Source organism: Polyodon spathula, chromosome 13, assembly GCF_017654505.1.
Source record: "Polyodon spathula isolate WHYD16114869_AA chromosome 13, ASM1765450v1, whole genome shotgun sequence".
Classification (NCBI taxonomy): domain Eukaryota; kingdom Metazoa; phylum Chordata; class Actinopteri; order Acipenseriformes; family Polyodontidae; genus Polyodon; species Polyodon spathula.
The window spans coordinates 29,645,242-29,749,215 of NC_054546.1; the positions used below are offsets into that span (position 1 = coordinate 29,645,242).

General features: G+C 37.7%; 1 protein-coding gene across 2 annotated transcripts; it reads right to left on the minus strand.

The window, feature by feature from the left end:
* Positions 1–25,940: 25,940 nt before the first annotated feature.
* LOC121325132 (C-Maf-inducing protein-like) lies at positions 25,941–91,095 on the minus strand. Of its 2 annotated transcripts, none has more exons than XM_041267429.1 (21): positions 90,343–91,095; positions 47,151–47,276; positions 43,762–43,812; positions 43,244–43,405; positions 41,605–41,646; positions 41,373–41,435; positions 39,831–39,911; positions 39,399–39,502; positions 38,760–38,864; positions 36,829–37,182; positions 35,517–35,582; positions 33,047–33,073; positions 32,714–32,762; positions 31,322–31,429; positions 30,272–30,388; positions 29,742–29,882; positions 29,571–29,618; positions 29,002–29,148; positions 27,250–27,355; positions 26,862–26,932; positions 25,941–26,673 (listed from the first exon to the last, which is right to left on the minus strand). In XM_041267429.1, the coding sequence occupies exons 1-21, from the start codon at positions 90,664–90,666 to the stop codon at positions 26,620–26,622; spliced, it is 2,346 nt and encodes a 781-aa protein (XP_041123363.1). In that variant the 5' UTR covers positions 90,667–91,095; the 3' UTR covers positions 25,941–26,619. The 2 variants fall into 2 exon arrangements, with proteins under 2 accessions (XP_041123363.1, XP_041123362.1); XM_041267428.1 differs by having other exon boundaries at positions 31,304–31,429.
* Between the last annotated feature and the right edge of the window lie 12,879 nt (positions 91,096–103,974).

Genomic DNA, 103,974 nt, shown 5'->3' on the forward strand with positions numbered 1-103,974 from the left:
CTGGCAAAAGTATATAATTTCTGAATCTGCACAAAATAAGGATTTTTTAAATAGGTAACATAACATCGCCCTTCAATGGTTTGTTACCCATAATCCTTCTGGAGCCCAAGGTAATGTTGCTGCATGAGATAAATGATTAATGAGATAAATGATTTGTAATACCTTTGGTTATGTTGGTTTATTTTGAAGGTTTACTTAGTCTTTCCAGTACTCATATACTGTGTGATACTTTTCAAAACACTCCTCCAAACAGAGGTCTGTCTGAGAGGGACAGTGGGGACAGTGGTACCATGTTGTCCCTCCGCATGCCCTTGCGAGAACACACACGGCACCTTTTCTGAGGATTGGCTTTTCTCCCAGACTGTGGCAACATTCGAACAAAATGCTGTTCACGAAGCCTTGCCACAGTTTCTGATCTTTCAGTCTCTGGTACTTCTTGTGTATCAAACAAAAGGCTGGTGATCACACAGGTCTGAATTTCAAGAAATGTGAACTGAGGCTCTGGTGCAGTACTTAGGTACACTACATAGGCATTGTATAATGAGATCTGGACCATGTACAGCTTCTTATACAATGCCACGCTCTTCCTTGCAGCATTGTACTGCTCTAGCATCTGGTCTGACTGTTCCATGCCTCCCATGTATTTGTTGTAGTCCAGGACACACTTTGGCTTGTTTATGTGTGTGTCTTGCCCTCACACAGGAACTGCTACAGTTGCCTCATCGTGGATGGTGGTGAGGAGGTACACATCTTTTTTGTCAGTGTATTTAACTGCCAGCAGTTCCTCACAGCGCAGAGCGCTGGTTTTGCCACGCCTCTGTTTGTTGGCTGCCAGTTGACGAGGAAATCCCTTCCTGTTGGGTCTTATTGTACCACAAGCCATTGTATCTAAAGTGTACAAGGCCCTAAACAGAGGGATCCCTGTATAGAAGTCATCTGCATACATATGGTAGCCAAGATTTAGGAGGGGAACGACAAGATCCCACACAATTCTCTCAGAAGTCTGCAAATAAGGGGGGCAGCCAGGCGGCTCAATCCGAGTGTCCTTCCCTGTGTACAGTCTGAACTGATGAGTGTACCCAGTGGAACGCTCACAAAGTTTGTACAATTTAATCCCATAACGGGCACTCTTCATGGGAATATATTGTTTAAAAATAATCCTCCCCTTGAAAAACAGGAGGGACTCATCCACAGATATATTTTGGCCAGGTGTATGTATCTCTTTAAATTTATGTTGCAGGTGATCTAGTAGTGGCTGTAGTTTGAAGAGCCTGTCAAACTGTGGATGGTCCCTGTGGAGAGCCTTCGCATTGTCATTGTAGTGTACAAACTTTAACAATAACTGGAATCTGTTCCAGCTCATTGAGGAGGGAAAAACTGGTGCAGCATGTACTGAGTTGGGGGACCAATATAAATCCATTCTAGGTTTATCTCCTAGTCTCATTAGAAAAGATAAGCCCCAGAACTTTTTCATTTCAATTGCATTTGTGGGAACCCACCTGCGCACCCTAGAATGTGGCCGTCGGTTGTTGCAATGCTGTGCCAGATAATTTGTGCCATACAAATTAGTTTGGGTTACCAAATATTCAAAAATGTCATCAGTGATGAACAACTGGAAAAATTATACTATTATACATACTTTTTTTTTTAAATGGATCAGAAGCAACAAACTCTAATATAATATTTACAGTCAAATAGTTTTGGGGGATATGGGGACTTCGCCTTGTGACTTGCAACATACCCGGGGAGTGGTGATATTAGACTATATCACACACACTGTTGTGCCTTTTTACTTACTTTAACAATATTTAGTAAGAATTAAAAAAAAAAAAAAAAAAAACACTGTAAAGACTGCACACAAAACCACCAAAAAAAAAAAGCCCAAAAGAAATCATTACATGATTCACCATGAAAAACCCTGTGCGCTCTGTGCCATCTGTTTGCCCCACACCTCTGCTAGAGGGAGGATTAGAGTCTGTGCAAGGTGCTCTAGGAAGCGCCTATGACGTTGCTTTTCAGTTCCGATCCCCAGGCTTTCTTGGTAAGGACAAACGTGCTGGCAGCCATGGCATTGATAAGGTAATGCAGGAGGCACAAACTCCAATGCCGTGTTGTGCGTCTGCAGGAAAATTCTTCTATTGTCTGGTTGAAGGTAGCACATCCTCTCTTTGTGCTACTGAAGTACAGCAACACAAGTGGTTCTTGTGGTCTGTGTTTGTATCTACTACTTTGTCGTGGTGCATAGCTGACAAAAGGTTAATTGTCATCTGTTTTTTTGGTACATAGGATACCAAAGTTCTGTATCTTGCAAAATAAAAGTCTGTGCTTTTTGTTGGTCAGCCGGATGGGAGGAAAGCTTTTTTAGGGATCTTCTCTCTGTTTTTAATGGAGCCAACTAGAGTCAAGCCCTGCTGCCACAGTTTATCTGCCAGCTCAACAGATGTGAAGACTTTGCTTGTGCTAATGTTATGGCCGATATTATAGAACGTTTAGCAAGATTCAATGCCACAGTCATCCTCAGGTCTCTCACCGTGGTGCCAGCCTCATTTCCCAAATAGATATTGAAGTTGCATTGGTAGCCACTCTCTACATCCACCATTTCCCAGAGCTTTATCCCAAAACGTAGAGGTTTCTTTGGTATATGCCATCTTAAACTGCATTTGCCAAGGTAGGGATAGAACGTTTCATCCACAGTCAGGTGGCCTCCTGGCTGATACGCTGTGCAGCATTTCTTCTGCACCCTTTCAAAAAAATCTTGCATCTTGAAAAATCCAGGGTCTCGCTCACATCTGTTGGCTTGAGTGTCAACGTCATCAAACGTAAGGACAGCAGTGTGAACCGCTGGTGTGACATTGCTACAGTCACCCAGTGTACCCTATGCAAATGGCCCTTTTTTTCTGACCAGATCTCATGAACGTCAACATTTCTTTTGTGGAGCACTCCAAGGAGGATGCAAACACCAATAAAAGCATAAACCTCATGTTCCGTCACTGTCACGCGTCTCAGTCAATTCTTCTATTGGTACATTCTACAACTGTGTGAACGGTGGTAGAGTCAAACAGGAACTTGAAAAAGTCTTCTGCCTTTTCTAATTTGCTACATTGGGGTGAGAGACCTTCCTTCACTCCTACAACTTTAGGTGAACTGAACTCCATTACTGGAGGGTCAAGAGACCATTCAAATTCTTCTTTGAGTTTTGTAGAAGACTTATCTGTTTGTCCTTCCATATCTTCCACCCCTTCCTCATCATCACCATCATCTGTTGTATCATCCTCAATTTGTTCCACATCAGAGTCAACACTCTCACTGCCACTGTCACTTTCTTTCAGAATGTGATGTTGACAGGAATTGAAGCTTAAGAACTGAACAGCCCTATCCCCTTCCACGTGGTCAAATTCCGCCTCTGACACCTACAGGTTCGGGTTCAAAAACCTCCTCTTGACTGTAGTCTGGATCCAGCTCAGTGACCTCCGTTTTAATGTAGACAGGTTCCAGGTCAACATCCTCTTCTTTAATGTGGACAGACATGCTTGATCCTTGCTCCAAGATGGGTCTCTACAGCTGCCTGTCCTGGAAAGAAAAAAAATCATAAGAACTGTTAAGGTTTTGTGAAACATTTACCCCACGCATCCCATGTATGTTGAGCGGAGCACAAATAGTTACGCCATTACTACAAGCTTGTTCCTGAATTTTCATGCTGCATTTCTCCCCAAGTTTGAGTTATAAAAAGTTAATTTATTAAGTTTTAAAAGTATTTTATGCAGTTTGAAAACTCTACATTAATGAAAAAATATGTTGTGCGTATTTATTTTTTTACCTGCATCTTGCAGTACATAAGTCTCCGGTTTCAAAACATAATGGAACATTATTTATTTATTTTTAAATCAAAATGCACAAATGAGCTACCACTACTGCATCAACCCTTTTTTATTTAAAAAAAATGGGTGCAAATTAGTTGTATTAGCGAGGTCTGATTCATCTGGGACTGCAGATGATGGCCTTATTAATTACATTAACACTACAAGCCCCACGGCAGTCATTTGGTTTTAAAATTTAATTTAATTTTCTCCCCCCGTGTAACACATATGGGGCTGCACATTCATGTACCTTTCTGTCCATATGTTTTAAATATTCTCACAAAGCATAAAACGCAGGAATGCAGAAATAAAGGAGATTTATTACATTATATGCAAGAGCCGTCAATGCTGGGTTGGCAAGTGCAATAAAAATAAAACTTTGTCTAAGTTTATTTATTTACATTGTTCAGTTGCTTTTGCGCATCTGATAATAAACCAATTGCTGGTGAAAAGTAAAAAATGTATTGTTTCAGTTTTATAAATATGTATGTTGTAAACCGATGTCTGGTCAGATGTTTACTTATTTACATATTCTTGTTTTGATTTGTAAAATAAATGTTCTTATAGAATATAATATTTATATAATATATAATATGCTTCGGTTGTTCAGCTGTTTATGTGACGTACTCAATAAAAAAAACAAATTACATCCGACTGTTTTTTCTTTCGTTACACTATTTACAGTGTTTTGAAAGACTGCTGCAGGGCTTCTAGGTATGACTATATTTCCAGGTCTTCTAGTGTTTAAGTCAGTGGAAGCAAATTGGGACTCAAATGTTGCCTTGATTGGTGTGTAGCCTTTACTGAGGTGCCAGGTAGCCAAGTTTTCACTGTTCAACAGCTATCCCATTGTATTTACAAAGTCCTTACCAATCAGGGAGGTAGTCAAACATGTTTGTTTTTTTTTGTTTTGTTTTTTTAATCCCATCCACCTTCACCATGCTAGAGGTTTTTAATTAAAATGGATCAGCTTTGATTGCTCCACCAAAATGCCTCTGGCAAGTTATTCTGAACACTTTGAAAATTAAAGTTTAAAAGAGTAAGTAGCTTCCAATTACAATCTTACAATGAGTTCATAAGCTGTTCTTGAGTTGTAGTTGCCTGCCAGGCATACATTGTAGGCTAGGTCAGCCAAAGTGCCTTTATATTTGCAAGCATCAGCACCATATACTGAAAAAAAGAAGTGTATTGCCAAGAAAAGAGACCACTGTTTGTTTTTCAGCTGGTGTCTGCTGGAGTACATAGGCATCTGCAATAAATAATAATAAAAAAAAAAAACCCAAAAAAACCAAGTAAATCACTAACACGCATATCAAATAAAGTCCACAGGATGTTATGCACATGCAAAGTCCTTATATATATATAAAATAGGCTTTGTGGTCTTGGAAGGGTAAGTGACAAGACTGGCATAACATTCACCGTTGTACATGTCTTGGCAGTTACCATGGCAGAAATCCTTTTTTTTAAATCAACTTAAAAAAAACCAAACATACAAAAAAGATTATTATTATTATTATTATTATTATTATTATTATTATTATTATTATTATTATTATAGAAATGGTCAAGTATTGACCATTGTCAATACTTTGTCAACATTGGATAATTGGATAACAATTGGGGTGCAACCTCATTCTCAAATGCTTTTAACTGCAACGTTACAAGTGTTCTGTAACAGAATGCAACTTTTTCTACCAGATTCACAACTACAGTATAAAAGTTCCTGTAATACAAACCCCAGTCATTTTTGTGAAAGCAATCCATAGGTCAACAAATACCTTAGAGTGCAATTCATTCCACTGTGTCCAAGGCTATTCAATTACTATACATCTTGAGAGAGGCGTTAGACACACATGCAGGGCATTCACATGTAAATACTTGTAAAAACAGCAGCAATGCATTTTGTTTTGCAGAGAAACATTTAAAAAACTTAACTGTTTTTCAAAAACACATATTGCTTCTTTCAAAAAAACTACTTAAATGTATGATGGTGTTTTTCAAGTTATGGATACACATACATCAGCAGACATACACTTCTAATATATGCTGTGCAATTATACCCAAGCCAGACCAAACCTACAAGCATGCAGCACAACCTACACACCAAAACAACCCTTACATGAGAATTACAGATTTGCTTTGGTGGATCAAGTTTACTGGAATGATGAAATATGATCACAGTGGGTTATTTGTCCAAGTAGGTTAATGACTTCCCAGATCAACCTCAGCTCACCCCTAAAAACAAGACCTTCAAAACTTGTAGAAATGTCAGCAGGAATAAAACTATTTTTACCTGAATGCTAAGCCATTGTGAAGGGAGTTCTACTGTTATTTAAAGAAGAAATAACTGCATGTAATTTGAATTGCTTTTGCTATTCCCAGAGAGTAGTCGATTTATTCTTAAAGGTAACCGTATTCATGTTTTTTGTAATTGCTGTTATTTGAAATAAGTTTAACTGCTCTTAGTCGTAATTGTTTGAATGCATTTTCTCTCACTTGAATTTGCTCTTACTACTGATTTTATTGTATTTTCTAACTGCTATTATCTGTTACGTGAAACTTTGTAACAACAGTAAGTCGTCCTGGATAAGGGCGTAATAATAAGATAATAATATAATAATAATAATAATAATAATAATAATAATAATAATAATAATAATAATAATAATAAATAATAATAATAATAATAATAATAATTCTGCTGCTCCAATGCTTTTGTTCTGTTTCTTTCTTTAAATCTACCTGCCTTTGAGCTTGCCTTGAGCTTGTCAGGAGAATTCTCGGAGCCAAGGTTGAAAAGACACTCATTGCATTCAAATCATGTGATAGTTTAACCCTTTCATACTCTGATACCCCACCTACGCTGTCTGTCTGTATATTTGCAGCAGGATGGCTTGCATGCTGTTCCACGATTGTAATGGAACGAGGAAGGCTGTTAAGTCCCGCGGCTTAGGATTCTGCAGACTGTAGACTGACTGTAGGATTCAAGCTCAAGGTTTTGTGAAGGCCGCTCCTTCTCCACCCTTAGACCCTGGGTGGTGGAACGACCTACCCACGGATATCAGGACTATTCAGTCTCTGACCAACTTTCGGCACCTCCTCAAAACACATCTGTTCAGACAGCATCTGTAAACCTCAGTACTCTCGAAGACTATATGGCACCCAGTTGTACCAGTACTTGCATCAGCTTGTACTTGCACTGAACTGCTCTATACCCTGCTGTATTCTACTACTGTGCTTAACTATAACTACTTCATGTATCTTGTATTTGATTTTACTCTTATAGGTATCTGTATTCACATTTATTTGTAATTGCTCTTATTTGAAATCATTCTCGCTCATTATCATACTTATTGTGTGCTCTTACTGGACAACACTCGTATAAGCAAATATTTTTACTATAAGTTAACTGCTCTTAGTCAAACTTGCTGTTAAATGTAATTATTTACTGTATTCTTTATTTTGCTCTTATTTGAATTTTATCTTATTTTCTACTGCTTTTATCTGTAATGTGATACTTTGTACTGTGATATTTTGTTACAATTGTAAATTGCCCTAGATAAGGGTGTCTGCTAATAAATAAATAAATAAATAAATAAATAATCCCTATCTGTGTGAAGAAGTGTTTTCTGCCCTGTGTCCTAAGTCTGTCTCCACTAAGTTTCCAATTGTGTTCTCTTTTCCTGGTGTCTGTGGTCCACTTAAATTATTGGCTTGGGCTAACTTTGTCAACTCCTTTAAAAAATGTAGTCTTCATTCAGGTCCTCTCTAATGGGGTGTGAGTTTGACGGTTTCAAATGGCAATCACTGGCGGATTGGCAACCACTATATTTATTTATTTTTGTTAATAAAACAAACTATTGTATTCAAAAGTAAATTGTTTACAAAGATTAACTTTAAAATAACATGTCTTTGTAAACGCAAATACTGTACTGATAAAACATGTCTTTGTAAACCCAAATACCGTACTGATAAAACACTGACACCCAGAGCTATCACAGGTTAATGATCAAAGTTTTTATTTGCTCAGAAAACATTTAATGCTGTGTATATCTTGGCAGTTACCACTGTGGAAATAAAAAAAGCACTAACAAAAAAAAGACAAGTAATTCAGCATTGCTAGTAGATGGATAACATTATGGGTGCAACTGCATTTTGAGAACTAAAATATAGCAGTGACTGACACTTGCAAGAGACTTCTGTTCACACTGAGCAAGCAGCCAACCATTGTTCTTTAGAATTGCTTGCAGCATGGGTGAGTCAGCCTTTAAGTCAGCTGAGCTCTGGTATCCAAACATCAAGATAATTTTTTTTACTATGCAAGGATATGGGGGCATCCCTGACATGGGACTTGAACCCTAATTTGTAATGTACTTGGAGTGAAATTCCAACGCTGCGCTCGTGAACCACCACCTAGCCCTCCACAGAGCTCTTAACGATAAAGCTAGCAACTACTCTACAGCAGCTTTGACAGTCTTTCTTGACTCCATCGCCATCACGCTAAGGGAAGATTTGAATGTAAAATCGCAGTTGAGGTTAGTTTTTGCAGAGGGGAAAGTGTCTGAGATTGGCAATCTGATGTACACCTATCACAGCAAGTGTAAGATGTTCGCAAACGACTGAGTGAGACACATCTTATGAGAACCTGTTGCACCATCAACTGACTCAGGTGAAGAACTCTATTCAGAAGGACGAGCATATCTGCCACAGAGCAGTGAAGTACTAGGCCAGTGGATTGGCTCTGCAGGTGAGCTAGGCTGGAGAGCAGAGACAGAGCCCCAGTGGCTGTGGGGATCTCGACTTAAAAAACTGAGTACCAGGACATTATTCAGAAGTACAGACAACACAAACTCAGTATGATCCAAGTAATGTTGCTGCCTATTCTCTATTTGCACAAGAGACTTTTTATCTTCAAGGACACAGAAACTGCAAATTCAGTACATCGAATAAACCCTGACTTTTCGATGAATAATTAAGTGGACAAGTTTTTCTGGAGGGGTGCCGTTCATCAAGATAAACAAGTTATTTGGACGAAGCATCCAGAAACCTGGGTGTACTGGTATGAGAGAAATGAATATTCAGGTTGGGATAGAGTAGCGAGTCAAAGTCAGCCAAAAAGGTTCAAAATGAGTTTGGAGCCTGCCAATTTCTTAATAAGCAACTTAAACCTCAGGTTTTATTTCCATGTCTTATATCTGGTTGTAATCCTTCAGAATGATTCTTCTTGCAACTCAAATACTGGAGTTCAGTAGCTGCTCACCAGTTTTAGTTGCATACCATCGATTATTATTTTTTGTTTATTTAGCAGACATCTTTATCCAAGGCAACTTACAGAGACTAGGGTGTGTGAGCTATGAAAAAGAGCATTAGGAGGTTAGGGTCACACAGTGAGTGAGCCAGGATTTGAAAGAGGGACATCATGGTTAGAAGCCATTTCCTTTAACCGCTGGACCACACAGCCACCATAGATACAATGAAGGTAGGCTAGATCAACCAAATTGTCTTTATTCAAGTAAGCCATTTGAAAACAACAACAACAACAACAACAACAACAACAACAACAACAACAACAACAACAATAATAATAATAATAATAATAATAATAATAATAATAATAAACCTCCTTAGGTTGAAAACAAGTGCAGTCTGAATTTTAATTTGGCAGTTTTGAATAACAAGCATGGAAACTGTTTTTCTGTAAAAAGTTTAAACAAAATAATCACGCACACAAACAATACAATAAAACCCAGGTAAGGCTGGTTAATCACCTTCACTGATCCTATAATTTTATTTTTTTTAAAGTTTCGTTTCTAATCGCCTCCCTCGCTCACTCACTTAAGCTCGTTCCTCCTATGAACACCCATCCCGAGTGCTGACAGCTGCAGGTTTTTATATTATTGTGGCAGAGCAAAACTCTGCCCTTTTTAAATTGGCAAGGATGGGGTTAATTTCCCCTACCTGCCTGGGTTTATTATGTTCAGGTGGCTGGGGTTGATTAGTTGATTAGGTTAATTAACGATCAATCAGCACCCAGCCACCTGACATAAAAGGAGGCCTCTGCTTCTCATTTGGGAAGAGGGAGCTGAGGAAGCAGGTTGGTGTTTGTTTTGTTTGTTTTGTTTGTTTTGTTTGTTTTGTTTTGTTTTTTTTGTTTTGTTTTGTTTGTTTTGTTTGTTTTGTTTGTTTTGTTTGTTTTGTTTTGAATCCAGTGAAGGCATTGCCCAGGCTGGAAACCTTGTTTTTGTAAGTTTGTTTTTGTATTGTTTTTTTTTTGTGTGTTTTAAATCCCTTTATTTTGCCATTGTGCACTTTTGTTTTGTGTTATTTATAATAAAATTAGTATCTTTTTTTTTTTTTTTTTTTTGAACTGCAGACTGTCTCCAGGCCTCTCTCCACTCACCAGCCTGCCACAATTATAGTGACTGAGGGATTAACTATACCAATTATTTATTAATCCCTCAGTCACATTTTTCTAATTATTTTTGGCAGTGGACGAGATTCAAATCTCGCCTCCGCCAGACGTCATCTCAATAAAATAAAACAAAAACACTCGGCTTTGCCGTCACTAATACAAGTAATAACAACAAAACACACAGCTACGCTGTCAATAAATTTAATGAATACCAATAAACAACAACACGGCCCTTGTCGTCATATTTAGACATAACAATAATAAAAAATATACTGTATACAAACAGGGCTCAATGCACAGGGTTCTCTCCTGATGCCCTGCTGTAAGGTCTCATTTATTTCTGTGCAATTTTAGTCCTATTCATAGTAAGCATGTCTTTTTTATGGTAGCTGGTTCTATACTAGCTTCATAGATGCAAGTAAAGTCTTAGTTTCAAAGAGCGTTGCACTTCCGTAATCATTCCACTTGGAGGGTGAATTTGTCTCCAACCTCAGCCAGCGGCTTCTTTCCTGTCAATAACCAACCATCTGTTTCACTACTGCTTTGACACAGCTATATTGAAATGACCCAGGAACTACAAGTGTAACTGATTTTCTAATGTTAAAGAATGAATACTTTCATAGCCCTAATTTAGCACTAGAAATCATGATTGAAAATGAAAATACTTCTTTGCTATAATGTTTTTCTTTCAACCTTGCACATATGAAATCTAACTAGCTAATCGAAACGCGAAGCAGGGAAGATTTATAGAATTATTTTGCCTGGCCTATTGGTCTAGAATGTAATTTCGCAAAAATTTTAGACCCATGCTGCAAGCAATTCTTTTTTCAGCCTCCAGGGTTCAGTCGCTTGGTAACATCCATTGCTGAGGTCCGGTGGGTGAAAAGAGGGGATAGGCTTGACAGTAGGAACTGATTTTCACATTGTTCTGTGTGTTGTAGTGATGAAGTGATATTAATTTCACATTGGGTAGTAAAATGGGGGAACAAATGGAGAAAAAAATAACCAAAGGAAATAAATATATTTGTGATTATCATCATGACCAAATACTTTTTGTGAATAGGGCCATAGATTACATACTAGAAAAACAATGCCATCTAGTGAGCAATTGAAGGAAGTAAAATGTATTTCCCCCATGTGAGAAAATCCGGTCACTTTTATTAAATAAGGTAACTTTAATGTTGCTTTAATAATAAACTGGGTGGGGCAGGATAATGGTTGCACTCTGGGGAACCAGCTGTACTTGGAGATTAGACATGTTTGAGATCAGTACTGGGACCACATGAGTGCTTTAAACTTAAAATGTCAGCAGGATAAGATGACTGAAACAAAATGTACAAAGGTGAAGCTACACAAAAAATACATTATTTAAGATCAGTGACATATCATACGTATACCAAATTACAATAGTGAGACGATTGTAGGCAATGTAGCCTCTTTTACCTTAGATACCAGCAATGTGACACACACTCATCAAGTGAAAAAAGTAATGTAGTACTGTAGTATATAACCCTGATTGAAACAGTGAAAGCTGATTGAAGAAAACTGATGATCACAGTGACCCAGTTTACATTGGTGTGCATGGTCTGGTCCTTAACATTAGCAAAATGCGAACAACAACAATAGTAGGGCTTTGTATCAACTTGTTGCTAACATTATGGACAAGTCAAAGTACCCATCAAGGTGGTGGGGTGGATAAAACTGGTATTATTTATTATTATTGTTTATACGACATATGCTGTAGATTGATTTGTGTGCAGATCAATCAGCTCCACTTACATTAACAGAGATGTAGACCAGGAGGCAACCCAACTCAAAATTACTGTATCCATTTTTCAAGGGAACTGATCTCTAACCTTTAAAAATAATTAACGGTTGATATTGAAAGAATGCAACCCCCCCCCCCCCCCCCACAAAAACGGTGAATATATTGTTTTTGACTAGGGTAGCCCCTGAGTGGAGGGCCATGGAGTCCTACTGGTCAATAGTCATATATTTGGAGTGGCCATTTATTTAACCCCATTGTACTGCCCTATTTCAAATGTTCAATTATGTTCCCTCACAGTAGCAACTCTCCACAACAGCTCAGAACAACTTAATATCAGTGGGGTCTACTTGAGCTCACCAGGTGCCTGGCCAGCTAAACACTTACTGCTCCTGATTCCTTTGACTGGAAGAGTGGCCTGGGCCAGAAAGTGAGGGTCACTGAACACATCTTCCACACACACACACACACACACAGAAGAGGAGGAAAGCCAAGTCAGGCAGGTAGATATTAAACTTGACTGTTTGTGGTGTGTCCAGCCACACTGGGTTGAGTCCATTGTCAACTACAGGACAGCAGAATGTTGTCATGATGATCATACAAGAGCACACTACTCTTCAGTTGCTGGAATGAAGCTGCTGGCTGAGGGTTGAGACAAATTCACCCTCCAGGTGGAATGATCACGGAAGTGCAACGCTATCCGAAACCAAAACTTTACTTACGTTTATGAAACTAGTATAGAACCAGCTACCATGCTTTAAAATAAATAAAAAAGACATGCTTACTATGAAAAGAACTATAACTGAGACCAGAAATAAATGACACCTTGTAGCAGGGCAGCAGGAGAGAGCCATGTGCATTATTGAGAAGAGGCAGGGCAAAGCCCTGCTTGTGTGTGTGTATATATAATTGTTGTTATTATTATTATTGTTGTTGTTATGTGTAAATATGATGGCGAGGGCCGTGTTGTTGTTTATTTGTATTTGTTTAAAAATGTATTGACGGCGTAGCTGTGTGTTTTGTTGTTACTATTTGTATTAGTTTTTGTTTCATTTTATTTAGATGTGATCTGGCGGAGGCGAGGTTGGAATCTTGTCCTCTGCTAAGAATAATTAAAAACTCGTGCAGAATGTGACCAAGCTGGGATTAATAAATAACACTGTGTAACAAAAAAAAAAAAAAAAAAATTGTTCCTGGGTAGTAAGTGTTATTTCCTAATTGCTTATGCCTCAAAAGTATAGAAAATGGCTATTATTCCCCACAAACTTTGCTTTGTGACCAGGACAGTGATATTTCAAAATATCACTATTTCCAATGGGAAAATGGGCAAATGTGTGTCTTTTTGTTCACATAAAGTCAGAAAAAAACAACATATGAATCCAAATCCAAATGTATTTATACTAAAGTAATAGAAAGATGACTACAAAAGATTTAGAAGTGAGTAGTTTTTCGAGATTTACAATTACACTGTAAATACAGTATATGACATGCCTTTTAAGCCCGGAATAATTCTGGTCACTCTTCTTTGCACTCTTTCTAGAGCAGCAATATCTTTTTTATAGAGAGGTGACCAGAACTGCACACAATATTCAAGATGAGGTCTTACTAGTGCATTGCACAGTTTTAACATTACTTCCCTTGATTTAAATTAGACACTTTTCACAATGTATCCGAGCATCTTGTTAGCCTTTTTTTATAGCTTCCCCACATTGTCTAGATGAAGACATTTCTGAGTCAACAAAAACTCCTTATATTAAGTTTAAAGCACTCCTGTGGTCCCAATACTGATCTTAAACATGTATAATCTCCAAGGTACCCCAGAGTGTAACCATTATCCTGCCCCACCCAGTTTATTATTAAAGCAACATTAAAGTTACCATATTTAATAATATTAACTCAAATTAAGATTTGGTTCATTACTGTACAGCATGGAAAGGTAATTCCTATTTACATAATGGAACTAGTTAAAGTGACTGGATTTTCTCACATGGGAGAAAATAGATTTTACTTTCTTCAATTGCTCACTAGATGGCATTGTTTTTCTATTGTGTAATTTATGGCCCTATTCACAAAAGGTATTTGGTCATGATGACAATCACAAATATATTTATTTCCTTTTCTTTGGTTATTTTTTTCTCAATTGGTCCCCCATTTTTCTACCCAATGTGAAATGAATATCACCCCATCACTACAACACACAGAGCAATTAGGAAAACTCAATAAATTGGTCCCTGCTGTCAAGCCTATCCCCTTTTCACCCGCCGAACCTCAGCAATGGATGTTACCAAGCAACTGAACCCTGGAGGCAGGGTGCAGTCTGGTAAGTCTCTGCTGGGACTTCTGGTGCATCTGCCCAGTAGGGGTCGCTGAAGTGCAATGATGAAGCTAACTCGGTCCAACTCACGTTATCTAATGCAAGGCCAATGCAGCATTCCCTGCGTGTCCCAAGCCAATTCCACGCAACATTCCCTGTAGGTCCCAAGCCAATTCAACGCAACATTCCCTGTGGGTCCCAAGCCAATTCCATGCAACGTTCCCTGTGGGTCCCAAGCCATTTCAACGCAACATTCCCTGTGGGTCCCAAGCCATTTCAACGCAACATTCCCTGTGGGTCCCAAGCCAATTCCACGCAACATTCCCTGTAGGTCCCAAGCCAATTCAACGCAACATTCCCTGTGGGTCCCAAGCCAATTCCATGCAACGTTCCCTGTGGGTCCCAAGCCATTTCAACGCAACATTCCCTGTGGGTCCCAAGCCATTTCAATGCAACATTCCCTGTGGGTCCCAAGTCAATTCAAACCGGGCTCTTATGCAGGGGTGGCCAAAGGTAACACTTTCACTCTTGGTCTTTGCTTCAATCCTGTTCTAAATTGTTTACTTGAACCAATTAAACCTTCATCCAGACACTGAAGTAGTTACTGTGACTATATAATTGTACCCGTTTAACCTGGAGATTGGACACTCCTGCACTTTTGGCTCACCCTGCACTCCAGACAGCTTCTTTAAAGGGAGACACAGAGGCTGCAAGATTGTGGTTTTTTAATTTTTTTAATTTTTTATGAATTAAAAAAAAAAAAAAAAAAAAACATTTGTATGGATGAAACTATTGTCAGGTCAACTTTTATGAAGGAATAAAAACAGCTGACACTGTAATGTTGTGACTCCAGTCCATTAAGGATCTAATGCCAGTTCAGTTACTCTTTCACAGTGTTTAATAGAGCTATTGCTACAGTATGGGCAGGGGATGGCGCTATTTCTTATAGATGGATGTGTAACTGTTCTGCAGTTTTTTGGTTCAGCAGCAATGAAGTGTATGTCTTTATTTTCTCTGTGCATCATTTACAGCAGTGTACAGTGAAGAAGGCACTATATCCAAAACTATTGACTGCTTATAGTTTTTGCTTAGTTAGGGAGTTGTTTTATATACAAAGGGGGAACATTCAGGAAAATGTTACCTATTGGTTTTAGTCAAAACAATACAGAAGATATTTGATTAGAATGTGTTAAAGTTTACTATACCTTTACTATACTTGCTTACTATACCTTCTTGTGCCTTCTGCTTTTACACATTACATTGTGGTGTGTTATAGTCCTTTTTTTTTGCTTAAACTACAACTGTCATCCTTGTATTTCTCTTGGTAGACTGTGAGGGGAGTTTATTTTAAAGACTGTGTTGAGTCTACAGATATGAAGAAATGGAACAAATGGTGAATTGTCACTAAAATGCATCTTTAAATTCTTGGTATATTTCATTTTCAAAACTCCCCATGCAAATTATGCATACTATTAATTGTAGTTTGGATGGGATTTTTTTGCATTTTAAAATACCACACAAACGTACTACACACATTGAAAGTACAAATACCAAATAGCCTTTATTAAACAGATTATAAATCATTGCATGTTCGCAGAGCATAATGTAGAGGTGTGTAGATTTCCCTGCAAATGTACACTATTTTAGAGCATAAACATTGTATAGATCGATCGATTACCATTTATATCACAGATAATATTATTCCTGTCAATGTTAAAAATGAAAACAGTGAAAAAAACACTGATATAATGTAAATCATCTATATAAAAGAGGGGGCTACAGTGCATAGAAAATGTTTCTTCAAATCGTCTGAAATCCTGGTTTATATTTTCTAGACACTGGTCTACTGGTTAGCTCCCATGATCAGTCTAACCTGCCCCACTGTATTAAATGAGTTAAACTCATTAACTGGATGTTCTGATAAGTATACTGCAATTTGTTTAGTTCATGGGATTATTTAGTCCTCTTGAAGTCGACTAAACCACTGGTACAACTAACAAAGTGTTGGTTCAGACAGGGGACTCACTTTTAATCAGTCAATCAAATCAAGCTTATTAAGTACCAATAACCAGACAATTGTAAACTGAAATAGCAGTACCTTATCGCAAACAATGTAATTACTGTTCAATGATTGTCAGGGAAAAGATTCAAATCTTACCTCATCCATTACCTCCCTGCTGCAAGTTAAAGTTTGCCTCCTCCTCCCCAGCCTCCACCTGCTTAAGGCTTCGTTTAAGAGGGAGGGCAGCTATCCTGACCCCTGACCTTGGCTTCCGTACAGTCAGCCTCGCTACTTATCAGCGGAAAAATCTATGGCCTGGGATTCCCCAAGGCGAGCCCAAAAGCAAAAGATGTATTATATGTTAATCTGTTATCCAAGAACACATATATGCATAAAGTGTGTTATCATGTCTAATCTTTAATAAATATTCTATCTATCGCATAAGGACCCAGATTGAACTGCAATTGACCCATTCTGTCCTGTGTGTATTTATTGTATTGAAAACAAATATTGTGAATTGTCAGTAAGCAATAAAGATAATGATATGTGAAGACAACTAATTGTGTTAATTGCTCCCCTATGAAGTCCCATGGCTTTCTATGTTTGGCTTGATCCAGAGGAACCCTTTGCTTCATTCACTCATTTGCTAATTGCAACCCAAGGGATGCACTGATGCACATACGCTCAAAAGGAATTGGATTTGGGATCCAAGCTACCTTTGTTGACGTAGATGTAGACCCCTTTGGATTGTGTTGACTTGTAATTAGTCTAAACTGCTGCAGTCAGTGTGGACCAGGCTCTTGTACGTGCAGACCTTGCCTTTGTGGCTTCATGGTTTCATCATATTTATGTCTAGGAAACTGCCTGAGTCATGTAAGTCCTAGTTTGATCTCAGAGCATCACTCACACAGGCTTCTTGGGATAAACTCTGATGCTCTATATGGTAAATGACTTGAGCAAGCTGTCTCACAAGTACCCTAAACTGTTATCCATTTTTTTGTGATAATGAGTGAAGATGGGGAATTTGTACTAATAGACCACTTTTTATCCTGACTGTAATCGTCTTGGTGTCCCTGAATAGATCATCATCCCATTTAATCATATACAAAAGATTTTAATGAGTACGCTCCCCAAATATTATCCATATATATTCATTCTCTTTGTCAAGTACTTGCCATACTCTGTGCTTTGAAGTGAAAAGGTCCACAAACTGATCAAATACAGTGTGCTACCTTAACACATGCTACCTATACAGCTGGTTATAAACCATATACTACCAAATTAACATTAGGTTTGGTGGTGGAAGATTAATGCTAACAAGGGCCTGTCAAACCAGCTGACAGCAGTTTTACTTTTAACCGTTGTGACAGAGTGAATGAATCCTAGTCAACAATCTCCCTTCTGACCTGTGAGGGTGCTGTATAACAGGAACAGTGTGCCCCAGACTGGATGGTTCGGCAGTTGGAAGTCGGTCATCCAGAAAGGGGGTGGAGCCACAATACCAAAGGTCATCGCCTTAATGTGGTAGACGATGTATCAGCCATGGATTGGAGGATACATTGGACTTGCCACGAAGGAGGCGTGACTAAGGGTATTTCAGCAATCTGTTCCTTTGTTATGGTTATGGATGGATCTATAAAAGGAGTACAGAGATAAGATAACCATGTGTGCTGTATTTTGTTTGTATTTATAACTGTTTACTTGTAATTATTAGACGGCTAAACACCTGGGAGCTGTCGCTGTGAATCCAGCATTAACACCCGGATTAGAACTACTGCACCAAGTCACTGTGTATTCACCACCAGCACGGGAGCACCGCGAAAGGACACAGAGCAGTGTCTGGACATTGCCTTTGTTTATTACTGTTTCGGGACTGAAACCCAGTATTATTTCGTTGAGCAGACTACACATTGCTGTGTAGCTGCCAGTGCTATTATTGAATAGTGCAAAACCGGGAAAAATAAAAATAAAAGAAGTGTTTGCACCGTGAACTCAGTTTGTGCGTTATTGTTGGAGCACTGCATCACCACTACACCTGCGCACTGCAAACCACTTTGCTACACCCATGTATTTTTATTTTAATTTTAAACATTTTAATAGATTACACTATGTAACACAATTTTTGTTCCTGGGTAGTAAGTGTTATTTCCTAATTGCTTATGCCTCAAAAGTATAGAAAATGGCTATTATTTCCCACAAACTTTGCTTTTGTGACCAGGACAGTGATATTTCAAAATATCACTATTTCCAATGGGAAAACGGGCAAATGTGTGTATTTTCGTTCACATAAAGTCAGAAAAAAACAACATATGAATCCAAATTAACATGCATTTATACTAAAGTAATACAAAAATGACTACAAAAGATTTAGAAGTGAGTAGTTTTTCGAGATTTACGATTATACTGTAAATCACTTTCACGAATCAGCCCCCAAATGTAGTCTCCCATCATGTTCTCATTATACTGTCCTTGGTAACGGCGTTCAAAGTCCAGTATATCCTGGTGGAAGTGCTCGCCTTGCTCCTCCGAGTATGCTCCCATGTTCTCCTTGAATTAATCAAGATGAGCATCAAGGATATGGACTTTGAGGGACATCCTACAGCCTATTGTGCCGTAGTTCTTCACCAGAGTCTCAACCAGCTCCACATAGTTTTCAGCCTTGTGATTGCCCAGGAAGCCCTGAACCACTGCGACAAAGCTGTTCCAAGCTGCTTTCTCCTTACTAGTGAGCTTCTTGGGGAATTCATTGCACTCCAGGATCTTCTTTATCTGTGGTCCGACGAAGACACCGGCTTTGACCTTTGCCTCAGACAGCTTAGGGAAGAAGTCTTGAAGGTACTTGAAGGCTGCCGACTCCTTATCTAGAGCTCTGACAAATTGATTCATAAGGCCCAATTGATGTGCAGTGGTGGCATCAGCACCTTCCGAGGTCAGCCATTCAGTTATTACTCAGTAATGGAATGGTAAATAAAGCACAGCTCAGAGATGACTAATTTTGAAAGACACCTGTTCTAAAACCTCTGCTTACTGATGAAACGCTTCGCACGGACACTCGAGCGCTGCTCTCAGAAAAGTTCAGTCAACTACAATGATTATTTCAGAGAAACAGTACTAAATAAACAAATAACTTGAACAACAGTTGTAATTTAATAGTTACAAGGTACTATTACTTAACAATGTCATTAGCCTGACATGACATGGCTGGTGTCATAGACCTCAATTATCACTAATCTTGAACTACATTAATTAAAGTTACATTAGGCCAGTTGTTAGTGATAATCGGCTACATTTCTTACTGCAACTAGGGTCAAGACTTGAGCACCAGCAGTACTATGTTGTGACAACATAATGCTATTCTATACCAAGCCATATCTAGCAGTGAGTCCGGCTGCTGTCTTGAACGGTTGCCAAGGTAGCAAGTAAGCAAACTCTGGGGCTCTGTGTCTCCATAGAGATTCTGATGACGTCAGCAAGTCTGTGCCAGGAAGCGGTAGTTACCTCAAGTTCAGTTTTTTGTTTGTTTGTTTTATCTTGCGGTGTCATGTTTACAGTAAAAGAAGAACTATGATGCTTCCACTTGGAAGGCAAACATGCACAGTCAACAATTTTTTTTCCTCTCATATGGTTTGAATCTGCTAGCATTCAGTACTGGACCACAATTTACTATATTAATGAGAAATTGCATACTATCCCACTTTGATATGTCCATATCATCCCAAAAATTGTTTGGAGATGAGCAGTAAACACCCTGCCTGTAAACACTCTATACAGTATTACAAATTCATGAGGCAGATCATTGCCCCAAAAAGCACTAGATATAGAAAGATGACAAAATATAAAAAAATGTCTCAAATTATTTGGCTGCAGCATTTCACTTATAGAGCTTGGTGAAACCTCAAAGATATGAAGATCATATGTACTTTATTCTGATTTATGTATACTTGTAAATGGTAGCAGCCTCAGTAGTGTGTTTGCAGGCCTTTTTATTTGTCCAAAATTAATTAATGATTTAAAAAGTAAAACATACAATAAGATGACCAGCATGAAAACTATCCAAACCACTATCCAAACCATTTTACTATTAATACTAAAATTAAAACTCTGACTTTGAAATTACTAAAACAAAAACAGCAGGAGGCTTAACTGATTGCTAACTACAGTGGATTACTGGGTGGAATCGTTTAAATTGGTCTCAAACTACATTTTTGCATTGCATTATATACTTTAAACTGCTTCTGTTGTACAGAGGTCAAGGTTGAAAGTGGCGCTGCGCTGTCACATTCATGCTTCAACGTAGCTGCAGTTTATTTCAGTATCCATTCATTTGTTATCACTGTTTAAAGAAAAAAAAAAACACCCGTATTAAAGTCAGTCTTCCTTGGATTTTTTTCTCCAAAAACAACTTCTTTTATAAGTGTTGTTGCCATACAGTAAATTTATAACTAATATAAGATATACAATCACTAAACATTCTTACCCAGAGTTGACTTCTTCTGAAAGAAATGCGTTATAGATTGGTTTCATCTTTAAGTATGTACAGTACCGAACTGCTTATTAAATAATATACCGGACTATCCGCTGCTCCAGGGGCCGGTTGTACAAACGAGAACAAAAAATGGGATCGGATCTTGGTTCACTGGTCAGAAAGGTGTTAGTCTGGCCCTAGAGATCTATTCCTGGTCTATTCCAGTAATTAATTGCCTCTTAGCAGCTTCAATAAAATACATTAGAACCTGCTTGGAGTAAAAAACTGAACTGGATTATATTTCAAGGGCCAGAGTTGAGTAACACTGTATTAAGCGCATCTGGATCAGGATCCACTGATCTGCAAAACTCCGCGAAACTGACCAATGAGAATGAGAAGCGGACATGTCTATGTGGTGGTAAAATGTATATACAGCCTTTACAAATATATAAATAGCAAATTAAATATTATAATATGAAAACATGTCGATTATATGCCACGCTTAAAAATGTAAGATGGCACATTTTAAAAATGTTCCTAGCTGATTTTTACAGAGGCTGCCTCAATTTACGTCTACGCCCCTGCTTTGCAGTGGTAGGAGTTGAGGAAAACAGTTTACATGTAATGTCTGTCTACTTGAAATACACATAAACACTAGGTGCCAGTGTTGCACTCACACAGGCTCCACTTTTTATTAAAGGGTCATTGAGCAGTAAGAATGTTAAGAGGGGTGAGGAGAGAATGCTCAGTTTGAGGTAAATTACAGGAGGAAACTACATTTGTTTGGGGAAAGGGAAATAAAACAATAAAAAGCAATGGACACCCCAACCTTTGTGTTACAAAGGATGGGCATATTATTATCTCGTGATTGTGTGGCTGTTTGGAAGAACAAAATAGCTATTGAGACATGTTAAGTAGAATTATTTCATAACTCCTTCTTAATGTCAAACTAAACAAAAATGTAAAAAATGTAAATGTAAAACCCATACACAGCAGGTATAATAACTTTCAATCAACCCTCCTCGCTGGTGATACAGTGAATGATGTAATGGATAGAACAAAGAAACATGTAATATTAGCTTTCCTAGAAAGGTACTTGGCTTAGGAAAGATTACAAAGTTTTAAATGACTTTTACAAGGGGTGGGTTTAAGTAGCGAACCTCCCCAGCATCTTGTCCCGTTATGGGACAGTACAACAAACCCAGCGTTGTTCAACATACAAACAGTGTACAGAATGTCTTTATCACAAGTAGTGTTTTTCAGAAACCAGTCCTTGGTGGTGACGTAAAAAGGTTGAGGGAAAATTTGAATAGACTGACCATATGTGGTATTGTGTGTGTGTGTGTGTGTGTGTGTGTGTGTGTGTGTGTGTGTGTGTGTGTGTGTGTGTGTGTGTGTGTGTGTGTGTGTGTGTGTGTGTGTGTGTGTGTGTGTGTGTGTGTGTGTGTGTGTGTGTGTGTGTGTGTGTGTGTGTGTGTGTGTGTGTGTGTGTGTGTGTGTGTGTGTGTGTGTGTGTTTATTTTTTAGTCAACTCTTGTAATTTCCACACATTACCAGATTGCTCGCTTGGCATCCAGCCACCATGAAGATACAGGCAGGGAGGCAGTTCGAACGCCAGCTCTCCCCCAGCGATGTCAAAAGTGAGAAGGTAAGACTTACAGCATGACACAGAGTCAGCAAGGGGAGGTAGGTTTAAAACTGCAAGGAACATGCAGATGGAATCTAGCCAAAAATGAAATAATTACCATGAAAGTTTTTTCACTTTCCTAAAATCTCTACACTGCATTCCACCATCTGCAACTTCCAGTGGGTTTCTGAAGCTGCACAGCAGGTGTGAGTCACTTTGCATTTTGATGCAGCTGGTACAAGTAAAACAGACGGGGGAAGCCAGCGACTAAGCTTGAGACCAGCTGTTGTAAATCACATGATCTCCAGTATGAGAAAGACACAGCTGCAGTTTTGTTGTAAAATCTTTATCACAGCTTCTGGTCGGCATTCCAGTAAAACCAGTATAAGAAAGCTTGCATCGTGATGAAAACTGAACCAATGTAATTCTGTAGATATGTATTTGGTTAAACAAACAAAAGGAGAACTCTGTTTATAGATTTGTTAACATTTTGATATATTTTAATGTTGACTATCAAGCGCTATTCTCAAAACATTAAGGACTGTATTAAGGCATGCTTTTTAAAAATGTTATACATGTTCTATTTGGTTCTTTGAGAAATGTGGATAAACCTCTCTCTCTCTCTCTCTCTCTCTCTCTCTCTCTCTCTCTCTATATATATATATATATATATATATATATGTGTGTGTGTGTGTTTGTGTGTATTTTTTAAGCTAGATTTAAGGAATCAAAAATGGATTTCATCAATAAACAGTCTTTCTGAAAATCTTTTTTAAGAAACAGTCCTTTCCAGTTGTGTGAAAAGAGCAAAGCAAATACATTAAAATATCTACAGTGACAGTCTGGAACTTGTACTTAATAACAAGAGATGGAAGATGGGGAGCATTAACAAAGGCATAGCAGTGTTCTTATGTTTGCACACACTAACAGTTAAAACACAGAGAGGCAAATACAGCATGCCATCACAATCAGCTCATACTCTGAGCAGGAGTGTATGCCTTTACTTCCAGTTTGGTACCTGACTGGCATTTTTGAAGATCACACCATCCCAATATCAGCTTCAACCGCTGTGGATAGCATAAGATACTAATGAGACATAACTGAGTAGACAAGAATGAGAGCATTTGGAGATGTGTGCAGAAAATACAGGAAACAAGTGTCATGCAATCCTTAAACAGCTCAACACAAAAAAAAAAAAAAAAAAAAAAAAAAACAGCTTTTACCTAAAGACATTTCATGGTTCTGTTTCATGAACCAAATGGATTGATTCTATTAAAGGTTTTACTGGTAAGACACTATATCAAGAAATACACTGCCTTTTAAGTCATACTACATCATTTTGTTAAAAAATGTTGCCCCAACAGAGGTGTGGTCAAGGATAAAAAAAGTGTGTGGTGGGGGGAGGAGGGCAAATAATCTGTATTCACTTCTCACAATGAGAGCTATTACATTAACTATAGAACAGTAATGGTCATAGAAAAAAAAAAAAAAAAATTACCTGATAAAATGCATGTTAATGGGTATAGTTCAGTTCGTGTCATGCAGATTGGTCAATTAAATCCAACCTTTGTTTAAAATCCCACTTAGACAACATTACGTTCAAACTTCCCATTTCCCATTCCCATAACGGTTATATTGAGACTTGTTTGTGTCTGACCACTGGAAAATATTTGCTACTTTAAATTAATCACAGTTTATGAAAACAGTGCGTCAATACAAAACAGCACCACACAGAGGACATTTAGAAAAAAAATGTGTTGTTTTTAGATTAAACTGGAGGGGGGCTGGGGCCAATCATATACACATATGTGTGTGTGTGTATATATATACACACACACACACACACACACACACACACACACACACACACACACACAGTGAGCATCAAAAGAATCTTATCTTATATTTGTATAAAATTCACTAGATGTGATTGTGATTGAAAAATGACAAATTCTGTTTTAGAGGCCTGCTCTGTATATATAAAAAGATAAGGAGCACTGCTGAAACATATTCACTTAAATTTTATTTTGCTCAATTATTTCACACCTTAAATTTTTTTGTTATTTTTATTTTATTTTTACAACAGCTACAGAACAGTAAACCAACCGTAAAAGCAACTGTGCTGCAGAGGAAAACAATGGCAGCAATTATTATTTATTTATATATATTTTTTTTCAATTTGATTTTGTTTTATACGCTACTCCACCGTCATGCAGCTCAAGTCTTGATGCAGAGAAAACCTGGCACTCTAACCAAATTAAGACTTAACCAATTAAATAAAACAAACAAACAAACAAAAAAATAGTTATGTGTGCTTATGGTGTGTGGAGAGGGGATTGCGTAATCTACCTAGCAACAAGACATGACATTTAACAAACAGGAGATGAAACTCCTTTTGGAAATAATTTCCTATACATCAATATTTGCACACTGCTTCTGTTAATGTTGCACAGTTTAAACAGAAACAATATTTTATAAAAACAGAAACCTGCACACGCTAGAGGTTTGGCAATTATAGGGTTAAGAGTTACACTTAACTTAATCCCCAGCATGTCACCACCTCATAAAACAGATCTCTACGTGCAAATAGCATACAACTACCAGAGGGTAGCGTACTGCCTGATGTGTGTACATTTCTTTACAGTTCATACAGTAAATACCGCTAAAAAAAAATAGGATGTGGTAGTTTCAGTTCTCTACTTTTCAGAGATAATGTAGCACTGAAAACCATGCTAAAATAATTAAATTAAAATGAAATATTATCTGTACATCGCTGGCTCAAATGGAAAAAGGTTTGAAATGTTTATTTATTTATTTACTTATTAATTTTTAGTAGCATTTTATAAAATCCTGACAAAATGGGACAGTTGATACTTGCCTACGTTGCTACCAGGTTTCAGTTTGCTTTATGCTTACCTGAAATATTTATATATAGATACACTTTTTCCATTCTTAAAAAACAAAACAAAACAAAAAAAACACATGGTACTTTAGCATGCAAAAAAAAAAAGCTCTGCAAAAAAACCAAAAAAACCAAAACAGCAGTGCACTTTAAAAATGGATCTGAATTATTTTTTTTTTTTTTTTTAAAGTGAATGTATGTATACAACTGAAAACATTACCAATAATAATAATAATAATAATAATAATAATAATAATAATAATAATAATAATAAAAGCAACAGCACAACAACAATAATATAAAACAACAATTAAAAATGCAAACAACAAAAGCAAAGTTGGTCTTTGTGAAATTATACAAAAACACCCTTTTTTAGGCTCATTTTAAGAGACCTTTTATTCATTTTTAATGGGTTTTTAATTTTTTTTATTTCTGAAGTCTGGCACAGGGATAACAAACAAAAAACAATTATAAAACAACCAACCAACCAAACAAAAGGCAAAATAATAATAACTATATATATATATATATATATATATATATATATATATATATATATATATATATATATATATATATGTGTGTGTGTGTGTGTGTGTGTGTGTGTGTGTGTGTGTGTAGCAGTTGCTGTGGGCATACGTTTCAATAGAGTAAACAAATTAGTTAGGATACCTGCAAGCTAGTTTTTACAGTACTATATAGCCAACAAACAAACACAAACGGAATTAAAAGAATTAAACCATTTATAAATAAAATTCAGGTCCCAGACCTGATCATTGTGAATAATTCTCTCAAATATGTGTTATGTACAAAAAACAAACAAAGCAAACAAAAAACGGAGGCTAGCATTCGGGTTATTGGATGGTCTTTTTCTTTCCAATGGCATTCTCTACAGATTTGTCTTTGTTTCAAGAAAGCAAAAAAAAAGAAAGCAGAGTCATCTGAAGAAAAAATAATAGTCTGTTTCAAATCGGCAAAAAATTCATACATACAGCATCATTAAAACACAAAGGCAATTAAAATCCACAGTTCCGTTGTTTTTATCTTTTTCGTCACATGGTCCGCCAACCGCTAATAAGTCTTTCACTGTTTCAAATCGCAAAGCCTATTTGTGCCGATCTAGGACGGCAGTCACAACATGGGTCATGGAATGAAGGGGACGCTGGGCAGAGGGCGCTTCTTTCACAGTACCCAAAAAGATGAGCTGAACAGATCTCACTAAAAAGAGGTTTTGTTTTCGAGATTTATTTTTCTTTCATCATCTCAACAGAAAGTTCACCAGGCTTCAGTATAACGAACATCCACTTCCTTGAGGTTAGGCAACTTGGCCTGCGAGAAAAGAAAGCACAATTTATATACACCTACCCCTATCGATATTAAAAAGACAGCATGCTGCATGTGTGTAATACAGCACTGTGGTTCTAGAACAGGGGTGGCCCTCTAGGACCAGAATTGAACATCCCTATTCTAGAAAATATAATAGAGAGATGTTGTTTTTTTTTTTTAAGATTTCTTACCTTGAGATCTTCGTATGTGTCAGCAGACAGTTTAGTACTGTTCATGTTGAGGCTACACAAGCTTTTCATAGCTGGAAAATCAAGAAATCAATTAGCATACAACTAAACTGAAAAGAAAAGTAATGAAGTAACTACTGATGCATCATAATGTTAATAAGAACCTCTTGATAAGATAAATATGCCTGGTTTAGGTGTTGGACAGCAACAGTGGCTTGAATACTTCTACTGTGGGCAAATTACCCATGTAATACATTTACTATAAATGGTGTATTTACTTGAGATACGCCACAGGCTACTGTTTTCGCTCTTTGAAGTGATATTAAAAAGGGGAACTGCCTCTTGAAATACATTTTAAACAAATCATTTTTTTACAAAAAGATTTTCTTACAGCTTAGCGCAAGAAGTCCAGCGTCAGTGACTGGGGTCTCACACAGGTTGAGAACTTGCAGAGAAGTAAGGTGCTCGGAGAGGAGCCGCAATCCACCATCTCCAAACTAAACAACAAAGAGAGAAGTAATCAGAGATGGTGTTAAAACAGAGGGCGCCTTTATGGGACAGAAATGGACAGCAGAGCCGAATGGGAGCAATCACAGGGCTCAGACAGAATGCACTGCAACTCACAGATGAGGTCACTGAAAGTTTGAATTGTAGCAGGGGATGAATCCATTTGAAACAGACAGGGTTAGAGACAGAGACAGAGTTGTATTGCTCTCCCTGCAGGTAAGACTTATCTGACAGGGAGAGCAATACAACTGGAAGGGTGATGTGTTACAAAAGACTGGGTTTGAGAGCTGTGGTACACAGAAGTGTATATGGTACACAGAGGCCGACGAAACAGCAGTAGAGTAAGCCTGAAGATACCGAGAAGATAATACAGGGCGGCATAATAGATGATCTTTAAAAGAGGAAGAGATTTAAAATGCAAAATTTCATTTTCTTATTATTGTACCTTTTTATGACAATTGCAGCTGGTCCGAGTTGTTCTTATTGTACTGAAACACTGTTTATTTTTTTAATGTTCTGGTAAGTCTGTGTGCAGATGCTTTTAGCAAAGTTCAGGAGCAGCTCTTCAGTTCTAGATGCCTGCCATAGATGTATGTCGGCAAGATCAGCCAAAGCATCTTCATAGAAGTAAAAACCAGTCCCATCTGACACTTTGGTTTAAGTTGTGCCGTAGTGGGCTCTTACTAATATAAGAACACTTTGGCTGATCTAGCTTATGCTACATATGTTTATGGCAGGCAACTCGAACGGAAGGGCACACCTTAACAATGACTTTCTAAGCAGTAAAAACACAGTGTTTGAGTCGTTGCAATAAGAAGCACACAGCTTGAAAACGTCACTTGAAGCTGCCTACTCTTTAAGGAAAGTGTTGGGATCAGAGGCTATTTAAGGCATTGGTTTCTTAAATCTTAGATAGTGTGCACACTTTGCTTCCTACTCTAATACTGTAAGTAGTTTAAAATGACATTTTCTTAGTTCATTCTGTACCTTTAGCTTTTTCTGATTTGCAATAATTCTAGTCATTGAGGAGCTATCTATATGTAAAGGCTAGATCAGCCAGTCTGTATATTGCTTGCCAGTGCCCAGCAGTGTATTTATTGCCTGCAAAACAATAGAAAATGTGATCTAGTGACTGAGCACTTGATGATGCTGGCTCTTGCTTCTGCAAAGACACTACAGCAGACAATTCGAACTAAAGAGTGGTCCTTAACTTGAGTGGAATTTCAAAAATGTAAATGCAATAAGAACCACTCAGAACAATTGCAAACAAGGTGACAGTAATAATAAAAAAAAAAATTAAAAAATAAACTACATTTAAAGCTACTTAAATCATTAGTGACAATACTAAAAGAAGCACACAATTCTCCTACAAAGTTTCGACCAGAACTCTTAATCAGTGTCTTTGAGTCACAATGTTCATGAAAGAATTTAAAAAGTTTATTTTGGTATTACTACATATTGTTCCATTGAGTGCTTTTAAAGTTATGGATAGCTGAAGTTTAAGGCTACAACTGATTATTCATTCTGATAATGGGCGAGTCAACACAATGTAGGAGAAACAAGATGCAGTCGGCTTGGAAGAGGACAGCAGGGTAGCGGAATCAGGAGAGCAGAGGGGGTAGAGGGGGGTCCTGACCTGGGTTGACCACAGGTTGAGCTGTTTGAGTGAGGGCAGCTTGATAAGCTGCTCCGCACAGGCACTGGTGACATTGGTGAAGGCCAGGCTGAGGTTCTCCAGGTTACCAAAGGATCCGGAGCTCAGCAGGCGAGCCAGGTCCGCGTCCTGGAGACACAGGCAAAAATACATAGCATTACTTACCCCTCATTTAAGGTCCTCTGTCTTATGCACATCCAATGCAATTGCCTTGTCACTAAGTGAAAGGGTCACTTATTGATCTAAACAAACCCAAACATTTATTGGAATCCAACTAGTGTTTATCCCCTCCTTATTGATGATTCATTGTCCCTCTTATTAACATCACTAAATACAATACAAATACATTGTAAAAAAAATATTTCCCAAGCCACAGATATGGTACTCTTAGTGTCTGACAGTGTATTCAAAACACAACATAGATGACAACCAGCACTGTGGGAGAATGGTTGAGCAAACCTCATCTACAGATACATAGAGAGAAAAATATCTCCCAGCTATTGTTAGCTACCCTAAATTGTTACCTGAAGTTAAAAGGGTGAATGACTTACTGTTGACTTGGATGGCAGAGTAAGCCTTGTGGGACCACCCTTTCTTTGCTGTTGGGAAACAAAAAGGAAACAGTTTACAATACAAACTCTCCTCATGCTTTTTTTTTTTTTTATTTTATCTTAACATTAGTCTTAAAGCAGATACAGAGTAGAGGCTGAGTGTTTCCTTACCAGCTCCTTGAGCTCTCTCTGGCGGTCGCACAGCTGCTCGTACATCCTCTTCCCCACCTCTGTGCTCTCCAGTGTTGAGATGATCTGCAGCTGCGTGTCATTGTTCTCAATGATGTTGTATTCCAGCATCAAGCACAGGATCTGGAACACACACAAAGAGGAAAGCGTCATTGTGGGGCTGCATGGAGAGGCTGATGGACCACAGGTGTGGAGATAAGACTCATATTGCAGAGCAATTTCACATATTCCAGGTTTTAATATGAGCTTGATTATCCAGTGTATAGATAACAAGCTCAGGTGTGTTTCAATACAGTCACATCCATAACTTCAAAAACATGAACATACAGTATAGCCAGCTGGAACAGATCCTAATGTATTAGTGGAATCTGGAAGATCATGACTGGGGATAAACTTATAAGTCAACTACCAAGGTATTGCCCAATAACATGGCTTCTTATGATTGGAAAGTGCCCATTCTATAACATAGTATGGGGGTTTCCAAGCTGCACTGCTCGCTCTAATAGACATACCTCCACCATGGTCTGGCTGCCCCTCAATGCCAGGAGCATGCAGGGTCCCAGCTTGTTCTCAGCCAACGAAAGCAGGAACTTCTTTGTCTTGTAGCAGGAACCCATCAAAATGTGAACCTGGAATCGAGTGGGAAGGAATTATTTGCGACACGGCCTGCTATCTACATCTTTTTAAGCATGTTTCAATTCAGATTCGCTGCAAATTTCTTCAAAAGAAAAAGTTATGAGCAGTTATTTTGCTTTGAATCCTGACAAGTTTTGAATTCATCGATGCATGAAGCGGCCTGTGAATGCACAGCACTCCTTGAAGCTTGATAACATCAGTGTGATTAAGGACAGAGCATGTGAGGCTGTGGTTTCTGAAAGCTCTCTGATGGAGGAGCTGCAGCAGGGCTGCTCAGGGTCAGCACTGTGGTTTATTCTGTTTCAGTCATCAAGTTGTCTTCCAACACAGAACTGAGGGGATTATTACCATGCATATGAAATCATGGTAAAATTAGGTCAATTAAATCTCCGCTCAACAAGACTCTACTCTGGGGTTTTACTCACAAGGCATTTTTATAGGATTCATATGCAATTTCTGAGCAATTTTTGAAGGCATACTGAAACTTGAAAAAAAAAGACACATTGGTCCCAGCACTATTTCAAACACATTCCACATAACTGAAAATAGAATACAAGACCTACTTAGTATAAATAAGTCAAGAACTCAAATCCTGACCCCTTAACTAGTTCTTCCTAAAACTACAGAAAAAAAAATCTTGAACATTACTATTTACCCCAAAATGTAATACAAATTCAGATCAAAATATGACACATGAGGTGGTTTTCCTATTAAGATGGATCATCCTAATTATCACGGTAACTGAATAGTGCACACACAGAAAACGGATACACATGCAACTCACAAATAGACCATGCTATCTATATACCACTGGCTAGGTAGTAATCAAATGTGGTGAATGACTGGTGTCCGTTGATGATGGGATGTTAATGGAGGAGGTGATGCTAGGCAGAAGACTAGAGACTCACATTATTGCAGACACGTACCATACTGGCAAAGAGCTCCCCATCATCATCACACGCCACTCCCCCGGGGCTGTAGAGCTGGAACCAGCCGTCTTTGCCAGCACGGACACTCAGCAAGCACGAGTGGACCTGAGCGGGAACACGAACAAGCTCTGGGTCAGCCAAGATACAAACAAACTCAAAACAGCTTCAAACTCAGGACTCAGGGATTCATTCTGGGTAGCAGACAGCAAACACTAAGGCTGGGATTTTCTCTAACAAGAAGTGTCTGATGGATTCCTTGGTGCTGTAAAATAACAATTTATCCGTGTCTTATCCCAGCAGGTATTGGCTGATTATTTATATATATATATATATATATATATATATATATATATATATATATATATAATCACACACACGATAATACTCAATGCGTTGTTTGTGAGCAGCTCATACAACTCCTAAACGGATTGGACTTACAGCTGATCAAAAGTCACGTCGTTTCTTAACAACAGTTTCCGGAGCGTTTCAACCCACATCGGCTCAACAAATTACTCCCAAAAGGTGAGTGATTTATACTGTGCTTAACAATTTAAAAAAAGAACCTTAGATCTTCAGATTAGTGTTTTTATTTATCTTGACCAGTAAGCAGGTGAATTTAATAATTAATAGCTGGAAACACCTACCGTGAATGCTTGTTAAAGCCTCATGCCCTGCTAATGCAAGCACTGCCACTGCTGATGAAACACATAGCTTTCACCATCCCGGACACATACATCTTGAGCGTTGTTAAGCCCTGGTGTGCTAGTAGACCATACAGTACAACATATGGCACTGCAACCTCATTATAAATTAGACTAATGGGTTACCGACACATTTTTAGTGTCCTATCAATTAGTGTTTGCTGGTCTGCTCTAAATATTTAAGAAGGGTGAAGACAACTGAGGGTGTATGCACAAGTACTGGTGCTGACAGCACCCACCACCTTTCTGTTAGAATGAGGATATGCTGAACAAGTTGGATGCAGAATGCATTTTAGCCGTGTAGTAGCTTCAAATGACATTTTCTTTTTTCTTTGTTTCCTGAATGTTTTTCTTTAACAAGTACTTACTGAAATATTGTTTTATGTTATTATTGTTATTGTGTCAGTCTGTGTTAACGTGCTTTCACCAGAGCACAGCTGTTCTTCAGTTTTTGTAACCTATTTAGGGCACGGGACCACATTCAAGAAATAAAATACTCAGATCAGTGCGTGAATGTATTTAGATAGTTTATGAGAAAGGGGATGCATAATGTGCGCCACACGTGGGAAGTCATCGCTGTATCTCTACCATAAACCTCTGAGGAAATGCTTATCGCTTTAACCTCTAAACCACTTCTAGCTAACACCTTGATTGGTGATGTCGTTCTATTTAATAGGTCACTGCTCACCTCCTGTCTGGGATCCTCGGCAAAACTCTGAATAACATACTTCAATTCTCTGGAATTAAAAAAAAAAAATCAGCTTATGTTTACACAAATATTGCAAGCTACTTTCATAATTTATAAAACATGGTAAATCCCCTCAGTTATTTTTAAAAACATTACTTGGTCTTAATTTTATTTTTTTTAAATCCACTTTGTTTTAATAATTTATGAAGGATAATTAGGGTCAAGAGATGAAGGAAGACAGAGGGAGAGAGGGGTGAAGGAGGGGATAAAAAGGATAGTCATTCCATGATTGTAAAAAAAAAAAAAAAAAAAAAACTTTTTATAAGTACTTACTTTGTGAATTTTTCATGTGCGAGAGCCCTTTAAATAAAATAAAGATAGATTTTTTTAAATAAAAGAATCACACAAAGTTCATATTAAAAACGGTAAAGATAGATGAAGCGTTAGCTATTACAATTCAATTAAAACACATTATAATTGCTGCCACATTACACAAACATGTCCTAATGTTTAACAGTCAGCTGGTTCAAAAAGATTTAAAAGTGATGCTAACAAGCGATTTTCATCACACAAGTTAGCCTTTAGGAGTTTTTAACATGACAAAAAGGCTATTTCATTTATAAATCAACAAAGTTCAACAGCAGCGGCAGCACACAAATGACTTAAGGGTATATAAGGACCTTTTTATTTTACTGTGTTACATGTTCACATGTGTTGCTACAACTGTTTACGTAAGATGTGTGTATTTTTTTTTTTTTTTAACATTGACCATTTTTTTTTTTTTACTTTTATATTGCATTCCCTGCCTCAAAATGGCTTCCCATGTATCCACATGGACCTCTCAGAACTACCTTTCCCATCATCCTCCTGCTCACATATGTAACTGAGATTGATCTACAAGTGAGCAGGAGGATGATGGGAAATGTATGGGAAGCCATCTTGAGGCAGGGAATGCATTGTAAAAGTTTTAAAAAAGTGGTCAAAATGTAAAAAAAAAAAAAAAAACAAAACAAAAACACATGGGAACATGTAACACAGTAAAATACAAAGGCCCTTATGTACACTTTAAAAGCTACAAATAACTTATTAATAACGGCTGAATTTCTTTCCTGGTTGAGAATTAAAGTAAGCCCCATTTCCATGTTTTAAAACCAGAAAATGTTTTAGCTAAATGTGCCTAGCATAAGAAAGCATTTATTACCAGTAAATAATGTAACAAATTAACAATTATGCTGTAATTACAAAGCACTACTTTGCAAAAAGGTACCTAGGCTCAGGTGTTTTCAAGGAGCCTCAGTAATTAAGAGTAAGGTCATGAATAATTAGTGTAATGCTTAGAAGAAGCAATTAAGGGACTTTGTTTTGTTAAAACATTTCTGCAAGTGTCACTGTAGCACAGCCCTCTGGAGTCCTATTTGTCAAACAGGACGTCACTCTGAATCTCTCTGGTTCTCCTGGCCTGCCCTGCTTAACAGAGGCCTTGCAACGGGAGGTTACAATTATACACAAAGCTTGTTTAAGAACAAAACAATATACAACAAATGACAGGAAGTGACAGGTCGTAAACAGTGTAATTACAGGTGGTAATGTCACCCCGGGAGTTAAATTTTCCAGGCTCTGAAAGTTATCACCTGTGAGGTGTCGGGCTGGGCCATAAACAAACATCCAGTTTGTGTTCTCTTTCCGCACGATATTAGTTTGTTAAATATTACTCCTCAGTACCACAAGGAATAGCCACGAGCAGGTGACCCCCACTGCCTCTGCATTCAAGCATTTGGAAAATAAAGAGAACGAAGAGTAATTTCAGCAAAGTACTCCCCCATGGTTGCAATTATTGCATAACGACACTTGTGCTTCATATTGCCACTGGTCTAGTTTCCATGGTTACCCTGCGTCTGTTTCACCTTTCATAGAAGTCCATAATTTACACAGAAATGAACTTGTCTACTGCCACATTCTCATGTGTATCAAATGTTTTTAGGCCCACCTGTGCAAACTTTTCACATTTCAGGGTCAATTTTTCTACTTTGCATCCAACATGAGCGTAATTTTTAAACAACTTCCGTCTGCAGTATGTTGTTTAGCATTTTGAGATTAATATTAAAATATGATATTTAAAGATGGAGCTTACATAAAAAATGGATGCAAAAGAAGGAAAAATTACGTTAAAATGACTTGCATAAGTGGGCTTACAAACTGTAAATAGCGATAAACGTGTGGCAATACACAAGTTAATTTCTGCTTGTATAGTATAGGCCTACCCATTAAAAGGTGGTAAAGGTTTCATTTTAGACCATCACTTTCCATCATATAAACCCTTGTCCTTTCCTATTTGGTATTTACAATAAAATAAACCTCTTTGTCGCAAGACTAGATTCACAGCCTGTCCTTTTTTTTTTGTTAATATATATTTTTTCAATCTATGAATTCTGTTTGAATGGCATGCAGCTGATAAGAACCGCTGCTCTCTGGACAACTTTTAAGTGTTAACATGAAATCAAACACACCTGGGCTTCTAAGATCATTGGATGACCATATATCACATCAAACAAGGTACACGACTCAGAGAAACATACAAATCCACATACAGTTTAGAATGCACTACAAGTTGTGACTACTATAGGTGGCAGGGCTCTGACCACCATTTACCAGTGAAGTTCAATATCATTACCAATGTCTTCCCAGGAAATATTCATTTATAAGCAACAGGGTTCCAAGCTAATACCACAATTACTTGTAAAAGTTAAACTGCAGCCAATTCTGCCTTTTATCACATAGAACACTGTATAAACACCTGACTTACTCTTTAGGAAAGGGAATAGGCTGCAGCAGGCTGGCCAAGGCTGGTCTCCAGTCATCATAGTCTGACCTGTAGAGAGAGGCAAGGTCAGCAATAGGAACACACACCAAGATTATATATACAGCTCTGTACAAAAGTTTTGCATCACCTATAATCTTAGGACTGAGACTATTTAACATCATGTTAAAAAAACCAAAACAAACATCCCCCCATCAAAATGATATCACAAAAGTCTATCAGAAGTCATAATAGTAGTACAGTATTTCATGTTAGGGATTTCCAAATGTCACATTTTTCTATTTTTGGTATATGGAAAACTACAAAGCGGTATGTAATTCAATATGTTAACATAACATTATTCAGCAGGTTTCATTCAACTTTATGAAGCAAAATTAGTTTATTCAATAGGGTGCTGCAAAACTTTTGGACTTAGTTGAAGAATATTGCACAGCATGTTGTACAGTACACCTGCTGAACTGTCCTGGGGTTACCTTGTATAGTACTGAAGCCAAAGATCATTTGTAATCAAATTTCGTTAAGTAAGAAACATTTTAACAGTATAGCTAATCTTACTGTGATGTCATTTCCATCTGAACAAAGACATAAATCTCTTGGTCTACTACAATGTTTTTAGAATAAAATTAAGCACTCCAATTATGAGTGTGCAGTAAACTACATATAAGCATTTCTAAGTTCAAAAGGAAAACCAGAAACCTTAATTATGTATCATGAACCTCCAGATAAGTTGTTTCACCTTTAATAGAACTGCCCTAGATTATAACACCGCCTTTAAACAACTTTAGTATTTATTTTAGCATTATGAGATGTGATCATTGTTTAAAAAGATGATATTGTTTAAAATTGCATTCACATAAAAATAAATGCATCAGGGATGGAAATAAGACTCCTATTGCATAGTAGTTTCATCCATTCTAGGTTTTAATACGAGCTTCATTAGCCACAGTATAGGTAACACGCTCAGGTGTGTCGTTGTAAACTCACTGTGAAACCAGGTGTGTATCAAACTGCTATGCAGTGGGAGATTTCCGTCCCTGTGCATGTAGAAAAAATCACCTTAAAAATGAGCAAAATTACCTACACAGGATTCAATACAAATGGAAAAAAAAAACAATTTTTGCAAATACACCCTATGGTAGTTCTACTAAAGGTTAAACATTTCATTTTAGATGATAATTTGAAGGTCAGATTCCAATCTTACAGATGCTTGTCCTTGGGTCCACTTGAGGTAGAATGACCCCAGAAACAGAAGTAGCCAAGTACTCCTGACCAATGGAAAAGCTGGCTGGGTACTCACAGCATCTTGAGGATCTCGACGTAGCAGACAAGCACGCGGTCGGCCTGGGGGCTCAGCTCGATGCTCATGGTGCTGCAGGCCGGGCTCACCAGCAGGCAGTCAATCAGGCTGGGCACGCTCTCGCTGCTCCCCGTCGGCCCCTTCAGCTTCTGATTGGCCATGTTGTTGCGCTCCAGGTCGACGTGGATCTCGCTTGAGTTGACAATCTTGATGCGGGTCTCCACAGGCGAGGTGACCTCCTGGGACACCAGGTCAGGGCTGGTCCTCATAAGGCGCAGTGGCAGGTTGGGTTTGCGCTCGCACTGCTGTTGGCACCCGTTCCGAATCTCTTTGAGACTGGGAGAGTTGTCTCGGCTGGGAGAGGAGAACAGGTATGAAGGTACTACAAAAATACTGACTGGAGCTTGAGGCTTGAAAAACTGCTGACTCTAGGGTGGAAAAAGTCTCAGGTGCAGGGGAATAAAGGGTTCATTGCTAGAGGTTACTTTTTCTACGCAAGAGGAACAGTTTTTTGCCATGAAGTCAATACAGTGCTCCATTAATACTACATTGTTTTATAAACTTGCTAATTTGATTAATTTACTGTTAGGCCATGCTGACAGTAAATTATCCTAGATCTTTCTTTATAGGGCCCTTTCAGTAATTCACTGTTTTCAACATTTCATGTTTTTGTTATGCCTAAATCAGACTGAGGAACAAAGAGGCAGCACTACATCTGTTTTAATAAACTCACATTTCTTAAACTCGTGTTCAAAATTATTCATCCAAACAAATATGCAACACTGTGGCTGGTTGACCATTTTGTTAATTGTGGGCAGAGCCAATATGTTGACTTCAACTATAAATCTACAGTTTAGCTGGTCAACAGCACCAGCTATTTTTGGTCATGTGACCCTGCATTACCCAATTGGAATGTACATTGTATCTAAGATTTTAATAATACAGAATAGAATGTAAAACATGACAGATTCTATTAACAACTGGATGAAAAAAACAAGATTAAGAAAATTGTACTGTATTTTCCAGTATAAATAATGGGAGCTCAGAGTTGCAAAATGATATTTTATTGTGGCTTGTTACAGTGCAGTGATTAAGATATTATGACATAAGGGAAACTACTCCTTCAGGGTAAACAGTGGAAATAAAGACTAAGTGGGAATAATGCCATACTTCTAATTGGACTTCATGTTAAAGAACTCCCTTAGGGGAACAATGAGGTAAAGCTTTAGGTGTATAAATATATGTGATATGCTTACACAAGAAGGGATGGCACTCAAGACCACGCTATATTTCCAGGCAATGTACAGCTACACAAACTAAAAATACTGTAACCCATAGTGAATCAATAGCACAGTGAAGACTCTTACATAGGCTTGTAGCAATCAATGCACAGGTACTCCCTAACCCAAGTTCAAAGACCACAATCTCTAAACTTATATGTAGTTTCTCCCACCAAATCTGCAATGCTTTCTAAAACTGTTCTGGTAAATCTAGGATATGCTATACTGTTCCCTGCTCAGGAAGTCCAGAACAGGGCTTGAAACTCACACAAGCCCTGCACCCATTCCTGGGTTTCAGAACTAACAACCATCCGGACAAAAAAAGGAAGGAAGGAGCATGACACACAAAAACATGGTTGTTTTTAGAGATCTGAAACTAAATATAAATGTTTCTCAGTTATTTCAACAATTCTAGTGATGCTCACCCCTTTCCCCCTGCCCTTCTGTGGAGTCTAAAGCAGGTTCTCCCCCCACATAATCCTTAAAAAACACATACAATCACTTGGCGTGCATATTCAACATCTAAAGATTGCACAGACATAACTGAAGGAAGGAACAACCAACTGCTTCCTGGAAATGTTCTTTACCACAGTATGGTATTTACAATTTGCACTGTAGTTTTAAAGAACCTCAAGGTGACATCACACTGACCTGTTGATAAATTCTTCGTAGCAGGAATAAATGGCAGCTAAGCAGACGGCCACAAGGTTTGGCAGGACCCTGGGATGAGGACATTGTCCAGTTGGCCCGTGCATGCTGGAAAACAACAGCCAATAATATGAATGGAGGTAACACACGTCTGTTGTTTAGAGGTTACTGGTGGAGGTTTAAAGAATGTTCACCAAATTAAAATGGCATCAGTATAAAACAACCATTAGGGGTGTGCACTGGTAATTTCTTCCCCCGAAAGAGATTTTTTTTGCAATGGAAAACCTTCAGTGGGGAAAAATGACAGTGCACAGGTGTCAGTGCACAATCCTTCCCTTATAGGCTTTGGTGCAGTGTAACACAAATATGCTTCCCTGCCTTGCTTCCCAAAAATTTGCGAATCTACAGAAGAGCTGTGAAGGTTAGTTAGTCTGTTAAATGGTGATGTGAGCGGAAACAAACATAGAAATCATACACATCATAGCACACTAAAAATAACTAACGATTCCAAAAAAAAAATAAAAAATGTAGATTTAGTCTGTATTCCCATGTAGAAGTTGGAGAAATGATGTTGATGGCAATGATGGACAGAGAATATATCCGGCCAACTGCTTAATTCTGACATGAACTACAGGAGCTCACCTCTGAATAAACTTTTTCACCACCTCCATTCCACCATTTAACTCGTTCAGTGCCAGTATGTATTCCTGAGTAAAGAGCCGCAACCGAGGGCATTTTCCAAAATCCTGAGGGCAAAACAGAAAAGATGTCCTTTTTCATCCAAACCTCTCCCCCCATTGTCTTAATTCTATAAAACACTTCAGCTGACCTTGCCTAGGTTAGATCCATCTCTGGAAGTCAACTAGAGCTGAAGAACCGCTCTTGAACTCAGGTGAAAGCACATTAAACAGTATTTGAGTCATTGAATAATTTGAAATGCCATAAAAAGGTAAGGGGTACTCTTTAGTATTATTCATAAAGAACATAACTGAAATGTAATCTGCTTTAGTGGTAGAACTCCACTATGGAGGAAAGGCACATCATTATACTTAAAAAGCTGAAGGAACTACTCACCATATTGTGTTTGAGGATTCTTTGCACCACAGGTGTGAACACTTCTATCACCACCATAGACCTGGGGCGTTCCCTGCAATGCTAGAACAAAGAGCAGAGACACCAGCAATGAACAAGCCTTCTCATACCTGGGGTTAAGATCCAAGGGGAGGAAGCCATCTCATTGGAAAAATAAAAAAAAATATGACAAGTGATTTACATGGAAACACACACACACACACACACACACACAGAAAAAGTTTCATTGGACAGGCACACTAATTGATAAGGTGCCAGATTTAAATCCTTTTTGACTATCATATACATTTATTGAGAGACTGACAATGCACATGATAAAGGCATCTGTGCTCAATGCAAACTAAGCTGCAGTTAATGCATCTTAAATCCATTCTGGTTATAAAATCAGGCTCAACATCATCACCTGTGCTACCTCAGCAAAGAGAAATATCACGAATATATCAAACAATTATCAAGCACAACGGCCAGAAAGTTAGAGGGTGTCCTCCAATCCCACAACCAAGCCAGCTTCCTTTTTCATCTAGACATAGCACTTGACAGTTTTGCCTCCCTAACCCACGGGAGTGCCAATGTGACACCTCTTTGGAGTCCCCAGCAAAGACCGGTCTACTTCTGACAGCCAGAATACAAACCTGAGCTGTAAGACTGCACCACATGGCTAAGTATCTACCCAAAGGAATATTGTAAAATTAAAAAGTGTATGAATAACATTATTTTATGCATCATAATCAATGACTATTGCACAATATCAAAACATATAATAAAACACAAAAAATGTGTTTATTAATTAAACATGCCAATCCTAAAATTGTGCATTAACCACCACTTGTGTCATTGTCTAAAGACAGACAAACTAAATTTTGCAGCCACCTCAGAGATTCAACATCGGAGGACAACACAGCTCTGGGAAGCTTACAGGCATGCCCGCAGGCACCTGGCCAGACTACAGGGGTCGCTGGTGCGAGGTGAGCCAAGGACATGGTCGGCAATAGAATAGCCTGAACTCGAACTGGTGACCTCCAGGCTATAGGGCGCATCCTGCCTTTACCAGATCCGCCACTTGAAAGCCCTGAATGTAACATTATTGTTTTGTTTTTTTTACTCAGTTGCAAAATAAAAAAACTAAATCATACAACTAGAAATAAGCAATGTAGAATGCAGAATAGAAAAAACTAAATGGCAATTGAATGTTTACTAATGTAATAAGCAGTTTCGAAACAATGTAATTGTGACATACAAACAGACAGGCAGAGCCTGATATGTAATTTAATATCTGTCTCTAAGCCATTCTCTAGAGGACACTGAAAAATGCAAAGTGTGCCATACATACGTACAACCAACTCCACTATATCCCTGTTCCTTGTGATTTATTTTATAGCCTTGTTTACCAAAGGGTCATTAATAATATCGATAACAAGAAGCCAAAAAGCTTGATAAATTAAGTTACTTGTTGAGTGGGTTCTCGGTTTTACTGGAGCAGAAACTATGTTATTCACAGCAGCTGTTTCAGTGTTCTCAAGTTACCTTGCAGAAGAATTCACAGAGGTCTGGAGGTGGGTGGTTGTTTTCCAGCAAGGGTGCAATTGCCTACAAGAGACCACAATGAAACTTACAATGGAGTGGTTATGTTCTCTTGTATTTGCATTATTCACTGATATTGTGAGAAAAACAATTTTTACTGGCTTTTGATCCACCCTTCCCATTACAAACCGAAGACACCAACATTCCCCCAAATTAACCAAAGGCACAAACTTACCTCTATAATGTTTTCATGTTCCAGTGTACTTAGATTTGTATTCTGAAAAAAAAATAAAATTCAGTTAAAAAAAAAAATTTAAAAAGAAAAAAACACCCCTTAAGCACAATCAGTCTAAAAAATGCAAAACCTTATCACACGAGAAATACACAAAATATATAGTTTCCAATATCCACAGTAGACTGTTGACATTGCAACTATGGTCTGCTAGGTTACAGTACAATACCATTCTAATTAGTATTATAAACCACATGGTCTCAGCCAATCAGGATCGATGTAGAGCAGTTACTGTCCTACAGTAGATGCCCTTTAAAAGCTGGTTTTAGAATCTCTGAAAAGAACATACGTTATGTGTAATACAGCTATGGACTAAAGTTTTGCATCACCAAGAATTTTAGGATTGAGAAAATATTTAAAAAAACAAACAACATATGTATTTTTTTTGTTGTAGGTTTTTCGTTAACTACAAAGCACTATGTAATTCAATATGTTAACGGAACATTATTCAGCAGGCTTCATTCAACTTCAAGAAGCAAAATCAGTTAATTCTATAGGGTGAGGCAAAACATTTGACCACAGCTGTAGTATTAATACCCTCAGTAGTGGCCTTAATCTGCAGATGAATTGACCTTCAGCTCGGGACACCTAACTTTCACTATAGTCAATTATCTAGCAGGTAAAAGACTCTCAAAAGACATTCAGCACCGAGCCTAGACTATTCAGGGCGCTGCAGGGAAGTAGTTGCACCATAAACTGTACTAGAAGCACAGTTTCTAGTGCAGTTGTAATGGGTCCAATTATTTTTATTTGCGTCACATACAGTACAACTAGCCAAAAGTAAAACATGTCAGGCTCTCCTCAGTGGTTAGAGGTCTGTAGGAAAAAAATAATATATAAAAAATAAGACAATCCAGTTGCCCAGCGAAGCAACGAATCTGCATGTGTAATGTGTTTAAGACGCTATAACCCAGTCATGCTTCACCAGTAGCTTTCCAAGCTAATAAAATAATTCCAGAAACTTACAGCAGATCTCAAAAGTGGAGTGGTACTACGTAACTGTACAAAAGGATTTCTGATATAACAGGCAGAAGAAACAGGATTGTACTGAGAACCACTATTTAAAAAAATAGTTTTTTTTTTTAAACTTAAAAAGTATTCCATAACAGCTATACCCAGGATAAGATGTGCTGAAACTTTGCCTGCACCTATAACTATGGTCACCTATAATTTTAGGATGGAGACATTACTTACATATATATATATATATATATATATATATATATATATATATATATATATATATATATATATATATATATATATATATAAACATAATTTGGATTTTTTAATTTAGCATCATGTAATGAAAAAAACTACAAAGTATATCGCAAAGGTCGGAATCAGAATCCATAACAGTACAGCATTTGGTCAGTTTTTCATTAAGCATATGGAAAACTATAAAGCGATATGTAATTCAACATGTTAACATAACATTATTCAGCAGGTTTCATTCGACTGTATATGACGAATGGAAGTGCTCAGCAGGCAAGTGTTCTGCAGCTCTGTTTCGTATATCCTGAGCCACCAGCAGTGCTGAGCATTCCCTAGCAACAAAGAGCTTGCGGGTGCTTCCCCTCACTTCTGAGAGCAGTTTGGAGACGATCTCCAGGGGAGCCTGGTGGATAGAGTCATCCTGCAGAGGAGAGGACAGCGCCATGTCCACCAGGGTCCGGATCTCTTTCAGAACCACCTCCCAGCGACTCGGGTTACTCAGAACCTTCTTGTACTTGTAGATCTTATTCTGAGAAGACAACGGCTGAATGTCAGACTCGTGGGACACTGCACCAAAAAACACCCTTCATGCAGTTCATTTTACTTCATGTATTTATGTACAGATTTAAAACACCTGGAGGTCATGCATACAGTATGTTAGAATCTGAATTCATTTCAAATATCACATGAGTCATCTGTCAGTGATATCTGTCTTTTTTTTTTTTTTTTAAGTGCTCTTGTAGGAACTGATGCTGACAATTGGAGGCTGCATATAAACTGTAGCATGACATCAAGAGCGCTTGTCATGATCTGCTACAGTAATCTCTCTCAAAAATAAAATTGCAAAAAACGGACAAACATTTTTTTGTTTTGTTTTGTTATTACCTTCCACTGCAGTGAGTGAAACCATTGATCACGGAGATAACTGTTGGCAGCCTGCAAGACAGAAGGCAATGTGGAGCAGTTGAGTAGAAAGAACCTCACTTTTACAAACACATAACTGACAGGTCAACAAAATCACTTGAAAGCTAAAACAGAGTTCCTGTAAAATACACAGGAGAGCAGTCTCTGGGAATTGCAATAGTTAAACAGAACACTCCTTGCTTATTTGTTTTCATCTTAGTATTTTAAAGCTATAGACCTTTTATTATTACAGGGCACATCAAATCATTGAAAACAACATGTTTCAGAGTTAGACATTTTAGATTTCTGAACAACCTCCATTCCTGATGTGTTTGTAACCTTGGGGTTCTATTTGTACAAAATTAAAATGTTTCCTTTAAATAAAAAAAATTTAAAAAATGCAAAATCTGATACATTATAATACAGTATTTGGACATTAGGGGCTTTTGTGTAATTAAAAAAAAAAATCCTAATGTGAAAAAAAGAAAATACACACAGAGAAAAGGGAGAGAATTTGGATACAAATGTATGGCACATTTCCATACGTGAGATTAACACTGGAAAAGTACTATACATTTCACTTTCATATTCCTGAAAACTTTGAAAAGTGCTGTTCCCAATATAACACATCACATGCTGCTGATTGGTCCAGTTATTTACATAGCTGTAGTACAGGAGATATGGGGTCTATGATGAAAAACTAGAGCTTAAAGCCAGGTTAAAGTATTGCATTGTGCAGTGTATACCAGGCACATGGTACTCTACCTTCAGTATCCCGATCATGCTTTCTCCTGCAAAAATCTGCTTTTATTCAGGAGGGAGAATGAACTGGAGACACTATGATGCTCATATGAGAAACTTAAATGTGGAGGCATACATTTCCCGCTATGTTTGAATACAAATATCAAAACAAATCTAGATAGCGTTGAAAAACAGTGGTGTGCAGACCACGGAATCCAGCACAGACAAAATGCTTCTGTAACCCTTTAACTATGACAATAAAACATATGGCTTTATTGCATGCAGTGGGCAGCAGGAATAGATAAAGTCCCTCTAGCCTGCTTCAGTCTTAACCTCACTGCTTCTGTAATGGGTTGTGCGATTCAATGCCACTATGGATTCTGTCCCTTGTCGTGAAATGAGGTTAAAACCTCTAAAATCAGAAATGCAGATGAGCCCAGCTCTTTTGCAGTGGTTGAGGCCCTCGCCTGCGATGTGTGGGGCCAGCAGTTTGTGCCCAGTCTCCACCCTGTTACATTTCTTGCTAGGTGTTGCATTTTTAACAGAAAAGACAGCTGGTCTACTTTATTGTGTTTACGAACAAAAAAAAAAAAGTGGACAAAAGGCGTCACACCCATGTAAGCAGTGTGTTTATCAACCAGCCTTTCTGCAATGAATGCAGGGGGTCAAAATAAGCTGGCGATCGGCGCAAACCACCGCCTAACACTATATTTGCACCAGCTACTTTATTAAAAAAATATTACGATTATTTTCATTCAGTCCATTTTTTGTTGTATTATTGTACTGTAAGGTGATATATAGTATATAATAGCTATACATATGCACCAATAAATAAATAAATAAATAAAGAAACAAACAAACAAACAAACAAATAAAAAAGCCTATTTCTTTTGTTGTACACACAGTACTGTGCAAAAGTTTTAGGCAGGTGTGAAAAAATGCTGTAAAGTAAGAATGCTTTCAAAAATAGACATGTTAATAGATTATACTTATCAATTAACAAAATGCTAAGTGAGTGAACAGAAGAAAAATCTACATCAAATCAATATTTGGTGTGACCACCCTTTGCCTTCAAAACAGCATCAATTCTTCTAGGTACACTTGCATACAGTTTTGAAGGAACTCGGCAGACAGGTTGGCCCAAACATCCACAGTTCTTCTGTGGATTTAGGCAGCCTCAGTTGTTTCTTTCTCTTCATATAATCCCAGACAGACTTGATGATGTTGAGATCAGGGCTCTGTGGGGGCCATACCATCACTTCCAGGACTCCTTGTTCTTCTTTACACTGAAGATAGTTCTTAATGACTTTCGCTGTATGTTTGGGGTCGTTGTCATGCTGCAGAATAAATTTGGGGCCAACCAGATGCCTCCCTGATGGTATTGCATAATGGATAAGTATCTGCCTGTACTTCTCAACATTGCAGAGACCATTAATTCTGACCAAATCCCCAACTCCATTTGCAGAAATGCAGGCCCAAACTTGCAAGGAACCTTCACCATACTTCACTGTTGCCTGCAGACACTCATTCGTGTACCACTCTCCAGCCCTTCGACGAACAAACTGCCTTCTGCTACAGCCAAATATTTAAAATTTTAACTCATCAGTCCAGAGCACCTTCTGCCATTTTTCTGCGTGCCAGTTCCTGTGTTATCATGCATAGTTGAGTCGCTTGGCCTTGTTTCCACGTCGGAGGTATGGCTTTTTGGCCGCAAGTCTTCTATGAAGGCCACTTCTGACCAGACTTCTCCAGACAGTAGATGGGTGTACCAGGGTCCCACTGTTTTCTGCCAATTCTGTGCTGATGGCATTGCTGGACATCTTCCGATTGCGAAGGGAAGTAAGCATGATGTGTCTTTCATCTGCTGCAGTAAGTTTCCTTGACCGACCACTGCATCTACGGTCCTCAACGTTGCCCGTTTCTTTGTGCTTCTTCAAAAGAGCTTGGACAGCACATCTGGAAACCCCTGTCTGCCTTGAAATGTCTGCCTGGGAGAGACCTTGCTGATGCAGTATAACTACCTTGTGTCTTGTTGCTGTGCTCAGTCTTGCCATGGTGTATGACTTTTAACAGTAAACTGTCTTCAGCAACCTCACCTTGTTAGCTGAGTTTGGCTGTTCCTCACCCAGTTTTATTCCTCCTACACAGCTGTTTCAGTTTCAGTTAATGATTGTGTTTCAACCTACATATTGAATTTATGATCATTAGCACCTGTTTGGTAAAATTGTTTAATCATACACCTGACTATATGCCTACAAAATCCCTGACTTTGTGCAAGTGTACCTAGAAGAATTGATGCTGTTTTGAAGGCAAAGGGTGTCACACCAAATATGGATTTGATTTAGATTTTTCTTCTGTTCACTCACTTTGCATTTAGTTAATTGTTAAATATAATCTATTAACATGTCTATGTTTGAAAGCATTCTTACTTTACAGCATTTTTTCACACCTGCCTAAAACTTTTGCACAGTACTATATATATATATATATATATATATATATATATATATATATATATATATATATATATATATATATATATATATATATATATACACACACACACACACACACACACACACACAAAAATACATAAAAAAATAAATCATAAAAGCAAGCTTAGCACTAACCTGCAGCAGTACAGTCCCTCCAGGGATAGTGATCTGTACACAGTATTTGGGCGCGTTTTCCCAGGACAGCAGCTGAACGTCCTCTATGGCGCTGTAAGAGATGGCGTTTTCCATGTAACCAATCGGCTGTGAAGAGAAAACAAACTTATCAGGAAAGGTACCAGGCTCAGCAGGTTTACCGAGGCAGTTGTCTTTTAGCTGCCCACACTTCCACGACACATTAAATGGGGCTTATCTCTTCCCATACCAACTCCCAAGAGGGATTCTACAGTACATGGGCAAGGTGACAGATGTCATTTCTATTTGAGCAGCTACAGTACACAGAGAAACTCCCACAATCACTGCCGGCCCTGCAAGCAATGGTACAACTGTCAGGCTCTTGAAAAATAACAGAATATTGACATTGGAAAAGGGGGAGTGGGTACCACAAAAAGTGTCTACTTAATCAATGCATACCCCAATGGGAAACGTCACAGTAAGATTTTCTTAGAACATTCTGTAGTACCACGAATGCAACCTGAATTAAAGGATTAGCAAGGATAGAAGGTAGAAGCAATCCACTGCTTTTCTCCAGTGCTGCAAAATGCTCTAAAAATCCAGCTCTGCCTTATCCTGGCAGGGTAAAGATTGATCAATTCAACCAAAATAATAATAAAAAAAGTATATCATTTTGTTTTGTAATTTCTAAAAAGACACAGCACTAATTATGAACTAATGCGCCTAATGTTACCAATGCCCCACCTTTGCGGTTGTTTGTTTCTCTCAGTTCCTAGAATCCTTGGCAGATTGGCCAAGCCCTGTGGCAAGTCTGGATATAATGGCACTCCACTGGCCTGAGCACACAGGGACTTTTGTCCTCCAGTCTGTGCTGCATTTTATGCATCAAACGCCATAAACCAACGACTGACAGGGTAGCTTTGTGGGCTCTTGTTTTACAGCATTACTGACACTACCTGAAACTGTTCCTCCAGAACTTCCTGTTTCTCGTCTTTAATTATTTGTGATGGAGAATGCAATGAAACCGGGCTTCAATGCAATGTACAGTAAGACCTTGGTTTAAAAACACTGCATTACAAATCTAGAAGCAATAGCGCAGAAGGTAATGTACGACGCTCATTTTCAGACCAGTATTTTGTGAATACAGTATAACATTTTTTTAATTCTTATGTAATACTACACGAAAAGCAAATTTACTAATCACCTTGAACAAATAGGTTTATTTTTGTTTTGATCAGGAAATCTTTCATCTCGAAGTCCAACGTGTTATCACATTTTTTCTATTGACATGGAAAAGTACACTGTTGCTTTTATCGAGACCCAAATTCAGGAAGGAAGATATGGTTGTGTTTAATCATTTACTGGGAACATTGTTCAGTCATCAAAACAAGGGCTGTGACGGCCTATCGCTAAAAACAACCGAAAGCTATTAACCCCTCAGAACCAGCGAGCCAAACACAACAGAGAAACTTAAAACACCAGTTCAGCACAAGGTTCCCCTTACAATATATTCAATTTTACTAGTGATGACAAAAGCAAAATACCCCAGCTATTTTGAAACAATACATTGAGGCATGTAATGATCCAGTTGCGAGCTCTGCACATGTCAGCACCTGGGCTAGGACACTCTACATGCCGTACAGTGCAATGACAGTCAACACAACCTTCAATTATTAGGTTAGCTTCAAATTACATTAATTGGTTTTTATTGTTTCTTATTATTGTGCGTTTTGGGTGTGTGTGTGTGTTAAGGTGCTTTAACTTTGAGCTACTCTGCAGCCCAGCCAAAGTGTCTTTAGTAAGTGCCTCAAATGGTAAGATGACAACAAGAAAACCTTTTTTTGAAGGAAAACTTAAAATGTGCTTTAACATCATTGCTGGTATCATAACATTTCATACAGTTACATCATTTGGCCACTGGTAGTTTCCCCACGGCTCACCTAGTAAAAGCACTGACATCTGCAGTATGTGTCATGCAAGTAGGGTTTGAATCCTGCTGGCGTCAAGTTGGCTAAGAATCCACAGGAGCGCTGCATTGATCTTTGTGCTCATACTGGATTAGGGTGGAAAAATCGCCCCAGTGTAGCTCGTCACCAGCCTTTCTTGGGTGTAAACCTTTCAACATCATAGCCGTTGAACGCTGAAAGCCTATTAAATATATGGGCTGGGTTTACAAGCCGGCCCTTTGGAAGTTGTAAAAGTGGAAGGGGGAAACATTTAAGCAAATGGTTTCACTTTCTGGTAATTGGTCAATTTCTTTTGTGGTCAGGAGTCAATGTTATTTTGGTAGCTGTAAGAAATGAGCACAATGACAGTAAAACGAAACTCAAAGTAAACTCAAGCCGTATTTTGTTTGTTTGTAACACAAAGCCCAAGCTCCAGCATCCCAATATACTTTAACTTTGGCTTTTACCAGAAGAACGTCAAATAAAATCAAGGATTTTTAATGTTTGTGAGATGGAAAGAACATAAGCGAGAGGGCTGCCAAGTTGATCGGCTGTCTGAGATTTTAGAGAAGACAAGATCTGCTTATCGATGTGATAAACAAAATATCAAACTGTTTACAGATATGTTTTTGTATTTTTTGATAAATCTGTATAATGTGTCTTCTCTAAAGACACTCTGGCTGATCTTGTCTATGTAGCAGACATCTTTTGCAGGCAACTGGAACTATAGAGCAGTCCCTGAATGCAGACGAAAGCTCCTTTATAGAGGCTGAACAGTAAATAATAAAAACACAGTATTTGGGTAAATAAAATAGTAAGTACTCTGGATGATTGCAAACATCATAAAATAGTCAGGGGCCGGTCACAAAATATGAGAATGATATTTGAAGCTGCTTCCCCTTTAAATTCTTACTACTGCTTTAAACTGCTTTCTCAGTTTGAAAAACTATTCTGGGATAGGCTTTACTAATGCCAGCCCACAGTGACAAGAACACACCAGCTGACAAACATGTTCTTTACTCCACCCGAGAAAGAGTCTGTCAGGTGTTGAAGGAGAGAGTGTCAACAAAAGATGACACACCTTTATTGAAACAATACCTTTTTTGTGAGGTTAATTTAACACTGAAAAGTAAAAAAATCAGTTGTCAGTTGAAGCTGGTATTACCATATGAACAATACTAAACAGACACATGTGGGCTTTTGCTGAAATCCTACTATTATTGCAGTCTACCTTTGTGTTAGGAGATCACCTGCTTTGGCCCTTAACAGCAACCCTCACTCCCTTCAACCTTAGAAGAGTGATAGCAATGTTTACAAATAGCACATGTGCCAGAACGGATTTGGAATTATTGCACAATAACAGACTTCAGGACAGATTAACTAAGTTTTAATCCCAGTGTAATGCTATTCTTGTTTGTTTTTTTTAACCCCCCCCCCCCAAATGAAAAAAAGGTAGTCAACGTCATTTTATGAAATTCTTTCTTAAATTCTCCTTGCTATTTTATGGCGTTTGCAATTGTTCAAAGTGGTTTAAAGGTCACTTTGCCACATGACGACAAAGGCTGTACAGTCTTGAATTCTACAGACAAGCTGATAGCAAGCTCAAAGCCAGAACTACTCACAATGAATGCAAACCCCCTTAAAAAGCAGACCTGTGTTTATCATTTGTTTTCTAAAAGAAAAACAAAATAGCTTAAGTGACACTAATCAGTGCTGATGGGAAACTTTGTCAACAATACAACACTCTACAGACCAATGACCGTTTCTTCCAGGGAGATAGCACCTGCATTCTCACATAGAGCAAAGTTCTTGGGAGCTCCCACAGTAGCAGGTCCACTAAATTCCCTAGAACGTTGGCCAGTCTGTCTAAGAAGGTATTCTAGATTAGAACTGTGGAAATTTCCAACCCTCCATGACCCTTTTGAAAACATCAATGAGGTCTTTCATTTCTGAAAAGCAGATTTTAGAACCTGTCAAAGGATTATGTTTCCACAGCCAGAGGTTATCTATCCTTATGATGGATATGAACCTGTGATCTGTGAAATTTCAAGAGAAGTTTTAAGATGTGTATTTCAAAGAAACCGTGTGTTCAAATGGCTTTTCCAATAAATTCCCTAAACAAGTAAAATATGAATGGTTCTAAGAGTTGAGAGGGAATAGCTCAACAGTAATGCATTCTAGAAATGTCCCTTTTCCAGATTAATGACTTAAAAGCTGCTGGAGGCCTTGGTATGTGCTTTAGAAGTCTATTCCCCAAACCAGGCCAAGCAGGCCGAGGTAAATGAGCTACATTTATTCCTCGTTCCAACCTGTCTATCAGTGGCTTTCATAAAATTTGCGATATATGGACTTGAAAGTATCACAAATTTGAAAAAGCTTGGTTGCCCCTTTTAAAGTTCTCATTAAACATAAAACATTTACTATATCTGGTTATTACAAAGGGAAACAAACCGGACATACAAAGGGAATGCTGTACATATGTGTACTGAATTACTGCCAGTAACTAAAGACTAATCAAACAGTATGGCATTGGCTTGTATTGTGTTACCCAAAGGTTGAATAACACCTATAAAAATGTCAAAAAATTGGTACCTGTTTACGTTTCGGATGTCCACGCTCATACAAAAACTCAAACTATATCAGAATTTCTTCATCTCTTTGTTTGTATTCTTTATTAATTAAATTATAGAGGTTAAAAAGTATGAGGTTTCTCTCCACAGCTGCAATGTCTGCTGATCTTAACCTCTCCATTCGTGATTTCTTAGTTTCCCATCCATAATTACTCCATAGCCACTCTGTAATGGACCTCTGCCATGTTTAAGGCATTATAGGCAGCAAATGCCTTGAAGGTCTCTTTGATTTAATGGTCAGGGACACCCAATCTATGAAGCTGAGTATCATCCAGAGAACACGCCAACCATCTCAGTATCAGGTCAACCTTGTGACCGCTACTTCCTGAACAATTCCGGATCCCATTATGTAAAGCTGTATTTACTAACAATTTATGACCAACAATATTGTTAGAAGCTTGAATCACTTCCGCTTTAAAATGTGCCAGTGTTTACAATTGTGTATTATTTTGTGTACTTTTTTTTTTTTTTACTTCATTTTTTATAATAATTTAGAATCTTCAATTATTATTTTTTTTTATTATTTTCTCCCAATTGGAATGCCCATTTATTATAATTTTTCCTTCACCGTGGTGATTCTCCACACAGCTCAGGGACCCAAAGCTCAGTGGACGTCCCCCCGGTCCCACAAGCCAATTGGCATCTTTTTACACCCAGGAACCTGAGAGTAGATGTCCGCGGGCTACTGGCTTCTGGAGGACAAAGACCAGCCTTGCAAATCTCCAGCCCCAAGCTCACTCAGTGCCTGAGTCAACCCCCCCACCAAACCCACCCCCCCGGGGTCCCCATCAAATTCTTTTAGAAGGAAATGTCAAGTCTGAATTCCACTTTCAAACCACCACCAAAGGTTTTATGTTGAAAACAGGCTGCACATAACTATACTGTATATTTGCATTTATTGGTGGAACAGATTTTGTTTTCTTCTTGATTTATCTTTGGCAAAGAATATGTACACTCAGGGTTTGTTCACATTCTTTATTTACTTTAACATTGGCATAGCAACCTTGCTTTTCCTTAGCAACTGTTGAGCTACATTAGAAATAACAGGAGTTTATTGTTGCATATCAGCAAAGCTGCCTCTGCTTCTTTATAACACTGTCTACATGTGACGGCAAAGGAAACCCACCTACAGAAATGACAAGCTCCATGTTTAACAAGTGTGGGACAATGCAAAGCAGTAGCAATTCATAAGGGGAGGGGACGGGAGGGGAATGTATGATATTTTTTCACCTTTTAAGTCTGCCCCACAAAAGTGCCAATAATGCATTAATTCTATCCATCTTAAAATAAAAACAATTAATTTTGGGAAAATGCTGCATTTAGGTACCACCAAGTTAATTACAGTGTCTCAGTATGAATTAGAAGAAGCCAAAACGCAAAACCCAAGACCACTCCAAAATGGTCTTGATTTGTACGTGCAATACAGAATCACCTTTATCTGTTTATGAACTCATGGGTAACCTATCACATCACTTTCTAAAGAACTAGACAGAGGAAGGAATGTGATCACTGCTCTTTGAAATGCTTGTACGCAAAGGCAGGGTGTGAAACAAACATTAAATTAGGCAGGGGTATGGCTTGAGATCTGAAAAACTGACAACATAGAGACCAGCTGTACAGGGTTTCCTGTTAAAGAGCTACTGATATCAAGTGATAACTCTCTGTATTTCACCCAAATTTCCTGCCACCCCAACCTTCTATCTGTAAAGCTCAGTCTTTGGTCAGAACACAATGCACCTGGAGACCTGGGCCTCTCAAAAAAATTAGGAAGTGAAAATTGGCCCTTAACCGAAACAGAAAGGTTGCTCCATTCTGGACAAATTTTTGCAATGCTTCCTTTTGAAATTGCTGGTTGTACTTTCGTCGTATCAATGGCTGTACATCATATGTCACTTCCTGTTCCATTCACTGCATGTGCTATCTGTGGAGTAAGAGACAGCACTCTAGTGCTACCAATAGCTTTAAAACAAAAACCTTTGAAAGTGATCACAAGGCCATTTTGTTTTGTATTATTAGTACTATACATTTAACTAGGATTCCCCTGCCTTCCCTTGTCAGGTAGTTTTATTATTACCTAATTGTTTTACCGAGCCAGTCGACTCTTTACACCCAGGAGGATTACAGCAAGCTGCTAGCCCCTGGAGGAGAAAGACCAGCCCTGAAGGTGTCTGTTAGAGCTCACCAGGCACCTGGCCAGCCAAGACAGCTGTAGCACATTAGGAGAAACAGTCCCTTAGGATTGTCTCCCAAACTAGTGCGCCAGGGCCAAAGCGACGCTCACATAGAATCCCAAGCGAAAATCATTAGCCTTGCTCAGCCAAGATGCCAGTCTGCACTCCCCTGACTATACGACTCACCGTGCACACCACACAGGCATGTGGGTGAAATATTTATCTTCACTAATGTATTCTCATTTATACCCCATGGTGTGACCATTAGCCAGCTCCCCTGCAACACTGTAGTGGATTTAAGAAATCTATCATTAAGAAATACCACATAGAGCAAATGTGGTATGAATTACATCCACTAGGGCCAGACTGTTGCCAGGTGACAGGTGGAGATGTAGCAGGGATCCCTCATTGAAACATGACTCTTACAGTCAAGCCTTGAGACATCCGAGTAAAGCATCTGACCACTAACGACTTGTGGGACAGTTGTCATTAATTCTGGTATTCTAAGTAGGGATGATGTCACAGGAGTGTTTTAAACAAGGGGAAATACCACTCCAATGCAGACTACATGTACTGCAGAGAGACACAACCTGTTGTGGGAATATTTCACTACCTGGAAAACAGACATTACTTTAAGTCATTACTGCAGAACCCGGTGACAAAAACTGCTCCTTATACACAAGTCACCAGTAAGCCTGCCACTTACACTGAACAAAAATATAAACGCAACATGCAACAATTTCAAAGATTTTACCGATTTACAGTTCATAAGGAAATTAGTCAATTGAAATAAATTAATTTGGCCCTAATCTATGAATTTCACATGACTGGGAATATAGATATGCATCTGATGGTCACAGATACCTTAAAAAAAAAAAAAAAAAAGGTTGGGGCGTGGATCAGAAAACCAGTCAGTATCTGGTGTGACCACCATATACCTCATGCAGTACAACACTGATCAGGCTGTTGATTGTGGCCTGTGGAATGTTGTCCCACTGCTCTTCAATGGCTCTGCGAAGTTGCTGGATATTGGCGGGAACAGGAACACGCTGTTGTACACGGTGATCCAGAGCTTCCCAAACATGCTCAATGGGTGACATGTCTGGTGAGTATGCAGGCCAAGAAATAACTGGGACATTTTCAGCTTCTAGGAATTGTGTATAGATCCTTGCGACATGGGGCCGTGCATTATCAGGCTGAAACATGAGGTGACGGAGGCGGATGAATGGCACGACAATAGGCCTCAGGATCTCGTCACGGTATCTCTGTGCATTCAAATTGCCGTTGATAAAATGCAACTGTGTTCGTTGTCCGTAGCTTATGCCTGTCCATACCACAACCCCAATGCCACCATGGGGCACTGTTCACAACGCTGACATCAGCAAACCGCTCACCCACACGACGCCATACACACTGTCTGCCATCTGCCCGGTACAGTTGAAACCGGGATTCATCCATGAAGAGTACACTTCTGCAGCGTGCCAATGGCCATTGAAGGTGAGCATTTGCCCACTGAAGTCATTAAATGCTCTCCACTGTATTAAATGCTGGTACAGCACTCTTTCAATGTAAATCTGGGACAACAGTAGAACATTCCCCAAAGCTAATCTTCTCACATGACCTACTGTATGCGTTGGCTCAGTGGTCTTCCACTGCAAAAGGTCAGAGTTTGGAACATTACACTATAGTAAATTGATGGCTGAGCAGGTGTTGTCATTAACTGGCCTTTGTTGCTGGGAGACACAAAAGCTTTCTGTACACATGAGAGCAGCAGTGGTGGTGGTGTGTCTGGAGTGTTTACACAGAGCCTGCATTAGTCACATGCTGCTCACTGGGAGAGACGCGGACTGGTCGTTACCTCCATTAATATATATGGGGGGGGGGGGGGGGGGGGTGTAGGCTAGGATGAGACCACAAAAAATGATTCGGGCAACTGGGGCTAGAATAATAAGAACTGAAAGTTATTCAGCTCATCAAGACTCGTTCCATCATAGCAAACCATGCTCCCCAACTAAGCGGGATCTACTTTCATGTATTAGGATAGAATCTAATTATTTTTATAACTAGATTCTTGCCATGGACTTGGTAAAGATCACCAACTCTGTCACCAGCAAAGCAACCCCAGACCATGACACTGCCTCCTCCATGCTTAACAGTGGGAACCATACATGCAGAACTCATGCGCTCACCCTCTCTGTGACTTACAAATACTTGGCGATTGGACCTAAATATTTCAAATGTTGACTCATCGGTCCACAAGACCGACTTCCACTCCTCAAACGTCCAGTTTCTGTGTTTTTTGGCCCAGGCAAGTCTCTTCCTCTTATTCTGCACTCTTAACAATAGTTTCTTTGCAGCAATTCTTCCAGTTAGGCCAGCTTCACGCAATCTCCTCTGAACAGTTGATGTTGAAACATCTGTACTTCTAGTAGCATTTAGCTGAGCTTGTATTTCAGGGGGAGTTAATCGCTGGTTTCGTAGACTTGTGTCGAATGAACTTGTTCTCTGATTCTGAGGTCACCCTTGGCCTGCCTGACCTTGTTCGGTCCTCATGAGTGCCAGTTTCTTCAAATCATTTGATGGTCTTGGCCACAGCAGTTACAAACACTTGCAAAGTTATTGCAATTTGTCTTAAAGGTTGACCTTCATTTCTTAAAGTAATTACAGTCTTTTTTTTCTTTGCTTAACTGAGCGTATTTTGCCATTTTCTGTTCCCTTACATTCAGGAATGACAAACTTGTGCCTATGCTACATATATCTAAGGTTACTTAGGTAACGTGCTAGTTAACTCAGAGAACATCTAACAAAGACACTGTTATACAAAATTAGAACTACAGTATCAATATAACTAGGATCTACCTCACCCTGAGCTACAGCTATGGCCAAACGTTTTGCATCCCCCTATAGAATTAACTGATTTTGCTACATAAACTTGCTGAATATTGTTACATTACATTGCAGTTGGATATAAAAATATGGCACACATATGAATACAGTGCTTCTATGGAAGCCCACATTTTGATACACTCATGCCAAGCTGCAGCACATTTTGTTACAACTGGATAAGCCATTCTCAAATAGAAGAACAACTCTAAAAAGTGTGCTGTCCCCAGCAAGGGCTAATTCTACACACATTACTAAGCAATGTGGGCAGAATTCGTCTCCTGGTTATCAGCAAATATTCAATTGTTGTTTGCTCTTATTAGGGTTTTTCTTTTTTATCCATTATAAGTCTTATGAAATAAGAAACCCTAATCATCAGGCCATGGGGTTGGGCATACTCAGAGTCCCTCAATTCCTCTGGAAGACCAAAGAAATGCTGTAATTGACTTAAGCATTGTGCAAATTAAGTCCACCCAACAATGCTGCTCTTGCACCCTGATGGAGGTGGCTACTTTCAAGATGACGATGGATAGAGGAGTATTACAGTCCATTCAGACATCCCCCACAGTCATTATAATCCCCGGATGTCCATCCAATTGTGCATGTTTTGGATGAACCTGGACGCATTCGCCACCAATTGTGTAAAATCCTAATGACTGAACGGCTCTCTCTCGACACACAATGTCTGTGATTACGGCAAACCAAACCATTAGGTACATGTCCTAATGAATAAGCAGTGTAGACACAGGCCCATGTATGCAGTATACTGAATATGAAAGCAGAAACTTCATAGTGTTTCTACAGCTGAAATGCTGTGGCTTTCTCCCGTCTGTGAAATCAATTAGCATCCTTTCATCAAACTTCATAAATACTCTCTGCTAAACACAGCTGTGAGGATCCAGGTCTGCTAGCAAGCCAGAAGTCGTTGAGGTGGTGTCACCTACCCCAAGAGCTGGGATCACTTCAAATTAGATTCATTAAAGTTATCCATCAAACTTCAAAAGAGCATCTAATTACTGGGCCAGAAATAGAAGCTGACTTTCAGAAACTGGTATCTTCATGCAAACTGAATATTATTTTTGCACAAGCTATGTTGACACAATGTTTTCTTCTGGCTCCCAGCAGAACGTCCTGAGGTAAAGAGGAGGATAGGTGACACTCTGGTTCAACTACCTAACTTTTCACGTGTTTTGTGTTTGAATCTGAATAATGAAGAGGCTGAAGCAACTGCATACACACCAGAATTCCTTACAATTATAGCACCTTAGACTTTACTGTAGTTAAGGACAGGTTTGGAACAATAAACCATTATCGTGATATTATCAATAATTTGATAAGTGTTGATTATTTATTGTACAAAAAATAGGTATTTTTATTCACCAATACTAATGTTTCTAAAGCTAAGGGAACATGAAGCCACTTTCTGTGGAACAGTGGATTGAAACCTGGTTCCAGCACACCTAGTTTGAGTAAACTTTGCTATATCAAATCCCAATTATCTCTTGGTGTGTGATGCAGTGGCTTAAAACCAAGTTCCAAAGGACAAAGGGGCTTTGCGTTCCCTCAGCTAAATGACAGGGGAGTAAGTAGCTTGTAATTAAATTGGACATCAAAAAATATGTGTTTATTTATTTATATATTATACAATTCTTGTCTCCAGTTTAATCCCCCTGCTAAGCACTGAACTCAGGACAAGGTGAAACATGTTTGTTACGTTTTTTTGCACTCATTGGGGTACTATGTTAGCTTTCCCTTTCCTGTTTTGTAAAGATCTACTGGTATACAGGTATATGGTACCAACAAGTACTACACTGTATGTAAGCAGTAAGTTTCTTTATTTGTAATATTACATGCGGCTATAGTAACAGCTGTGCTAGCACGACCCCATTTGAGAGGCTATTAATAGATTGTAATTGATTGACTTTCCCCTACAATATCCATCTAGTGACCTTCGAATCCAAGACTGATTCACATCTTGCGAGGCAGGCCAGCTGAATTACTGCTAGACCAGTCCTAAAGCCACTCCCAAATCTAAGCCAACAGGCACCATAAGCCAGAGTGAAGTGAGGTTTTAGTTACAGAATATGATGTATTGTCCTACTGGGGAACTTTAAGGTTTGGATTAATTTCAGGATGAAATTGTCACTGAGATTTTTATTAGGTCGGAAGGACTAAAACTATTAACTCAAGGACCATTTTGTACTGATGCTAGTCCCTAGATATGACGAGGAAATAAATCAATAGTTCCTTCATTCCTACACCCACTGTACTGTACAGCACACCAGCTTTTTTATTATTATTATTATTTTTTTTAAAAAAAGCTTAACTCCAGAATGCTGAAACCCAATCCTTTAAATGGAACCCTGCATCAGGATGGTAAGCCGATGCTGGCAAGGACACTTCCAGCCAAAACACTGGGATGTCATGAAAGTTACTACCAGAAACAAGGCCTGTCCTGTAACCTAACTTCATTAGCAGATCCCAGGAGCCCTCTCCCAATGTTTGTTTATCCTGTACACTGACTAATCACAGGTAGCTGCCTAATGTAGTAGCCCAGATACAACTATAGTAAAATAAACAGGGCAGAGGTTAAGACTACAGATATAACAAGCATCCCATAGGTGTTGACTAATTTGGTCATTTGTTACGTAAGAAGCCTTCAGGGTTATCCCAGCTCAAGTGAACCAATGGTGATTGCTCAATGAATTATGTAATTTGTGGCAGCATTTCCTCTCTCACATGTGGTTTATGGATCATCAAACACAAAAGGAGGAAACGCCTCCCAGGATTTGGTCCACTTGAGCAAAAATGACCCATAACCATCTTCCATAAAGTCCCCCATCTAATGTCCAATGAAAGGCCCACATACATACACAAAAACAAAGGTATTGTCACACTGATTACTAAATTTAAATTCATCTTTAGGAGTTGGTGTATCAATTCAGACATAAGGAAATATTTCCTTGTAAAATATAAGCACTGCATGTTGTCATGTCAACAGCAAAAAAAGTGGCATCCGATACTGATAGCTGAGTCAACAACAGGTGTCCATCTGACATCCCTGCTATATGGGCAGAGCAAACCCTTTGCAAAGAAAATGTAGCAAAATCAAAAATGCAACACCACCTGCCATTTCACAACTCCAGAATAACTTCAAAATTCACAAGGATCTCAATTCCCTGTTATCTCCATGGTAGACACCTGTGACTTAATTAATGAGACAGATGTTAGGCAGGGTACTGTAATAAAATCATATTTCATGGAAAAGGAGATCTATGTTTAGAGACAAAAAGGCCAATGGGAAACTGCCCCGAAATTCATCCTGGCCTCTGTCCAGTGAACCTCTGTACAAATGACCCAGCGAAGGAATGGCGGCTGTCATTAATTTGATCTCTGTGGGTCCGGATCTTCCAAGAGCCAAGCATGCCTAGGCGGCCAGCATGATGACATCACTGTTACATGGCCTGGGTGCGTTAAAGCTTTCACCGGAAGAGATTGCTGACAAAATCATTAATTCACTATGCAACACAATTTTTGTTCCTGGGTAGTAAGTGTTATTTCCTAATTGCTTATGCCTCAAAAGTATAGAGAATGGCTATTATTCCCCACAAACTTTGCTTTTGTGACCAGGACAGTGATATTTTGAAATTTACCTATTTCCAATGAGAAAACAACATATGAAACCAATTTAACATGTATTTATACTAAAGTAATACAAAAATGACTACAAAAGATTTAGAAGTGAGTAGTTTTCGAGATTTACGATTATACTGTAAATCACTTTCAAGAATCAGCCCCCAAATGTAGTCTCTCATCATGTTCTCGTTATACTGTCCTTGGTAGCGGCGTTCAAAGTCCAGTATATCCTGGTGGAAGTGCTCGCCTTGCTCCTCCGAGTATGCTCCCATGTTCTCCTTTAATTTATCAAGATGAGCATCAAGGATATGGACTTTGAGGGACACCCTACAGCCCATTGTGTCGTAGTTCTTCACTAGAGTCTCAACCAGCTCCACATAGTTTTTGGCCTTGTGATTGCCCAGGAAGCCCCGAACCACTGCGACAAAGCTGTTCCAAGCAGCTTTCTCCTTACTAGTGAGCTTCTTGGGGAATTCATTGCACTCCAGGATCTTCTTTATCTGTGGTCCGACGAAGACACCTGCTTTGACCTTTGCCTCAGACAGCTTAGGGAAGAAGTCGTACTTGAAGGCTGCCGACTCCTTATCTAGAGCTCTGACAAATTGTTTCATAAGGCCCAATTTGATGTGCAGTGGTGGCATCAGCACCTTCCGGGGGTCCACCAGTGGCTCCCACTTGACTTTGTTCCTCCCCACAGAGAACTCGGTCCGCTGTGGCCAGTCCCGCCTGTGGTAGTGAGCCTTGGTGTCCCTGCTGTCCCAAAGGCAAAGATAGCAGGGAAACTTGGTAAAACCGCCTTGGAGACCCATCAGGAATGCCACCATTTTGAAGTCTCCTATGACCTCCCAGAAAAATGCAGATATGTATCCACTTAGGCAGCTGGAACTAAACTGAACTGGTGGGCTTAAGGCCCCTGTATTTATACTACTATTTATATTACTGGAAAGTTCTAGAAAGTTCTAGAAGTTACTCCAAGTTTACTCAGCACTGAATCTATCTGGAATGTTCTGGAAAATAGGTACATTTCAAAATATCACTGTCCTGGTCACAAAAGCAAAGTTTGTGGGGAATAATAGCCATTTTCTATACTTTTGAGGCATAAGCAATTAGGAAATAACACTTACTACCCAGGAACCAAAAAAAAAAAAAAATATTGTTACACAGTGTTATCAGCTGGAACAAATGAGCCATTTTATGTGCTGCAAACTTTTGAAAGCACATTTCACATTGCCTCCAGGCATAGTACAGGTAAATGAATCAATTAAATGAAAACAAATGGCAGAGAGGATATTAAAAATCGACAAAGGCTATAAAAAAGACTTGGTCAGACTATACAGGCTTCAGGAATGTGTCTTTTTACACTGCATATCTATCAGAAGGACAGGACAAATAAGGTTCTCTCATTTCTTGACAGAAAGAATGAGTTTGCAAACCTGTTTTTACTTGTCTTTGTCTTTCTCCCCACCCTTAGACTACATCACCTTGTATGCAGCACTGAATCACAACAAGGAAAAAAATAGTAGTCTGAGTGAATGAAGTTATCTGGCAACACATTCCCCATCACCAGTTATACTGCTGTCCTAGAAAAAGGAGAACATTTTGGGGTACCATTCTACTTGTGAGATGTCTTGCTTGTTAAAATGTTTGGCAGATTTTTAAAGAGGGGACTATTTTCTATTTCAGATAAGTAAGGGGTCTGTGAAAAAAACAGGCAATACCCCATTCCCATTCCAATATAAAATAGAATATAAACACAGTCATTTGAGTTCCATTTTTCTTGTGCATTTTTTAAAGTAATCATTCAAACTGGTGGCATCATTATATAAATAATCAAAATGGTCAAGCCGCTGGGATTTGAATGCTGCATATTAGCCTGGCAGCACACCAGAGCTGCATACAGTAATAGACATGAGAAGCTGGCACTGGGAATGTGGTGACTGCTTTAGCCTTTCACATATTGCTGCTTGAGAATGAGTGGAGTCCTATTACAACCAACCTTAAAACACACAATATGCATCATCCTCTTGATCCTGCTTGGTAATAACCCATAATGGAGGCCTTATCTTGAGGAGCTTTTGTTTACCTTACTAGTTATAGAAATTGTTTCCATAGGTCCTTTTTAACCCTAATTGGTACCACTAGAGAAGGTGTACAGGTATTCAATATATGTGCATTACAAAGGATTTCCATTGTTTGTTTTAACACACCAAAAAGTAATAAAACATAAATAAAACAGCAGACATTACCTGCTAGGCAACTAACTACAGCAACGTGTAGACAATCATCTATAATTATCTACAATCACCTGTGGAGGGTATTGGTGCTATTATTAACAAACCAAATGTTTTGTGTATGAAACAAATAATGACAAAGAATGTGATTTGCGTCAAACTGTTACATGCAACAAGGCGGAGGCGAGGTGCGAACCGACGACCCTACGCACTATGTCTTAACCACAATGCCAAAGAGCCAGGCTTCTCTGCATTCATGGTTTTTCGAGCCTTTCACCTCATCCCATCTCACCGACAGAGGACCAGACAATCTGAAGTGCAGCACACAACACTGCCCGTTACATACACAAGGGAAGACTTGAGTCCAACCGGGTCTTCACATCAGTAAGAAAATAAAGGCTTAAGATGGTTAAAAATTGCAGTTACTGTTCACAGAATAGCAGCACACAACATAAGACATAAGAGAAGGACCAGGCAAACCTTGGTATGAACTGAAATGAAGCATGTATTTCAACCTGTATGGGCCGCACAGAGTTCATTTCCCAGACGAGAAATGTCTGCTGCGTTCCATTTTTAAATCATTTCCAGCTTTTTTGCCTGTCTGTGAGGCTAACTTTGTCTTCCCTAACATCAAGGTTTAACTGTGTAAAGATATTATAGAATCATGAGCCCTTCAAAAAATCTGTATTGCTTCACTGCTGGTTCATAAAAAGAGCAACAGTTGAAACAAATGTAAATGCACATAAAAACACACACACACACACACACACACACACACACACACACACACACACACACACACACAAGCAAGTCAGACCCAATTACAGTCTTCATGGCACTGCAATTGATCACCATGGAAACCACATCATGCACTGTTGCCATGCAACCTTGCAGTATTGTTCATTCTTCTTTTTGAGGTAATGATCTAAGAGGCTCACCACTTGAAGGGATGAGTACTGGCAGGAAAAGAAAAACAATTGGGATACAACTCTGCAACTTTGCTAAAAGAGGCCAGCATATTAACAGAGGGATTTATTTACACAATGAAACCGCAACAATTGTACCAGAACACAGCCTTGTAAACAATGGTGGGCCAGCATGTTGGGTGTCTAACCTCAGAAAGCCAGAAGGAGCCATCAAACACTAGTCGTGCTGATTGTATTGTATGTTCCCAAGTGTTCAGTGGCTAGGTGAGAGTGTATTTCTTGTGCATTTTTGGCTGTCAGGGTCTGTCATACAAAAATAGTGCAAGAGAAAGTACACTCAAAACTTGATTAGAGGTAACAAACGGACATTTAGAAACATACAGTACAAATAAATACAGATTTGGTTTGAACATTTAAAATACTTTGTCAGTGACATTCTGAGTGCGAGATTTACACTCAGCAAATTTGTAAGTATTGCTGCAAGGAAGGACCCACTCTCCAGTTAAAATGGTGAATCTAAGCATGCAGGACAGGCACTGCTGGCTGCTTAAAAATAATGCCATTCCCAGGTAATCTTCAATCGTTTTATCTAGAATGCAGATAACACAACTAAAACAGAAGAGCTATGTCTCCTGCTAATAGAGGAAGCATCCAGAGTTAATACCATATCAAACCTGAACCCCGGATTCTTATATTCTGAAGACAAGAACGCTCATTACAGAGGCAAGCAACCACAAGACACAAGACTTGCTGACAGGAATCCCTCACATTCAGTCTATCCAGCTTCCTGTTTATTACATGAGCAACTGCTATTCAGTTTATAAATAACAGTGGCGCACATCCAAGCACTAAAATAAACAGAAACGAAACTAAATTACCAACGATCACCAAACATGCAAAACTTAAGCTTACGTTATCGGTTGGAAAATGACACACATATAAACCTCATCGTTTTTGACCGGTTTATGTCGCACGTATAGGCTTTCGTTATACTCCCTTGGAGAAATGTTTAAAACTTAAGTCCCAAGGAGGGTCCCTGTTTTAATCACTGCAGTTTTAATGTTGCGTTTGGAATACAGTTGAGTCATCTTTGAGTCTACTCACAAATTAAGAATCACTTACTTAAATAAAATAAAAACTGTACAGTAACTGTCTTTATATTTCAAATGATAAATGCAAGCACCTGGCCTATGGGAGATTCTGTAGTCAAATCTTGTGACAAACTGACTTGTGTTTATACTTTGGTGAAAGTTTTAAAAGACACAATATACAGTACGAAACATTTTTACAGTAGAAGGTCATGAAGCTATTAAGTTTAAAACACTGACATTTACGATCGCAGTTTTCCTGTAATGAAGCCCTGTGCTCATTCGCCAACTCTTTAATCATTAGCTCAGTATGTAGGCTAATTATTTTAAATGCCCTCTAATTTGGGCATCTGCATCATTCCACGACAAATCACCCAAAAAAGTTTGGATTTAAAACCTCAGAATTACCTCCAGAGCCTTTATAACCTGCGATAAGCCACCATCATTAAAACGTTTTAAACCTCAGCACAGCTTCGCCACCAGCTACTGAAGGAAACTGACATTGGCCTGTACTTTCTAAATAGCTGTATATAATAATATTATTATTAATGTCTCATTCTTGACACCAATACTGTACTTTTTGGGATATTTTTTGTGTCATATTATTGGAAATTGTATGAGGATTAATATAAATATCTATCTACCTATCTATCCAGAGAATATGCAAGCATATGTAGTTCTTGACCTTCCATCAAGGTCATTTTCTTTGCTTGCTGTGAAAGTAAAATCAAACCCATTCCTTCTATTTAATCTGTATATTAGTCAGGTGTAAATTGCTGATGAAGGCATTTTATTTGAATCAGATAACATAAAGGCAGTCAAAAACAGGAACAGTGGAAAAAAGTAGTTAATTTTGAAGAATATATATATATATTTTTAATAATAATTTATTTTGGTATAAATGGCAGTTGCACTGTAGAGCTTCTGTGATTTGTCATCATTAACACAGCCAGGTCAAGCAAGAGGTCATTTGGTCCCTAGGAATGATTCACATTTTCTTAACCGTTGTTTTTGGCTTGTCTGCATATCATTATTGGCGTACCTTGAGACATTCAAAGCCCCATGGACAGAACATGACGTTTCTGGAGTGCTGTGAATAGTACCAGGAATTTGTGTCACTTGTACAATTGCATACAAACCCCCATTTTTAGTCCACTGGTGACTAATAACCCTTCTGTTTGAAAAACTAAACATAGTTTTCATTTTGAAATACACAATAAGAAAGTACACCAAGTATTTCGATTTTTACTTCCTTCACATAGAAAGACAAGTCAATTTGTTCTGTGAAGAACTGAATTATACAAAATACATTGAGCTTAATGGAAATCTAATGTATGTCATACATAGAAAATTAAAACGGCTATCAAAATCATGCTCTGTTAGTCTTTAAGGGGGGGAAAAGTCATTTGAGTCAGGGACCCTCAGCAACGTGTAGTGAAAACTAGAGGGTCAATAAGCAGTCAATTTGTGAATATCCAACACAATGCTGGTCAATAATCAATTAATTGGGAACACTTTTGTATCCAAAAGCTGGAAAAAATGTATTTACACAATACAACTGAAAACATGTCTGTGCATATCGTGTAGTTATGCAGTTAAGACAGAGAGGCGATCCATTCATTAGATTCTGCCATTTCTCATCACAAAACAAAAACAGACGTAGGAGAATTAGTCTAGCAAGGAAATCATACGTTTCTACATACTGGAGCTAGCTAGGCTCCAAAATGGGGCACCGCGGCAATTATAGAGAAATGAATGTTTAAACCATGAAAAACAAATAAAAACCACCAAATGATTAAACGTTGCATCTCAAGTGAACACACCTAGGGCATCTTGCAGCTAGTAGAAAAAAAAAAAAAAAAAAAAAAAAAAACAAGAAGGTTTCTACAGCATACAGTGCAGCATATTTCTCTATAGGACTTCCACATAAAACTCCAAGTGGGGTTGTTACAGTACCCTGCAGCAGCAACAAAGAAAATTACAGAGGAAAGGGCTAGACTGAACCAGAGCCAAACCCTCAGGCACACATTGAATCCAGCTAGTACTACAGGGTGCCAGAGATGGGGTTTTACAGTGCTCTCTCAGATGCAGCTCAGCTATTGTTAGACATTTCATATTAATCAGTGTGGAGGGTGGGGTCATCTGATTGTTTAAAAGCATCTCCAGATTACTTTCAGTCCAGGACACAGGGATCAAAACTAGTTTGCCTCTTGAGAATGATTGGGTGTGGGGGTGAATTGAGTTCTGATTGTTTCATGAAATCACAACAGGTTCTAAGACACCAGTTAAGTCCCTTAGGAAAGTCATTAGCACAGTTATGGGGAGCTAATTCTTCACTGAGTACTTACTCCAGGACCAAGACACCTTGGCTACGAGCAGCATTAAGACATTAAAACATTTAAAATGACAAATGGAAATAATGTTTAAGTCAAAAATGTACTGTTTTATGAGGATTGTCTGTTTTTTCCCCCCAAAATTGTTTTATCATTTAAAACACACAGTAAACCACTGCAATTGAATATTGTACGAGAATATAAAATGGACAATTTGAAATAAATATGAGTAAAATATATAGATATAATACAAAATCCAAACCTACTTTATCACTGAAAACAAAACAAAAAAAACCTGCTAATTTAAAAGACAATTAATTTCTTAGCATTGACACAAAAGGTTACAACATTTAAAGTAACTTGCTCTTTTTTCAACCAATAGCATTGTTCAATACTGCACTAAAACCCCAATAACTCCTAAGTCTCCTCCACTTGAGCCACCCACAGCTGTTTGCTAATTGAGCAGAGCCAAAAAAACAAATTTGCAGAGTACATCCCACATGCATTACAGTTCAGAACTGCAATGTTCAAAACTGAACTCAGGACAGGAGTACTCCAATGACTCTCCACTCTCCTACACACACCAGCTTTCCGAAAATACAAGAGACGCTAAAACAACAACACATTTAATACTAGCTCCATTACCTATCAGCATTTTAACCAGGAAAATAACAATGGTATGATCTTTTATTGCACACCGCCCATAGCAATAATAAATATCAGAAACATTTTCATTTAATATAATTGAGATATCATTAAGCACATACTGTAGCTACCCTAACTCATTTGAAGGTAACATATTACTTTTTATATGGCAATTCCTCTATTAAAATATCCTTATTAGGCTATCAGCATTCACATAATATTGCTTGCATTTAAAAATGAATCACAAACAACTTTACAACATTAAACATTAGGGTTAAATGGTTTTCTATTAACAGTTAAGTTATATTATTACTTAACAGAGGACTAGAATATACATTTAAGAAACATCCCAAAGTAAATCACTTCAAGAACATCATTACCCAAAGCATTGTTATCGACTAACAGTCACGTACTAGGTTCTGATGGGTATTCCTGGTTTAGCCACGGAAATGATTTGGGCATGCATGACCTGTACCGGACATGTGCAGTAGTTTGTGTAACAATTTGTAACGCGTACCAGACAATAGCATGACACCAGCCACTAACTTTTCATGGCATAACATACAAATTGAGTGGTATGAACAACGCACTTTTCAGTCCTTAAATTGGCTTTACGGCTATTTATGTAACTGTGGCAAAGTGCCCCGCCCCTGTGTGTATTTTGTGTTGTATGTTGTGTGTTAATGTTGGTGTATAGTCATTGGTACACGGGATATAAATGGGTCTCTGTAACAAGTTTAAAATGTATATTTGTATTTAGGCATGAGGATTGCACAGCACTTCACGTGCAAGTAAAATGTAATATGTGAGCACGGGGAATTGCACTTTATTAATTCACGTGCAGTTGTACCGTGACTCCAATTGAATGATTGATTAGCAATCGAGTCTCGGTACAGCTGCATAAAAGCAGCACGTTTTCACCCACTCGGGGTTGTGTTTTCGGTGAGTGGAGAACAGGATTGGAGACGGAGGTTATAATAATAATATAATAATAATAATAATAATAATAATAATAATATAATAATAATAATAATAATAATAATAATAATAGTTAAAATATCAGCTCACCTTGTTTGTCTTTGTAGTCCGTTTTGTTTGTCTTTTTAATTTGGCGAAAGTGCCGTGTCCTGTGTTTTTGTTTGTTACAACCTTCCCCCCCATCCCCACCACACACACAAAAAAAAGTAATGTTCATCATTATACAGTTTTAGATACTGTGATGCTTTCTTTTTTTTTTTTTAAATCAGTGCTCTTTAGCTGCTTTTGTTCATTTTCAATGAACTATGACATTATTACTATATTCTGCAATTTGGACTACTGACTTTGGATACCGTTTTAATTCTGTAAACTTTTTTTTTTTTTTTTTGTACCTTTTGCTAAATTGCATTGCTTTTTATGTTGTATGCAGTTCTGTGCATGGGAAACATTTAGATTTAGTTTTACTGTTGGGTCATTAATGAGGAATTTTACATACTGCTGCAATATGTACTGCATTTAAAAGTATGTACTGTAGTACAGTCCACATGTCATCTCTTTTGGCTAGTAACATTTTCAGAACCATATCGTTCTGAAATGAAATACTATTTCTGTTGAAAATATAGTACTGTACCAACAAAACCAAGTACAGTACATCTAAATGGAAGCCTACTTATTTTAAAACACAGTCCTTTCAGCTATGAATTTTTGACATTGTACCTTTTTTGTGTTCCCTGAAAAACGGCCTGGGTTGGAATGGACCAAAATGAAATAATCAGATGGTCAATGGTCACATGCTTTTAACCATGAGTGAAGTTAAAATTTTAGAGGACCAGATATGCGAGTGCTGACTGTGTGAGTGTGTGTCTATATATATATATATATATATATATATATATATATATATATATATATATATATATATATATATATATATATATATATATATATATAGAGAGAGAGAGAGAGAGAGAGAGAGAGAGAGAGAGAGAGAGAGAGACACACACACACACAAGAAATTCATAGGATTTCAAGTCTGGCTGGGTTAAACGTCTTGATTTTCCTGCCATCGCTAATTAATTTTCCGAATGGAATCCAAGCCTGCAGATCCAGTCTCTCACTTAATATGCAGCGATGTTTGCCTGTTACTGGCTCACCTGACCACCCCCCCTACACTGAATAGTGACTGGATACCTGTATCCACCTTTAGATACAGAGTGCACAGAGGGCATTCCTACTTCAATGCATGTGGGTGTTCCAAAGTGTATTTATTTTTCTATTTCAATGGCCTGCTTGCAACAGTGGCATCACAATAACATATTTGTCAAGGATTGAATTCCCCATAGCAACAGCATTTTTAGAGTATAAGACAAAACAAAATCGCTAAATTAAATATATGGTGAGTAAATCCTTAATTACGCATGTGATAAACAGAAAACGTAATGGTTATTTCTGGTTAACTCAAAAATAATCAATTTGTATCCAGAGACAAACAACTCAGGGCTTAGACCTGTTTTTTTGTTATGTTATATAGTTTTTTGTGATTTACCCCCTTAGAATCACTGTGTATCCTCTCTATAACCAGACACCATTCACCATCATGTTCTTCTGGCTAGGTGTCTTTACTGTAGACTACTGTAGATCCGCATTACACAATATTATTAAACACTGACTTTCACACATTTAAAATTGCAATTAACTGTAATTATTTGCAAGAGATGAGACCATTAAAAAAGCACAGCAGTATCAAATCAAGATTCTTACTGTAAGTTAGTGCTGCACGAACCAATTACTTGATTATTTGAACTGAGCTCTCCACTTGAATCAGGTGCTGACAATCAGGTGAGGATCATTGGCTTCAATTGGGCTAATTTACCATTCAAAGTGAAACAAGTGAAGAAGCAACTGCTCAGCTTCATCAAAGCTCATCCATTCTTACAACACCTCCTGTAACAGATTGAATTATTTTAACCAAACATGTCATTGAGATCAGGGGGTCAGCCTTGTTGCCCTTCTCTGTACCTTCCCTACTGCTAATGAGGCAACCTTAACTAGACACTGTATTTAGGGTGGGGTCTTCCTATAGAATTATATAGTCATATCGGCATACAGTCTGTCTCTGTGTAGAGTCTACTGTCACTGGGAATAATTGCTATTTCAAAGTACTGGTCTGCTGTTCTACGTGACCTACCAAATATCTACCAAATATGCCTCAATAGGAATTCTAAGAAAGAAAACTCTAAAGATAAGCTAACAGGGGAAAGAATTTGTTTCCCCTCTTGAGAATTTCTTTATTTTGTAAGCATATTAGTTTGCTTAATCTAAAAATAGCACACATATTTTAATGTCACATTTTTGTTTCAAATATCCCCAAAATAATAGTCTGCTACATGCGACACAGTCATTCCTTCTCAGGCCCCTAATGCCTGGAACTACAAGAGCAGAAGACTTCTGGGACAAACTCCAAATTTCAACAAATGTCAAAGTGAAAGAGTTTCAAAAGAAAACACTTTACTCTGAGATTGTATGAGTAGGCCTGTACATTGACCATAAATAATCACAGCCTTGAACAGCCACATAATACAACGGGACACATTTTGTAATAAGCACTGCTTGATTGAGCACTAACATCTTGTCAAAAGGCATTCTTCAGTAGTTCCCAATCACTTTGCTTTAAATGTCAATGGTGCAATTCTGGTAAATAAAGGTGTCTAAACTTATTGGTAGAAGGTGGTGTTACAGAGCTGGAATTATGATATTATCAATAATTAGTCTTGATTATTAATTGTACCGAAAAATTATTATCGATAATCATATTTAAATAAGTTTTTAATGGTCATATAAAGCTAAAAAGTATCAGCGCCACACTACCAAGATATTTTGTTCCTCTCGCTTCCTGTAGACAACCAGTTTATCTACAAGGAGATGCCGGTGAGCTTGTTACAGTAAGTGCCACAAAACTGAACTAGGAACAAGTGAAAAGCAGACAGAAAAATAGAAACACTGTGCGAGGGAAAAATAACTATTATACTAAGGAGGCAAAAAGTCACAATTAACGGGGGTTCATACATAATTTAAGACAATTTTAGAAGATAAATCCACAATTACTTCATTATCGTGCAGCTGAGTGCACTCACTGCTCTTCAAAGGCAGTGACAGTTATTTTCATGTGACCGTTTGCTAACACCAAAAATGCCATTGTAGACAAATGCAGCAGTGCCAGCATCAAAAGGAGCTGCAGCCTTCAACTGCTCTCCATTAACAATACTGTAGCATCCTTCCAGAGCTTTGTCTGAGCATCACACAGCAGAACAATAGGTTGCTAAGGCAACAGCATTAAAAAAAAGCCCTAGCTTGTGTGAAAGCTATAATAGCCCAACTATATTCCATTTTTATAAAATCGCACTCAGTGTACTGCTTCCTTCACCACAACGCCTCACCGCACACATGTGTGAGCACATGCCTGGAAGGCTTGAAGAAAAATGCAGGATAACAGAAGTTTGTTCTGGTTGATGAGAGGATTAAAAGCAGCAGGCTTGTACAGAACAACAATGGGCCATTTATAGAAACACTCTGTACCGATAAAGCTTGACAGTGCAAGGGGTCCTGGTTATAACATTGTGTTCCTCTATAAACACGCTATATTTATATACTGTATCTCTACCACAGAATGCAGATGGACTCTCATACAGATAGATAGATAGATAGACAAATAGATAGATAGATAGATAGTATGAATTTGAATTTTATATGTTTAAACATATAAATTCCAAAGAAGTGGTTAAAAATTGAATAATATGATAAACGCATATTTTTTAATGTATTCATTTTAGTTATCGTCCTATGCAGCAGTCCGCCGCGTATCCTGCTGCTGTGGTGCCACAGTAAGGAGGAATTATAAAAAGGAAGGGGGTTGGCAATTGCCTCCAAGTAGCTTTTCTAATTGGTGCAACAGAAAGATTGACAATGGGGTCGGTTCTATTCTCGGTCGATCTGGCGCTTCATTGGTTCACTCTATTTTTCTCCTCTAGTAGGCATGGTATAGTATCAATTCCATGGTGTAAAGGTTTAGTTTATTCACTTTCTGCCCACAGGGCCAGCATGGGTAGTGTAGTACAACTGTGAAGAGAGACATTGATCAAGACACAAATAATAACACAAATGATTTTAAAAAGAACAAATTCAATTTTTTTTTGTCTATTAATTTTTAGTATTACATGCAGGACAAGTTATAATAAAAAAAAATATAAAAAAATAAAAAATAAAAAATAATAAAAAAAAACACCTTTATTAAAAATGTGTACGGATGAATCCACCGGCTAAACTAATGCCATAAATTAATTTCAATATATACTTTGGTGTCTGCATTTTATATTTGTATTTTTTTTACTTTGTAGTTAAGTATTTGCGATGTTCAAATGTTATTTGCTTATTTAGGGTTTTTTTGCTTAGAAAATACTAACCAGTGCTGTCAATATACATTATAATGTAATATAAATAGTGTGTGTATGTAGACACGGTTTAAATGTTTAAACGCTGACACCTGCATAGTATTTAAACGTTCATAAAAATGTACCAAAAGCACATCCAATAGATATATAGATACAGGTAGTGGACAAAAAAAAAAGGTAACAACAATGTAAAGTCACTTAATAGGGTGTTGGGCCACCACATGTGGCCAATACAGTCTATATGTGCCCAACCTCTAGAATTCTGCAGGCGGGGTGCGGCACCATTCTTCCACAAGAAAGTCTATCAACTCTCGCCTGGTTGATGGAGGTGGGAAACACTGTCTCAGGTGTCGTTCCAGAATATCCCATACGTGCTCGATTGGGTTCAGATCTGGTGACTGAGAAGGCCATGACATATGAATAACATCAGTGTCATGCTCATTAAACCACAGGGTGACCACACATGCTCTGTGGATGGGGGCATTGTCATCCTGAAACACATCCCCCCGGCAGGAAAGAAACACTGCAACGGGGTGAAGATGATCATTCAGTACCATTAAGTAGCGATTAGCACTGACCTTGCCTTCCAAGGCAATGAGTGCACCCAAACCATGCCACCCCACAACATTACAGAACCACTAGAACCATTCACTGTTGGAACCCAGCACTCAGGACAGTAGAGTTCTTTAGGTTGGCACCACACATGCACTCGTCCATTTGTTGAGAACATGTTGAAGGATGATTCATCTGCACTTCGAATTAATGCACAGATATCACGATCCTGGAGTATGCGCTTCCACCCACTGTTGCCCTTTACTGATGATGTCTTTCACTCAGAGTTCCATGAAGACATCACCTTGGACACTGTTGCTCGTAAAACATCAGCAAGTTGAGGTGTCTTGGTCACTGAAGCTCCTGCCAAACGCGCCCCAACAATCACCCCTCTTTCAAAGTCATTGAGGTCTCCTCTTGCAGCCATGTTAGCCATAATTATAGGCAACCAGGCCTGCCCTGCATTTTTATACATGACCCTAAGCATGCTGGGATGCTATTTGCTTAATTAACGCATGAGGCACACCTGTGTGGAAGCCCTTGCTTTCAATATACTTGGTGTCCCTCATTTACCCAGGTGTTTTTTAAATGAGGATGGCCAGGGGTTTGTGTGTTCAAGTTCAATGTATGGAAAATAAAGTATACTTAAATCTACATTAAGCAGCTGAATTTGTATAATCTCTTTCCTTAGATCAAGCTGTCCATCTGCTTAGCAATGTCAAGTAATTTGGAACAGGTCGTTTGTAGATTTAAAAAAAAAAAAAAAAAGGTCACTTAGAATCAGCTCAACAAGGTACAAGCTAAACAGCTTTCTAGTATGGAGACATTTTCTGTTTTTGGTTTGGCTATTGAAGAAAAAGGTTTTGATAGTAATATATATATATATATTCCAGAATGCATGAAAACATTTTGGATAAAGGCCGAAACTATAAATGACATGTTATGTTGGGGGAAACCAACATAACTATGGTTTGGACTGGGCTTTTCATTAAACAATATGAAGCTCAGATGTATTGATGTATTTATTGAAGAGTAAAGAGCTAAATGTCATGCCTGCAAAAGCATAACCCTAACAGAACACAGATGTCAGTTTGCCTGAGAAGCTTGGCTAGTGGTTAGAAAGCTATTTTAATCGCTGAGAGTTACTGGGCTCCAATCCCTTTATTTTTATTTTTATTTTTTTTTGTGAACAAGCAACAGCGACGTGCCTGTTTCCAACACCACAATATGGAAATATTGATTTTAATATAATATTCCCAAAGTCCTTGGATACAGATAATCTAAGCATACAGTCTGCCGGGGGAACACACAAGTGGATGAGTTCCTTGTGTTTTGTAACCCGGGGTTCCTGTAAGATTAAACTCTATGCAATGCAGAGACTGAAAAGCCAGGATCTCTCTTCATGACCCAGAATAAGATCCAGGTCTAGTCTCCAAGGGTGTGCACTGAATTCCCTTCAATCACAGTCACAGACAAAGCTCAGGTCATTTAAAGTTTCTAGCAGTATTTAAGTATTTCTATATTTTCTAAACAACTGTTTACTTAAAGAGTAGAATCACATGTCGATTTAATAGTTTTAGCTGTATTTTTTATAAATACATGTCACGAGTTAGTTGTAATATATTCTGACCCATATTATTACTTTATATATTCTATAGCCCCTTTCACAACAAATTGTCCATATTTATGTTTTGAATGTAACCTCTTATTGTCCACTTTACAGTGCTTGTTTTAATTTGTGATACATATGGTGACTGTTGACAAAGCAACCCAGGCAGGCACTGCACACTGAAGACGGTGATGACGTAGGAAGGAGTCTAATATGAAAAATATTAGTCACATTAATACATATGAACGTAACTAATACCACGATTTATTTTTTCCAGTTTAGTGGTCTGTAAAGAGAGAGAGAGAGAGAGAGAGAGAGAGAGAGAGAGAGAGAGAGAGAGAGAGAGAGAGAGAGAGAGAGACTGACTAACCAAGTTTTAATCAGCAGGCTGGAAGTTACTATTTGCCCCTATCAACCCAAGGATCACAGAGACCCGATTCATGGAGGCCTGAGTTAGATTGGGATGGTTCTAATGGAATCCAGTGTGATTTTAAATTTCTGCTAAATACTATTATTACACTACATGATGCTGCTGAACTAGGATGATAATGTCACACAGTGTGTGTGTGTGTGTACAGCCCTTTTAAAGCACTGCATGCTGCCAGCAATTATTTTGATTCAACTGTGCTCCATTTTGTTAAGCTCAAATTCCTTTTTAAAATCTAAATCATACATTGCAACTCTCAATTTCAGAACTTTATTAAATAGAGATTTACTCAAGTTACCAAGTACTTCACTGATATGTGGTCAGGTTTTTCACCAGATCAGGAGTCTGTTTATACAATGTCACACTGGATTTGCTAGAAACAGGGTAAGATTTTGGTTGGCCCATCTTCCCTTGTTTCCCTTCAATTTTTTAAATATATTTATTTATTTTTTACTATGCAAAATACCAGTTGACATCTTTTGTTATGACTATAATATGCATGGACCCTACTGACCAATTTTAAATTGTGTTATGAACTTAAAAAAAAAAAAAAAAAAAAGCAACAGTTTTAAAGGCAAGCTGTAGCATGTTGCTAGGTTTTCAGCTAGAGGCAGTGACTCCGGTCAAGTTAGTTAATTCGGGTTCACACAGAAAACATTGTTCTGACAAGATCGTCCATGTTACAGAAAGGTAAGTCTTATTTTCATAATAACGAATAAGACGTGTTGCACTGAGTACGATCTATTATGTTAATGGATTGCCATACGCACGTCCATATCGTACCAAAAGGTAATTTGGTTATAATATTTAATTATTTGATCATAATAATTTTATTGTCACAAGATCAAAATAAAAATAAATCAAAAAGGGGTGGAAACTATCAAGTTTTTAAAGCAAGATTTTTAAAAAAAAAAAAAAAAAAAAATATATATATATATATATATATATATATATATATATATATATATATATATATATATATATATATATATATATATATATATACACACACACTATTTATTTATTTCAGCTAGGTAACTTTAATAATTACCTTTAGTACTAAAACAACAATAACATGTTGTACATACCTCTTGTACACAGCATAAAAGGGAAAAAAAGTGTACATTTACAAAAGGTTATCAAAAATATCCAAAAAACGCTAAATCAACAACTGTGAAGTAAAACTACACGCAATAAAACAAGCAAACAAACCAAAAAAAACGTGTTCTAGTTCTAAAAGCCAAGAATTTCTAACACCATTGCCAGAGCAAACAAATATTATAACATGTTTCACTGGCTATCAAGCTGAAACTGTTTCCCAATCTCAAGCAGTTTTACTGGGAATACATTTCTTTTTATAAGAGATGCCAAAAGCTACAACTTATTGGGACTAGTCAAGGGAGCCTTTGCAGTTCTGATGTCAAAAAAAAAAAAAAGCAAGCATTTCTTTGTCGCTTTGTTGACATCTTGCAAGCTTATGACTTTTTTTTCCCCAGTATTAAACATTTCAAATACTAAACCAATAAAGAAACGATGCCAACTAAAAAGCAAAAAAAAAAAAAAGTTGGAATACTACTGTGTAATAATGCAGCCAATTCAAATGTGTAAATTGTGGAAATGGAGAATACTTGTTATGACTTACTTAAGAAAATCACTAGGGATACCACTTAACCTGCCAGTATAAACCACAAGCGGAAGCAACACTACTCTGCCTTGCAGCAAACTCATAGGGTTTGAATGTCAGACTTCCACGATTGCTGGGAACAATTCTGTGTCAACATGTGATTGCCTCAACAGGTGACTGACTTGATAAACAATACAGCAAACACCCGGCCAAGCCTCACCTTTGCTTGGGTGCCGAATTCCTGGCTGATAGCCAATGGGTGGAAACCGGAACCTGAGGCATCCACAGCTTGTGGTAACCGATGCCACCCAGGAGCAGGTATGAAGCAGCCAGCAGCTGTCTTCTAGGTGTGATTACCAGACACTTGTATTTATGGGTTCCATATTTGGGATGGCCATCTGTTTGGACTAGATATTTATTTCTCTGAACGTGTGCTTCTTATTTCTTGAATATGAGGACCGACAGACGCCACATAACTGCAATTAATTAGCAAGCAGCTTCAAAATATCATTATAGTTGCTTGTTTTTATGCACTTTACTGCATGACGTGTGTTATCACTCTGAATAGGTTTAGTTGGTCCAAAATCAAGTTACATTTTTCTCTAAATCTGCCTGTACCCAGTTTTGAACTGTCTTTGAGCTTGTGACAATTTCAGGTCTACCACAATACTCAACATATACAGGTGAGTAAGTGAGACAAGAGTGTTGAAAGGTTATACTGTCACAAAATTTTACTGGAATGAGGACGTCTCTTCCTTCAGTGGACAAGCTGAATGCAAGTTCAAAACCAGGTAAAAGGCAGATTTAGAGGAAAAACAAGAACTAACATTGGGGCAACGGAACCAAGACTGCCAACAACATAAACAGTCAGAAATGACATTTGCTTACTCTTTCATGCACCTGTCCCTGTATGGTTTTGGTTTTGACAAACGCCTCAGTATAAAAAAAATAATAATAAATAAATCACAAGCTGTGAAACAAACAGCATAGACTGGCACCAAAATCTTTCCTCGTTCTGTGAAGATGTGTCATATTCCCTCTTATTCCAACTTCTTCTGCAAGGTTTTCACCCCACTACAGTACTGCAGTTCAGCATGGCTTCATTCTGTTAAGACACCACCCTCCCTCGCTTTCAACTATTTACAAGGCCTAACTATAAAGAATCTGATTCGTCAAATGTTTCTATTTTTTTTCCTTTTAAAACAGAAATCATGATAAGTACAAAGACAATGTAAAAAAGTCTCTAGTTCCTATCTTCCTATATATGAATCCTATTGCCCTTTCACAAATGACAACAGTCACTACAGTCACCTGATGAGGTGAACTTACTGTTTTGGATGGTTGTTTAGTCCTCTGATAGGTACTAATGTTTTGCAATTAGACAGAACGTATGCCAATTCCTGTAACAACTTGTGCTTAATGGAGTTTGGGGGCACACAGTGACTGTGCTGGTGTTCGTTATCCTTCGCTTCTCTCCAGATTGATCCTTTGAAACATTAAAGCAACACACCTGCCTGGGGTCTAAAGTCCTAAATCACCTTGTTTTGGTTTGTTTGATTAGGAACTGATTACACCCTGGTTGGACAAGGGACTGCAATTGTTAGAGGTTTATCGTAATGGATTTAGGGTTTTCCTTTATGTTTCCAAAACCCTGACAGAAGTCTGCTGTAGCAGCTCAGTGGGAGGAGAAGTAACCTTGAGCCTTGTAACCCACTCCAAACCACACTTCTGACGCAGACAGCCTCCCAACCCACCCCCACTGTGCTGTAACACATTAAAAGAAACCGCATAGCGTCTTCCTGTGTTCTTTAAGAACCCTGCCATTTCAACAGCAGCCTCACTGGAGTTTTAGTGACTACGGTCGAGTCGTGCAGCTGGAAGCCTTGCTCCAACTGGAGAGTTTTGTGTGTGTCTGAGACTGCTGTTTTCTATCCCTGTCACAATAAAGACTGCATTTAGATCTTTGGACACCTGGATGGATCTCTTATGCCGGTGCATTTTAATTTCACTGTGGTAACCAAGAGCCTGGGTCTATAGCACTTTGTTTTTGAATATGAATATGAACGTGCTCTCAATGCATCGATTACGGTCAACTATTCCCTGTCTAATATTCTATTAGGAAACTGGTTGCTGATTGAGCTTCTAATAAGAATGAGAACTTCAATGTCTCATCCTTGAGTACATAATTATTCATACAATCAATCTTTATTAATCAATATAAATAACATACACTGTATAACTTATTGCATTAAAATTAAAGTATTAAAAGGGGTGCTCACATATAAAACACACATATACTGTACAGTATTGCTTTCTTGTTTATTTCAATAGTAACATCTCCCACAAACATATCATACCCTGAACATTAGTGTCTCTAACCAGACAGAGTAGGTCACTTTGACATTCATTCACAACGTGCCGAGTAGCTTTTCAGAGCAAAGGCCAGTCCACTGGTTTCTAGCCAGCTACAAATAACTTCTGGGTAGTTCTAGGTTATAAAAGTATATAAAAAAGGTGTGTCAGCACACTGTGCGAAGACATTCAACTGTAGTCAGTTATATTTATTTTACTTCTCTTCATAAAAACACTCTTATGTCTGCATAGGGTACTGCAGAGCACACCCATTGGTATCAGAATAGAAACATTGTATTGAATACAGTGTGGTTATGCTAAACAGATCACAATTTAAGTCACTACAAAGAGAGCAAGATTTGGTCATGTGCCTCTGCGTTATTATTATTAACCAGTGTACACAAAATACAGAGGGGCCTCATAATCCTGTAAGAAGCGCACAGTAACTGAAAGATTAAAATACTTGAATAAAAAGTTTATCTTTTTATAGCCAAATGCAATCCGGAAATGTCTACTGGACAACAGTTATTTGCAGGAGTTTAAAAACATTTAAAGAGACCATGTATGGTTTTGAACGCAGTTGTGCAAAAAGCAAACCCACGATTACCACACAGTAATTAGTGTGTTTAGTTTTACTAGGTCTCAATCAACTGTTTGCTAGGTGGTCAGACACAGCAAGCAATTCAAACTTGTGTCTGCTTGACGAGGAACCAGAACTGAAACGCTGTAGCCTGTGGTTTAAATTTCAAAATACATAGCTTATTTTACTGAGGGTTTTGCAACACAATCATTTTGATGCAGTTTTGGGAAACTGAAGTCTCTGAGGTGGCGAACTGCAAATAAACAACCTATATGTTGAACTATTTCTTTGTGAAATGGGAAAACAATGGGCCTTTAGACTGAAACTGGAATGGCCAGAACACAGAAACCAAGGAAAATTATCCCCAGGTTTAACATCACCCTGCATATTATCACCACATTAAAATCTCCTACCCAAAACACAATTATTTAATAATATCACTTATGATCACACCCAGTTAATATCACACATGTATTGCCACTGATTTCCACTCACTTCATCACCTTAGGTAATAAAAGCACAGGATCTGAAGGATTACATGCAAATAAGTTGTTGTACTGTATTCAAACATTCTGGCAAAGTAGCACAATATAGCATATAGAATAATGTGTACATTTACAGCTTTCTTTTCTTGATTATAACAATGTGCTGTACATTAAAATCAATGACCACTATTGCAACCAATGCAATACATAGTGCTATAGTTCAAGTTAAACGCAAAAAGCACCTATTCAGTGTTTGAATGCATATTTCGCCAGGACTCCGCTTATGTCACCTTTTTTTTTTTCCTAGTCCCTTAGAAGTGATCGAATGTATTAAACAGAGAAAATGTTTCCTACCATACAGAACAGGAATATATAGACAGGGTTAATTCATAGAACTAAGGTTTGACCAGGATGTTTAGACAAGACCGAATGCTCCTTGGGACTCAAGGACAATGGAGGTACAAGTAAAAGGGGACACTGCATGTCCAGCAGGAGGGGAAAGGATGTTGTTAAGAGCCTCATGACTACAGCGGCATTTGGTTTGAAAACAGCTCCAAGTCACGATGCTGTGCATGTGCTCTTCGAGTCATGCAGAGCCCTATAACTCAGGCAGGCTCAACACCTCCTGCAAGCTCAGTACTGTAGCTATCTGGAGTAAAACGTACTGTAGTCCTGGCAGCAATTATGTATGTAACCCGACAGGGTCTCATCAAGCTTCTGTTAAAAGCCAAATGTTGAATATATTTTGTGCTTTCTGAAACTGTGTATATTCTGTACATATGGGCCCTGATACAGATCTGTTTATTTTCTTGGGAATGGATGCCACTAATTCTTTCATAACTATTGAAACCCAAGCCTCAGGCCCAATGTTTCAAAATATATTTAATATATATATATATATATATATATATATATATATATATATATATATATATATATATATATATATATATATAATATATATAATCGATGCAGGTGTCAATTCAAAATTTAATTCTAAATCAAAATTTAATTCTAAACATGAAACATCTGGAGCAACCTTTTTTAGGAAATTATATGAAGAAGTTAAACAATTATTATTGTGAATTATGCTATCAATTTTATTTAGTGACACCATTTGATTTGAACCAGAAAGTTTTAGGCACCATGTTGCTAGTATTATTATTATTATTATTATTATTATTATTATTAGTAGTAGTAGTAGTAGTAGTATATAAATACTAAAAGAAACATATGCAAATGTTTAAGACATTAAAAATACATTTTAATCAAATAATTTGTCATTGAATGTTTATTTTAGTATTTCAGTATTTAGCACTATTGATTGTGATATATGAAATAAATTACATTTATCTACAAATTGCAGTTTCTGTATCTGTAGAAAATAACACAGGATCGCAGAAAAAGTCTATACATTACAACAATTAAACATAATATTCTCCTGTGCCACATATTTGCTAATTTAGTACTAAAATTTCCAATGCATGTTCTCTCTGGCTTGTGTTTAATTGGGTTGCTGGGATGCACTCGGTAACCAGGAGTGCTTTGTTCATTTACAGTACCTGCCTTTTGTGACCAGGACAAGAAACCTTGACAATCCCCCTTTTACAGTGTTTCTGAATGAAGTCTTTCTTACCATAACTGACCCAGCAGAGATGCCAGTCTGTTGTACAGACTAGTCTGGTGTCAGGTGGAAACATCCAAAGAGCAGGTGATATCATTAAGCATATGTATCATTAGCATACCCAGTGCGTGTGTGCAAGTGATTTGTTTACTGTCTGTATGAAAAAAAGCATCTGGTTTATGTACAGAATCGCCTTTTACTTCTGCCAAACTAAAACTATACAGCTTCATTAAGAGTCATTACTTAAGAAATCCAGGCAGAGTAAGCATATTTCCAGGGATGGAAACAGTGTTTTTTTTTTTTTTTGGCATGTCCTTTTGAGACCACAAAGGTGCTTTAAACTTTTGAGTTTTTAAAAAGTCAACAGGATGTGATGACTGAAACTGACGAAGTGAATCTAAACCAGAAGACAAATAAAATAGTTAAGATAACTGATATTTCAGACTGGTGCTTGATTTACTCCTTTCCTGATTATTTAAAGGACACAATCACATGTCTAACCACATGCGTTATGAATGTGTTTTCTCATGGTTTACTTGATAACACCGTGTAACAATTTTTTTTTTTTTTTTTTGTTCCTGGGTAGTAAGTGTTATTTCCTAATTGCTTATGCCTCAAAAGTAAAGAAAATGGCTATTATTCCCCACAAACTTTGCTTTTGTGACCAGGACAAGTACATTTCAAAATATCACTATTTCCAGTGAGAAAACTGGTGATTTTGTGTCTTTTCGTTCACATAAAGTCAGAAAAAAACAACATATGAATCCAAATTAACATGTATTTATACTAAAGTAATACAAAAATGACTACAAAAGATTTAGAAGTGAGTAGTTTTTCGAGACTTATGATTATACTGTATTTACGTAGTAGTTAGATGCACCAGCTTCCTGGTTCCTATATTTCATATGACATCAGAGTTATGTGGTTATCAAGCACGACCCAATGGTGTTATTTTCTGTTGCTCACAGCATGTCTACAACAAACCAAACCATCTGTAGATAAATTCCCCCCTAGTTTCGCTGTTTGTCACACAGAACATGGCAGCAGGAGGTTTTTGTTGAGAGACAAATATTACTGTCCATTTACCCAATTGTTAAATATTACTGGCCCAACTAAAACTGTCCATGACCTGCATGCAACTCTAGTCACGGTCCACAGGCGGATTACTCCACTTTCTGTAGGGGTGTCATCTCTCGAATTAGCTATTCTGTCAATGTCAGCTTATGGCATTACAAACATAATTTCCCCATAAATTACATTTGTGATCTAATCACAGTTTTATTAGAAGCCATTTCCTTCTGTATTTAAATAACTCTAATAACGTACAGTCACTGTGACATTTTAAATACACTGTCGAGGTAATAGACAAGCAGTTCCACAGTTTTGAACACGAACAATATGTTCAAATACAAAGCTTATCAATCAACAGTCGCACAGAGAGGAATTTAAGTAAATACTTCAAATTTGTTGCATTATTATTTCAATAAGACTTTTACGGTGCATCGGCTTGTACAAACGGCTTTATATTGCAGCAAAGGGCAAGAGCTAATTAAGACAGGGTTAATCCAACCCAAAATGGTTATTGAATTCATGCATGTGTTTAAAAATTATCTTACCCTATCAGTAAAGTGGAGTTACTGTGAAGGGGAACTGCATTCTAGATAAAAGTCCATTTCAGAATGCTTTGTGAAATACAATTACACTTTTACACACCTTAATTACATTTACCAAAGAGGTGGGACTGTTTTTTTTTTTTTTTTTAAACAGCTGAGATCAAAAGCTCTAAAAACCACAAATGCAGACAGCCTGGCTCTTTTGCACTGTGGTTAAGACACTCTCTTCCAGTGCATGAGGTGATCAGTTTGCACCAGCCTCCACCCTGTTACATCTACACATTTTCTATTCTTGCTTTTGAACACTAAAGCGTTCACAATACATCAATTACTGTTTCTTATTGGTTGGTCTGATATTTAATAAGTAAATTTAATAGTTGCAGACTGCATCTGATGTATTCTGTAATCTTTTTTTTTTTTTTTTTTTTAATTACTTGATACTGTGGGGATAAATCTGCTGGTAAGACAACTAAAAATCCCTAAAACCCAAGACAATTATAATCTGAAATTAAATTTGCAGTGGTGCCAGTCCTGGTTTCAGAGATGCAAACTTTAACCAACTGATTACCAAACCACTGATCATTAAGAAAAAAAAAATGCATTAGAGATATTTGATTAGACCAACAATATGTCTCTTCCTGCCGTGACGCATAACCAGTAAACCTCCCTTTTTGCGTTTCACATAAACCACACCCTTTCCCCTCCACAAGCACAAAAATTCATTTTTTTAAAAAACAAACATAAAAGTCCTGATGAGCTACTACCAGTTTTTTTGTACTGTAATGGAAAATTGTACAGGTTTCTGGCTCTGCTTCTTACAGCTCTCTTGATCAGTGCCCTCTCATGTACTGTTCACTTCCCTTATGAACGTTTACCATAGTAAAAAAAAAAAAAAGAAAAAAAAAAACATAGAAAAGTGTCATAAAGCACAGCGAAAGCATGGGAAACAGTTGTAAGCACAGAGAGGTACTGTAAAACTTTGTTGAAAGACATGTCAAACCATGGTAAGCTGTGGTAAATGCATAACATAACCACGAGAAAAGAATGGGGGAAAATGTAAAATGACAGGGATTCTTTTCTTTTCTAAGGATTAGATTGGGTGGTATTGTACAGACAGTATTCTGTATGTCATGGTATACAAATGCATTTTATTATAACAGTCTGCAGCTGTACTCATTATTTTCAAAATGTAAAATGGAAGACTTGAAGCAAGATTTAAGTACAATGCTAAGGCCTTGTGCCCCTTCACAATCTCTAGCATTCTCTGATGAAGGCTGCTCGTTGATTTATTACAGCTTTTTTAGCCTCTGCAAGCGTTGCAGGGAAAGCAGTAGGAAGAGGCTGGAGGGTTTCTGAGATAACACATCAGACAGCGTACAGCCTATGATCTGTTTCTGCTCAACAAACTCCCTAATAGGAAAAAGTAACAAACATTTCAAGGAAAAGGGTGACAAAAATGCATTTAGAAAACTAGTTCCCAGTCCACAGGCTAATCGGCTAATCATAAAGCTGTGCTTTTTCATTTACTGGGCATTCACCCTCCTGTTAACTAATAACATGAGCTCTGGGAAGTGAATGTGGGATGTGTAACGCAAAGCTGCTGTTGATACTAAAACAGTGCTGCATCAAGCGTTTGTTTCTTTGCCTTGAAATTCACACATACCAATAATCTCTATATTGCTCATCTCTGTGTGAAAGCAGAGAATTTGCAGCATTGTTTGATGATTCACACAGTTACAGCAGCACTTTTTTTATTAAAATTTTTTCACACGCCAAATTTACATTCGAAGCATGAGGGTTCATCCAGATGTTTAACTTTATGCCCTGTTGATACAGATATGATGACTGAGGAGGGGGTGGATCTGTACAGTTTTATTATTTTTTCCCCCACTATCTAGCTCATGTCCTAGGTGCTACCTCTGCCTGCTGCTGACCGACTTTCAATAACAAAAAAACCCTTATCTGAGAGAGTTGGTGAACACTGTTTCTATAACACAGCACAGTAAATACTTTCAAAATAAAATTGTCATTTTAGAATGTATGCTGTGCTCGACAAGTGTCTATTTAGCTCAAATATGTATTTAATGCACAACTGTAACTGATTACTAAGTATAACAAGCAATCACTAGTAAATACATTTTTAGTCAAGTTTTTAAAAATTATATATTTTTTTAGTTTTTCAGTTAGATACATATTGTATAGATATACATTCATTTTAACATTCAGATAATACAATCAAAAGAGTGTTTTTATGATCAGTACACCAACGACTGAGTATTCCCCATAGAAAACACCACTGTTTGGAATTCAGATATGATGCACATCTAGGTCCATATTTTCTATCAGTTATAGGAATTAAAGACAAACCTGTGTTGTAATGCAGGGGTGGAAATAAGACTCGCATTGCATAGCAGTTTGATCCATCCCTGGTTTTACTACAAGTTTAATCAGACTCTGGGCTTGTAAACTACACACTGTGGCTAATCAAGTTCGTATTAAAACATGGACTGGGTGAAAATGCTATACAATATGAGTCTGATTTCCATCTTTGTAATGGAATCCGTGCTGCACTCATTGTGTTTCTTGTTCAAATATGCACGACCCGCTGTTAGTTTGATGTTAAAGTATCTCTATTCTTATCAGATCTTGTGACCTTAACTATAGGGGAGGTTTACCGTATGGAATATAATGATCATGCCATGAACAATTGTCAGTGGTCAGACTTTATTTTCTAATAGAAACACCAGAATAGTGGAGCCATGTGCCTTCCCGATCAATACTAATCACTGTTAAATAACCCAGCAATCAGCATTCCAAAGTTATTTTAACAATGCCCCATTCACACCAGATCAAAGCAACTGCTCCTTTCAATTTCATTGAATATTCTAACGGCTGCAAAGAACAAGGTGCCACTAAGGGTTTTCACATAAAAAGCAACTTACATGAATTTTTCTGCCCCCCACCCCTTACATTTTTATACTGTTTGCCACTATTCCAAATGGTTAGTATTACAATTTCTCCAATATTGGGTTCTTTTTTGTTAAGTCTGTGTTAAATGCTGTCTATGAGCTTTAATTCTAATTGCTGGGGTGAGACATCTGTTCTTCATTTTACCCATTTTTTGTACAGGTTACTACTCATTTCTTCCTAATTCTGCCGAATATAAAGCCGTGTTGAAATGATCCCTAAAGAAGGTTTGCCCAAAGTTTGTATGTTTTATTTCTAAAATTAAAATTGGTTTGATACAACAAAAACAAATCGCAATGTCAAGTTCATGTGAATTTGTAGAACAGTTCTTTGGAAATGTAAGTAATTTCTACCAAAAAATGTATCAAATCCAGTTCAAAACAAATCAAACTACCACAAGGATATCTCTCCAAGTGGCAAGTACTATCTTGTCAATCCCTAGTAGAGTGTGATCAAACAGTGAGCACAGGTGAGAAGTGTCACAAAATGACTGCAATTGTGCAACACTTGAAGTCTTTTAATACTGAGAGTTTCAAATTTGTGAAAACAGTTCCTTGTTTGATTAATTTCCTAATTGTACCACAGCATGGTCCTTTACCACACAGAGACCAAGTACAGAATGCCATACATCTGTACAATAAGTACAGTACAGATCCATTCAAGTAATGTATAGCTTTTCAGGTGTTTTTATGGGACTTAACTAAAGCTTAAATGGTGTTAGTCAATGAACTTGGAGTTATGAAAGAGGAAATAAATCAATAAATAATGCCTTTATAATCTAAATAATATTTTATGTATGTATTTATTATTTTACATGTAAAAAGATGTATATTAAATGCAGCACAGTTCTGCAAGGATATACAAAGGGGCTGTCTAGCGCTCGAATCAGGTAGGCATGTTAAATCAGGACCACCATACCAAAGAAGAGAATGGACACAACCATCATCAGGAAACCACTAAAAATCAGAAGTGTCTCAATAACAAGAACAAGATTGTCTAGGTATTATTAATGTACACCACTGTACACCCCAGAAAGCACTAGGATTGTAGGAAGATGGTGTCCCTAATAAAACGGGTCCCTCTGTTTGTTTGTACAGGATGTGAGACCTTGACGTTCAGGCCTAGAATCTCAGAGTACACATCATCACTGAAGATCCTATTTGAAATACAGTATGCACCCAGTAGTTTCAAAAATAATTAAAACTAAACTTTTAAAAAGGGGCCAATCAGCCATTGTCCATGATTAGGAGTTTAGCTGAATACACCACTTTGAAAATACATTAATAGCATACTTAAAACAATTAATGCAACAACAGAACGGTGTATATATTGAGAATGGTTAGAATCTGTTACAGGTGTAGTGGTATTTTCAGGTACACGGACAGAAAGTGGTACCCAGCGCGCTGCAGTTGTTTGCGCATGCCTAAACAACTTCCAGGTCTTTTTCATCTTTTTTCAATTTATAATATTTTTCCACCATTAAGAAAAAAGTATGCAAATATTTATCATATTCAATACATTATGTATAGTACATGTTTTTACCGCTGCAAGCTTTGCGATGGACTTCTCATTTTGTCTTGTGGGTCTTGGAAATATTTTTTTTTGTTTGTTTTGTTTGTTTTGGGGTTTTTTTTTTTTTTTTTTTTTTTTATAGAAATTGGATTGTCTGTTTCCAGTTTAAGTTTCCAAAAAAATAATAAATGTATAATTGACAGTAAATGTACCTTTGTTTGACAATAGGAAAACACATCACATCGCAATTGATTGTACCTGTACCAAAATCTCAACATACCACTTTCTAACATTACCCGATCACGTTTTGGTACCTGTACCACATTTTGAGGATGTACCACTTTATAACACTACATTAGTTTAAGACTAACCCCCAAATGAAAACGACCAACTAATCATTACATTAATATCAATAATTATTGTATGTAGAAACGTATGTTCCTAAATACATCATGCTAAATACACCACATTCAGCGATTTGCATTTTTTAAAATAAACCTACTTTAATGTCTTCGTTGTCGACGAGAGACGTATTTCTTTATGTTCCCTGATTTTATATGTGTTAATTTGGTTGTAAACTATACATGATCAGCACAGATGTGTTGTCAGTACAGTAAAAATACACCTAGTCGCAGGTTTCACCGTTTTTATTTATTTTTTTTAATTATTTTATTTTTTATTTTTTGTTTTTGTAGAAACAAGATCTTGTTTTCATATCACGAAACATTGAATGAATGCTATACATCGTCAGTAGATTTAAGCATTACCGCGTTCTGTGTTGTATGTTATTTTAAACCTCCTGAAACAAATTGTAAGCAGTTTGGGTCAGCAAGAACCGATATTTTGAACTGCGAACCCAAAATTAAATACGTTAAATATCATATATTAATGTTCTTTTTGTAATTGGTTTTCTAGATGAATTATATGAGTACCAGTATTATACGAAAAGCACAAATGTAACACTGTAGTAAATTTTACAAAATACACAGTTCATTGTTTAAACAAATGCCACTCAGCTACAATAAAAAACAGGGCAAATACAACGATGTCTTAATTTTCTACTGAATTACAGAAAATGTCTACCAGAAATAATACGCAGCCTTTTTCATTCACACGGAGTGGACTCATTGTAAGGAAACAAGAAATGAAAGAATCTGAATTTAAGAATGAAATCCGTTCTAGTCTGCACTACGTTGGGATCATTATATATATATATATATATATATATATATATATATATATATATATATATATATATATTATATATCTTAACGCAAAAGCTTCCTTAAATATTTGCACAACTAAGCAAATGCTGTGCTGTAATTTGTCATGTCAAAGTCGACCAAACATACAGAACCTAAACAAGAACTGTACCTACACCATTGATAAACAATACCCAGAGCCAATACACCTCATAAATTACATTAAAACTGTTAGCCTATAATAGGGTATGTGTTATTTTGTTCTCGTAATGGCGTTATTGTTGCTATTTTCCATCTGACTGCAATAAATGGAGAATGATGATTGAATTGACGCAACAATTGATTTTAAACATTCTCGGAACACACGTTCCATCTTATTGTAAAAGACACACACACACAAGTATTCAGTAATCTACATATATGTACAGCATATGTGGGTGCTATGACACATATATAAAAGCGGATGTTTGTCATGTAGTCTTGTAGTACAATATGATCATTTGTAGTACTATTGTTTTTTTTTTAGCCTGTGCTATTTTAAATGTCAGTAACAATTACTTACATAAATGAACGCTGTTTGTGTGAAATAATAATAATTTTAAAAAAACAGAGCTAATAACGAAAACATTATTAAATGCACTCCGCACTGCTTTGAATAAAATAACGGTACTGTGGCTATCACAAACACCGAACACCGTCATGTGAATTTGCATTATTAGAAGGGGTCGCTTACAGTAGCAGATGCCAGACTCTTATCTGTCAGGGTCAAGTGGTGGGGTTCCCTTCTCCTCAAGAATTTGGAACTGAGGATCTTGCTGAGAAAGGTCCTGGGGTGTCGGATGACACAAACCTGTATGTCCCCTTCCTGAAGTAATTTATACCTCATCCCGTTGCAGTGGAGCAAGGCTCTCCGACACAGAGCTGCTCCCATTTTATTCCCGTCCGGTGGTCCAGAATTAGACACCTCACCCAGCAAGGGCTTGCTTTCGTCTGTCTGGAGCTGGTGCTGGTTATTGTGGAGATCGCCGCCTCCACCCGTGCTACTATTGAAATCCATAACAGCAAGCACCGGGTTCCTTGCCGTGTTATATTAATCCAGGATCAAAAAAAAATAAATAAATAAAATAATAAAAAAAAGAACGCCGTTCGAAGAGAAACAATGGGGATAGGGGAAAGAGACAAAGAGAGAGTGGACACGGAGAAACCGAGGAAACCAGAGGGGTGACGAAAAAGGACAATCCGAGTCCACTCTCAATAGATCCCCATTAAATTGTTCACCTCCCGGTGATTTTTTGGGTCCACCAATATTTACTTTTCAAAGGCCATATTATTATCCATAATACGAGGTTGCAATTGATAGATCCAATAAAAACAAGACAAAGACTATGTTCGTGTTTCCTCTTAATGCCTGATCGGAAGGGGTTTTTTTTTTTTTGTTTCTTTTTTTTTTTTTTTCCCTTGGTAGAAAGAGGCAGTTGGTGAAAGATTGCAGAAGCTACAAATGTCTCTGGTTGGTCTCGGTTAGGTCACGTGCTGTCAGGATGACGTCAATTGAGTGCACAGCGGATGCCCTGTGTGTCTATCTTCAGGGAGAGCAGCTTTAATCAAAACAGATAAGAGAGCTCCATTTACAATAATAATACAGAGCCATCTCCATATGTACTATCGAAACCGCACTCGCATGTGTATTTATACACATAGCCCTCATTAAGACTTCAAGATACAGCGCTTTCTTACCAGAATTCAATCATGGCTCCTCCGTTTAGGTATATTTCAGTGGTAATCTACAGATCAGTACTTTTAGCTATGTACTGTTTATTCTGAATTAAAAGAAAATCAATTTGGTAGAGTGGTTTAACTGGGGTATTGTCTGTATTTGATCACAAACACCCGTTCTTTTCCAGTTGTAGTGTGCGGGCACGTGTCCATTGTGCAGGGAGGACCGGACCACCACTGAATTTTTGTGTCTGAGTTGTCAAAGTCTCTAAACCACATGTTAATTTATTATTTTGTCACAATAACCTAGAATGTTCCTTTAAAAAAACACAAAAAATAAAGACCCAATACCAATATTTAGAAATGCTAAAATACACTTTTTGTTTATTATTTTCTGTTTTTAAGAATAACAGAAAGCAAAACAAAAAAGAGTAAGTGAAACATTTTAAAAACATAGCCCAAAATGTGTCCATAACAGTATTTTGTAAAGCATTAACATGGGACTTTCTTATTTTACAAAGTTTATTTTGTATTTCTAAATGTACCACTATATATGCACACAGTGCCTATAGAAAGTCTACACGTTTTCACGTTTTGTTGCCTTGTAGCCTGGAATTAAAATGGAATAAAATAGTTGTATTGTTTTTTTTTTCATTTTTCTACACATCCTACCCCACAACTTCCAAGTGAAAAAAATATTCTAGAAATTTGTAGAAAATTAATTAAAAATAAAAACTGAAATAGCTTGGTTGGATAAGTGTCCACCCCCCTTCAAAATCACACACCAAGTTAAGTGGCTTCCACCTGTGTTAAATTCTAGTGATTCACATGATTTCAGGATAAATTCACAAGTTTCTGTAGGTTCCCTCTGCTGGGTAGTGCATTTCAAAGTAAGGACTCAACCATGAACACCAAGGTGCTTTCAAAATAACTCCGGGACAAAGTTGTTGAAAGGCACAGATCAGGGGATGGGTATAAAAAAAAAACAAAGGCCTTGAATATCCCTTGGAGCACGGTCAAGACGATTATTAAGACGTGGAAGGTGTATGGCACCACCAAGACCATGCCTAGATCAGGCTGTCCCTCCAAACTGGATGACCAAGCAAGAAGGAGACTGATCAGAGAGGCTACCAAGAGGCCAATGGCAACATTGCAAGAGCTACAGGCTTTTATGGCCAAGACTGGTCAAAGTGTGCATGTGACAACAATATCCCAAGAACTCCACAAATCTGGCCTGTATGATAGGGTGGCAAGAAGGAAGCCATTACTCAAGAAAGCCCAACTTGAATCCCGTTTGACATATGCAAAAAAACACTCAGGAGATTCTGTAGACATGTGGCAAAAAGTTTTGTGGTCTGACGAAACTAAAATGGTTTGGCCTAAATGCAAAGCGTTATGCTTGCCGCAAACCCAACACAGCACATCACCCAAAGAACACCATCCCTGCTGTGAAGCATGGTGGGGGCAGCATCATGTTATGGGGATGTTTCTCATTTTCAGGGACAGGGGCACTTGTCATGATAGAAGGGAAAATGAATGGAGCAAAGTACAAAGAAGTCCTTGAGGAAAACCTGCTGCCTTCTGCAACAAAACTGAAACTGAGACATAAGTTCACCTTTCAACATGACAATGACCCAAAGCAAACAGTCAAAGCTACATTCTAGTGGCTAAGGAACAAAAAAGGTCAATGTCCTTGAGTAGCCTAGAGCCCTGACTTACATTCAATCTAAAATGTGTGGCATGACGTGAAGATTGCTGTTTATCACCGCTCCCCAAGGAACTTGACAGAGCTTGAACAGTTTTGTAAAGAAGAATGGTCAAATATTTCCAAATCTAGGTGTGCAAAGTTGGTAATTGCTGCCAAAGGTGCTTAATTGCTGCCAAAGGTGCTTCCACCAAGTATATTAACTCGGGGGGTGGAGACTTATCCAATTATGATCTTTCAGTTTTATAATTTTATTTTTATTTGTTTTTTTTCTAAGGCCTATATATATATATATATATATATATATATATATATATATATATATATATATATATATATATATATATATATATACTGTGATAACAATAGAGGCAGAGTAATCAACGGGAGATATGTGAGGGCAGACATTTTGTTGAGATTGTGCCCTCATACAATATGGCCGACCTGTTCACAAAATGGTCGACAGGGAAATCTGCCCAGAGACAGGTGTCTTGGGAAAGGTGTGAATGGGTGGTGATTATTTGTTTATGGGGCAATTAAACTCTAACCACCTGTATAAGTAGAGCAGGATTAGCCACAAAGGGGTGGTGTGTGTTTGGATGCTGTATTTGTGTGTGGAGACAAGGAGAGTTATTGTGCTTTAAAATCTTGATCACCTGTGTTGGACTTGAAACGTTTGGGATACCGTGCCGGCTGTAAGACCCTGTTGTTATGTGAAAACCTGTATATTGTGTACCGAACTTTGCTATTTAAACTGACAATCCCTCTACCAGGAAACAGGGAGAGAATAAAGAACCAGGCCTTGCCCTGTTTGAACTGAGACATCAGCGTGTATTTCCATTATTCCCATACCAACTGGTATACAAGACTGCTGTTGCATATTGTGTTTTATTTAAAACCTTTATAAGCTTTTGCTATGGTATCCATTATTATAACACAGCACAGACCCTGCATGTGTCACTTCTTGTAAACTGTATCTCCTATCTTCCTTACTGACAGTATGATCATGCTGCCTTCAGAGGGTGCACTGTACAGACAAAAAAAAAAAAAAAGAACTCAGCTGAAAACCTACAGTGCCGCCTACTTCCAATATGTCTGCTCTTTCCTCCTGCATCAAAAGAGATTTTTATTCCCACCAAATACTGTATATTGATAATATGCTTTTAACTTATTGGATAAGTGGAAGCTGAGTAAAAGGTCACAACAGACAGCAGGAAGCACTTTTTTATACAGAGTCCATGGAACAGCCTACCAGGTGAAGTAATAGGAAATTAAAACACTGGGAACAAAAAAAGACTATTGCTTTTAAATTAGTTCCTTTCAGTATGGTAAAATGGTGCGCAAACAAGGGATAAACCTCGATGGGCCGAGTGGACTTTTCTTGTTCTCAAACTTTTCTTATGTTCATTATGGATGAACATCTCCCTTCACCTTGACCCTGGGAGCTCCATTTGCAATATGTCAGACATACCCATTAATCAGTTTGCCAAAGCACAGCTTTAAAAGCATGGAGGCAAGAATGTACAGTGTCTCTATTTATAATGTTAACCTCACCTCACTGGTAGTGCTCCCTATTTAGGGGGTGCTGCATCAAGACAATGTGCAAATCAGATTTATGATACTAAAGAGCACTTATTGCTGGGGAAGGGCTAAAATAATATAAATACAGTATTACTTCAATTTGACGCTATGGTGTTTATTTTAAATTGATCAAAATGACTGCAGCGCTTAAAAGAAGGTGGTCGTTGTATGAGGGCGACCTTTATTAATAATACTACGATTTTCAAAAGATGCAATATTTTTTTACATGATTTATGACATTTTAGATGTATCACGGTTGCTTATTTTCTGTAATAAGGTATCCTAACTGTATTTAGCAGTGTGTGTGGCTAACCTACTTTGGCTACAGTACCTTTATCAGTAACAGTTACCGAGAGCCTATTAGGTGGGAGTTGAAAGGTCAGGGGAGTACTGTACCAGCGAATCAGGAGTGTGTATTGGTTGTTAAGGGGCAGGACAATGCTGATGAGGCAGTTAAATACAATAGTGTGTTTTCTGCACCAAAAATGACTTTATAATATGAGTTTGTTTGTTTGTAATTTCTCCACAAGAGAAACCCTAAACTAAATCTTCTCATTGATACACATTGTTTTTATTTGGATGGGATTGAGTAGGGGAATTACAATTGAACTAAAAACAAAACCATCTATAAGAACGTCAGAAGGACTGCTGTTCTGTAGATAGTTTATCTTGCATTTTCTTTCAGAACTGTACTACCGTAAAATAAAATGTGCTTGCTATGTGTGTGTGTGTGTAATTTACCTGCTAGATTGAGATTACTGTGTGTGTTTGTACATTAGTCTGTAATGTACGTGCTAGACTGAAGTTACAATCAGTACATAGTAAGTGTTGCGATATTTGTTTACTGTGTGTGTGTGTGTGTGTGTGTGTGTGTGTGTGTGTGTGTGTGTGTTTTATTTTTTTAGTAGGTAGAGAAAAAAAATGCATTAATGTTTCTTTATTGATAGCGGCGTTTATTCAAGGGCGGCCTCTATTATAAAACTGATATATGACTGCGGCGTCAATACGAGGGTGGCGCCAAATTTAAGTAATATGGTAATAATATAACTTCCAACAAACAATAACAACTAAACAACATTAGCAACTAGATTTGTTCCCACAGAACGGAAGTGGTATCATATGCAAAAGTTTTAGGCAGGTGTGAAAAAATGCTGTAAAGTAAGAATGCTTTCAAAAATAGACATGTTACTAGTTTATATTTACCAATTAACAAAATGCAAAGTGAGTTAACAGAAAAAAAATCTAAATCAAATCAATATTTGGTGTGACCACCCTTTGCCTTCAAAACAGCATCAATTCTTCTAGGTACACTTGCACACAGTTTTTGAAGGAACTCGGCAGTTAGGTTGGCCCAAATATCTTGGAGAACTAACCACAGATCTTCTGTGGATTTAGCCAACCTCAGTTGCTTCTCTTTCTTCATGTAATCCCAGACAGACTTGATGATGTTGAGATCAGGGCTCTGTGGGGGCCATACCATCACTTCCAGGACTCCTTGTTCTTCTTTACGCTGAAGATAGTTCTTAATGACTTTCGTTGTATGTTTGGGGTCGTTGTCATGCTGCAGAATAAATTTGGGGCCAACCAGATGCCTCCCTGATGGTATTGCATGATGGATAAGTATCTGCCTGTACTTCTCAGCATTGAGGAGACCATTAATTCTGACCAAATCCCCAACTCCATTTGCAGAAATGCAGGCCCAAACTTGCAAGGAACCTTCACCATGCTTCACTGTTGCCTGCAGACACTCATTCGTGTACCACTCTCCAGCCCTTTGACGAACAAACTGCCTTCTGCTACAGCCAAATATTTAAAATTTTGACTCATCAGTCCAGAGCACCTGCTGCCATTTTTCTGTACTCCAGTTCCTGTGTTTTCGTGCATAGTTGAGTCGCTTGGCCTTGTTTCCACGTCGGAGGTATGGCTTTTTGGCCGCAAGTCTTCCATGAAGGCCACTTCTGACCAGACTTCTCCGGACAGTAGATGGGTGTACCAGGGTCCCACTGTTTTCTGCCAATTCTGAGCTAATGGCACTGCTGGACATCTTCCGATTGTGAAGGGAAGTAAGCATGATGTGTCTTTCATCTGCTGCAGTAAGTTTCCTTGGCCGACCACTGTGTCTACGGTCCTCAACGTTGCCCGTTTCTTTGTGCTTCTTCAAAAGAGCTTGGACAGCACATCTGGAAACCCCTGTCTGCCTTGAAATTTCTGCCTGGGAGAGACCTTGCTGATGCAGTGTAATTACCTTGTGTCTTGTTGCTGTGCTCAGTCTTGCCATGGTGTATGACTTTTGACAGTAAACTGTCTTCAACCACCTCATCTTGTTAGCTGAGTTTGGCTGTTCCTCACCCAGATTTATTCCTCCTACACAGCTGTTTCTGTTTCACTTAATGATTGTGTTTCAACCTACATATTGAATTGATGATCATTAGCACCTGTTTGGTAAAATTGTTTAATCATACACCTGACTATATGCCTACAAAATCCCTGACTTTGTGCAAGTGTACCTAGAAGAATTTATGCTGTTTTGAAGGCAAAGGGTGGTCACACCAAATATGGATTTGATGTAGATTTTTCTTCTGTTCACTCACTTTACATTTAGTTAATTGATAAATATAAACTATTAAAATGTCTATTTTTGAAAGCACTCTTACTTTACAGCATTTTTTCACACCTGCCTAAAACTTTTGCACAGTATCTCACTTTACTGATCCTCCCGGTGTTACAGTGCAATAGGCATATAGGCAAGCAGTGTCTTTCAGGAACAGCAGTTTATCGGGTACACTCTGAAAGGTGTTTCCAATCAGCAGAAATGCAGACAAAATCTACAAATTCTGTCACCGACGCATGTCAACAACATGCTGGCTTCGTATTTAATTTCTGTCTAGTTTTGAAATTTGTTTTACCGTTATGATGTATTTGTTTGTTTTTTTATTTTTTCCACGTATTTCAATGTACATTTGTAATTCGGTAATATGAGAGAATTGCTCAGGGGTCTGAATGCTTTTGTAAGGCACTGTATATATATATATATATATATATATATATATATATATATATATATATATATATATATATATATATATATATATATATATATATATATATATATATCTCCCCAGGGCTGGCAAACAAGCAATGTGATCGAGCAAGGTTCCAGCTGTCTGAATGGATACGGACCGTTGGAGCCTTGTCACATATTTTAAATCACTGCACTGCCTCACAGATTTTAAAGTATGGGACGGTAGCCGTCTTGTTTTTACAGTTACAGATGAACATCTGTAACTATGAAACTGAGTGACCAATTACCTGCAAAAAATTCCCAAAGTAGTAAGTAGACATGTCTATCTGGACAAATAACAATTAAATGAACTGGAAGATAACAAATAAATAAATAAATAAATAAATAAATAGAAAAACATAAATAAATCACTGTCTTTATACTCTTTCACCCTGACTTTGTCACTTAAAATAATGTATTTTTAGAGGTTTGTAAACGCTACAGAAAAATACAAAAAGACACGTATACACATTATTCACCCCTCTCAGACACACACCTTGAAAAATGATTGAAATCCAAAACGTTGTTGTATTTGTTTTTATTCCTCTCGTCTGTTCTACTCTAACAGTGTGTCTGCACTGTCAGTGACAGGGAAAAAAACAACGCATTGCAGTCTTAACTCCGCCCCCTGATGTATGTTTAGCAATGGCAATGTCCTCAAACTCAAACATACAGATGTACTTTCTTTTGCATGTTCCAATAAAATTAATTTACTATTCTTAACTTAGTGGGAAGATCAAAATTATTATATACTTTATTGGCGTAAGGATATTTAATAATAAATAAATAATATTTTTTTTTGCCTTAAACATGATTTATGTTTATGGTTTTTTTTTTTTTTTTTTTTTTTTTTTTTTTTTTCTTTTTCTTGAAATCCGCTGTTTGACATGGGTTATAAATGCAGTAAGGCCCGTTGAATATACAGACTTCATCTCATGCCTCACAATGCCCCGAGGTGTCAGTATATAAAGGCAGCCTATCGGACATTATTGCATACACGGGTACCTGAAAATCAGGGTAAAACCTAGGTTTTAAATTACACAACACTACCCGGGTCTCTCTCTACTATCTGGGTTTCGATTTATTAATTTGAGAATTTAAAGAAAATGTAGAAACTATGACAATACACTTGTAAGCGTGGGTCTCTGCCGGTGTTCTGACCATCTGAGCTACCTCTCAGGATGAGCTACCTACACAAATTTGCAAGCCCTTATAAAATTTGCGTGCACGGCCGTATTTTTTTTTTTACTTTACTTCCCCCCCCTCTTCGATACAGGGCCATTTTTGGTAAGTTGTAATATATTAGCTTATAACTTTGTACAGGTATCAAATGCGTTCAATACTGCTATTAACCATAGATAGGAAAACATGCATAGGGTACCGCTATCCAAAACCGGTATATATGAAAAAGTGCACCTCATGAGATAATTAATACACCCTCTCTGATCCACGGTCTTTAACTCACAAACACATTCCAAAACATCACCCGATTTATAGTATTAAAAATCCTTTTACAAAAGCATAGTTTGTTAAAAAAAAAAAAAAAAAAAAAGAAAAGTATAGACATGATTAGCTGAGGCACGTTTTAAAGTGACTTAATGGACCTATTGGCAACATATCTACAACATATATGATTGTAAAGCTAACTTTCTCCAGATCAAGATAAGCCCTGTTGTACTGTGCAATTGTGGTACCTTTTTTGTAAAAAATTGGTTTAAACAATAAAACTGTGCATGGAAAACTAAAATTGCAGAAATTACAAAAAAGCTGTGAATGTACTCTTGATCATCCTGTTGTCACCAAAATGAGTATGGTAGGTTGTTGAAACAATCATTTTAGTTTGATATAATTTAATCCTTTAAAGGGCCTTACTCGTGAAAATATTCACCCTTTTCATCCCAAAAAAGAGGTAATTTGACTATAAAATTAGCAATATTAGTCTTGTATTGAAGACTGTTGAGAAAAATTCTTAATTCAATGTATAAAACTAAATACACAAGTCTTTCTGATTATATGAAAGACAAGCTGGCATATCAGAGACTCCAGTTAACAGCAGCGTGCCCTTTAATGTTTTATGTAACTTTTCCATTTTACTCCCCAAAATTCCACCCTTCTAGAAGTATATATGTTCCACTGTACTTAATGCTGGATATTTCAAAAACACAAACACATTGAAAGAAAGTATGAACAATAAAAATGATCTTCAAAGTTAAAGCTTTCTAACCATGTATTTTATATTACCATGGTATGCTTTTTACAGGAACTTAATTTAAAGACTTAATATTAGACTATAATTATTATAATATATAAAATATATATACATAAGGTCAATTTATTCCTAAACAAAAACTCAAAAAAAACGTTGATTCGAACTTGTGTCGAACTTGATAAATTGGAAAAAAAGAAAGAGTTACCATCTTGTCTGACAGGTACTGTGCATTTTACGTTAAAATACCTTTATGTAAACTATTTTGTTGATGGAATTTTTTGACCACATTAAGTTATTATAGATACTGAGTGTTGGTAACAGAATATATATATATATATGACATCTATTATATATATATATATATATATATATATATATATATATATATATATATATATATATATATATATTATAGCATTATAAATTATCGATAATATCCTACAATGTAAGCTTCATTCAATTTCAGCACCCTGAAGGTGAATGCTCAAATGTTACAGTTTATTATTAAAATAGTGAGGTATCTATTAATGTGTGTGTGTGATTTAAGAGACTATAGGTGAAACTATTTAATTAAGCATTGTATTTAAAAATATAAATAATACATTTTAAAAATAAGTCAAAACTACATAATAGAATGGTAAAGCAGCAGCCTTGCTTAGAAGTATTAGGACCCCATGTTCAATATTTGGTATGTCCACATTTAATGGGCATGCAGTATTTAGTGAATATATTACTATCAATATTCCATAGTAATTGATGGCATTTATTTTTTGCAGTCATCCAAGTCGGATCACATATGATTGTTCCTGATATAAAGCTTGCCCCCAAGACAAAAAGACAGAAACTCTACTGACTTTGAGAAATGTATTATTTGTCAGAAAACTACATCAGATAAAGTTACAAGAGCCATACAACCTGAAATCAGTAGCTTTCTGTGTGCTGCAAAAATCAGAAAGGACAGTTTTTATATGTGTCTTTGTGAGGAGTTTAAGGACTTGGACACACCTAATATCGAGAAGTATTCTTGTTAAGCAGTCTGCAGAGCAGGTATCAAGCTATTTTACCTCAGAAGGTCGAAGCAGGATGCTACACCACAAGCAAATGTCAGAGAAGGCTTGAAAATTATTATAGCACTGATATATTTATTGAGGCTCAGCAAGGCCAGGGAAAATCCAACTTAGTAATGAGTAGCAAAAAAGTCAAAGGCATATCCTAGATCAACAGAAGTTAGTCAAATGCCATCAGAGGAAATTGTGCCACCACTGCTCACACAATTTCTTCTGTGACTATTAAACAAAGATGTACACAACGAATATAAACCATCAATCGATATGAATTGTAAAGCTGTTTCACTGGCTGAATGCATAATGTTTAACATTCTAAAAGTCAACATGCCGTTACAGCTTGGATTAGCTGTACAATTACATCATGAATATGGCTCCTGTTCTCTCATAGATACTCTTCATGCCTACGGATTCTGTATCAACTACGGTGAGCTACATCTCTTTATGATGACAATTACATCCCAAAACAAACTTGACAATATCAGGAAAGGTGTGTATCTTGCCAGTAGAATAATCCCAGCTGATGCTGGTGGATACCTGGTATATGAGGGCAATGACAACATTGACATCAATTGTCATACCATTGACAGAAAACATACATTTCATTCAATGGATCATGCGGTTTTTCAGCAACAACCAGCAAGCAGTCTGTTGCCCAGATCAATTCTTCATAAGTCAGTACTAAGCAGGGGGGGTGGGGGGGGGGATCATTGTCACTTCTAGCTGAAAATTAATCTCTTTGGTGAAGCTGGAAGCAAGGGGAGAATTATCATTAAGACAACAGATACTGATGTTTTAGTTCTGGCAATTCATTTCTTTCACCAGATGGAGTATATTGATGAATTCTGGATTGAAGCAGGAGTTGTGACAAGTACAACAGACATGCGTTGTTTTATTCCAGTCCATGTAAAATATGCATATCTTTATCTGTAGTGTTTTGTAATATACTTCCTGCTCTTCATGCCCTCCTTGGATCTGACACAACATCTTCGATGTTTGGAATTGGAAAAAAGATGGTTTTCAAAGTAATTCAAGAAAATGGTCCGGACATTAACGATCTTACATCACTCAGCAGAGATGATGAGGAAGAAGCTATCTCTTCAGCTCGCAAGATCATAGCTATCATGCATGACTAAAAAGATAAGGAAAACAAAAACCATGAAAATATTAATAAACTACGAGCTAAACTGTCAACAAAAACTGGCCTTGCAAAGCTACCACCATGAGAAGACAGTTTCAAACAGCACATGAAATAGCATGATGGCAAACTAAAATTTGGATGGCACACCACGTAGCCAAGCCTAATTTAGGCTCTCCACTAGACCATCGGAGAAGAATGGAGGATACTGGCATAGTGCCAGTGCTTGTTCTGGGCCTGTGGCAGGGTACACCCTGATCCTGTGTGTATTTTGCGTTTTGTTATGTGTTGTTGTTATTTAATATGTATGTATGTATTCCTTGCCACAGGGCCCTACAGCTTCCGAGCTTTTACAGGATTTAATTGGCTTTTGCAGTACTGACAGTCTCTGCTGTTCTTTAACAAGATGTATTTGTCGCCATCAAAATCTGCAATTTATAGAAATGTGTAGATGCCAGGAAGAGGAGGGATGCTGTACTCCCATAACAGTTGATAATGAAAACACTGAAAATGACCATATTAAAAATTACAATATTGCAAGTTACTTTAAACATTGAAAGTCTTAATGATTTGGGGATGCTTTGCTGCATCAGAACCTGGACGACTTGCCTTCACTGAAGGAACCATGAATTCTGCTCTATATCAGAGAATTTTACAGGAGAATGTTAGGCCATCCGTCTGTGAGCTGAAGCTGAAGCTGAAGCACAGCTGGGTCATGCAGCAAGACAATGATCCGAAACACACAAGCAAGTCTATATCAGAAAGGTTGAAGAATAAGAAATTTAAAGTTTTGTAATGGCCTAGTCAAAGTCCAGACCTAAACCGCATTCAGATGTTGTGGCAGGACCTGAAACGTTCAGTTTATGTTCGAAATGTCACTGATTTGAAGCAGTTTTGCATGAAGGAGTGGGTCAAAACTAATTACAGAGTCTAAGGGGGTGATTACTTTTTCACACGGGGGCATTGGGTGCTGCAGAACTTTCTTTAATAAATAAATTAAATAAGTATCAACTTTGTGTGTTATTTGTTCACTCAGTGTCCCTTTTTCTAATATTAGATTTTGGTTGAAGATCTGACAAAATATGCAAAAATGCAAAAAATCGGACAGGGGGCTATGGCAAAGTGGTTGCTGTTTGTGAACAGGTGATGGGTGATGCAGTGCAGGAATAATCACAGGCAGGCAATTTATAATCCAGTTAGAAACATGGTTTATTTATATTCCTGGTCTGGTGACCAAACAATAAGCCTCCGGCAATACACACCTATGTGTAAAGCATGGAGGAAACACAACTGGTTCTCCACATCTAAATAATAATAAAGCGTCTTTTATCTGCCCCACAATAATACAGAACATGGTCACCAGTCCGAATGTGTGCAGTAGTGCTCGTGGTGGGTGATAATCTTTTACAAAAACAGTGAGTGCGAGTGCAGTGATGATCCAGTTCTTGATGGCTCAAAGCGACAGCTCCGGATTCGTGTTAGCTGTTTGGTGATTATACAAAATACAGACAGTTACTAACAGGCAAAACAAACACAGCACACTCACGAATACTTTCTCTTATTTTCAAGGGACACTTCCCTTGTATCTTAAACCAAGCAAAGGAAAAGCTTAGCATTATTCTGATCCCTTTATGCTATTCCGCATGACCTCTTGGTAAACGATTACAGCTGCGTCTATTGCTTGCAACTGCTACCTCGTTTACCTTCCAGGTCAATACGTTCCTGCAACAGAGTATTGCTTCAATCCAGGCTGACTGACTTCCCGACCTCAGAAATGAACTGTCAGGCCAGCCCGTCCAAAGACTTCTCCTTTCGCTATTTAGCACCCTCACAGTTCGAGAGGGAGATTTACAACCAGAACTCGCATTTCTGTCACAGGGCAAATACTTTT

What these genes read in the sequence shown, in the direction of transcription:
- LOC121325132 (XM_041267428.1), bottom strand. Translation starts at nt 90,666, where the DNA reads ATGGATTTCAATAGTAGCACGGGTGGAGGCGGCGATCTCCACAATAAC. An exon ending in GTCGAGATCCTCAAGATGCT is followed by an intron (nt 35,583 to 36,828) that starts GTGAGTACCCAG and finishes CTCTCTCTACAG; the next exon opens with GTCAGACTATGATGACTGGA. An exon ending in TGGTACGTGTCTGCAATAAT is followed by an intron (nt 30,389 to 31,303) that starts GTGAGTCTCTAG and finishes ACTCGATTCCAG; the next exon opens with GTTCACATTTTGATGGGTTC.